This window comes from Toxotes jaculatrix, chromosome 14 (genome assembly GCF_017976425.1).
Source record: "Toxotes jaculatrix isolate fToxJac2 chromosome 14, fToxJac2.pri, whole genome shotgun sequence".
Taxonomy (NCBI): Eukaryota; Metazoa; Chordata; class Actinopteri; family Toxotidae; genus Toxotes; species Toxotes jaculatrix.
Genome location: NC_054407.1, coordinates 19,116,136 through 19,238,031, shown reverse-complemented (window position 1 = coordinate 19,238,031; position 121,896 = coordinate 19,116,136). Strand labels below are relative to the sequence as shown.

The window sequence follows — 121,896 nt, the reverse complement described above, 5'->3', positions numbered from 1 at the left end:
AGCAATCAAAGTCACAGCACAGACTTGTTTCCTATTGTTGTATCTCTGCCACCTTCATAATGTAAAAAAACCCTTTGAATTTAATGTCTTAGTGCCAAAGACTGACAGTTATGTCAGAATTTTGAGTCATGACTCCTGAAAGCCTGCAGAGAGCAATAAAAGAGATGAAAGAAGTCGTAAAACACTGCACACTAGAGTTACTCAGAAATGACTTTCAATTTATTGCCATATTTCATTTTACAATAAGTAGTGAGCTATATTTGCAAGATCTTAAATCATTGTTTGCCTTACTATAACACGCTGATGTGTGACCAAAATATTTTGCAGCACCATGGATGTATCAAGTAGTTGTTTAATAGTCCATTACTTATCAGAAAAAGGCGTTACAGGCTGTTTAAAATCAGTTTGTTTATAGGTGTCAGGATATCTTCAACATCATCAAAAATAAAATGTTAAAAATGACATATTACATTACATATAGAAAACAAAAATTGCAAATGTATTGTTTTCCTTTTCCTAATTAAAATTTCACTCCATTATAATAAAAAGAAGAAGAAGAAGAAGAAGAAGATGGAGAAGAAGAAGAAAAAGAAGAAAAACAACAACAATAACAAAAACCATGCAGTTTTACTTCCAAATTCCTGTTGCTTTTCTGAAAGATGAATCTCTGGGTCATTGCCAGCCCTTGTGAAATTTCTTTCATGCTCAGTCGGTTTAAAAATGAAACACGCTGTAAAATCTGACAGTAGTCTATTCATTCATTTGCCCTGACTTGCACTAGCATGAGAGCATCTATTCACAGCCAGATTCAAATCCGAAACCGTGTCCTGCACTTTTACCTTCACTGAAAAAAAAAAAAACAGAAGAGACTTACCCACGAATTAGTTCAACATTTTGGGAGATATGTTTATGTGCCCTCATTCCTAGAGCTAGATGCAAAGAACAGTATCGATCTCATGTCTCTGTGTTAAGTATGGAACTGGAGCCAGGAGGAATTAGCTTAGCTTAGCATGAAGCCTAGTTCAAAAATACACCTATAAGCATCTTTAGAGTTCACTAATTAACACGTTGGTGTGCTAAAATTTTTTGGACGAACAGCAGTTTATACACATTTCTGTGTAACATCTCCACCTTACGGCGACAACAAGATTCTGGTAAGTCACTGTGCCCAGCTGTTCACCAAGAAGTTGTTACAGCACATAACTTCCCCCTAAAACCATTCATTTTTATGTCAGACTGCAAATCTTAATTTTTGAGCTTTAGATGTGCTGGTAGATGTATGTTTTTTTTTGCCATTTCCCATCTTTATGATAAGCTGAGCCTCCTTGCTTCAGCTCCACACGTAACGCACAGATATGGGAGTGGTATCAATCTTCTCATCAAACTCTTGGGAGGAAGGCAAATAGGTATAGGTTCAAAATGTAGAGCTATTCTAAAGAATTCTAAAGAAACTAACTACAAACTACATGATAATACAGACAACAGAGTGACGTTTGTATAGCAAGCCGTCTGAGCCCGCTCTCCATCTGAGTCTGTTCTGAGACTCTTTGGTGCATGACTGGCTGTAGCCCACAGCTTCCACAGACCTCCTCTTTTGGATGCGATGTAGCAAAATCCGGTAAGTCCCAGTAACGGGGCTTCTCAAGTCTAGGTTGTTGTTGTTGAGGAGATGGACCTCAGTAATGCCAAGATTCTCCAGCGCTGCCTTCACATTTAGCTCATCTGAGCTGAGGATGTAGGTGGGCTCAACCAGATGGGAGGGTGTAGGGCTAAAAGAGGGGTAGGCCTGAGGGTAATCAATGCCTCTCATCCAGTCGCTGGACATGATCTGTGCTACAGTGAGGCGATCTACAGGCACCGGCCTCAAGAGGCCCTTAATGATCTCCTGGCATGATTCAGATACATAGGAGGGGATGACATAAGAACCCTGCAGGATACAACACCTAAGCCTGCCTGTGTTAGTGGCTTTGAATGGCATGGTGGCAGTCATCATGAAGTAAAGTAAGATACCCAGGGCCCAAATATCTGCATATTGACCAATGTAACCTTTCTCTTTAAACAGCTCAGGGGCTGCATAGGGTGGAGATCCACAGAATGTTTGGAGGACATTGCTGGGGTAGCAAATTGTGCTAAAACCAAAGTCACCCACTTTAATGCAGTAAGTGCTGGTGTAGAAAACATTCTCTGCCTTTAGGTCCCTGTGGACAATATTATTATCATGCTGAAAAAAGAGGAGACAAACAAATGTTTGAGACTTTCACACTTACATTCAGTTTTCTTGCAGGGGAATTAGACAGTAGATTAGCTCTCCGGCACAACTTATTTACCATGAATGCAATGTCACAGGAAAGAAAAGCTGTACACTATGAAGTGTTTTCATTATCTGGACTCTTTGTTCAACAATGGAAACATTTAAAATATAATTTATTAAAGCTTTACTGAATTATATGCTGTCCTTAAAAAAGCCCTCTATTGTTAATATTGGCCTCTTGTTTTTCATTCAACAGCAAAATGTACTGCTCACAATATTCACCCGAAAGCTACTGTTGACTTACCATATGTTTGACTGCAGACAGGACCTGTGAAAACACAAGCTTGCTCTCCAAGTCTGACAGTCGCCCCCTGGTGCTGATACGGGAGAACAGCTCTCCTCCGCTGGCATACTCCATCACCAGGTAGAGCCTCTTGAACGTCTCCACCACCTCATACAGGCGCACTATGTTGGGGTGGGCCAGCTTCTCCATACAAGAGATTTCAGAGGCAAAAAGGTTCTGCGAACCCTTGTCCAGACGCACCTTGTCCAGGATCTTTATTGCCACTCTCTCTATCAAATGAAGACAGACATGGGTGAAGGGAGTGAGGCAACAAGGAATAAAAACATTTTCTTTGGTTGTGAATGACTATTTTTTCTTCCTTCTTTTATCTTTTTATACATATTTTGATCCATTCACTCTTCAAACAAAATACATGCTTATCAGTATCATCACTATGTCAAATACAAGCTGTGGGCGGTGAAGGCTGAAGCAGTATGGATTAGTGGGGTGGCTGCTTGATGAGATTATCTATTGTCTTCCGACATTGGGAATGACCCAGACTGGACTTGCACTGTTGAGATGAGCTGACTCCAGTCTCTTCTGAGTCTGTATGTCGGCACATTCATTATGAATTGAGGATAAGCTCAGTGATATAATTTTTGTGGGTCAACAAATCCCTTGAAAAGACCAAAGCGATCTTATTGACAAATGTTGTCTGTGTTGCCAAAACTATTCTGCTGTGCCACAGATAAAAACCATTAAAGGACACAGATGTGCTGCACTGCATGATATGTTCCTTTATTGGGATGATGAATATGGGCACTGTAGTTTATTTTGAGTCACTCTCACATACACTGTCCTGCTGCCAGAAATACTCACTGAGGCCCGAAATCTTCAGCTAAAATAGTCCCAACAAACACACAGTGTATTCTTCATTGTCCAACTTGCTAAACACTACAATGCCCAACTGTTTTAGAAAACTACTTTGCCTTTCTTGAAAATGAAAATATATATTCCCTCCCATTTTTAAAGACATACATCTTCAGTGGGAACAAATGAGCTTGGGTCTGAGAGATACTGAGAAGCTCACATGAGGAGGTGTAGACTTTTGTGTTGATTTATTGTGATAGTTCTGGTACACATGCACTGCCCCAGAAAGAAGTATAAACTGTTTTTAACCATTTTAACTGAAAATTCATAACATATAAAGCTTGAGGGTTGTCCCTGTTACAAAAACATCTTTCAGTTCCTGCAATAGAACATGCTTATGTTCAGCCACATGTCCTACCTGATCAACGAAGCTGTAAAAATATGGAGTAAAAATAACAAAGCATTTAATATCTCACCTCCGGTCAGGTCATGTATTCCCAATCTAACCTGGGAGAAGTTGCCAGAGCCAATCTCCCCTCTCAGCTTGTAAAGCCCCACCCGTCGTCCAAATGTCAGCTCATTCATCACTCTCTCTGAATGGGTCAGATCATAGACGGCCTTCCCAAATGCCGTGCGCTGTCCTGACTCCTGCTCCTCTGTCGTGTTCTCCTTTATGTGGAGCTTTTTCCCCACATTTGGGGACAGCAGGGTGATGATCTCCTCCTGATGTGGAGTTGTCTTCAAATGGGCCCCTGAGATGGAAAAGATAATTAAGGCGGTTTTGTATTTTGGGATGCAACAACAATGATCTGAAATTGTCTCATACTAGGGGTGGTTAATCGGTCCAATTTCTTGATTCGATTTGATTAGTATTATTGAGGACTCTATTCGATTACCAATCGATTATTGAGTTTCCACTTGACAACAGTAACCCAAAATACACCATAAATGCACTGCACCATTTTAAAAAAAAACAGTCAGCTGCTGAATTACTCAACTTCTCTTTTATTGAGAAACATCTCAAAGCACATTCAGTATTGTGTAGTATAGCTGTAACTTCCAAATTAGTTTTTAACTCGTTTTAGATGTCTTTCTGTAGTCGGCATTTTAAGCAGACTGATTTTCATGTGACCGTTAGTGAAGGCATGACCAACTCAGCAATGAATTAAAGATCTAGATTGCGTCTTAAAAAAAAAACATTCTCTGTATCACTGTCCTCATTACATTAGCTTTGGGTTTTTACTGACTTGAAATGAAAACGTACCAGATCAAACACCTGATGCACGGACAAGGGTGGTAAATAATCTTGATCGCGGCCACTGCGCTACTTGTCTCTAGTTTTCTGAACCAATACATTACAACACAAACCAAAAGAAATACTCAAACAACTATTCGGTAGGCCCGTCTCTGACAATCTCATACTACTAACTTGACAGCGGTCTAAACGTAGTGTCCGATAGCGATAGGTTATGCTTTCTCAGCGCCAGACTGAATCGTTTCTTCTGATCGAGGAAAGGTAGCGCTTTTTTCAGGGTGCCGTGTTTTTTTGTTTTGTTCGTATGCACCTCAACTAAAAAGCGTCAAACGTTTAAAAAACAACTGATAATTCTAAATCTACAGGACAACTGATCTAAATGTTAGCTACATAGCTACTGCTATATAAATAAAATAATCTCTCAATGTAACTCGATCGCTGTTGTCTCTCGCTCTCGCTGTCTTCCCCTGTCGCTGTTAGCTGACCGGAAGTTTTGACCGGAAGTACTGGCCAACACTCAAGTTCTAATGTCAGCGGTCGCCATATTGTGCAAGGAGCGACACGCCTCTCGCTAGCATAGTAAGCTCGCTCGCTGCCTCCGTTACAGGGTGTTTCGTTGTGACTGTTAGTCACCAGCTCCGCCTTGCGGTTAAATCTTGTATGGCAGCCAGTAGCTGGAGGAGTATTCCAAAAAAAAATAAAAAAATCGATCTTTGGAAATTTAATAATCGACTCATAATCATCCATAATATAATCGCGATTAATCAATAATCGATTTTTTTCCACCACCCCTATCACATACTATATTATTTTGGGTTAAAGTGGACCAAAAACATTAGATCCTATAAATTTAGAGATGTGTCCATACTCACATGTTTTGCCTTTTGTGTTCCTCTTACTCCTTTCTGTGTTGATGCCGTTATTTCTGCTGTTCAAATACATGATTCCTGTCCCAGGCACCAGAGTGTACTCTGCTTTTCGTTGTAATCTGAGTTTTTGAAGATTTTAGAAAATGAGAATTCGGTAAATTACCAAGAAAACAAATGTCCAAAAACCAAAAACTGAAGAGAAAACGATCCAAGATGCCTGATCTGAATTCAAAATCATCTGCATGCATCAGGAAAAATGTACTGAGACGACGCTGCTCAGAACTTGTTGTCCAGATGCTGTTATAGTACCACCGCTCTTTTTCACCAGCTCGCTCCCTATGCTGCAGTATCAGAATCAGAAAAACTTGTTCCCTGATGTATAATCCAGAACTACTGCCCTGTAATCCCAGAGTGTTGGACTCCACCCACTCAGACAGACAACAGACAGGCTTTACAGAGGCTTCTTTAACCCCCAGACATTAACATGTAGCCCAATACAGGTGCGTGAACCTGACATTAATAGGATTACCTCTATAATGCATGTGACCATATGACCATCACTATTGTTAGAGGTCAGTCAACTGAGGGAAGGTTTTAAATGAATGGTTCAGCTTCATGAGGTTTCCCGTGGTCTAAAGCTTCAATAAACACGAACTTGGTCTACAAATTTACATTATTATTTAAACTTTATTATTCAATGAATTATTCTACTTTGTCACAAGTGCTGTGTTAATAAAGGTTGCACTGACAACAAAGAGCAATTCAAATTCTTGCCATTTTCAGCAAAATCAAGGCAAAAAAGTTATTCTACCCAAATAACCTCAGCCAAAACCTTGAAGAGGTGAACTCAAAGAGCCTGTATTGTGGTCTGGTGACTGGGCTACACATTAACACAGTGACCTGGACATTGACCATGACACCAGACAGGCACATGGCCAGACAGTCCGCACAGACACACTGATCAACTGTCTGACCATGACACCAGACAGAGTCATGGCCAGACAGTCCGCACAGACACACTGATCAACTGTCTGTTACCTGTCACTCCCGTCAACCCCTGCTACCCAGACTGGACACAGGGATTGTCTAGTCAGTCATCAAGCATAAGCTGCATGCTCATGCTGCAAATGACTCATTGTAATCCAATCACCACCTCGGTGACTATCTCAGCACATGCAACGTTGAATTAATGAGGAAAGGTTCAATGGAAAGGGAGGAGTGGCTGCATTCAAACAGGTGTGTTGAAGATGGGGCACTTTCATAAGTTTTCAGGAGGCTAAAGTCACTGAATAACAAAATTGGTTACAGAAATGTTTAATTAAATCCATTATCTGTGGCTTTTACAAAAGGGACTAATAGATGAAAAGAGATTAAAAATGCATTGAAAGTGTCTAAAGCTATATATTTTCTAAGACTGACATTTACAAGCAAAATCCCTTAATGGACAGTATGTGACACAAATATCAGAGAAATTCACAGATTGATGTTTTACATCAACCTTAAAATCGATAAACTGATGCTCATTAATGCATATAAAAATGAAGTATTTTAATGGACAAGAAGTTGCCTTGGTAGAATTACCTTGGTAATTTAAAAAAAGTGGGGAAAAAAGTGGACACTAAAAGTTTGTCCTTGACCTTGGAAAAAGCAGTTGGGAAAAATAATGCCACTACACAGTCCATTACCAGCTGTTTGGGTGTTTTCTGTTGTATCACACACATCGTATCAGAGATTTATATATGTGCCGATTTTCTGAGCACTTTAAGGACCAGTGGTGAGATTGTTTGTCCAACTCCTGTTTATCCAAATTTAAGGATGAACTTTCACTTTCAACTTTTGACCCAATGTGGACACAAAATCCTTTAAGTGGAAATTTGCAAAAATCTACAACTGTATGACAACAGGGCAAACTTTATGTGCTGAGGAAGATCATGTGCTCTAGGAAAGCTATTAATGGACTTTGTGATCTGACCATTGTAGTGGTCAAGGTTGTATTTTTTAAAATCTAGTTTTGTTTTGTCAACAACACAACATTTCATTTCAAGTGCCTTGTGAGTCTTATTATCAATCTCACAAAGTATATTTGGTTGTGCATCTCAAACTTGATAACCTACGACCTTTGATGACCTCTGATATACAGCTGTTCTACCCTGTTTTACCCTTTACGACTGAAAACCTGGTTTGAAAACCATCTGGGATCAACTTTATTGAGTTTTTACAGTCTTTTGACAACATATTGTATAATCTACATAATTAAATCAAGCAATTACTCTGACTGAATCTGGGTTTTTACCAGGATTATGATAGCATTTCAATAAGATTTGTTGTAACTTAATGAAAGGAATCAACAATTGAAACTGCTGTAGGCATCACCTTAATCAAGGTGTCTGAGTGCTGACGGCCCTCTGAACGATGATCCGTTGATCCCGGTGAAAATGAGGGGATCACATCAACACTTCAAAGAAGGACTAACACCTTATTAATTTATGAATGGAAAATCAGTAAAATGCCAACATTATAAACGTCTTTCCTGTGATTAAAAGAAAGCGTGATGGAAAAGGAACAAAATAGAGTATTTAGGTTGCTGCTTTTGGATGTATAATTTGCGAAACATTAGGTGTATTCTTGGCCTTTTTGCCAGCGTACTGTGTTCTTAGTGAAGTTTCCATTTTACCTGAGTAGATTATCAAAAACTTGCATGTCTGAAAACCTATTTAATATATAGTATCTTATTCTCGTTCTCAATCTCCCCACTTTCTCTGGAGAGAAAAAGAAGCTGAGATTTGAAGGGCAGTTCTGAGAGGTCTGACCATTTGGTGTCATGTTGAATAAACACAAAGGTGCTGGAGCTTTCTTAAGGGGAGGCTCAGGCCCCCATGCTGATCCTGTTTATGTGTTTCGGCCAGGTTTCGTTTTAAGTCAGAGGTGCTAAACACCTTCCCCCTGAGATAAAAGATGATTAATGCCTTTGAATGAGCGACGCTTTAATGGCTCAAGGCTACTTAAGCACTTCATTAGTGAGTGAGCTCAGGCCCGGTCGACACACTCGAACCACTGGGCCCTCTCGCAGCAGAAACAGAAAAGCTGTAGAGATTTCCTTTGAAGTGGCCCCTGCTTGTAAGAACACCATCCTACAAGGCATTCAGCATGGAAATTTGATTAGCTCTCACTGTTTTTGACTCCACACCACTCTGAGACCTTGCTTTCGGGTGACATTTGGGGCTGAAGCTTGATCCCTTATAAATATCAGAGGCATCACTGAGCAGAGGGACACTCAGGATCTGGCAGTTGAGGAGCAGATTTGGATTAAAGACATGGATGTACCCCGGCTGTTCCTTCTCCTCCTCTGTGCCCTTCACCTGACCTGTAAGTACTGTGTGCTTTGTTCTATTCTACTACTGCTGTGACACTTTCGAAGTAGTTATTAACTCACTGGACTGACACCAGTCTGCTCAAATATACTTGCTAATCCCTTGTTCTATGATTGGTAAACATGAGCAGGAGGAGAGGCTGTGATGCTGGAAGACATGTATTCATGCAACTGCAACAGCGAGGTCAAATCAGTTCAACTAAATACTGAAGTTTTTCTTCCAGATGAACATAGCCATGCATTATATATAGAAAATTTAATAATTTTAGAAATTTTTAGGAAAGGATTTTTTTCCTTACTGATGATGATGATGACTACTGATGATCTCATGGTTAATGATTTTATTTATTATTATTATTATTTTTTTTCAAAATTCGGTAATAGAATACAATTTTTAATCCTCTCGTGGCACTAACCTTTATGTTGTGTTTCCTAGTGACTGGAGTGTTGAGCAAACACATTGATCACAGAAACCTGTTCACACAGAGAGTGTGCTGCAAGAGACAGAGCCACTTTGTGTACATTGGACAAGGTAAAGCTCTACATTCCTCCACATGTTCAAGAATTCCCCCTTTAATGAGGGTGTGTGGTTTTATTTGCACCAACATGTTTGTCCCAGTTCTTTGTATAGAAATCAAAGCGTGATTTCATTGCTGAATGGTTCAATAGACTGAGAAAAACGAAAGCTAAGGAGATGTGTTTAGACTGAAGAGTTTACTTTTTTTTTTTGAATGAGTTATCAGTGCCTGCCTTGCTATTTGAAATCAAAATCTATTTTGTCTCTCTCTGTCCTCAGACATCTCTGGGAGTCCTGTCAGTGTGGATGTGGGACTGTGCAGGTCACACTGTGGAGGAGCATCCAGGCCATCACATGAAGCAGGACAGCAGGAATACTCTAAACATGCCTCAATGTTGGACTTTCTCAGGAGCAAAAAAGTAAGTGAAGTTTCCCACCACAGCCACAAGGGCGTGCTGTAACTTTGTGATGATCCGTCAAGGATGATCAGCTGGCACAAACGAAGTCAGTGTGAAAACATAAAACACATTATTTTACAACAGTACTAGTGTAATTGAAAAAAAAAAAGCATGCATAACAAATATTAGTTTGTGCAATCAACAAATAATATTACATTACGTTTTGGAACTAAGCTTCAGTCATAAACTGCAAGTTTAAAAAACTTAAAAGCACCAAAGTAATTTAAAAATAATCTGCGCCACTTAAGCGCACAGAAACGTGTTAAGACATGTCTGACTCAAACATTTCAATAATTTCCTTCGCTTTACAAAAGATGAGGACTCGGGGACCTGTTGCTTCAGAGAGCTCAGAGCCGCTCAACCAGCTGCCCTCCTGCGGGATGAACCAGGTGTGTGAACCCACCGGGATGCGAGTGGACCGGGTGCTTCTGCTGGAGGGACCCCGGGAGGTGGAGGTGATCGAGGAGTGCCACTGTGAGATCAAGCTGACCCAATGCATTCGTGTCCCCGCACTGAGGACTTATTACTCCGAGACGCCATATGAGACTGTCATTGACGTGGGAGGATGCTCCCGTTCCAAGGGCTCTCCAGGTGTGTGTGTGTCACATTTACCTGCCTAAAACAATAATAAACAAAACAGAGGTGCTGAACTGAACAAACAATAGGTCATCTTATGCAAAGTGATGAGTTTAGAGACAGAAAGTTTTTTCTGTCCTCTCTGTCTCTCCTCCTGTACATAAATGTACAGGAGGAGAGGCTGTATGTAAAAACAGTTTTAATAATAACAATGTTGGTACAGTCTCACAATTACAAAAATGATGTTAAAAAGGGACATAATACAGGAAAATTATTTAACAAATTTCTTTGGAAAAGAGGAAGTTATTAAGGCTAGGTTAACTTGATTATTTTTTCTCTGCCTTTACCTAAATTAAAGTCTAAACAAATTTAGTTTAAATGAGTTTAGCATTTGATTTTAATACATATCATCAAATCTAGCATGCTAAGAGAGCACAATGTGAATCTTTGGTTTCTGCAGAGACTGACATGGGATTTATTACTATTCACTTTACTGATAAAGAGGCTCAAGCCTTTATGTCTTGGCCAAAAAAAAAAAAAAAAGAAAGAAAAAGCTGGGCTAAATTTACATACAGAATTGAAGAAAACAGCATAGTTGAAAGGACCCTTTTTACCTATGTGCTCATAAAAATACGATTTATAACATTGTTATCTAGTGTATTGAAAGACCTGTCAATCAATTTGGGGAAGGCTGAAGAGCTAATCCTGTGTTTTAAATATTCGTATTGGGACTATTTGTTTAGTATTAGGATCACAGATTAGAACTGATCTTTTCTTCCTGTACATTTAAATGACCATTTTCTTTATAAATCATTCACAGAGGGATTCTCCTGTGTCCCCACTAAGTTTGACTCAGCTTTGGTGGAGACCCCCAACAAAGTGGATCTCATCCAGACCGTGGCTGCCTGTGAGCTGAAGGAAAGCTGCTACAGGGTCCCATATGTGGAGTATTACTATGAAATAGTCCACCATGCGGATGGAGTGAAAGAAGAGAGGCTCAAAGTAAGTTTAAACTGAGTGAACTAGCACTGAAACACAGACTCTTATCTATTTTCATCCACAACTTACCTCAAACCTCATTTCTTCTTTGATTTGCATGGCATACTTAACACTAGAAGAGGGATTCATTTGTGATGCCACTTTCACACTGTCTTTTGTATCCAAGCTGAGAGGAAACGGGGGTCTATTTTGGTGCCAGACAGTAATGAAGTATCTTTATTCATCAGACACGTGTGGAAGACGGCACTTAATCAGGCTAATCCACTGGCCGGTGGCTGGCACCGCACACCATGGTGTGAAGGGCTTCAGGATGTGTTGCATGCTTATTCATGCACAACCTGCAAGAATACACATGATAGACTGGCAGGTTTTAATTGAATAGAAACAGAGCAGGAATTTCTGCCACTTCACCAATTTCCAAAATGGATGGAAAAGGGCAAATAGGCTGCAGAGTTAAAACTCCAAAACATGTAGTATAAAGAACAAATTAAATGTGAAACTAAATAAATTTGCAGACCCGGTCTGCAAAAAAACCCATAACAAAGAAGGGTTTTGACCTGATCACACTGCAGAGCCCAAGCTGTGCAATTGTTGCAGGAAAACAACAACAAAACCTGAATTAAATGACCTGTTCATGAAGCAAATAAGGATTTAGACACATTTATCTCCCCTCAACAATTTATGCCATTCAGCAAACTCTTACTTACAAGGAACTTCCTACAAACTGCACTTACATTCTCAATACCACAGAAACAAGGCTTTTTCTATCTCAGAGTTTTTCTAATAAATAAATGTGTTGATGGAGAGAATTTAAATTGCATTTCTAGTGCCAGTTTTGGTCATCTGAAAAGTTTCAGCTCCAAAGGTGCGGGCAGAGCGCAAACACAAATGGCCCCTGCAGGTGTCGAATCAAAGCAGTTAACATGCTAAACAGCAGCTGGCCCCCAAGCTCAACTGGGTCAATATGTGTGACCAGCTGTGAGCTCATTGCCTTCTCCCTGTGTTGCTAATTTTCCACAGGAAATAGATGTGGGCAGATGTTTGGGAGGCTGCACTACAGGAAACCGATGCCTTCTCAGGTAAGTATGAACACAGCTGTTACACACACACACACACACACACCTCCTCTGCCACTCTCATAACAATTGCCTGTGAGCTCCGACACCCTCTGAACACAGCATGTTGGTCTTTTTAGGTTAATTCCTACACCCAATGTCTCTTGTTGTTGAAGCTGACAAAAAAAGCCATTTCAGTAGAGAGACTGATATAACATGACACGAGAATAGGACCTCACAAACTGTACTGTTGCTGTTCATTACACAGTAACGGTGACACTGGCAATAGATGATAGACATGAAATGTTTTGGGAGACACAGTACATAAAGAGATTATTTGATGCAGTGAACTAAGTAATTTTGATCTTGTGTTTTAAATGTTTTTGCTGCAGGAGTCCATCTGATCCTAAAATTTGCCACTTGTGGGCTGAACGACAGTCCAGCTCCTGTGTTCCTCAAGGCTATGAGAGCCACAGCTTCCTCAACCAGCATGGCCTGTTACGCACTGTCCTCTCCATCACTTCCTGCCTTTGCCAAAACTGAACACAGCGCCCCCTACTGGACAACAACTTACAAGACCTGCAGGGGCTCCCAAAGCTTGATCCACAGTGGCTGCAGTCGACTGAACAAATACAATGTCATTCACTGAAGACTTTTCTACCCTAAAGTATTATTGTATTATATGTAATATATGTAAAAATGATAATTTTGTAAATAAATCTAATGCCACAACAATATGTTATAAATTGTCTTTGGATTATTATGCAACACATTTTACCCAAACTGTATATGAAACTTGTCAACTGTTGGGAAGGTATCACAGGTAACTTACATTACTGAGAAAACAGATGATGCACAAATAGTTTCTGTGGCCCACCTTTCATTTTATGTATAAGTGTAATTAGTAGAAGTTGAATAAAAAGTACATAAACTTCTTGTTTAAATGTCGAAAACAAGTTAATTTTCAACAGAAACAAGAACAACTATTGGCAGGCCTAAAAGACAGCCTTTTAGATTTTAGTATAATCTATGAAATAATCAAGTATAATCAATGAAACTCGAAATAACTTTGAAGTATCCGGGTCAAACGGACAGAATACAACTTTGAGGAACCACTGGAAAGGCCAACAAACATTTCTCAAACAGTGACTCTTTGAAAAAACATACGTGCAAGTAGTTAGTGGATCAAAGATTGATCTCAAAGTGTGAAACAACACTTTTCTGGGACAGTTTTCTGTGTCGTCTAAAGAGAAGACGTTTTATGGGGCTTGCTTGTAAGGTGTCATGTAGGGAAAAACTTTGATCTCTTAAACGTTTTTTACAGTGAGGTGGGACTTTTTTCAGTCTCAATTTGTTTTTTGCTCGTGCGTAATTGTGCGTAAAGATCAAAAGCACCAAATGGCACAATGTGAAATTTCTGAGTTTCCTTGGAAAGAACTGAGTTGGCTTTGAGAAATAATTGAAAAGTTACCACGTTTGGAGAGCAACATATCTAATGTTTTGTTTTTTATGCTCAGGGTTAATATAATGAATTATCTAACATAGATATATAATATAAATATTTCAGTATCTAAAGTGGTGAAGGGAAAGCGCTGTACATACGATTATTAGTATATATATATACACCGTACGTAAATATCTAGGGAATTCACTCTGTAAGCCGCATTCAGAACGTCTTATGTCAAACTGTTATACATTATATAAAGAAATTTGTCTTTCAAATGGCGAGCAAGAGCGATGACTGGATGAAGTCACAGAAACTTTTTTACGCACCACGCCAGTTTGTGCCATGGAGGGGGTCGGTCCAGTTGGAGTTCTTTTAAAAAATAAAACTGCAAATTTGGTGATTATCCAGCTGTAACTGGAGGAGCAGTTATGTAAATCTCAGGACGTGTAGCCAGCGACACCAGTCTCTTTATCGAAATAATTGGTTTCCACCTAAGACACTGTGCCCATTGTTCTAAATTAATGGATTGATTTAGGCGCAGTTAACCTCCCATGGTGAGTGCACTTCCTCAAGAGATCAGCTCCAAGAGTATCCTGTTCATATTCTTTACAGTCATCACAGATAAAGTTATGTATCAGAGAAAAATCATATTCCACAACAACATACTCACTGGTCGGTAGGTATCGAGTTGTTTCAAAGGCAGGATTTAGTTTATTTGAGCCTTTATTGCCAGACGTGGAGACAATGGGCTTGAATAAAATCTTCACACCTTGTTAACACCGCCATTAGTCTCCCTTTACATTCGCTGATTGGTGATTTACATTTGCGACCAAATAGCATCTTTACTGCTGTTTACAAAGGCTTTGGGGGCACTGAAGAGTGAAAGGGGGCATTTGATATAAAAAGTGGAGCTTCCAGGATCCTGCAGTTACTCCAACTCCAAGTTGCTGGCTGGTTGTGTGGTTTGAGGACGACGATGCACCGGGAATCTACTCACGCTTCAGAGATGCTGTTGTTTGTGGTCAGCTTTGTCGCACTAGTGTGCACGGTCGCTGCACGGCCTTCACTCAACTACCTGGAGAATCATTTCGACGCCGAGAACGAGTCAGAGGAGGTCCGTTCAGCTGCCATCAAGAGACTTCTGGAGGTTTTTGGAATGGAGGACCCCCCTGCAATCCACGGACGCAAGCAGCCACCTCAGTACATGCTTGATCTGTACAACACGGTTGCTGATGTGGATGGTGTGACCAAGGACCCGTATCTCCTGGAGGGGAATACTGTGCGCAGTTTCTTTGACAAATGTAAGACCTGATTTGTGCGTGCATGCGTTTGAAACTGGCAGCAGCAGCAGATAAAATATAGAAGTATTTTTGGTCTCTAATGTTTTAATTTTTCCTTGCAGTGCGAAGTGAACAGGTGGAGTTCAGGTTCAATTTGTCTACGGTTGCAAGAACTGAGAAGGTTTTAACCGCAGAGCTCCATCTTTTCAAGCTGCGTCCTCAGGCAACACTGACATTCAACAGACACCACTTCTGCCAGGTATGTGAACCTGATAGCTGATAAAATGATCAAATCTGGAAACTGTTCAAGTGTTAAAATGAACTCATCTCTCCCATGGATCTTTCTAATATTGGCTACATTCATTCTCCTTCATTCAGGTTAGTGTCTATCAGCTGCTTGACACCACTAAAACTAACAACACACAGGAGAAGAAGTTGCTGTCTTCTCGACTCATCCCAGTTCACTCTGCTGGTTGGGAGGTGTTCACCATCACACAAGCAGTAAGTATCAGCCCTGCCTTAACTGCCTGGAGAAAATATTGAACAGTATGGAGTGAATTTTGTGTCTTAACTGACTAATGGGAACTCCTTCCTGAAGGTTCGATCCTGGATGGTGGATGAAGGCAGCAATCTGGGACTCCATGTGGTGGTTCAGACCCTGGGAGGAAGCCAGATGGATATGAAACTGATCCGCTTTGCTTCAGGACGCAACCACCACCAGAGCAAGCAGCCCATGTTGGTTCTCTTCACTGATGATGGCCGCCGCTCTACCACTCTTGAGAGCACAGGTAAGAGTTGTGTCAACTTTGATGTCATTTGATTGATTAGGTTTTGTCCAGCTCAGGTATTTTTGCGGTCTTACAGCTGATAAGCAGGGATACAGAGCAGAATTATGATGCTTAGGGGGAACTCTGGGCGGATTTCACTTTATATAAGAAGATATAAGAAAATAAAATATTTAGAAATATCAATGATACCTTACTCTTACAGATGACCTGCTATAAACACTTAATAGCTTAACTTTGCATTTAGGGAACCTAACATGCAACAAAATACAGGAATGTCTAACAAAAAGTTCTCCTTTTCTTCACCAGATCCAAACGATACCACAGCCACTTCCAGCCTGCCCCATGTGCCCATGTCAGGTCCATCCTCCCGCAGCGCTCGCTCCCTGGACTACATTGAGGAGGAGGGTGCGTCTATGTCCTGCCAACGCCTGCCTCTCTATGTTGACTTCGAGGAGATTGGCTGGTCAGGCTGGATTGTCTCTCCCAGGGGTTACAACGCTTACCACTGCAAAGGCACCTGCCCTTTCCCTCTGGGTCAGAACATGAGGCCGACTAACCATGCCACTGTCCAGTCCATCATCAACGCCCTGAAGCTGATCAAAGGCATTGAGACGCCGTGCTGTGTGCCAGACAAGCTCTTCTCCATCAACTTGCTCTACTTTGATGATGATGAGAATGTGGTGCTGAAACAGTATAATGACATGGTGGCTGGAAGCTGTGGCTGTCATTGACATCAAATAGTCACTGGTGGTGGTGGGATGCACAGATATTCATTAAAAATACAACGTAAATTGGTTTTGGGGATTTGGACAGCCAGCTGCCCTTTATAACTCAATTGCACCTAATGGGTAATGAGCTGAGCCCCACATGTGACATTGTAATATATGTAAATATCCATAAATTATAATATATGGCAGTGATGGAAGTGATATCCTGTGAAAGATGTAAATGTGTATATTTTATGTTTTCTGTTGTGAATGATTATATAGTCAGAATAAACGTTAAAAAAAGATTATGTTGTGAATTTATTTGCAATATAGTTTTCACTCAAAATATCACATTGTTTCTAGAAGATATATTTTTGATGTCTAAGCTAAAGTTTTGTTGGTTGTGACAGAACAACAAAACATTGGTATAAATTGTGCCTCCATCAACATCAACTTAAAATCCTATAATTGCAGGAATTAACCAAGGTTCATAATTCATGCTAGAACAATACAACACAATCCTTGCAGTATTTCTACAAAAACAGGTCAGACTGGAAGAATGGTGGCAATTTTCTCCAGTTACCACAGTTTTCTACCTAATGGAATTTGATTCAGAAAAAATGTTGCCTGTCACAGAGGGGGGCAAGGACTTGGACCCAAACGCAAAAAACCCCAAAGACAGGCAGAATCAGAGAACTAAAAGTCTAAACCAAAATCACTGGAAGAGTCCAGGGCAAGGGAACAAAACGCAAACAACCAAAAATCATCCACTTGGGAGAAAAACACTAAGGAACAAAACTAAACAAAAACACAGAAGTCCTTACTTGAAACAAAAGAAACCGAGGTAAGTCCATGGGGGGGGAAAACGCAAGACAGGAACATGAACAAACACAGGGGCTTGACATGGCGCAGACTCAAGCGTGGACACAGACATGGAAACAGACGAACCAACAAGAACACCAGCAAACAACAAGACTTAAATACACAAAGCAATGGGCAACAGGTGAAACCAATTAGGGCGGGGCATACAATCACAAATGGAGGGAAACAAGACAAAGACAGGAAGTAGAACAAGACAAGATACACAAGGGCAATGACTTCAAAATAAAACAGGAACCTTAAACAATACTTAACAAACTAAACAAGAGTTCAAAAGTCCACAAAAGAGTTCAAAACATAACAAAAGGGCTCGGAAAACAGCCCCCTTAGGGGCAAGTCATGACATTGCCAGCCCATTTCAAACAAAATCAATCACAAATCTCAAAATCAAAATCTACTCTTGGAAATGCTCATTAAAACGACTGGGTATACAGTCAGGTATTTTCTAGCCTTTACTGCAACATCTTTGATGGGGAAGGCAGCTAAATCATTTAGGGTACAGTCAGAAGAACTTCGATATTACACATTACATTTAAGTTAAACTGTATATGATTGGTGCTATAACATATTTTCCTAAATAACAATGTGACTTGTTGCAGGAACAACATAAAGTGAGGTTGTATCTTGGTATTGCCTCTCAGTCAGAAGGTTTCTCTGTCTTTTCTTCTACCAAACATTCTTCTGCAGCGCTCTGCAGCTCATGTCTGGAGAGATGCTCCACTATACCCACACCGATGCCGTCACTCAGCACGTTCGTGATCGTCCTAAAACGATCCCTGTCCACAATCACACAGGAAGTTTTGAGGTCAGGAACTCGTGAGCATGACTTCACCACAATGACACACACGTTTAGGAAGCCTAACGTGTTTCAGAATATCAAACCTAGATCACACACTTACAAAATCCAGTCAACTGTGATGATAAGTGAAATGCCTTCAAGGGGCAGTCCAACTGATGTCAACACTGTCACCATGGACACCATGCTGCCCTGTGGGATACCTGTAGCCCCAACAGCTGCAACTGAGGCAGTTATACTGCAATTACATAATTAAGAACAAGCAATAGTGATCAACTGAAAATGACAGAAACATGGTCAAGAAAACATGCAAATGAAAAATCTGTTTACTGTACCTATCTATCACTGACCTTCCATTAGCTGATTGTGTATAAATGACTTTTAAATTGCCAGTTGGTAACATCATTTATTTTAAGTAGCTAAATTCCTCAAACTTTGATTTCGTACACTTTACAAAGGTGAAGTGATAGAACCTGTTAAAAGTCTGCATGTGATCCTACCTGATGATGATGATGTGACCCAGATCAAGTTCCATATTATGAACTTGGGCTATGAAAATGGAAGCCACAGCCTGATACAGTGCTGTACCATCCATCGACACGGTGGCCCCCAAAGGTGCCATAAATTGTGTCACCCGTTTGTCCATTTTGAGATTCTCCTCCAGACAGCGGATGGTGACGGGTAGGGTCACAGAACTGTGAAAAAAAAAAAAACATTTATGAAGTATACAACGCAATTTCAATGGTGATCAAATGACTTTGCAAGATTCAGCAGCCTGTAAGATTTTGCGTTGTTTTAGTCCAGACACATATTCTTACCAGCTTGTAACAGCAGTGAAGACTAGAAATCCAACTCACCTGGATGAAGTCCCAAAGGCAGCGGTGAGAGCCTGGAGGAGACCGACCATAACCCTGAAGGGATTCTTGCGTGTGAAAATGAAATAGATGAGGGGCAGAGTGAAACAGCTGTGGATTACCAGGCCAGTGATCACAGTCAAAGTATACATGAAAATCTGGTATCCTATAACTCGAGAGTCTTTCATCGTCAAAATCTGTCCTCCAACCAAGAAGAGGGTTCCTACTGGGGAATACCTGTGAGAGAGAGCAGAGATACTGCAAAGATGCTCTAGTATCAGAGAGTCAGTGCATATTTTTGAATGATGCGTTTTGATACTGTGTTGTGGCATTTTACAAAAATCTGTAATTAACTGGATGGCTTAATCCAAAATAAGGCTCAAAATTTCAAACTTTAAAATGCCATGACTGTTATAATCCACATATCCTCCTCATATTGTGCTCACCAGATGACGACACTGATCAGATGCATGGTGGCTTGATTAAGGCAGTCAAAAAGGTCCCTCAAAGGTTTCCCCTCGTCCTCCATCCTTCCCAGGATGAGGCCAAAGGTCATGCAGAAGACAAATATACCCAAAATATTGACCCCATCTGTGGTGCCTGGCACTGGGACTGTGTCATCTAAAAGTAATGTTGTTACAAGTCATGATAATGACCATGAAATAAAATTAAAAGAAATAAGCAGTCACAATCAGAAAGAAGGTAAAAAGAAAACAATCATATTGAACTCACTTGTTTGAGTCAGATTGACAACACCAAGGCTCTTAGAGTAAACTGTTTTATACTGAATAAAAGATGGGAGAAAAATAATTTTTTTTTTTTACAAATAACAAAGAAAAATACAAAAACAAATAAACAAACAAAAAAACACGATTACTGCAGGGCTCACATTTCTGAAACAAGCTTCCACCAGATTTGAGGGAACCATGTTTCTGCAAAGCAAAAAGATAAAAAAAAAGATTCATAGATTAGCTTGGACTGGATTGTGATATCTATCATTTTTAATGCTCACCTGATCAGATCCAGAAAAGCATCCACAGTCTGCACAGCCTCCGCTTTACCACCAGGGGGCACTGAGGTATGTTTGGTTGATTTCCCCGGTCGGATAAGTACAACCACAAGCACGCCACTGAGCACAGCCAAGACGGTGGTCATTGTATAATAGCAAAGAGCCTGGAGCCCCATTTTCCCAAAAGTCTTCCTGTCCAGAGATGACATGCCTGAAATGAAAAGAAGCCGTAATATATCTGTGCAACTCCAAGCTGAATTAGGACAGTGTTCTCTCTGTGCTAATTTTCATGCTAAACTGTATGTGTTTGATGTGTTTTGAAGACAAGAAAAACCTGCGATCAGACTGAAGATGATGAGAGGAAGCACCAACATCTGCAGCATTCTCATCATCAGCTCTCCAGGAAAGGAGAAGTATTTAATATCCCTGTCTGACATGTTAGTGGATTGCAGAGCAAAGCCCAGGCAGAGCCCTCAAAGAAATATAAATACAGTTCATCATGTTAGTGTGTCTATGAAATGGCAACCTCAACTCAATGTATCTCAAGACACTTCCTGGTTAGACACAGATTAGATCAAAAAGTTAATAAAATGGACTCGACAAAATTTAATAAATTGACCTACCTATGACAATAGCAGCTGTAGTGAGAAGAACAAAAGCATTTCTGCAGAGAAACCCTTTCACATTACATTTTTTCCGGGAGGAAGAATCCAAACTCGAAGGCTCAGAAGTTTCTGGGCATGTTTGGGTCTTGTGGATGTCTGTATTGTCCACGGTGGAGCTCGGCTTAGAGCGGGGAGGCATGGCTTTCATGGACTGTAGAAGAAAAGACGAGGGGGAAGACAAGGTCTCAAAGTGGCTTTACAAAACATTCAAATATTTATGACAGTTATCGAGTGAGAAAAAGAATAGGATTTTAACAGGTTTTGCTGAAGAAGATACAATAGTGCATACAATTCAAAGCCAGTCAAGTTTTCAGAGGGAATTAAAAAGATGACACATAAATTTCAAACAATGATAATAAAAGTGCAATTCCCTTTTCATTTTCTATTAACTCCTGTAAATTGAATCAAACCTTTTAAAGAGCTGGGAAGTTCCAGATATTTCTCTCTTGGCACCTGAACTACTTTTGGTAGTTCAGAACTAAGAAGGTTTGTTTAATTAGGTTCCTGTTCCTCCCCATCCCACAGGCAATTAAAAATTATCTCACAGTTTGTATTGCCATGAAAATTTGACACAGCAGCCACGACATGAATCAGTGGATACTGGGTGTCAAAATACACAGCATATATAAATACTCCCATCATGTGCTTAAACTTGGAAATAGATAAAAGCACTGGGGTTGTATCATTATGTTTTGCCAAAGCAGTATTATTTCAGGGCATGTTGTCATATCCTTGAAAGAAAATTAATTCAGGAATATAAACCCTTCAGGCAGGGAGCAAACACACTGAGAATGTTCAAAACAGATGGAGATGGATGGAAGAGGAACCTTTTTCCAGAAGAGGAGAATTCATCCAGTGTTTCCAACCCTATCGCCAGACAAAAACATCATAGTTGTACAATTCTGCAAAAACCTGGATTATATTTAATAACAATGTTTTACAGCTTAGTGCATGGCAATTAGTGTGGTTAATGTTAGGGAAAGATTGTGGCATTTATGGTAAATAAAATATGGTTAATGTTTTGTTAGGGTTTGGCAATTAAAACATTTGGTCAAGGCTCAGAAAAGATTGTCGTTAATGTAATGCGATGCAAACTTCAGTCATGAAAGTCAAATGTGCTGCAAGCCTATCCTCCACCCTGACCTCTACACCCTTATTTTCCAACTCGTTATATATAGAGCACACTGGCACTGAACACTGGCATTTGACATAAATCGTGAGGTAAGGATTTGTCCAATGTGAAGATAATCTGTAGGGTTATTTTAGCAGAAAACAAAAAGCACAGTCAGAAGAAAACTTCCTCTGTCACTTTGTCAGCCATTGATGGTAATGCTTAATATCTTCCCTGGGATTCCTGCTATGTAAGACAGAGTCAGGTAAAGGTGGGATACATGCATGTGTCCTGGAGTGCTACTGTATATCAGCTATTATTAATTATAATAGAAGGATAAAGGGCAATTAGGTAATTTGCTGCCTCAAGTCATGGTTACCACTAGTTCTTCAAGTGAGACCTGATACCTTGCTTCAAACGGAATATGAAAATGCACTTGATTATTATAAATATATGTCCAATAATTAAGTTCTCTGCTTTAAAACAAAACTTTTCTCCCATCAAAAACTCTATTTGTCCGCTACAAAACCCTGTCTCTAAAGAGTGTAACCTGAGCAGTGACCGAGGCGTTGGCCATAGAGTGCCACTAAAGGGGGTTGATACCACTTGGCATGATGCTGGACGACAGCCCTCGCTCATTGTCAAAGGGGCTGCTATTCACAATGGAGAAAACGATGAAATGCTGCCATTATAATGGGGACCAAAGGGCCCTGTGGCAGCCCGACACCTGATCTCCTCTTTGGCTCTGGCTTCCTTTTGTCCCGGTATTTCATATCTGACATATCCACACACCCTGAAGCAGTTGATGTTGGAGCAGCAATGGACCTGGGGCTTGGTGTTTGCGCGCTCAGACATGGGGAATAAACAGACCATCTTTACAGCACAGCAACTTGATGCCTATCAGGTTGGTGTCAATCCTTTTTCTTGTCCATGTCGACTCACTTTAAATCGGGCGTCTCTTATCAATACTACAACTACCAGCATCTGTGAACAAGGTTTAATAGACAAAAGAGGTTCCATGGCTCGTTTATTTATGAACAGAGAGAAGGTCCAGGGTTATGTGGTACACCCTTCTGGGTGATGTTGAATAAGGCCAAAGCCCCCCTCTTGGTGTTTGTTGATTTAATATTTTCTTTGTTACATTCCCCAACCTTGTCTGTCAGAGTTAGTGACAGGATGCACAGAGTGAATGTCATATTTTAATCAGTTAGAATAATTCATAATTTGAATAATATATTCTGTTTGCACATCAAACCAGTGGTGGAAAGTCACTGAGAACACTCACTCTACTTACTGTAGTACTGTACTTAAGTACAATTTGAGGCACTTGTACTTCATTAATTATCTATATCTCCTGCACAGCATTTCAGCAGGAAATATTGTTCTTTTTACTCCATTACATTTATTTCACAGTGTGAAGCATGTGTAGAAAATATGATGCATTGTTATGGATTAAACCAGACAAAAAAACACCCAAAAACTTCACTGTCTTGACTTGCTTACTTGTTAACTCGATGACAATGATGACCCAATAACCCATAATGTGTACTATTACTTTTGATACTTGACATACATTTTGTTGTCAAAACATCTGTGAATTTTACTGCACTAACCTAGTTTTACTTTCAGTTTACTATTAAAATGGCTTGTATTAGAATATTTTTGGAGCCTGGGTTTCATAAACGATCTGAATACTTCCTCCACTGCACCAAACAGACAGTTAAGTACCATACGAAACAAGAACATCTACATCCCAATGTTCTTTGCAATGTTCTTTCTTTGTGTTTCCAGGACTGTACATACTTTACAAGAAAAGAAATTCTCAGGTGAGCATGCAATTACTTTGTTTACACTGATATCCAAACAGTGCTAAATCATACAATGTCTGAGTCACTGCTGGTGTAACAAGCCTGACACAGCTGAATTTTCTTCTGTTCTACACAATACTACACTGTAACTCTAAACTACAGTATCAGGAGACCTGTCCTACTGTGGGGCAGGCTACCATTCAGACCACATGGGATTTAAAATCTTGTTATTAGAGAACACATTTTTGTATCTCATTTTTCAGTTTCTTCAGTTCTTAGAGAAAAAAACGAGAGAGATTGCAGTTGAATACCACGTGTTTTCTAACCTAACTTTTCGTAACTGCTAATTTCCCCTCTAAAATACTCAACTACATAATATAGAAGATGTCTTGTAATACAATATTGAAAGTAAATTTTTTAAACCTTTCCCAGACTGTTCTACCGCTATCGGGATTTGGCACCGCAGCTTGTTCCCCTTGACTACACCAACCACCCAGATGTGAAGTTACCATATGAGCTGATTGGCAGCATGCCAGAGCTGAAGGTAGACCCACTGGTCCAAGCACACCCTGCAGACCCACGCTGTCCCTGTGTTGCCAATCTATAATTAATGGCCAACTAATCGACAGAATTCTTTGAAAGGTTATGTGTTATCCGACTCCTTTAAACTTGAAGAATGCAGGTGAGTCCCTCAGGACACACTTTTTGGAAATGGGTCAATTATATGCCTCTTTACACAATGACAGCAAGGTAAGCAGGTGTGTTAACACGCTGGTCACTGACATGTCCTGAGAAAGGGAGAGTGAGACTGTCAAGATTATGCTTTCCCTCTTAGTCATTCCCTCATAGTCATTCTGCCAAACTCTGAAAACTTTTTTCAAACTGTCATTAGAAAAATAAAAATCAGACAAAACATGAGATAAAATCCCAAAATGAAACACACAATCTTGCAACAGATCTTAACTTGGTTTGCCCTCTGTCCAGGACAACCCATTTCGCCAGAGGATCGCTGAGGTTTTCTCTGAGGATGGGGAGGGAAACATGACACTGGATGACTTCTTGGACATGTTTTCAGTCCTGAGTGAGATGGCTCCGCGTGACCTCAAGGCCTACTACGCCTTCAAAATTTATGGTAAAATATCCAAAGAAGTGTTATTTATTTTATTTAGTCATATTAAGGAGTCCTCATTTTTGTTTTGTTTAATTTGACTTGACAATGCTGGGGTACTGTATGTAAATACATATATTATAATAGTAATTTAAATCATATCACATTTTTTTCCTTTAAATGTCTGTTTGCTCTTTTCCATGATATAAAATATGCCTCACTTTTGTGGAACAAAATCATGCAATGCCTGGAATAAATTTTAACCTCTATTTTCCTCAGTGGGTTTAACAACAATATATGAAACATGGGAATCATGCATTTTAATAAAATGCAACTATATGACAACTGAACATGCATGGTAAAGGGTTATGGAGCTGTAAGCATGACGGATGGTGCGGGGAATGTTATAAATGATTAACCGGCCCATTACAGAGACAAAGAGCTCGTCAAAGCACAGTTTGTGCTCAGCACCAGTGTCCCCCCCTAATTAACAAACGATGACAGATGAAGACGTTACACACAACTCTGTGGTCATGGTTCAAGGACATTTTTCATTTATCATTCAGACCCATAGAGCAGCAAAATCAAGGAAGGTGACATACTGTAAAAACACAGCTGAATCATGATGAAGACGCATGAGCTCAGATACCTGGAATGACCTCTGTCTTAAAAAAAAAGTGTGGTTACATCAAAATATAGTTTAATAAGGTTCTAAATTTGTCTTTTCCACTTTGACAATAAAATCATGGGAAAACATCATCAGCAGAAGTAAGACTGAATGATGGATGTCTAACGATGTTTTGTTATATAAAAGATAAAGAAATCCAACAAATGCTCAGTTATGAGAACCAGTGAATTTTAGGTATTTTTTTAAATCAAATATTTGACTAATTGATTAATCAACCTATCATTTCACATCTTGACATCTCCTCCTCTTCCTATTTCCTCAAGACTTCAACAATGATGACTTTATCTGCAAGTCAGACCTGGAGAAGACGCTGAATAAACTGACCCGGAACGAGTTGACGGAGGACGAGGTGAGGATGGTGTGTGAAAAGGTGATAGACGAGGCTGACCTGGACAATGACGGACGTCTTTCACTGGAGGACTTTCAGCACATGATCGTCCGAGCCCCAGACTTCCTCAGGTAAGCCAGTGATAACCACGTACTATAGGATATAATGAAGAGTAAACCCACCAACATAAATACATGAGAATACATTTATTCCATATTTTGTCATGCAGAAATTATTTTAATCCAATGTGCATTATTTAGTTTAATCAGTGTTTTTAATCCTAACTGCTGATGAGGAATTTAAACTAGAACTTTCTAATTTCTGTTCACAGCACCTTCCACATAAGGATATAAGGGAATAATGCAATCACATACATTTCTTACTTTGAATAGCCTCAAACGGATGGACTGATAATGCTGCAGAATGTCTGGAAAGCAGAGAAATCCTGAGATCACTTCCAAAAACTACTATTGCATATTGTGAATACCAACATTATTGCTCATTTGTGTTAATTTTGTAAAGACACCCACCTACACAGACTTTCACATTTAGCATCCAGAGCAAACACAAACTATGACAAACTATGAATTGCCTTATATTTAATCGAAACATTACTGTAAACTGCTTAGAGTTTCTTGATTGAACATTCTAAATCCACATCCAGTTTTTCTTTGATTACGGAAGCAGAAGAAATAACACCAGTCACGCTGTGACTGCAGGTCTATCATCAAGTGGAAGTATCGGCTAATCAATCAAGACAAGGCTCATTAGTTATGACCATCAACAGTAGATTTGTGTTTTGTATCTAAAGGGGTTCAGTTACACCAGACTATGAAAGAAACAAATGCCAGAATATTCCAGTGGGTCATAGCGGGCCAATAAAGGGAGAGCCATTAGTCATGAAGGCAGTCAAGCTCCACTTTGGGAACATGGGCCCAATGACGGTGTAGTTTCCCTTGACAACCAATAAAGACCCCAAATTAAAGAAGCTGCGTTTTATAATCTTATTTTAATAAATCAAAAGTACACATATCTACAAATTGTAGATACATTTTCATATGTGTTTAGAAAGTACAGTACAATTTAAGTAGATCTCTTTTCAATGTGATATTTACAATGTTTTTTTTCCACCTTTTTTTCCAAAATGCATTGTATTATTCTCCCTGTGTACTTCACAATCAATGGAATGAAAATATGGCTGTAAAAAGGGATGTAAAGCATATTATGACATGTTACAGGAGTCTTAAGAAAAAGGATATGATTTAAAAACATAAACAAATATCATTTAGGCTGAAAATGATACAGCTCAAGTCCCACAAAAGTTTGCTCCCTATGTTTCTGTTTATTACTTAAAGCTACAGATTCACTCAAATGAGACAACAGCACTATCTCCACATCTCAACGTCCTGACTCTTCCTTCATGACCGTCCATCATGGTAAATTTCACTCGCACTGATGCAGCAACGCAGTTTTCTACAAACAGAGCGTGTCCTCTTTTTGGCTCAGTGAACGAAACAAAACACACACACACACACACAAAAATCCCATACACTCAACTGTACAGGTCTACAAGTATGTCTGAAAATTACATTACACAAATATGCACAGGTCCAAGATTCACAATGCATAGCTCACCTATGACAGAACTGAGTATTAGCGGTTAAGACAAATGGTCATGGTCGTCATGAGGTCCCAAATTATTTGTTATTAAAAAGGTGCAGGCAAGCAAACACAGATTCCCACTCAATATTGTGCATATAGGAGCTGGATTTTCAGACTAGCAACAAATGTAGGAAGGAAACACAAGGAACAATGGAAACAGACTGAGACTCAACATCAATGTCAAATACGAGTCGATGGTACATGTTTGCATCACACGATCCTAGTTCTCTGTGGCTCGTGGTCTTAGTAAAATACTGGTTCAAATCTGAGTTTAGGTGGTCACCTATGATGCACACTGTGCCTATGGTGCCATCTAGTGGTCAAACTAAGGGGCCACAATGAAACACAAATGCACAAGAAAATGTACAATAATACTAACGGGACCACATTTAAGCTTAGGTCGAGCCAGCTTCCATGTAAGCCAAGAAAATACCACTTTTAAACCATAGTTTGGCAGGGCGTTAGCACAGAAACAGAGGCTCGCAAATTCTTCTATAAATATGTGTAACTGTTGAAGCACGTCAGGGCGATGTTAATACCAGGACAGTGGATCACTAACAGAGAAACAGCAAAGGAGATCAAGTCTTTTATAAGTAGGTGCAGTAAAATTTAGGAATTGTGCCCATCATATTACCAAGACTCTTTAGATCAAAACATTTTTTTAACTAAGTAATTGTATTGCTGTACTGCAAAACTATCACTTGGCACAGACTACACACAAAACACGAGTTACTGGTAAAGTGCAAGGAGAGCTGCTTGGATAGTGGTGGAGGGAGATTACAGTGTGAAACCTCAAGAGTGATTTTAACTGCTGATCAAATAACCAGAGACGTCATTTAGCTTGAGAGTGAGTGAGAGTTGCTACAAAACCTTCATGCGATTCAAATTAAAAGGAATTTGAACTTTGAAATTATCTTATTTAGAACTCAAATGATTGGTCGACTGAAGGAAAATAGATCAAAAAACTATCCTGATTGTGGGGATCTTTTGTTTGTTTGTTTGGCATTTTTCACTATTTTGCAGACCAAACAATCAACCATAATCTTATTACACTTACTTCACTGTGAAGGATTAGTTTAATTATGCAGCAAGTACTTTTGCACGTTCCTAAATGGTTCGCTTAGAAATGGACAGCAATGCAGTGTGAGCACACAAAAATGTATTCAAATTTGTATTTCCAATGTTTTGTCTCAAGGTTGTCTAGAGTGTACGCAGAAACATGTCACCTCAGCAGTGTTTTGCTGATAATTTGAAATCATAATTTAAACTAGAGACAGAAACCTGGATTTTATTTTTAAGTTCTGTGTTGCCAAACTGCTCTCAAGCACTTGAAAGCTTTCGCAGAGGCTGAAAAGAGGCAGTGGGTAATGATTAGAGCACGATGACACACACTTTTTAGTCACACTAACTGACTGTCGAGGACTGCATGCAAACAAAGGCGCAAAACTCAAACAGAAAGCCTTCCAAGCCAATTCTTCTCTGATCCTTTACCGCATTATGTTTGATATGCTTCTTAACAGCTGAAAAGAAAAGAAAGCATGTGCAGCACTGTTTCACTGGGGTCCAAGCCTATCAGTCTCTGGATGAGATTTATCACATAAAAAGGGAGAGAGTACTAATAAAAATATATCTAAATATCACATTTGTATTTATAATCCCAAAACGTTGATAATAATTAAATGATTTCTCATTCTCGGTTGTGCTACCGGCTGTATGGAATATAAGTGCGCAGGACAAAGAGACTAACATGAGAAGTAAGAGCCTGTCTTTTGTGTGATATGGAACATCTGGACAATGCTCCAGGTCAAGTCCTCCACCAGTCAAGCGGCCTGACGCATGAAGACAACAGATCTCCTTAAAAATGGAAGAGATGCACCACTGGAAGCTTTCAGAAGAGGAAGAGAGGAGAGGAAGTCCTCCACTTACTGGGACTAAAATGGTTTGTGTGGACCGGGAGGACAGGTCATGGCTGGGTAGAAAGAGGGAAGGGAGAGGAAGTGCTAAGGGCAAGCACAGTCCATTTATGTCCAGCCAGCTGGCAGCCAGTGTCGAAGGCCTCGGCCCTCAGAGTAGGCTACAGCGGAAGAAGCTGGTCTTTTTCTGAGGCTCTGAGATCTTGACTCCGTGACTGCTCCCCTGCGGCGTGTTGCCCTCCTGCAGCAAAACAACAAGTAGACAGGACACTCATCTGTCAAGTAGAACTATGTAGCTCTGTGGCAGTTTTCTTCCAGTTCATTAACTTTCTATTCATATATCTTCCTTCCTTTTTCCACATTTGTAATAGCCAGAGGCACCTATCTATTAATTTTCAGAAGTTTGGGATTTAAGAAAATCTGCTGCTGAAACTTCCTCACTACAGGTATCATTTTCTCACGATGTGAAATACTGAGCTGAATGATCAAAAGTTCATCTTACCAATTTTGTGTCCATTTTCGATTTGATGTCTCTGGCAAGTGTCAAAAATGCCTGTGGACCAGATCAAATATACATGTTGTCACATTTGTGATGCATCTATGAAGCATACTGTAACCCAAAGAAAGGCCACTTACGTTTTCCACATTGATGTTGGCCTTTGCACTGGTCTCCATGAACTTGATTCCATACTCTAATGCAAGCTGAAAGAAAATGGGAAGCAATTATAAAAGTCTGTTGACAATCTTATTTATGTTATAACGGTACCTGCTATCAAATACAACCCTCAGACAATGTATTAATAACTTAAACCTCTGACCTTCTCCCCCCTGTCTTTGGACACCTGCCGCTTGTCGTTGATGTCACACTTGTTGCCAAGGACCATCTTCTCAACATCAGATGATGCATGCTTGATTAAAAAAAAAAAAAAAAAAAAAAAGAAAATTTAATATAACATGCTACATGCTGCCAATCAGATATCTGAAGAGGTAGTAAGCACACAAAAGAGGTTATATTTGGGCCAGTAAATACCTCCTCTATGTTCCTTATCCAGTTCTTGATATTATCAAAAGACTTCTCGTTGGTGATGTCGTACACAAGCATGATGCCCTGTAAAGAACAGTAAATCAAATCAGTTGAGATCAGCAGAGCTCAAGAGCCATGGTTTCCCCAGAAAGTAGATTTATGCTGCATCCACCTGTCAGTCCATAAAGATACCCACCATTGCGCCTCTGTAGTAGGCTGTTGTGATTGTTCGGAAGCGCTCCTGGCCTGCCGTATCCCTGAAAAACACATTGTCAGATATCAGAAAGTTTAAGAACAAATATGGAGCACCTCAAAGATCAGCATTCCCATCAACTTTGCACTGCAGTTAAGAATGACAAGAACGCTTCTCAAGATTTGTTTATCTAATATAGGCTTTTTTTTTGCAGCAGAATGATATAGCAAGGAGGAATTATGTTTTGATATATGAGAAGCCAGTGTAGGGACTGGGATTAAATTGATTAATTTTATGGGCTATAAATCTGCTGCTGAGGACAGAAACTACACATAATGAGTGAAATAACATCTGTTAAAATTGTAATTAAAAACTTTTAAGTTCATCTTCAAACTAGTTACTTCTGAGGTAGAGAAATCCTGTTTCTCTAAGGACATCTGGGAGCCTAAAGGAACCTGAGTGCAAACATTAACAAAAACGCTGCCATCTTGTCACATGTCCTGTATTTAAGCAATTGAACTCACCATATCTGTAACTTTATCTTCTTGCCGTCAAGCTCTATTGTCCTAATCTTGAAATCAATGCCTGGAGGGATAAAGAAGGATCATGCATGTCAATCATAACGTTAGCTTGCTAGCATAGTATAGCTGTCAAACACTGGTTCACACTGCCGTGAAACACACATAAAAAAGACAGTTGTGTACGCGGAATAAACTGAACTGGGAGTTCGACCTCTTGTCACTATAATAATATGTGCATAAAAAAAATAACGGTGCTTTTATAACGCTATAACGTGCTATACAACACGCTTTCCGGTGTGTACCAGAATGTAGACGGGGCCTAATGGCTAACGTCAGAGGTATTTGTTAGCTTGCAGGATAGCCACCCGGCATGAGAATATACTGTAACACAATCATCTGTGCTCCTATTTTAACCTCATACAAAACACGCAGACAACAGTGCTGACCCTTGTCGTCTCTTGTAGTAACCGGTTCGTTGTGTTAGTAACATCTCATTTTAACGATTAAGAGATTCCTTAATAATCTAATGACAAAGAGAAACTACTTCCAACCTTCACGGGAGCAGAGCAAGGATTCCAGCAAGTAGACAGAGCCTCTGAGACAGCCCACTGGCGTATTGTAAACAGACAGAAAGACACAGTTTGCATCAGTAAAACCTTACCTATGGTTGAGATAAACGTCGAGTTGAAGGCGTCTTCCGAAAACCTGAACAGCACACAGGTCTTCCCGACACCGGAGTCACCGATTAACAGTAATTTAAACAAATAATCGTACGTCTTCGCCATACTTGATATTATTGCGGAAATCCCGCCCGGCGAAACGGAGTCGTGAATGTATAGAAATGACGCCCCCTGCTGGAGCGGAATTCACCTCCGGTACGTCTCTGGGACCAGTGGGCGTTTACTCACTAACTACTGTACACCACTAACTACATTAATGGTGCAAAGTTATAAGGTCGTTAAGTAAAGTAATCCTGGCCACGATAATTCTGGGAGACTTGAATATATTAACTTTACACTAGTAATTTTCAGATATATATATTCTACTTTTTACTCCACTACATATTGTACAATTATAATTAGGAGTTACTATACAGATTAAGATTTTACCTGAAAAACACGTGTTCAATTTATATAGTATGATGCATTATTTTAGAATTACTTGACAGTACTAGTGCAACATTACAATGCTGCTTACATATATACATACAAACACTCAATTGGCAGTTTATTAGATACACCAACTGCAATAAATCTTCCCTTCATGAGAGGAAGAGTTTTCCGTTTGTGCTGAAAGAGAAGCATTGATTCAGCTGTGCAGTCATTCAGGAGGCCGCAGTTCATGGTGCTGTTGAACAGTATTGTGTTATACAGACAGGTGTTTCTACTATTTTGTCCACCCCATACATATCAGTGAGGGAAGGCTAATTGATAGAAACACATCACCGTATAGTGCAACACAGTTCAACATCACCACAAACTGTATCCACCAAAATGATCATAAAGTTGAATCGACACCACACTTTATCACAATTACTATAAAAACGGAACATTCATGGAGGAGGATGTGGTCATATGTAATTTGACTGCTGTCATTAATGTTAAGATTTAACAGTCACTTAAATATGCCTCACTGGAAAAAGAAACAAGCACTCTGTGACATTATTGTTGTGGGACCAAAGGGCCAGCAGCTCAACAATATCTCCAGTTTTGTGTTTGAGGAATTCACTGTCTTGGCAGAGCACACACAAAAAAAAACACTGTGCATGTTAGCACATGTAAATTGAAGGGTGAGCTCTTTCTCCTGTTACAGTTTATGGATGTGTGTTGAAACTGCCTGAAGGACACACAAAAACATGTATGTAGAACCTTGAGTGCTCACACAGAAGACACAGACACTAAACACATAAAACTTGCTTTATCACCGTCATCATCATCATTCACGTCATCAGTTTTATTTGTGCTCAGTACGGTCTAACACAATTTCCAGCACCGAAACAGAAATCATTTGGACCCAAAACCATTTTTTAAAAAAGGAAAAGAAACAAAGGAAACATAAATATATAAAAGGGGTACATGTGTTTAACAACCAAGAGTAAGAGTGAAATTACAGAGACTGGATGGCATGTTGAAAATATCTTTTATAAAACAAGTTTTTTTTTTTTTTTTTTTTTAATTGATGTTCTTCTTGGCACTTTTACAAGCTACTTAGCTCCTGCAGTGTTTGGTCCAGGACTTGGTGCATTCCTATGTTTTCCTCTTTTGCGTGTGATAGACTCTCTGCAATAAAAAAAAATAGCAGCAGATATAAAGTATAATGGCTTTGTTAGAGTACAGATCAGTTGATAACATTAACAGGTAAGCTAATAAAATGTGGTTCATTGTAGCGAAGGCAAAGCAAAAGAAATATACTTGTGTACAATAATATAAACCTACAAATTTGGCTTTTCTGTTGTGGCAAATAATCATAGAAACTATATACTGAAAACTGTATAACTGACTGTAAAGCTAAGGAACAAAGTGTAATACAACTTTGAACCTTAAATGAAGAAAATTACCGATGCAGAGTGGTAAAAATCAATCTTAATTAAAAAGACAGAAGACAGGACAAAATAGAAATATCTTTATTAAGCTTTACTTGAATGGAAAAGCAGCAAAGAGCAGTGAGAGCGAAGGGGAAAAAGAAAAGACAAAGTGTTTCTAATCAGGCAAAAAAAGACAAAGGGAAAGTGAAAACACCATGACCTAATTGCAAGGTTTACAAGGTGTTCATATCATTGAGGGCATGATCCAGCTCCTCACTGATAGCCTTGTATTTCAGCTTCTGAGTGTACAGTTCGTCTGCAGGTCAAGGGGCAGAGAGAAAGCAGGTGGAGTAGGTTCAGAGGAAAATGCAGAATTGTGCAGACCACAGGGGAGAAATGAGGAGGAGAAAGAGAGAAATCAAGGAAAAAGATTAAGAAAATTAAGAATAGTAAAGATCTGAACAAAGTTTGAGTTAAAGAAACATTTTAGTTTGTTGCAGGATTGAAAAGAGGCATTTAAATGAAGTGTACCTTCTAAGTCATCTATGGTCTTTTCCAGCTTAGCCACTGTCCTTTCTGCAAACTCTGCACGGGTTTCCGCCTTTGAGAAAAAACAAAAAACAACAAGATATTAATCATCCAGATACAGCTTAGTTTGCCTTTGCGAATATAGCTTGAATAGACATGAACTTACCTCCTTAAGTCTGTCATTCAGGACTTTAATCTCCTCCTCATATCTGTCTTCTTTCTCAGAGTACTGTGGAGAAGGAAATCATTTCATGGTCAAAACAATAAACATCACAATGTTTTCATTTGTGAAAACTAGTTATTCCACATTTTCATGCCCAATATGTAGGTTGAAAATTATATGAATATGTATGTCATATAACATTTGTCTCTTTTTACATGAGTTAAATGAGAGTTTTAAAGTTTTGAAGCTCATTTTGGACAAGATGGGGAAGGATAGGAAGGAAAATTGAGAGCTGAGCTGTTATACTGGGCCACAGCTATGGGCGTTAATGTGTGAAGTTGTTTGAGGGTCAGCAACAAGCTGATAGAACAGAAAACTTACCTTATCAGACTGAGCCTCTAGTGACTTGAGATTGTTGGTGACGTTCTTGAGCTCCTCTTCCAGGTCACCACATTTTCTGCATGAACAGAGCAAAACATTAGAGATTGTTTTTAGTAACTGTTTCTGGCATTGAATATGTCTGAAGCTGACTTCTTTTTTAGGTTTTTTTTTGAGCTTGTGCTTACAGTTCAGCAATTTCTGCCCTCTCCTCTGCTCTCTCCAGCTCACCCTCAAGGATTACCAGTTTACGGGCAACCTGACATCAAAAAGACATGAAATCACAGTCGAGCAAAGACAAAAATTTAGATCAGGTTCATCACTCAACTGAAAACTGAAAGTGAGCTGAAATCTGATCTCTGTGCCCGCACCTCCTCATATTTGCGGTCGGCCTCCTCAGCGATGTGTTTGGCTTCTTTGAGTTGCATTTCCTGAATCTCCATCTTCTCCTCATCTTTCATGGCTCTGTTCTCAATCACCTTCATGCCTCTAAAGATAAGAGAGACAGAGAGAGAGAGAAACCCAGCCTTCAGTTCAACAAGACGAAAATGCTCTTGTCATTATTGAAGCATCCCAGACATTTCACATCAGCTAGAGGTGACAATTTCAGTTCAACGGACTGCTTAAAATCAAAGTTTCTGTGGAAAGTTACCCTGCTTCACTCCAAATATTGTGAAGATGCTTGAGGAACTGCCAAAGAGCTTGTGGGTATTTGTGCAATTTGCATCGTTTTGTTTAATTACCCATGTGGTTCTGAGTTGTTTGTGGTTGCTGATCAGCATAAGCTTTGAATCTGTAATTTCTCATAGAAAAATAAATATTTTCAGAACCAACAACTTCTCCAGTCTTTACAAGAAAAATACATATGGCCCCTTCATCAGTGGCCCAGCGCGAGGACAGACATTTCCCTTCTGGTCTATAGACATTTCAATAATGCCTGTATATACAGGATCTTTAGCACAAAAAGTAATATGCAGAAAAGCTAAAAGCTGATTTATGGCTGATTATCTTATGGCATATGACATAGCAGATGGCATGTCAACAATTTGTGGTTAACACATTAAAGCTAATATTGATTTTCATTATGGAGACAATGATTTTAAAAAAATATATATTTGAACTTGCTCTGCTACTGCAGGCACTATCATGAATTCTTGTGAAGCCTCTGTTGATTGTCACCTTTCACTCTCATCTGCAGCCTTCTCAGCCTCCTCCAGTTTCTGCAGGGCTGTGGCCAGTCTCTCCTGAGCACGGTCCAGCTCCTCCTCCACCAGCTGGATTCTGCGGTTCAAAGATGCCACATCGCTCTCGGCCTACAGCAGAGACAGAAAGAGAGGCAGACAGAGAGAGAGAGGGAGAGGGAGAGAGAGAGAGAGAGAGAGAGAGAGAGAGAGAGAGAGAGGTCACAGGTCAAAGGTTAACCAGGAAACATGCTGCTGCCTCAAGAGGAAAGGCGCTGCTCAGGATGGCCAGAGCTGCACACTCAAAACTGGAAGTATAATACCAAATTATTTATTTTAAAGTAAAAGTTAGTTTGTTGGCTCTTGGTTTTGAGTGCAAGGCTCCAATAACACTACAGTTATGGTTAGGTGTAATCAGTTTATATACACTGATTTCACGCTGTCTAAAGGTCTGGACATTATGAGCTTTTTATTGATAATCAATTAATTATGCCTATTTATTCTCTGGAACCCAGTGAAATACTCTCCAAGACATGCATCTTTTCCTATTTTCTTTTTCCTTCCTGTCCAGTGGGTCAGACATCTTAAGGGCAATCAATTTTTATCTTAAGAGCCATGACGAGTTCTGGACTTTGCAGCTTGACCAGATGATCTGAAAACATGCTGATGTAGGGACAACAGAGTGAAATTTTTAACCCTGACATATCTGAAGTGGTGCAGCTGGACAGACCTTTGTAATGTAAACCCATGCATGTTTGGGGGACAACAGATTATTTCTTTTCAGCTGGTTTTCTGTGAGACTGATATCACAGATATAGAAATATATATACGTCTGCTCTCTTCTTCCTGCACAGAGGAGGAGCAGGAGGAGTGATTGCTGCTCCCAGTTTCATTTATGTCATTCAGTCAAAAAGCTCAAAGGGCGAGAAGAGCAAAGACTTTTCCCTGTTTCGCAAAACAGGAACATACCACGTTTCCCAAGTGTCTTAAACTGTAACTGGGAATAATGAAGACTATAAAACGTTATAATCCAACCGTCCCTTTTTAAACAAAGACGATGACAGTTAATGTGACACCGAGGGCCGCTCGCAGCATTTCTACGTGTTTTAGTAGATACGGGGGGGCTGAAGTTAGGTAATTAAGCCGAACAAAAGTCTGCGAAAAAAACTCTCTACAACGATGCCTCAACTTCCCATAACCCTCTAAAATGACTATACCGAAACATTGGAAGTCAAAAATGACAGTTTTACCACTGAGATACGCAGGAAAAGTTTCAGATGTTTTAGATTCTTACGGGGCGTTGTGTGAGCATTATCCTCGCTACCTGCAGCCCAACGCTGACAGATTCTGTGTAAATTCTTTACAATCCTCCGTAGAGATGCTCAACAGGTATGCGAGAATTAACGACAAAGCAAACAAATGTAGCTCAGATCGGATAAATGATGAATAATCTCACTTTTTCGCGCAGTTCCCGTTCAGTGTCCAACTCCCTTTGTACTGCCAGTGCACGATCTTCTGCCTCATCAACTTGTTGCTGGAGGGTTTGGATTTTCTTCTTCACTACTTCCATAATCTCGATTACTTTGTTTTCTCAAAAAAGCAAAGAAGGAGCCCGAGATGTGGTGGCCTGGACCGACTCGGTGGATTCTTCAAAAGTTATTGATTTGCGTCAAAGTTGCAAGCTCCGACGAAAAGGTTTTTTTTTTTTTTTTTTGTCGGGCAGGAAATCAGGGACGTGCAGTGCTGGGATGGGGGGGAGAAAGGGCTGGGAGTTTTCAGGAAATTTATGGCGAGATCCTCCAATCCTGTGAAGAAGCCTGTCTCTAATGACATCACAGGATTTAGGAGGGGAAGGGACTGCTCTTTTCCTCCACAAAAGAGGTGTGTAACATTAGTGTGTGTGTGTGTGTCTGGATTTTCTTTTGTGGACTTATATGGCAAATGTAAGGTGTTGCTTAGGCTGCATTTTTGTGCTCTGATTAGAAGGAGGAGGGTAGAGATCAAGAGGAAGAGTGTGGGTCTGAATCATCTATCTGATTCAGATGAATGAAGCATGTCCAAGAATGTTAATCATCACACGGGATGTGTTCGTGTGGACGAGAAAGGAGAAGAAAAGTAAAAGTGTGTTTGTGAAGGAGAGAGAGAGGCAAGTTATGAAACTATATAGAAATCAAAGGTCCAAAGATTTACTTCTATAATCGGAGGAGGGTCAAGAGTGGGGTGGGGCGGTAATAATCCTCTCTAACAGGGGTTGTTGACCTGCAGTGGCTTGGAATGTAAATTGATTTGGTTGCAGACATGACCCGCAGCCATCGGGTGGCGACACATTCCTTCAGCGCCCCCTTCTGCTGCCTCCTCCTCCTCCTTCTTACTTTTCAGAGCAAAGTCTGGGTTTATTTTCTCTTTCTGTCCTTGTATCACATTTATATGTATCAGCATCCCACAGAAGCAGTCGTGAAACACATTAGAAGAAGGAGCAGTGGTGGACGGGCCTACAAAAAGCAGATCTGTGTGCATCTGATAGGTCATCTGAGACTGACATCATTTGTTATCTGACCTTTAATCTTTGGGGTCTTATCTCACCTGCTTTCACTGGTGGTTTTAGAGATGCACTGTGTGGTAGCCTTCATTTAATGCTATATATTCAGTTAGATTTTAGTGTAAATATTAGTCCTGAAACCATTAGTTGATTAATCTGTGTCTATTTTGATAACCAGTTGCTCTTCTTAATAATTTTCTTGAAGCAAAAAAAAAAAAATCTGCTGCTTCTTTTTGTCCTTTGTGAAAGGAAACTGAATAGAGTTTTGGGGTTTGGACAGTTGGTCAGACAGAACAAAAGAAGTCACATTTGGCTTTAGGAAATTTTGAAAATGGTTTTTCACTGTTTTCTGAAATTTGTGGACCAAACTATTAATCAAGAAAACAATTCATTCAAAAAATAATTAGCAGATTGGCCAATAATCAAAATTATAATTGGTTGCTGGCCCAATAATTATGTGTATGCAAAAAAACATGGTTTTGTTACTTTGAGATAATGCATCTTGCCAAAGAATAGAAAAACTGGTGTCACGTCTAAGATACTGCTCATAAATGAGGTCAACCCTCTTTAAAGATGAATGGTCATTGACCATTGTTCATCAATAAGGTATGTACTGTAAGTCCAGACAGAGGAGGGTATAATATCTCCGCCCCAAAAAAGGCCAGAGCATTGATTTCATTAGGCACTGCAGTATGCAGTTCTCTGTTTGCTTAAGCTGCATTCCTGGGATTCCTGGTCGGCTACAGGCTGGCCAAGTTTTGTCTGTGCTTGAGAAAAAGTTCAGTTACACACCAAAGTGAGACACCAATAACTCTGTGATTCTCAGCACTCTCTGGGTTAGAAGATATAAACTGATCATTTCAAGATTTATTTCAGGGTTGTAAGTTGCCATCAGCTGGTCATTCTACATTGTGTTTGATCAATAAGTGATTCACAGAGTCAAAGTGGGAGTTTAGTTTTTGACACACACTGTATGTTACCTGACTGTTTAATACACAAAATGGGATTTTCAAATTCTGCCTCCTGGCAAACCTTTGGTACAGAGGTCCTATTCACTGAATTCTTTTAGTCCTTTGTGTTGTTGAAATAATTGAAACTTAAAAATTTCATTACTCTCAAACAACTTAACTATTAAGGCGAGTCCAGGCAAGACCTTTTTTGGGAGATTAAGCAGTAAGAGCAGCTCTCAGACTGAGTGTATTAAGTGCTGAATTCAGTGATTCTCTTCACTAATTTTCATGGAAAAGCACTGAATCCTGAATGTGCCACTACCACTGATCTTTTTCAGTCAAGGAGCAATATTCAGTTCAGGCCACCTTAAACAGTGGCTATTGATACGTTATAGGACTGAAAATTAGAAGTTGTGGTGTTCCACTGTAATGTGGATAATGTGTTTCAGATGGCGTCTTTGTGGTAAACTCACATCTGTGGCCTTCTTCTCCGACAGTTCCAGTTTCTCCTGAGCATCCTTCAGGGCCTCCGAGTACTTGTCCAGCTCATCCTCTGTTCCCTTCAGTTTCTTCTGCAGAGCCAGCAGCTCGTCCTCCAACTGAAAGACAGAAATAATGACAGAGAGTTAGAAAGGACACAGCTAAATAAACCAAGATTTTGCTATATAAAAGTAAGTATGAATGAAACTGTGGAACAATGCAGCATTATTTTAAAATGAAGATATTTATTGTTTTATAAAATGATGGACATTTTCTCATTAGTTAAGGTGGATTTTCTGACTTATTTCTACTGATGCGTTGCCATATAGATAATAAACAATTACCTTTAAGGGAGAGTTTACAGCTGTGCTAGGGGATCTCTGAGGCTGTGGTGGCTTGAGCTGAATGCTAATGTCACCATGCAAACATGCTCACAGTGCCAGTGCTAACATGTTCATGTTCAGGAATAATGTTTACCATGTTCACCATCTTCTAACGTAAGTAGGTTTGCAGGTACTGGGTCAAAACCCAAAATAGACAACTTGAAATTCTCAACTTATGAAGGCACTAGATGAAAAGTCACAGGACACAATTTTCATGGCAATTTCATCCAGTATTTGTTGAGATATTTCAGCCTGGACAAAAGTAGTGAGCCGATTTATATTGCCATTCCTAGGGCAACATGCCAAGGGAAGTTCAAAGAAGTGTTGCTGTTACCTCTATTTTTCCTCTAGAAAGTCATTCAAAACTAAACCATTCATCATGAGGTCTGCAGCTTATCGAAAGTAACTGGTACATTGTTTCTGAAAAGACACATTGCTGCTGAATATTTTGTAATTTGGGAAAACTAATCTTTTGATTGCTGCTTGTGTGTGCCTAATGTTCTGTGTATTGTATGTTGATATTCAGCATAAGTTTTGTGTATTTTCAGTGCCTTCCGTCAGCCTAACTGCACACTGATGTTCATCTCATCATGCCAAGAATAGCAAAGAAAGCATCTCTTAGCACTTCTTGTATCCCTTGCCATCCAAACAAACCAAAGAGCTGTGCATAATCTTCTAGGATTTCATGCTGACTGTTCCTTGATGTGGAAGACATGCTGTGGGTCCATATGTGCGGTGCCAGTGACAACTGTCACTCCTTGTGGTCTCTGCGGGTGTGATTAGGGCATTAGCCACCACAGAGGGGATTCTTTCCACTTGCTTTAATGTAGATCCTGGCTTTGTCCAAGCCTCTTCAACTCCCTCTCCAGCATTCCTTTCACAACTCCATGATGACGACACCACCTCCCACTGTGCAATAATTGCCTCTATTTAGAAACCTCAAATATCCTATTACATCTCCAGATTCTACTTTGCTTGTGTCAAGGGGTACAAGTATGCTATTATTAAGTTAGCCCTCAAAATATCAAGCTGTCTGAGGCCTTAGCACTGCAGTGCCAAATATGGGTGTGCAGATATTTGGAATTTGTGAGGTTTCTTTGATATTGTACAGACTTCAATTGAGACAAGGATACTGGGAAATGCAGTTGACTAGAGTCAGAGCAGTCGTCACTTTGCCAATCTGCTTGTGCTTCTCTATGGACACCCTCAATTATCTCCTGCCCACCACAAGACACGGCCCTGGGGCTCAGTATCAGCTGCTCTCTGTAATTCGGCATTTGGTGCTTTAGGAAATACTTGAGATTTTAGTGAGTTGAGCCACTCTGCAGTCCGCACAAGTGTTTGGTGACTTTATTTTTAAATTTAGACCAGAACGTTGTTGAAATTTATGGAATACCTCTATGTTAATATTATATGTTGATAGCAAATTAACAGTATTGAGCTGTTTTTGCAAAATAATCTAATAAAATTAATTTTGGAGCAACTAGGTGTCATAATAACTTTGATATTCTTTTTACTACTCCAGATAGAGCTGTGCAATATGACTGAAATCAATATCACAACAATATTATATATATTTTTATACTGATATTTAGCATAATATGGACAATGTCCACAAAATCACATAAAATAATCCAGTTGATGTTCCATTATTTGCAGTATGCCACACAGAAACTTCAGTAACAAATTTTGTTAGTTTTTGAGTTTTCCTTAGACTAAATAACTCAAACAAGTTTTGTTAAACTATAACCATACTACATGCAGTAGCTATCCTTGTGTATATTAACATATTTTTGCGATGTATATGGCATTTTATCCAATTCTTTGTATTTCAGTTGTTAATTTTGCACATGCTGCGCATAATGTGTACAGTATTCATGTTCTTTTTAAGCGTTCTTATCTATACTATGCACCTGTTCTTGTTCCTGTGGCTTCCCATAAAACCCATCATCCGTGTCTCACCTGCTTGCATTTATCCTCTGCTGCCTTTTTGTCAGACTCAGCCTGTTCTGCCCTGTCGATGGCATTCTCCTTGTCCAACTTCAGCATCTGCATCTTCTTCTTGATGGCCTCCATGGTGACAGTAGAGTCTCAGTATTTTGCAGCCTTCACAGAAAAAGAAAATTTTTGTTTCTTAGAGTCAGAAGCTGTTGCAGATGTACAGAGAAAAAGCCCTCACAAGAGCCCTCACAAGGTTGACTGGGAGAGCAACTGGCAGATGCAGAGAGGAGGAGAGAGACAGAGGGGAGCTCAGAGTGAGTGAGCACAAGAGAGGAGAGGAGGATGCAAACTGAGAGTCGGTAGAGCTCTATGTGATTTAAACTTGACTGGAGGTTTGGAGACAGCCCCACTCCCTAGTGACAGCCCTTTCCCACCGTTTACCCCTTTCTGCCACTCCCCACCGTGGCTACTCTACAACTTGCTGTGCCCCCCTCCCTGAAGTTCACCACTCAAAAGCGTGTAGATGTTTTGGCAATATACAGCCTGTCTCCTTATTTGGATCATGGCCTTTTTTGTTTGGATAGGACAGGAGAAGGATAGCAGATAAGAAGCAGGAGAATGATCCAGAACTCAGACATCAAAAGCACATTGTTCACATTAGTAATATGAGTTACTGAAGGTTAACTCTTTTCCCCTTTGGGCTGCATATCTATAGGCCTGTGTTCTTACTTAGGAATGTTCAAATTGATGTTAATACCAGAGTTGGTTAGAGAGGACATAGTTTTCATTCTACTGTGGAATAAAAAAGGGCTGTATGGAAAATGATCCAGCCAAAGAAAATTTGGGGGAAAGAGCTGTCTGCATGTGATCTACACCAGGCAGCCAGAGCATTACAGTCAAGCTACAAAGACATAAACCATAGGTCTACTGCAATTAGGATCCTCTTAATTACTATTGGTTTGACAGACCTTTATTTAGATCTGTTTTCTGTAATTTGTGAGGCGCACAATATAAAAAGCATTGTTGGTCAGGGTTGTACAACTTGTTTTACTCTGATGGATTCTAGGAATTATGATTATATGCACCTATGAGATGTTAAGAAAGAAGGCCATGCATGATGCTGACTCCGGGCTCTTCATGCGATACACAGGCTATGTATACAAGCTCTTTTTAGAATACTATGTTTGCATATGAACGTTTATGTCAGACACCAAATGACAAGAAAAGCAAATGGGGAAAAAATGAAATCAATCACAAAAAATAGAGGGGATACTGACATGTAATATTTTTATTTTTGTAATTTATGATCACTATTGCTGGAAAAAGTAATGAAATTTAAATTGTTGTGAATGGAAGGGGTGTTTGTGTGTGTGGGTGTGTATGTGTCTGTGTGCTAATGACATCAACACTGATGGATCTGTCTGCTTTCTTTCAACTCTTCTGTGCCAGCTGCCCCAGCTAAAAATAAAGATTACAAGGAAAGTCAAAGAACAGTGAGGCGTACAGTGGCCATTTATCTGAAGAAAGATTCACTTGAACAGATGTATCTCTTGTTTTTCATGTTACGTTGCCACTATTGCAGTGTGTATCTCCTTGGTTGATATTTCTAATACAGACACTGGCGCACAAGACAATGTCCAGGAAGAGTGAAGTGTGAAACCAAACCTGAGAATCTGTGTTGCATTGTGTTGAAATTCTGCAAGAACTTTGACTTTGTGGAAAATGTTGTTGCTGTTTCAGTGAAAACGGTGCATCTCCAAATTTGGAGATTTATATTTTTCCAGGTCCTTTGTGTCATGAGACAATATTTTAAAACAAAACAAACCATTTAAAATCTCACTGGATTACATAAAAAATGTACTGTCACAAACCTAAAAATGCTTTTTCACAGAACAGTCACAGTATGTCAAATGTGGCTGAGATTTGTGTGAAGTTAATTGAGTGAGTTATGTATGAAGCAATTCTGCCTCATTTTATGTTCATGGGCGTGGGCATACCTGAAAAGCACTGTTTTGAGTTTAGTGTTTTGGCTTTTCAGAGGTCAGAGCACCCCAAGGATGTCTGACAAATTAAATGCCAACAGAAAAATAGAACCAAAAATCTTCTACTCTTTGAGACTAAGTGACAAACGATACTTTTAGTGGATTGTAAGTGTTCTGTTCAACAGGAGCTTCAAACTCACACAAGTTTGTGAAACTGCTGATAGTTTAATAGTTTTAAAATCCTGGGGTTAACACAAGCTTACATCATGACCTGCCATGATAAGACCAGTGGCTGCGTGCCTTTTTTGGTCTGTCAGGATGCTGGCTGCACACACTGTTATTGCTAAGATACAATTCTGGTAATTCAGTGTGACAAATATTGATTTTGGAAGTATATGATAAAAATGTTTGACTCGCTCAGTGAGCAAAGGAGGAGCAGAGCCAGAAGAGGAGAGAAAGAGAAAGAGAAAGAGAGAGAGAGAGTGAGAGAGAGAGAGAGAGAGAGAGGAGGTAAGGGAGAGAGGAATAGAGACTGAGTGAACTAAGAGAAATCAGAACCCTCCCACAGGAAACCGAGCTAAACTCTTCTTCTCCTTGTATGGTAAAAACTCCCCCAAAAGCCACAGGATCGCCTTGGGAGTAGAGTCAGAGTCAGAGTCCTGCTAAGTATAAATCACAAAGCCATGGGAATGGTGGAACAGATTAGAGTGTATATGAATGCTACCATGAAGAATACAAACTAGGACACTTTTAGTAGTCTTAAGTGCTTGATGTCATGCAAGGGATATATGGACACTGATAGCACAGTTGGTTCTTAAGTGTTGACACTGGATGATAGGCTGTAAGCATTTGTTTTACACACACAAAATGTCGTATTTAGAGCAGAAACCAGTCTAGGGGGACAATAACAAACGTCTTAGGTTCCAAAAGTTTGCTCTGGCAACACCTGAGCATCTGATTTATCAAGTATGTAACACCTGTGTGATGCAGTGAGTCATAGTGTACTCAGACAAGCCCATTTGTCAGCCAAAGTAAACACGTCAGCCCTGTTCAGCCCTGAGACTTCTGTACAAACATGTCCCTAACTACTTAAACTACATCCTGTGATCAACAGTCCTACACAGATGCAGTGTATAGTATATGGAAGTGGCTGAGGGAAGTGGCAATCTGTTATATTTGGCTCTGTAGCTCAGTCCAGTTGCATCTATGACTTCTGACAATGTCTAGACTCCATCTTACCAGCCAAGGGATCAGAGATCTGTCACTTTGACGGGCCACAGTTGTCTTGCACAAGTCCTGGCACTGAAAGGCTTTTCACGCCAAAAAGGGGGGTGTTGTTCTCTGAGAAGAAGCCTGGTATGGTCATCGGTTTTCACTCATAAAACATATTTTCACTTCCCCTGCTTCTGTTATCTCTGTTATCTTGTACCTTTTTTCCATTTTTCATCATTTCACATCCCTGTCGCTGTGTCACAACACAGAGCAGTGAAAAGCAGCAGCTGTTTGGGTTAACATACTCAAGCAGGCTTTTAAATCTCAGTTATTTTAATGCTAAGCCAGTATCAAGTCAATAATTACTCCAGTAGCTTTGTGTATTATAATACACTGACATATTAATAAGTGGTATATTTTTAGATATATGAAGCAGCAATACTTCTACTTATGTTTCAGGAGTCTTTTCACCTCTGATGAAGTCAGTATTTGTTGCTTGGCTGCCATTTAAGTTTTGCACATCAGCAGTTATAGTCAGTGGGATGATCAGCAACATTAGGTTTAAGTATAGAGTGACTGGAGTAGGGCCAAATCAGCATTTGTGAAAGTGAACAGAGAGAGCAACTTCAACAAAGATTGACACATAAATTTGCTCTGTTGAACAATATAGTAAACATTTGGGATAAGTGCCTGATTATAGGCAGATAACTGAGGATATGAATGCCTGTTATTAGCTTCACCAGATAGCCAAAAGTATGCCGACACCACATCCACATACTTTTTGGCACATTGCTTGTCTCTGCTTTTGGTCTATGGGGTGATTTTTCATGGTTTGAGCGAGGGCCCTTAACTCCAGTTAAGGGCCATTTTAATACTACACAATGCATACATATTTTAAAAAGCATTTTAAACTTTGTTGAAAGGCTCTTTCAATATGATAGCCATATCACCTAACATCAGTCCCTGACCTCACAAAATCTTGAGGAAAGTCCATGGTTGTAACATGAGATTTTTAAAAATGAAATACAGATGTAATGACACACTCATGTTGTTTAGTGTTGTCTGACTCAGTGTCATCCAAGTCTGCTTTGGGGATGTGCTTAACTGAAGGATGGGAGGGCTGGTACTAGTGACAGTACAGCACTGAAAAGTCACATGAAGTAATATAAATTGTCACAGGCAGAAAATAAGTTTTCAAATGGGATGCAAATTAATGGTAATGATCAAATTACATTTCTTAATTCAACTTTTTTGGATTATTAAATCATTTGCAAATTAATTGTTTTCTGTATTAATCATTAAATTACATTATTTTTTTTAATCACCTAATGTTAAATTGCTTTTTGTGCTACTATTGTTCTCTATTGAAGAATGGTGCTATCTTGTGGTGATCATCATGTGGCAGTTTAATAAATTTAAGTTACCCACTCCTCCAGTAGAGGACGCTACAGGACAAAAACAAAGCTGGTGAAAGAAGAAAAAAGACTGACACAAATCAGAAACCATGAGAATAACGTTTAAGATTGTTTGAAATTAATGGAGAAATGCACACGGTTGTTTCCTTGGTCTGCTTGTACACTTACAAATTCTTAACACAAGCTTTAATGCACATGATTAATTGAGGATTAATTGAAACGAGTAACTAACTAACTATAACTGCATCACACACTAGTTTTTTATCCATAGCATACAGGTAAAAAAAAACCGATATATGCAGTGTTATCCTCATTTTAGATGTTAAAAAGGGTTTTGTGGCTCCGGGTGTTTTCTTTTCTGTGGGAGACGGTCCAAGTGGCTCTTTGAGTATTTAAGGTTGGCGACCCCTGAACTATCCCTTCAATGTTTCCCATAGACTGTATAAAACATGGACGTAGCACCCGTGACGTCACCCATTGGTTTCGGGGAGTCGGTTTTGTGACCAAACCATGGGCATTTGAGCTGCGCCATCTTGGATTTTAGCGGGAGCGTACTTTTCATATTTGGCGAAGAGGCGGTTACTCTACGGGACAGCCGGACTCAGCCGGCCAATAACCCGGCCACTTAGCTCGGAGCAACCGAGCTAGCCTAAGGCTAATCAGCTAATCAGTTAGGCTAACAAGCTAAGCGGCTGCTACACGCAGCTACATCCACCACACGACAGTCCCCGAATCCGACCGGACTAGCTCCACCCCATACGACCAACACACAGCATACAACAGAGTTCATAATGTTGCTGCTGTGTTTTAAACATGACTATTTCACATAGATAGGTTTTAGGTGGAGCTGCAGGGTTTGGTGGAGTTGTGGGGGTAAATTTATTTCTAACCTATTATTAAACTGTGAAACAACCATTATTTCATATTAATAAAATATATTAAGACGTTAAAGACAGTATTATTAGTCATTATTATTAATGATAATAATAATAATATATTCAGGTGTTTAATATTTACCGGCTTTCACCGCTGCCTCCACCCACTATCCACTTACAGTTACAGCTACAGCAGCACACCAACAACAGCAGCCGCTTACTGACGGAGCTGCTCTGTCCATGCAATGTCGGACTTTTTAAACAGAAAAATAAGACGAAATAAAATTGTAGCCTCGTATTCCCGCAATAAACGGACTCTGAAAGCACGGAACACACCGCAGCAGCGTTCCTAACATTAGCTGCTCCGGTCCTCTATCGGTATCAGCAGCGACCATAAATCGGCAATTAAGTCATAAGCCAGTGGCAAAATATGCTAATGCATGCTAATTAGTAAAAACGTCCAGGTAAAATAGTGAGAAATTTACTTACCGAAGAAACTGCAACACAGACTCCTTCGACGGTCGGTTAGTACAGTCTTCGCTACAACAAGCCATACTGTCACAAAAACCTATCCAAACATTGGCAAACAAACACCTGCTGTCAACTGCTGGAGGTAGCCGGAGGCCTCTGGATGTAGCCGCCTAGCCCAGCCGATGCTTTAGCAAAGAGCTAACTGCCAGTGCCTGTCTATGGAGGCGTCACTCAGCGTAACCACGCACTAATTTATATAAGAATTTTGAGCCTAAATAACACTAAAACGGTTGTGGTACAAAAAAGATGTACCAGGCTGTAAATGTTTTTTAGGCTGTAAAGTTGGCTATTTTAACATGGGGGTCAATGGAGAAATGAACGCGGAAGTGATCCTCACTGCTGAAACCTACAACTCCCCCCTTGCTCCCCCCTTGATGTTTCCATGTCTCCTGCACTGGCTCCTCCTATTCCCTAGGGGGCGCGCGTCAGGAAACCGGTCGGTGTAAAAAATAGGGAAGGGTTGCTTTCCACTTTCCAGTGTTATGAATGAAAGTCTGTTCTTTGAATTCAGCCCAGAAGCACTTATCATCAATCATTATCAATAAGGTGCTGACAACGAGCTGAACTAAGCTCGTGTAAATTAGTTCAAGATGTCCGCGAGTGCTGTGTATGTCTTGGATTTAAAAGGAAAGGTAAGATAACGGGGCATCCTGCTACGTTGCTAAGCTAACATTAGCCTAGCGTACACATTCTTCAGTGACAGATTATGATGTGGCTTAATCCGAAACAGGGCATATAACGTATCGGCATGAGTTGATGTGTTGTGTTAAGGTTTTGCTTGTAACTTAAGACAGCAAATTTGACCTAAGCATTGAGATCGATTTTATATGATGCATTAAACAGAAAAAAAAAAATCAGGCCGCTGACTAACAACCAGCTGTTAGCAGCAGGGGATATAAAGAGTTGGCTTTCAAAATTCCTCGGTTTCATGTATTTTTCCTTGTATACGACACTTTACATACACTGTATTATATAACCATAACCTATTTTCAATCGTGAGCGATTTCTGTTAAATTCGGCGGAATGCATTAGCTTCAAGAAGCATCCAGTTTACCATTTGTCTGTGGCAACTGCTCATAGATCTGAGGACTGTGGAAGTCTGATTTGGTAAAAGGTGCATCACACGTTCCATATCCTTATCTCATAATGCATGATTAAAGAAAATGAAAATTCAGTTGATTTTGGTTGTATTGGTAACTGTACCACGTATGGTGTAATTAGCTTACATTTTATTTTTATAATATGTCCATGATAGTCCTGAGGCTTTCAGCCCTAACAGCAGTACTACATCTGCACCAATACCATTTGTTCCTCTCAGGTCCTGGTGTGCCGAAATTACCGGGGAGATGTGGACATGTCAGAGATTGAGCACTTCATGACCCTTCTGATGGACAAAGAGGAGGAGGGGACGCTCTCTCCAATCTTGGCTCACGGGGGAGTCCGTTTCATGTGGATCAAACACAATAACCTCTACTGTATCCTTTTTGTTAAATGAATAGTGTTTGTACCCAAGCACCTGTTATTACATATTTTTTTATGCTTGTTTTGACTTTGAACTTTTGGAGCACAAATTCTTAACAGAAATCACATCAGTGGTTGCAACATCCAAGAAAAATGCCAGCGTCTCGCTTGTCTTCTCATTCTTGTACAAAATTGTTCAGGTAGGATTGGATTCTTCACCTGTTTTGGTCTGTAGCTGTTTTAGTTAATTAACATTAACAAAGCCATATTGACATTGATGAACAAACAGGGTAATGAAACAACATTCATGTTCCGCAGGTTTTTTCAGAGTATTTCAAAGAACTGGAAGAAGAGAGCATTAGAGATAACTTCGTCATCATTTATGAGCTGATGGATGAGCTGATGGACTTTGGCTATCCTCAGACCACTGACAGCAAGATTCTGCAAGAGTGAGTATCCTCTCAGCCACAGTCTCATTGCAGTTGACTACATTTACATTCATTAGAGATGCGACCAATAAATACTACCATGATTGATTAACCTTTGGGTTTTGTTTTAAATGTTCTTAACTCTATAAAATGGTCCAAAAACATGGCACATGCTCATCAGCCTTTCTCAGAGTCCAAACTGATGTCTGTCAAGCAATCAAAAAAAAGCCCCTAAATTTATTATTTTAAGAATATATGAAAGTTTAAAAAAAAAGCTGCAAATTGTAACAGTTGAGAAATTTTAATTAACAAGTTTGGTCTTTTTATCTCATGATCAAAATAATCAGTTGTCAAAACTGTCCTTGTTACTTATCTGTAAAGCTTTAATATTCATGGTGACATTTCATTGTGTTTAGTCACTGTGTCAGTTGGGCTTTCAGGACTGGTGGAAAGTTTTTGAACCTTGATTTTTGTGAAGCAGTTAAAGTGGGTTTGCGGATGTCTTTGTGGCATTGCCCTGTCATTTCTGGATACCTCCAAGCCAAAAGGAACTTACTGCTTCACCAAAAAGAACAGTACATGACCATTTGAACTTGCAAGACCGTGATTGTATCAAACAAATTCTGGATTTCCCCGTGTTCTATGACTACACTAATAAGTCAGACAATCCTGTCTCATAACCATGACAATCTCTGTTCTTCTTTGATGCTTTCTGGGAACTCACCACCACATAAGGTTGATTTCCCCTTTTTTCAGTTTAGCCTCAGTGTTTACATTTTTGTCGCTCAGATACATAACCCAGGAGGGCCACAAGCTAGACACTGGCGCCCCACGGCCCCCAGCCACAGTAACCAACGCTGTCTCCTGGAGGTCAGAGGGCATTAAGTACAGGAAGAATGAGGTCTTCCTGGACGTCATTGAGTCAGTCAACCTGCTGGTAGGAACTCTTTGATTTCAAAGCACTGCGCTGCTCAAAGAATGTCAGTCACAGTGTTTGTAAACTTCCTCACTCTGTGTGTCAGAACATACTCTGTTTTTCACGCAAGCTGATCTTGTTGTGTTTTCTCCAATTGACTAAAACTTCTCTTTGCTTGGTTTCTGTGTCCTCCTGACGCCCTCTGACACTTTTAATGCTCCTGTTTTTCCAGGTCAGTGCCAATGGTAATGTTCTGCGCAGTGAGATCGTCGGCTCCATTAAGATGCGTGTCTTCCTGTCTGGAATGCCTGAGTTGCGGCTTGGCCTTAACGACAAGGTTCTGTTTGAAAACACTGGACGTGAGTTGCCTCCCGTAATGGACTTGCATGATGGAATGAATTGGGATGATAATAAATTGCTCTTTCAAATTATGCAAGAGTGACAGACAGTTCTTCCTGGTACTCATTGCTCTGATCTGTGTTACGCCCCACATCCATCTTTTACCTCATGCTGATCAGAAAAACAAGCTATTTTCAAATGCAGTTTAACCTAGTCCTGATTTATACTAATTCATGTGATACAAGTAAGTTCTTCTTGTATTTTTCTCCTTTTATAATGATCTCTCTTGTTTATTCATGTAGGAGGGAAGAGTAAATCAGTAGAGCTGGAAGATGTGAAGTTTCACCAGTGTGTTCGTCTTTCTCGCTTTGAGAATGACCGCACCATCTCTTTCATTCCTCCCGATGGAGAGTTTGAGCTCATGTCCTACCGCTTGAACACTCATGTGAGTACTGTGGGTTAAAACAACCACACTCCCATCATTGACTACAGCAGTGGTCTGGTAGTTAAAGAGTCTGACCCTAAACCAGCAGAATGGTCTGAAATACCTGCTAGAAACTAAGTTATTAAAGCCTTTTTGATTTTGCCTGTTCACAGACATTGTCTGCAAAAACGTACAAATTCAAAACCAGACCACAAGCATTTTGAATACCAAAAGCACAGTCATGAAAGGAAATGAAAAATTATATGCAACGTGTAATGTTACAGGCTATAGGCAAACTCTGTGGGTTAAGAAAGTTTAAACAAAGCTCAAATTCTCAATAAGTATTTCACAATAGGGTTTGCCAGTAACCCAGTGGGAAGGGAAGTAGTACAGTGGAGCAGAAGTCTTCCCAGTTGTAGTTGCTAGCAAGTGCCACAAATAAATCTGAAATTTGCAACCCAAGAAACAGCTTCCGAAACAACTGACCACATTTAAAGATGCAGTGCCTGGTTGTATCCTGAAGATAAAACTGTTGTTTACGTTATAAAAAACATTTAGTGCTTAGTTAGAGGCTAAACTTCATAATGTCAATGTCAGTATCATTCTCAAAAATCTAGTATTGGTTGGCTCATATAATCTCTATGTATATTTTAGGTGGATACACCGAGGAACATGTTGCATAATTACACAGTATGTCTAGTGGTCACAGTGAGCCAAGTGGCGCAATCCGTGGTTTTCCCTGTGTTTCCTCTGCAACACAGAGAGCACACAGTGCACCTATGAGTGTAGGTCTATTTGTTGTTTTTGTAGGTGTTAATGGAAAGTAAGCAAACCTGTGCCCAACTCTTCAACATAGGTTGGTTCTTGTTGTAGTAATACTGGCTGTCCTCTAGATGGTGACTGTGTCAAATGATACGTAATGTCGAACCTGTTTAAAATGAATGTATTGGTAAAATGTTGTGCATTGTCTTAGGTGAAGCCCTTGATCTGGATTGAATCGGTTATTGAGAAGCACTCCCACAGTCGGATTGAGTACATGATCAAGGTTGGTCACTTTTTAGCTGGTACACTGGTGTTTGTGTCATTTGTCTTAGTCATAAGGTTACTGTTAAAAAAAAAAAAAGTGGAGTAACAAATGGTTTTGTATGTTCACTGTCACAGCTTAGTATACTGCAATGGTTTTCTGGACCAGTTTATGTTGTGTATCATGTTTTCAAGCGTGACTGGCCATTAATTAAAACAGTCATTAAGTTCTTTTTTAATACTTTCTTTAGGCAAGACATGGTGTTAAACTTGATCTGCTTGTTTCAGGCGAAGAGTCAGTTCAAAAGGCGTTCCACAGCCAACAATGTGGAGATCCACATTCCTGTGCCAACGGACGCCGACTCACCCAAATTCAAGACCACAGTGGGCAGTGTGAAGTGGGTTCCAGAGAACAGCGAGATCGTTTGGTCCATCAAGTCCTTTCCTGTGAGCAGAAAGCATGACTCATGAGTATCATACATATGGTTACAAATGACTATGCAATCTTATGTTTGTTTTTTATGTTGAGGTTGGCTTATTTTTATCACCCGAGTCAGAAATTCTGCAGTTGTTATTTAGTTAGTGGTAATAGAAACCCGATGGCGTTGTCAGTGTTCCTGTCTGAAACCATGCAAAACTGCTGGGGACCCTCCAGTGATTCCTTGCAATGCTATCACATTGTCCCTTCAAACATTAAAACACAATAGGTTCCCAAGTTTTGGTTTTGTGTTAAAGAGTTTGTGTTGTGACCTGTCACAGGGTGGAAAAGAGTATTTGATGCGAGCCCACTTTGGTCTGCCAAGTGTAGAAGCTGAAGACAAGGAGGGGAAGCCACCAATCAGTGTCAAGTTTGAGATTCCATACTTCACCACCTCAGGCATCCAGGTACGTCCTGCACACACACTTTCATGACCTCTGTTAAATAGTATTTGCAAGTAATGTCATGAATAATTTGTTAAACCTATTTGTAACGGCCTATGGGTAGAGTAAAAAAAAAATAAAAGCTGAAACATAATTCCCCATGGAGAGATGAGAGGTGGTTATTGCTGGAGAATTTGCTAAAAAATGTTTACAGTTGGTCGGACTGTGTTTATCATTCCTGTTCGGTAAACCATCTGGGAGAATATTCAAACAAATGCTGCAGTTTTTCTTTGCACCTGCCTGTTTGATTATCATCCAGTGCACATGGTTGCATAGTCCAAATAACTTGTGGTTCTCGGTTGTTTTCCTGTCATCGCAGATTTAGAATTTATGGCACATAGCAGGGTCTCTCATGTCCTCCCTCTCCAGAGCAGGAATTCAAACAATTCATATTTGTTCCCTTTGCTGGCCACAGGGGGCAGTAAGGCAGCACTTTTAGGCTCAGTTTGCGGTAGAGAAAATTTCTACTGTTGAACAAACCAGAAAGCAACTGCTCATCAGTTTGAACTTGGCCCTTAGCCTTTGTGTTAATCACAGTGATAGAAAATGTCAGTCTTAGTTACAGGTAAGTAGATTCATTGGAGTTTGATTGCGATTCCCATGAACCTAAGAGAGAAACTAATGTTTTTCCTTCACGTTTGAATGAAAACTCTTGCTGACCACAGACTTACACAGATGTGCAGCACATACTGTATAATCACAGTTGTCCTGTGATTATATGTGTAGCACCACAGTAACACAAAATTAAGTTTTCCCATGTCTTGATGTGAGGAAACAATGGCAACTTGACAAACTCCATTTGAAAATATCATATGATTGCTCTAAAGAAAAGAAAGTGTTTCTCACAGGTGCATTTGCATAATTACACATCAGTTCTGCATTAATCTGCACCTCATTTGACATTTCGCTTTATTATTATAGTTTTTTCTTGGCATATTTTTTAGAGATCAAGTGTTGTTTAAACTAGAAGAAAATATATGTACATTCATTTAAAAACTGGTTTTCCAGGAATATGGCACCAGATATAAAAACCACTGCCCTAAATATACAAGAGTGCTGTTTCTTTAAATGAATAGACTTTAAAATCACATAGCTTAATGTGATTTTATGGATTAATCACATTAAGCTATGTGATTAATCCATAAAATTAACCACATAGCTTAATTCAGTAGTCCAACAGTTATAATACAATTCAGAGGAAACGAGAGAGTAGAAAACAGTATTTTTTTGGGTTCATTCTCTGTAAATTTTATGCATAAACCTCACACATTTCTCACTTTGAAAACATTTTCGATTATCAACTTTCATATCTGTATACAGTATATGGCCAAGCTCTTCACCAACAATTCTCTAAAGAGTTTCAGTTTTGTTATTTTAAGTTCCAGGTATGTGGTCAACGATACACACAGTCACGACAAATGTGCTAAACAAGCAGCTGCATCTTTGCCCTACAGTTTTGTAAATAATCATTAATTCTCAAACCCAAACATTAAATGATGGATGATGAAATATTATTACCCATGTTCTGGTGCACAGCTAGTCCTGTTGGTAAGTATGCTTCTTAAAGCAAATTAAAGGAAGTGCTTGTCTCATCTAAAAAAGCAGCCAAGCTCAGTCACTGAGCATTAGTGAATTCCTCTAATGCTATAAGCAGGTATAAGCATTCAAACTTCATAACTTATCTTAACAATGACAATAAGCTCTGTGATCAACTTATAGTTGATTCTTTGCTACGGATAGAGGCCTGAGTTTCTTGCTAACACACTCTTTTATTGACTTCTCATCTTGTAATTCTAGTTTTTGTATGATGCTCATTAAAAGAGCTAAAAGGTCATATTTTCCAGCTTCTCCACATTTCCTGTGGTAGTCAATAAAACATGATTAAGTTGTATGAACATTATGCAGCCCACTCGGAAACAAGTCACTCAAGTCCAATTTAATTGAAATATATGATACTTGTAATTAGGGTGTTTATGGCAGTATAAGAATGCTTGCCATTTTCCAAGGTAATTTGGCAGCTGAAAGAAATAATCTCATTTTCGTCCCTTCCTTTCAAATCTTTGCCAATCCATAAACGAACAGATGCTCAACTAAAAGCAAGTGCATTAATTCATAATGCAGCAACAAAGGGAGGTGTGGCATCGCTTTGCATATTCGCAGATACGTTCTTGTCCTATGTTAGAACCAAACAACAATTATAAAAATGTGAATTTGATAAAAAAGACTTTTGTAATAAATGTAATGTTATTGATAAAAATTAGGCTCTTATGCATTTTTAATCCTATAACAGTGCTGCCCAAAACACATATCGTAGTTACGCTACAAACATTTTTTAAAACTGTAAGCCAGAACCAAACTGTTAAGATGTCCATTAATAATAAAGGAAAAGTACATTTTCAACAATTTACATATATTTTCCACAATAATAAAGTGAAATAAAATATCAATTTTTTTATTGACTAGAACCATGTTTGTAATTCATCAAAACATTGTGCATATTTACAGTATTTTTAGTCACATGCTATCCAGTGGAATCTTTGTAGATCTAGATCAGACTTGCTCATCTGTGTTTTGGCGCAGTATCATCTTTTTGTGGTTTTACAAACCATAGCTGATTTGTATTCAAACACGAGGAAACACTTCAGTCTGGACACACCCTTTGGGCAAAAAAGTCACTGCCTCCAGTGATTACAGTGAGAAGGTCAATGTCTACAACCGTCATTTGGCTTTTTTAAATTATTACCAGTATTAGCTGTATCACCACTTATTATTTATGGCATTTCCATTGAAAAAACATACTGATCTAATAACTTCAATTGATATATAATAGAATTGTATTGAATTTGCACAGTACAAAGTCATCAGACCTATTGAGATATTCATTGGCATTTGAAGTTAAACTATATCAAAAATAAAATGTGAAGAAACCTGTGAAACTCCACCACAAACAGGCCAAATGTCAAGAACGATTTTTCTTTTATTAAACTTTGTAACTTCCTGGAAGAAAGCCACCAGAAAAGGTCTGGTTTGGAAAACCACAGAGCACCTTGTGGATTGTTTGGGCCAAACACGCTTCAACTGAGTGCTACAGATGACTCAGTCAGGTTGAATAAAGTACAACTAACCTTTCAGTAAGATATGACATCTCACAATGTGTTTGAATTTGAGGATTAAGCCCTAAACTTAATTTGTAGTTCTGATTCTTAATATTTTAAGGAAAATCAAGTTACCGCCCAGTTTGAGTAGTCAAGATGTATATTATAATACATTATAATAATGTTTTTCACTGGTGTGTCTTGCAGGACACATGGAGATTTAATTGCAGCAGTTCACCAGTATCCAAGTTGTTGTGAAGGCCTTCACAGCACAAGTGTCTATCAAGTAACAAAAAAGCGCTCCTCTCCAGTGACCAAAACCTCAAAAAACTTTTCTCAGCACTCACACTGTGGTGCACCCACCACTGCAAACTCAACCTATTAAGAGCCATATTCCCATCGAACTCTTGTGTCAAGCCTGTAACCTTTCCCATATTACAGACTAACAGCAGGCTTGGTTTCTAATGCAGCCAGTAACACCACTCTATACGTGTGAGAAGAGGCTGTGAAGTTTAATTAGATGCATGTAAATATCAAAGCATGAGAAAGTTCCTCTTAACTCTACCACTAAGTGTAGGGCAGCACACATGCGAAGTGTGTATGATGCACGTAACTGCACCTTATAAATTTAACTAGAAACAGCGTAACCCCCCACTTTAGCCAAGTGGCAGTAAGAGCAGAGCTGTAGTTACATCTTCAAATCTCTCTTCTTTAGGTGATGTCGAGAGAACCCAAACAAGTTTGCAGATGCTTTTTGGGCCATAGCTTCTACCAAAAGCCTGATAAATCCAGACCACACATGTAGTCTGTACTTACCGAACGAGATACAACAAACATCCTCCTTTCCCCTTCTCATCTTACAAGCCATAATGATATTTTGCGGAGGGTGGCTTTTGATGCCGTTTTGCTGACTGTGTACCCACGGTCAGGCCGACTGCATGTTTGGCTCCCGGGTTCAGGGAGAATTGCTGCGCCGGCAGACTCGGTGATCCCGCGTCTATGTGTTTGTCGTCATGTGTCTGGTGGCCACTGCGCTCTCTCTCTCTGACCTCACTGTGTAGTGGAAGGTAATAACAAGGCGGCCAGTCCCGAGGCCTTACCAAAGGCCCACCGCTACTCGACCCACAAATTCCTGCTCTGTCTGTCCCTCGCTCAGCTGGGAACCAGCATGATGGAGACATGGCACAGCGACATCTCCCAGAGAGGGGTCGTGTCAGCCTTAAAATGGCTGCATTCTCATCTCTGCTAATACTGAGAGCACATTGCAATTTCAGAAATTCTTTTTTTCTAACAAAAGGGTTTGTGGGAGAGTTATTTCTGCAGAAGCACAATGAAGCATGAACGATATGTCAGTAATTATTTGTGACAGATCCTTATTGCTACCACAAGATGAAATGACATACCACAGAGAAGTACATTCTCTGGTTGAATTACGATAGAAATTGTTCAAACAAATGAGCTAAACTCACATCGTTTTTCAATACTGTAAATCTAATACTTAAATGGGCACATTGTTACAGCCACAGAAGTTTCTTTCCGCCCACCTGACTGGGAAAAACAGTGTGAAATCGTGTTTAGTGATGGTCAGGACGGCAGGGTATTTTTAGTGCCGCTTCTCGAAATTCAGGTCTGTGGTAACACAGATATGGTGAAATGTCGGTTAATGGCTTGTGAAAGTTGTCTTGATTATGCTGATGTGCATTTTTTTTCCTCCCAGGCCTTGAAAAATACAGTTATTTAAATTAACTCTGTGTGTCCCTTGAAAGCTGTTCTGTAGCTGCTTCCCTCTTCTCAGTGTGACTCATACTACTGCTTCCTCATCAACACCACTACCTACTACAACTATCAGCTCGCCGCAAGCTTAAAGGCGTATTCTACGGAAAATGTGTCTTTTGATTATGAAATACTTGACACCTGTAGGCATGCAGGGCTCTGAAGAGACAGTAGCTTGCTCTGTTGTAGACAACAGTAATTTAATTCAGCTTTGATTACAATAGGTTCCAGCAGTGACCCAGAGACAAAGCTAGATACCCTATCAAAACATTCCTAGAAATGATTGTAGTGCATAATGCACTCGCTTTGCCAATACATCACTGAATAGGCTGCAGAGCTATGGAGTTATGAGCAGGTGATCATGGAACAATGATCACCTGATCAAGTGATCAGAAACAATTGCTATGCCCCAAATACATGTGTGTATGCCTGTACTCAGTGTGAAGTCACTACACATTAGAACCCTGCTCAGAAATAGTTTGTAGAATGAAATTTGGGCACAGCTGGCTGATGCATGGTGTCTGCATGGTCTCCTCTGTTTGGGTTTCAACAGTCCAAAGAAAACTTAGAGCTCTAACCTGCATGATGTTAGATGATTCGTTTCCCTTAACTGTGAAGGTGCCTGTATTTTTGTTTTTTATGTGTTAACAGCACCATCATTGTCTTCCTTCGTGCAAACCTGAAAATTTGTGCAGATTCAAGTATTGGACATTATTGTTCATTAATTCCAAGCAAACTGCACGTGTTTCCCTTCTATCAGTCAGGTTCATATCATTTTTTTTGGCTTTGTTTTTCCTTGACAGGTGCGATACCTGAAGATCATTGAGAAGAGTGGATATCAGGCCTTGCCGTGGGTGCGCTACATCACCCAAAATGGAGGTAGGTTAAGAGTTCACTGATACTTGTTCAGAATGCCCATATGTGCAGGTATTAGGCAACAGTTGGGCAATGCTGTGCAATGTGGTGGGAACTAACCTTGTACTGATGCTGTTCTATGAAAAGGGGATACAGTGTAGAACATGAGGCAATGTGGCAATGTCCTGCGAAATGTGAGAAAGTGAGAAAGTGAACTTTTTTTTTGGTCAAGCTTCCCTGATCTTCATACGGAGATTACCAAGGTTGCACATGTTGGTCTTTTTGCTAATGTTGCCAGTAATTGCCAAACATCCTCATCTCATTTCCTTTGTATTCCATTCATTCTGGGTGGAAAGCATCAGCTGCCTCCACTCGATTTCTCTCTGATTCCCCCTTTTCTTTGTCCATTTGATTAAGTCTTGTCCATTTCCTCCTCAGATTACCAGCTCCGGACCCAGTAGGCAGTGCTTCAGCTGGCAGTAGGCAGGTGGAAATCAGAGGGGGCGGAGTCGAGTCGCTAATGTGCTATCAATGGCAGGTGTCCGTCATGAGACCAGAGGACTGTCAGTATCTACTATTGTTTTGTATTCGTTGAAGTTATATTCATTTCTGATCAATGCAAATCTTAGATGGAGCCTTCGGTTAGGCGAGGCTAAAAAAAAAAAATAGTAATTATGTTTTACTACTGTGTGGCTCCCAATGTGAGCAAGGCCAAGGAAAGCAGGAGTAATGTTTACATCCAACCAATACAGTTCAGAGTTGTACACAATCAGTCACAGTGGGTCAAATGGCTTGAAAGCAGATGTTACAAATCTCATTTAAAGTTACTGTAATCACCTCCACACAGGTCAATAACACACTCACCGGTCAGTCTGAGTATGATATTTTTTACATGAAGCTGCTTTGTTCTGCCACAATTTCTATCTGTTTGATTATCTGTATATATTTGTTACATGTTAATGAACTTCAATTCAGTGTTATTAGTTTGATAACTGTAAATTAAAAAGTAAAGATCTTTTCATTTTGTACTATCACCTTCATGTGATGCCATTGAAACATGTCAGAGCAACGCCTTCCTGCTTGGCTGTTATGCTTTTTTATTATTCTGCAGTTTGACTCCTTTGACATGCAGCGGTGCAAAAAACATTAAATGCGATGAGTTTAGGTTGCACGGTAAACAGAATCCCAGCTGAAAAAGCCCCCTTTTCCAGCCCGACACCTGTTTCCCTTTTCCCTGTCTGTAACCACACTATTTTAAATCATTAAAAGTCTATTTAGAGAAAACTGTTCCATGGTCTGCTCACGTCATTTCTTATGTGATGTCAGTGCAGTCATGAAGGCGAGCTGTTATGGTGTCATCTGCAGGCACCTGTCCGACAGACTACTGAGGAATGCTGAATGGAGTGGAAAGCTCCACAGAGACACACAGAGGTGGAGGGTTTCCTGCATCGGGCCTGTGGTTGTAGCTAACCCTGGATGGTTCTTTCCATCTCATCCTGGAGGTATTTTCAAACAGTGCGACTCTTAATACCCGGGGCCTGTGATATCATAGGCAACTGAAAGCCAGCACTCCGTAAACATGCAGGAGAGCAGGGAAGGATGTGACTCAAGCTGTGGTCAGCGGTCACAGACATGCTAGAGAGAAATGTAGGATGGACTAACACAGACTAGCTATTGTTCATGCCAAGCCAGACTGCAGTGGTCCTGCATGAGGTCATTCCTTAAGTTTGTCTTGTAAGGGGACTGTAATACTCTTAATTCATGTGAGTCAGTGGGAGCAGGTGCTGAGGGTTGTGATGCCATGTCACTGTGACCTGAAATGCCAGATTTGTACATCTTATTTGTCACACGTTGGACTTGATTTCAATCATATCCTTCTTGGAACCACCTGTTTTTGTTCTAACACCTACACAGCAGGTGTGCCTAGCCTGGGAACATAATATGATTCACAATCAGAAGAAAAGAATGCCACGTTCTTCAGCTTTCAGTGCTCACAATAGTCATCAAGATCGAGTTTAGTGTTAAACTGTATCTCAAACATGCGAGCTGCAAAATGATCAATAGATAATGTCATACTTTACAATTTGTTTCTGTTCAGGACATTATTGAGTTTTCACTTTACCTCTGGGACCCGTATTAGGCATGTCCTATCCAGCAGTGATCTGAATGACAGGCATGAGACTAGATTACTTTTATCTCATCCACATCGGCCTCTGTAACTGTCTGGCTCTGTAAGGCTCTGATTCTGGATCGAGTTCTACAAGACATACATTTTTACAGGCTTGTCTATTCATACCTATCACAACTGTCGCAAACATAGTAATTTAAGCATCTCTGAGTCCAAGTCATAAAATTCCAGCAGCACAGCCGTTGGTAGAACACACTCACTGGGCAACATGTGCTCTCCCTCACTGGGGAGCGGTCTCTGTGATACTTGGCAGGACATGTGAATATAGTATTTGGCACATGATGAGAAGGTTGCATTCATGAAGCAAATTCAACCTCTGAGCAGTCAGAGGGGATACCTGACATATACCTCATGTTGCAAGACAGCTTACAGGAGCTTTGGTTGCAGCAAAACACGAGTTATCCTCTCCTATGTTCACAAATATTTAACACAAACATACACTGTCTTATCTACAAGTAACCACGGGGTTATTATAACATTTCTCAAGAACATAAGCTTCTCATTTATGTTAAAAATGTTTGAATTCAAAGAATAAAAGTATTTAACAACATGTGATAGACTGCAAGGCCTTGTGTGGAAAACAATTTGGAGCCATAGCCACAAGTCTGAACCAGTCCTGTGTCCTAAAACGCTGTGAACAAATAGAATCAGGAGACTTAGAGCTTTCAAACATGGTATAATTTGTCAAGGTTGTGTGAAGACTGTGTCCAGAGCAGACTACAACACACCTAAAGTAGTGCTACCTTTCACATGCTTATCTCAATGCACTTTCTAATAACTAATAATATCTCATTTTGAGGCATTTAAAATGCTATGCTTTGAATTTAAAGTTTATACTTAGAATAATGGTATAAATGATGATTACAGTTTTAATATAGTTATAATTGCTTGTATCTGTAAAAGCATCACAGCAACTTAAAGGACATGAATGTAACCTGATGATGTTTGCGTTAACCGCAGCTTTACATAACTGCATAATTTTAGTACTGAACAAAATGAATGAACCTTCTCACGCCTATAGCGTAACTAGATTACTAGGTGAATAGAACAGAGGCTTCACCTTTCCCCTCAGGTGATTTTTTTTCGTTGCTATGCTGACGTGACATTGTTGTCACTGATTTTATAGCAGATACTTTACACTAGTTATTGGCAATGGAAAATAGCCATGGTTACGTTACAGTGTGATGAAGCAACAGGTAGACGTCTGACAGCGTGGCAATGTCGACTTCAAACTCAGGTGTGCCACGAGGAACCCCGTGTTTATCCACACACGAAACCCTGGTGCCTAGCAACCAAGGGAAATCCTCTACTGTCGCATCAGGACTCTGATCCCCTCGTGACGTCAACACAGGTCGTTCCCCTCTCAGGCATGCACAGTGCCCCTGTAATCATCTCTGTGAAGTCTGTCACCCTCAGTTGTGAAACACAAATAGTTGATGAGTCACTTTGAGATGGTAACTGGAGAAAAGGTATTTCACTGAAGGTGAAGCCGCAGAATGACACGGACTTCCTCCCACAGAAACAACTGAAATAGTTGTTACGCCGGTTGAAAAACACCAGGAGCTCAGTGTGTGTGGTCCGGGCTGGCTTTACAGCAGGGTATTCCTTAAGTGAAGGGAAATTTCCATCCTCCTGTGTAGACTTTAGAACAATATTAGTTTAAAGAGCATATAGCTGAGTGTTCAACCGTACTGGCCTTGAGATACTGTTGTAATCTCTCTGTGTCTCCAGCCCACACATCGTTGACAGATAGTGGACTGCGACAGCCGAGTGCCTTACGTGACAATAAGTCATACTGCCTCATTAGAGTATTCACATCAGGTCAGTTACTTGCGGTATCAATTGGTCAAAGTGCATATCAGGGTAAATATTTGGCAAAGTTGCTATATTTACTTCCCATTAACAGATCTCATCTGAAGTGTTTTGCTTTGTCTTCGCCTTGGAAACTGACTCATCAGCAGCAGTGTTCAAAGTCTGAAAGATCAGCAAGTACAGTTGAGTATGTACAACCCTACTCGTTTCATAATGCACAGAACATATTATTACGGGCTACTAGGGCAGTGGATTCCCACCTGTGGGTCTGACCCCCCCAAGAGAGTGGGTGGTCCCCAGATATATGCCCTGATATATGTGGGACCACCCTCGAGAGGAAGGTCCTAAGATAATCTGTTACAGAAAATAGTTTATTTTTCCCCACTTTTCTCTCTCTCTCTCTCTTTTTTTTGTAAAGCACTGGTTGCTTTTCCCTCTTCAGGCCTCTGAGAGGACTAAGAGTCTACAGCCACACAAGTGGCTCTGCGAGGCTGTATTTCTGCCCAGCAGTGCTCTAAGCTAAATGCTAATGTCAGCATGCTAACATGCTCACAGTGACAATGACATGCTGATGTTCAGAAGGTATAATGCTTCTGCCACATCCACTTGATATTGTTATTGTGGGCCGAAGGGGTGACGGACCACCATTGGTTAGCATGGCTAAAAGGGCTTCAAATAAGATAAATCCAGGAAAATTAAAATTTAAATGATTTTCAACTGCTCACAACTCATGTCCACACTGTCACATGAATATTTCATCTGTTGTTTGGTGGGAGTCTTTCATCAGACATAACTCCAACTATTTCATGAATCACTCATAGATATGTTTCAAAACAGACTAACCTCAGACAGTACTCATATACAGCGTATTATACAGAACTGGTTCACTGACAGTAACAGGAAGTGTGACTTCATGTTTTTTCTCTCCCGAACTCTCAGAGTTCTGCTGCTCATATTCTTGGAAAACTATCCCGAAGGCTGTCATGGCATCTGAAATGAAAAAGGCACTTACCACTTACTGTCAGTGGAGCTCTGTTTGTTTTGTCAGTTAGTAAACACATCCTCCTTTTACTCTTATCCAAACTGAAAAGACAGACAAAAGGTATGGCTTTCTAAATATGCTCCCGGTAGTTCTTCAGCTCTCTATATTTACGCATTTGTTTTTGCTCTGTGCTGAGGAGTTACTCTGCAGCGACATGCTCTGAACTGCTGAGGGATTATGTGAAAATGAGATATACATATATAATGACAGTTCTGTATAGCCTGAGGCAAAATCTATAGGGCAGTTTGAATCATGTTTTTTCTTTCACAACAGTCAGTGATGGCACTGGTCTTGAAAGGTAAACAACCCCCCTAAAACAAACATAGATGTGTCCAGCTTGTATGAGAGGGAAGTCGTCTTGTAGAATAAAGATTTCCTCCTTTATCAAGTACATAAAAAGAGAACACTTAGTGTGTTCACGTAGAATTGGGCATAATTTAGGTTTTATTACAAAGACAGAAGTCTTTCACCCTTTTTTGTCACTGAACAAAACCGTCAAAATAAATGTGGCTTGAGGCAGCTTGGTAATTGAGAAGTCTTTTCTTTTAGCACAAAAGAGGATAAAATACTTGTCTGTCCTCTTTGAGAAAGCACAGGACACCTGGCTGTTAGATGTAAGTTCAAAGGCTCGCAGGAGCTTTCAGAAACCTTCTGTTCTTCTTTTATATTCAGATAAAGAAGGACAAGTGCACAAAGACACCTTGCACTCTGGGTAATGACAATTGCAGATCTTCTGCACTGCCTCAGTGGACAAACCTCTGCTCGCCATCCGTCAATTTACTATTTCAACCAGCTAAAAGTCTACATCTGGATGTTATCTGGACAGTAACAGATGTAACAAACACTGACGCGTTCATCAGAAACCCCTTAATTCACTTTGATAGTCCACCAGAGCGCCTTTTGGTTTCGCTCCCTGCTACTGAAAACATTTGTGTTTTCCCTTCTCTCGCTCCTCTGGACATTTGATAGGCTTTGGACGCCGTCCGACATACTTTCTGCTGTCTTAATGCCGGCCTGTTGCAGCAAATGATATTTTAGCACAAGTGCATGGCAACAGCAAAACAAAGAGGCACAAGATGAATTCTTTGGCCGACCACTTTTTGAATTACTGATCATGTAAAAACCCGCTGTGGCTCCCAGATTGCAAACATCAGTCCTTGGAGCCTGCATGCAAACCAGTCCTCTAAATAGGCTTGTCTATTTCTGTTGGGCTGTGGGGGGAAACATGTGTTTGACATCAGTGTCACTCGCTAGACGTTTTGCAGCGGGTCTTCATTGTCCCCTTACGGCAGCTCCACTGAGATTAACTGCTGACAATGGCTGAATTCAAAGAATACCGGTAATTACAGTCAAATCAATGAGCTCACGTTTGAGGACAGCCCTGCCTACTGAGGTTAAATGGTTTTTGGATTAAACATTGTGTCTCATTTTGAATCTGCCTCGGCTGCTGTTTATACTAGCTCTTTGAAACGGGCTCTGGATAGACAGCAGCAAAGTAAACATATTCATAAAGTACAGCCTGTCCCATGCCACAACAAACTCTACAAGACTATCAAGCCGTGTACAACATGCTCAACATCAAAGGCCACAGTCATAAGCAACTTTAAATCACCAAATTACTCAGAAACCTGATGCGCAGTGACAGTCTGGGCGGACGAAAGTGAATGAGCAGCTCCGTCCTGCCATAACAACTACTGCTGAGGAGCTCATAATCAAAACACTCGACAGGCAAATTGCTCCAGCTGTGCTGGGGATTATCCAGTGGAAAAAAATGCTTAGTGGCTCACAGGTGTGGAAATGTAAGAGCTAATATGTGTGTTTTAGCTAATAAATAATGTTAGGTCACACAAAACTTTGTCTTACGAAATGTTTTGAAATGAGACATTAAAATTCAGCCCATGGAGGAAAAGTCAGAGGTACTTTTTTTTTTCCAACACAAAAGGATTACATGAAGGAGACATGAAAAGAGACATCAAAACAGTGGAGTTCAGGAGGATTTGACTTCAAATCTCTCAGACTTTTTACTGCAAGTGAGTTTTCATTTTCAGTTTTTTTTAAATATAATACTGCTCCTAAACTGCATTCTAACCAAACCCTGTTCATATTTTTCATAGTTTTAGTTACCTATATATAAAAGTGTAATGCCTGCTGTTGTTTGACTTTAAAAAGAAACCTTTTACACGCGACATGCACATGGACTTTTGTGGTGCTGCCTGTCACACAATCCTTTTGTGGTAAAGGAACAAAGTATTCACATTATTCATGTCCACGACACAAAATGTGCTTTGTTGGAGTTTCATAAAATTCTGTGACCCTGAACTGAATGTTAATGTGAAGTAGGAAGCTGCTGGATAAGAGCAGGCCTGCCTCACGACTCTCTGGATTAAAAGTTCAAGTAAAAACTCTCCTGTTGTAAAGGCAGGTGATCCTCACAAACCCGACCAGTTACTGTTTCCCAGTCCCAGAGAGACCTTGTGTATTTACCCAATCAGCTCGTGGAGAAGAGGAGGAATGAAAGGCCTGTGTGACACCAGCTCTCTCCCTCTATAATTTCCATCCACCATTTTCCACCAAGACCACTCAGTCTTACAGCCATATGGCGGTTTGCTGCCATAACCATTCACAACTGTGTAAAAATAAACCTTTGGGATGCATCCTTGGGACAGGGGTTTGAAGGCACATTCAGCACGACTTGTGCTTGACTTTGTGCTGGTTACGATAACCTACTGTGATTCATCCTATCTGCAGATGATTCCCCTCATATAATTTGCGACGGGAGTATGGTCAGGGTATACAATATCATTCAGTTAAAATTCAAGGGTGAGGCTAAAATAGAAACTCAACCACATCTAGAAGCTCAGACCAGAAATAGCTTGTTTGATGGGTATATATTTCAGTGGCACAATGATGGGGTCTCTCCAGAGAGCTTTAAAAGCTCCCCCTATTCATGATTTGGGGTAGGGTGGTTGCACACGTGGTTAGCTTACTGTGTGCTTCTGCATAAGACACAGACGGTTTAAGAATTCAAACATCCCACAGCCTTTACATTGAAAAACTAACATCTCATGATGTAAATTGCACACATCTGCTCTCCCACAATAGATGTACATGTTGACGACAACACTTATAGTTAATCTTAGAAATAATTAATGAGATTAACTCATGCTCTTTCTTCAGTCTTTCAGCAAACACAGGATGTCTTCATATCGCAGTCTGATGTAGTAACTACTGTATATTAGGAGGTGTGGCTGCTGCCTACTGCCTTCGGCGCTGATTAACCTGTAAATGTGGTGCGAGGTGTGCAGACAGGGAGACTAGCTTCGCCCACGTCAGAGCAATTGCAGAGATTACTGTCTCTATAATCACTGTTATTGATTTATGGCTTTCTAGAAGCTGTAACAGTTGGTATTTCACAATGGAAAAAAGAATTGTTGGTACAAACGTTCCTTAACAGCTTGAATACTTTTGTGCAGACAAGCTGAGATGTACAGGCAGAAAATGTGTATGTCTAAGCTCTTTAAACTCAAATATGAGGACTAAACAGGAATGAATCTTATTTTTTAATTCACAAAAATCTCTTTTTGAAATGAGGCAGTGGCTTGTGAGTTAGGCTGACAAATCCCACTGTAGGTTTATAGTTAGTGGTGTGGATCTAAGTATGGCAGTGTTGGTGTGGCAGTTGGTTGGTTCCTCAGTCCAGCACTTTGGTCCAGACTGATATATTTCAGCTATTGGATGGATTGACATGTAACTTTATACAATCATACATGGTGCCAAGATGATGAGTACTATTTACTCTGCTGACATTTCCTCTTGCGTCACCAGGAGAGTCACATTTGTGGTTTTGTGCGAAATGTTTTGACAACTGTTTGGTACATGTCCCCTTCACGATGAATTGTGATAACTTTGGTGATCCCTTCATTTTCCATCCATATCAAAATTTTACTTCTTCCAATATTTGGTTTATGAACAAATATTTGCAAAACTAATAAAACTAATGACATTCCCATCAACTTTCTATTTACTGCTTGTTAGCAAATGTTAGCATGCCAACACTCTTAATGAAGACGGTGAACATGGGAATCATTATACCATGTTAGCCTGGTGACTTTAGCTTTTAGGTCAAAACACCACTGTTCCCACTGACAGCCTCACAAAGCTGCAAGCATGACTGTAAACTCTGTCCTGTTTCATCATCATGAGGACATCTGTAATCCTTGATTTCAATAACAAGAAAGTCGCCGCAACTGAAAGCATACTGTTTTCACCTGAAAAGGAATATGCTCCCAATAAAACAAAAAAAAGGTGACACCTGAATATAAAGTCCTTTTAATTTGACCTTATTTGACCCAGGTTAATTGACTCTCAGCAAACAACTGCTTGAAAAGCCTCAGCTGCCATCTGTCCACAGACCAAAGCTGAGGCTGCGCTGTGATCACTATCTCAACATCTACACACAGGGGCAATTTACTCTCATGCCCACAGGAGATCATAAGGCACTCAAGTGATAAATTACAAGTCTCAATTTAAGACTGTGGCTCCAAGTGTGTGAACAGGAAATAATTGCTAAATAATGTTTCCCAGCTACTATTGCAGCAGTGTGGAAATTTTTCAGAGCCATTCTTGATTTATGTGTCACTGTCACAATAGGATGTGCTTCCTTGTAGCTTCATGCTCAACGTATTGTTTTAGCATTTACACACCAGGGATCTTTCACCCGTAGCAGTTTCGCTGTTGTCCTGAATAAACAGAAAGGCAATAGTTATTTTTAAAAATTATGCAAATCATCTGCCCAGTGTTGTTCTACCTAACAGGACATGTTTGCGGAGTCATAGCCTGGGATAGCATCCTGACGCCTTTTGTCAACTACACAGGAAATCCTTCTTCAGTTTCATGAGACAGCATGATCTCTGATTTTAGATATGACTGTAACTGTTCAATATGAAGTTAAGGGGAGTTAAGGGGAGAATTTGTTCTTGCTCGTGTAATCAGGAAAGTACCAAGAACAATGGGCAAACATGCATGTTGTGAAAAAGATAATGTAAATGTAGTCTTCTCTTGCACAAAACGGTTGCTGAATGCACCAACAAGAGTTTCCCTATTAGTCCTTGTTCACGGCTGCGTTACCATGTGATGGTACTATGACATTTTAAAATTAATTTTGTTAAGAATTTTCAAGCACTTTTTTTCCTTTATTGGATACACAGTGAGAGATTTTAAAGGAAATACTGTAAGGGAGATAAAATGTGGATGGTGAAGTTGCATTGTTATTGCATAGTAATATACTACTGTTGCAAACAGAGACCATTTTGGCAACTTCTCTTGCACTCAAGAGAGCCTTTTAGCTCCAAAATCTAAAATATCAGATATTGGGGTAGCTCTGAATGCACCAACAAGAGTTTCCAAATAGTTAGTTTTGCTTTCCAAATTGCATTTTGCAATAATAATGTAACTTTAGTTGTTCATTTGTAAGTATTTTTGAACAGTTTTTCCACTTGTATTAGATAGTAGACAAGGATAGATGTGACAGGAAAAGAGGGGAGAGAGAAAGCGCAAGTTAAAGTTTCATTATTTTTGCATGGTAATAGTCTTAAAAGCAGCATGTTGAAAACTGTCCTTGCTGGTGTATTAAAAATAGAGAGAAATAAGCAAACATGGATATGTTGTAAACGCTAAGTTGTACTTAGTCCTTTTATATATTAAAGGACTATTGTTTGATTGTCAAAATTCTCTTAAGCATTGGAGCATCCTTGAAATGGGCAATGAGAGTTTGCAGATGAGTCTTTGCTTACAACTGCTCGATCATGTAACTTTGACAAACAAAAAAGGTGTCACAGAAGTAAGAAACCACCTTAAAATGTATGTTATCCTTTGGAAAATAGCTGTCACTAAAGTCTAATCTAAGATTTGTGTCTGGTGGTTGTAACCTAAACCACAGGTATGTCTTTTAAGGTGCATATTTGAAGGTGGAAGTGGGGACTCTGAATCTATAAATGGCATGTAAAATTCATGGCATTCCCAGAAATACCACACAGGGAATGTAGTTGTTTGAACAACAGCTCACTTCATTTAGGTGATGGATCTGGAACTGCCTGCAGGACACCTTTTATTACCCTAACACTGTGTAAAATGATTGAAGGGAATTCTTTGCCTGCCTCCCTCTCTTCTCTCTTCATCTGACACATATCAGCTTGAATATCTCCACCTCTTTCTTTCTTTCTGTTTCTTTTCCTCTCCCCTCTTCCACATAAACACCTGACAGGACAGGTGAAGCGAGGTGAGGAGCAACATGAGGCAGCAGCATCCCTTAGGGCTGAACCTCTTCTCCTTTGATCCTCCACAGCAGATATGATCATTGACGGTGCTTCACTAACACCCCCCCCCCCCCCCCCCGAAAAGACTTCCAGAGTCTTCTCCATGAATTCAAGCTGCGTTAATCTCAGTGATCTTTATCTCTACACTTCAAAAAAAGGACCAAAGGACCAAAAAATCCTGTTTGTGTCTCAAAGTTCAACAGAATCTCTTGACCTAAATCCTAATGAGGAGTTTCACTATACAGGGATGAAACAGTTCAGCTCTGCCACCTGTTTGCATGCGCTTTCCATAGGAGTCGGAGGGTGAGCCAGAGTTCTCCATTTGTGTCAAGCTTATAGCTTTTAAACAGATGCTAGGCCCGCTGTAGCCAAACCAGCATCACTTTTAGTGTTGACCCATGTGGTAATTCTATTTAGCTTCTTACAGACCCCATTAAATTTACCCGAATGACTCGGGCCAAATATATCAAGCAATTTCAGTTTATATGGAGTCGACTTTAGTGAGTCACTTTTAGTTTTACCAGTGCGCACAGGTTGGTTTGAAGGAATCCTTCGGGAGATATATTTTGAGGATGATTTAAAACTCAGGGGAGTTTAGCTTGCACTGCTCCCACAGGAGATGTGTTAAAGTGTTTGAGTTATATTGTTAGAAGATCGTGTGGGAAAGTCTTCGAACGTGTTTCCCTTAAGAATGAAAACTTTATGCATTCTTGACTCACAATGTGCAGCGTCCACTCCCTCTGCATCTGAAAGAAAGTGAGTGACAGATACATTTCAAGGATGATAGAGAATTAGTGGAATAGTAGGCGGGTTACAGAGGAAGAAATTAGTCAAATGTGTTGATTGTCCATGTCTAATTTAGCAGAACATCCCCATAAACTCATCTGCAGTCCCTCTTAATCATCTATTACCCTCCTACATGGACAACAACAACAAAAAAGCCCATTTCCCTCTGCGGATGGTTTGCTGCAATGGTTTTATAATGGCTTACACGTTGAAAGGTCCTCTTCTATTTTATAGGAAGAAGGAAAAATAATAACAGCAACATTCCTGAGGGGCTGTAATTTTCTTCCGGCGGGTAAAAGTTGTCCATTATGGTCAGGGTCAAGGAACACATGCAACCCCGTCATCAGGGCCGCGTGGTCGGCCACATCAGAACCGCTCGTCACGACCAGTGGAAAGGCCCTGTCTGTTAGCACAACACACAGCCAATCACCAGCCAGAGGCCCCAGCGCCTCGGTACATTTGCCCCCCCTAACCACGCCGCGCTCTAATTTAAGCACACATATTCCATTGAAATTACAGCATACATACCCACCCTTCCCTGCAATTCACATGAATTGCACACTGATGGGGTGAACTTAGACAATGTTAATACAGTGGATGCTGAGAAAAGTTTCCTTTTCTTTGTTTTGTGCAGGTGATTGTAGAAATCGAAAGCTCAGAGACAAGCTTATCAAGTTCATTAGAAAACAAGGAGACAAACAATATGTACATATAAACAAAACATTTTGTGACCTTTGAGTGATAAGATGCATTAACAGATCACTGAACAGCAAAAGTCAAGTCACTTGACCTTATCAGATGACACATGAAATCATCTGCCAAACAAGTTTTAAGCTGCTGAGTTTATTCCATCCAGATGTGGAACAACAACAAATGTAACTAGTCTGACACCTTTTAAGACATACAAAAGAACGACATGTTTTCATTTTTAAGGATGTTTTAGTTTTGGAGCATGGTGTTCCTAGTACATATACAGTACTTGTGCTTGTGTGGGTGTGTGTGTGTGTGTGTGTGTGTGTGTGTGTGTGTGTGTGTGTGTGTGTGTGTGAGGGAAGTGAAACTTTGCACAATAAAATACTTTATTAGAAATGCCAAAACAGGCACATTAATCATGATTATATTAACAACAGCAATATGATTTTGAGGCTGGCATGATAATAAATAATAAACACATAAAACATGAACCTTTTCAGAACAAGGTTAGAAACTTCTTTACAGACAAATGTGAGCAGGAAGTTGTCCCTGCCAAATATACAAAAAATTTGAAGTTTGTCACCATTTTATAAAGATTTTCTTACTAATCAATATGTTTCTGTTCATGGATTGAATAATAATGGATGGATGGATTAAGTGCAATGTGAAAGGTTTTGCTCACAGTATTAAACATACAGAGAATTAACACCCAACTCTATCTGAATGACTTTTAGCTTATCGTTTGCTGCTTAAGAGCCAAGTGTTTTTCATGCAGGAGTTGGAGGAAACCAAAACAAAGCTAAAAAGGAAAGTGACCATTGGACTTAGATTCCTCAGGTGGGCACAAGCACAACTCTAAATGAATGCTAATGTTGCTCCATGTTTGCTAGATATTTAAATAGGCAACTGTTTGCAAATACATTCACTATAAACAGAATAAAAACATTTATCAAATGTTTTTGAGATGGATAGGGAAAGTAGTCAATCAAAGACTACTCTGGGAATGTTTCAAGTATGTAACAGCATGAGTAAAGTAAATACACAACACATCCAGGCCTGAATATCTACTGGTGGAACAAACTGTCAGTCAGAAGGTAAAAATGTTATTGTCGTGGGTTTTGGTCACGCAAGAGTACACTTCTTGTATCTGAAGTACGATTGTGTTTTCTTGTGTGGGATGTCGCTTGGCTGCATCAACACTTCAATCCAGAGTGGAATTTTACAGGTGTTGTGGGAATGTGAAGCTCCTCCCATACAAAACAACTCATCTTCACACCTACACAGTCTCAAACCTTCATAGTTGTTGTTGGACCTGAAGCTGCTCTGTGTATCTACCTCAGAGGCGTTGACAGTGAACACCATCAGGATCTCACAAGGGCTGTCTGTGTGTAATAGGTGGAATGAAAGACATGACAGACAATCAAACACACACACCTCACCTGGGAATGCCTCAGAAAACACACAAGACTGTGCCACATGGCGCATCCTGAGATAGACGGTGGCAGTGATGAGTCATTGCGGCAATCTGGGAACCTGCAGAGTGAAATGTGTTGTTGTATCTTGGTATTTTGACTATCAGACTATCAGATCCAGACATGGTCGATGGCATCTGGCTTTATTTTTAGGAGGCTTGTCTGTTGTGCGTTTCATTTGTTGTTTTTACCTGATTCTGAGAAGCAGATTCCACAAGTGTACATGTACAAGTGACATAATGTTTTTACTTTGCCTTTAACGTCAATCAACAGTTGTGCGCAAGCAGCTGGCAGGTGTATGTGTACTTCTGCAGTTCCCAGGGCTGTATGTGGAAAGATCAACTAATTAGCTGAGCTAAACTGAACTCAACTAAAACTCACCCCTTGTAAGCAATGGATAATCAGTTGAAACTGATAAATAAAAGTAATAAACCAACATTTGCAAGAGAACACTGTATTTTTTTCAAACATTTGCAATAGTTAGCAAAAAGCAATGGCTAATGTTTGAAACTCCTAGCTAACCGCCAATTCAGCTGTAGCAGTTAGTACAAATGCAAAATTGACCAAAGAAACCTCAACATTAACAATTCAGCTACATGAAAAAATATTAGAACAATGTCTTGTTTGTTTTTCTTACAAAACTTACCATCCTATTACATCCAGTTTGTGCATACATAGGAATGCATTTGGAACATGATGAATGTGGTGTTGATGAAGGGGTACAAGTTCTTATAGCTCATCTGTCCCAAAACCAAAAAGGATGGGAACACACAACCCAGATAATACTTCATGACAGAATCATTGTCTTTGTGTTGACCTGATTTGAATGTGTCAAACAGGTTCTAGTAATGAAATGTGGCATTTGTCCAGCGTAAGTGTATCATACATGAATGTCACGTTTACAGTTCAAGGCCAGCTTTGTTCATCAGTGATGTGGTTCGTTCATTTACTCAGGTGTGTTGAAGGCACCACAATGCTACGCTATCGCACAGTAAGTGCTTTTGAATAGGAATTTGTTCATTGTCACATAAGATGGAGAGCCAAGGGGGCCATGGCATTTGAAAAGGCCATATTTGAGGGCCTCCTCTGTGAGTGTTTACCTTCAAGGACAAATGAAGCTATTGAGTCCCTGCGAGCTGTGAATGAGCTCCTTCTGCACACACGGGCTTTTTGAATGCACATCAAAACAACCTCAGCAAACCCAGGGACACATTCCTCAGGTGTTTAATGTGAGGGCAAATAGGCAACCACTTCAATAAAATACCTCTTGGATGGAATTGCATAAGTCAGAAAAGCAAGCAATGAGCAGACCGAGGTGAAACTCAGGGAACACCAACGGTTGAAGGTTTACCTGAAGTTTTTAAGGACTGTTTAAAGAGTGGGGATTTATTGTGTTGACACGTTTACAGGGGACATACATGCAACTTAGTACAAAAACTTGATTGAGGGAATGCTGAGGCTGTCATATCACTAGATATCAGGATATGGATCAGCATCAAAGCAGAATTCATTCATCGAATTTTTGTAAAATATATAGTGGAAGAAGAAGAAAAACCTCTGCCACATGTCTATTTTTACATGCCGTCTTTTTGAGGTTGAAAAGACAATAACAAGTTGAGCCCTGCGAAGGCCATCCTATTTTAATTATATTGTACCAAAGCTCCCCCGCCCCATCTCCCTCCCCTTTCCGCAACCCCTTCCCTTCACAAACACACAAAAAGGCATCACATTACACACTAACATCCCCGCGCCATGTAATTATACAATCGGCAGAAAACATTTATTTTTAGGGTCAGTAAATGTTTGACTTCTGCTTGTGTGTATGAGGCTGCGAGAACAGGCAGGGGTATTTCACTATAAAATTTTTAACAACTCGAATTTCATTGTCCAGTTTGGGGATTTTATGATCTGTAGGCGTTTTTCATCGAGTTGAAAGCATTTCCAGTTACAGCCTCATCCAAGAAAAGACTTGAATGAAGCACACAGTGTTCTCAGTATAACAGGTGTAACTAGTTAAAGCTAATTTGGTTACTGTCCCAGGAATTTCAACAATATACAGTATAATAGGCCTCGGATTACGGTGGCCTGTAACAGACATAAATATACAGTCAGATTTTCACAAAAGGAGCAAAAGCTGAAGCAATAATTTAACATGATGCCAGACCAGATTTCTTCAACTTTTACTTTTTTGAGTAAGAAATGTGTTGCAACATTGGTAGTGGATGATTGTGTCATGAAATAACAACTAATGACCCAGAACAGAACTACCATTATTTTAATTTAATGTCATTTTTTAAATTGCAGTTTCTTGAAATGCTTATTGCAGGAGTCAATTTTTCTTCCATTTTAATGGAGAACTGGCCAGAAAGTGAATTTTGAAAGCCAGAACTCTGAGGCTGGTGAATTAATCTGTGAGTCACTGGGATTTGGTTGACAACTCTATCAAAGCTTTGAAGATATGGCCATTTTGTGCTGTGGGGAAAGTAAAATCTTAGTCATAGGATCTTTAACCTCCATATGATTTACTCTCAAATTTTTCCGACATGAGTGTGGTGAGTATAATAAGAATATTTTAGGTTGTCCCTCCTGTTACAGACACCGTAGCTTTTCCAGTCTGAGTCAAAGCTGACAAAAGAACACAGCATTAAAAACACAACTCCACCAAAGTCCATTGGTGTAAACAGTACTTTGATACCTTACGGTTGTTTTTTGTGCATACAAACTGTATTATTGTGAATATTTTGAATGTGCCTTTATAAATTTGGTTCTCCATCACTCATTTTGACTTTTTGAGAGTAAACTGTGAAGTGTTACAAAACAGAAGAGACCTGACTCTTATCAAAAAGGGGTCAAGAGCAGGAACCGTTTTATTTTGTCATTTTCAGGCTTTATGCAGAACAAAAATTGTATCTGTTAATATGTTAAATATTTTACAGTTTCCATTTTTGCGAGGTGAACACGATCATGATGTATTTGCAAAGTGTACGAACTGCGTCTTAACTGTGAAAGTTACATTTAGCTCATAAGTATCGCTAGTGGCAAAAAGAACAAGACTGCACATGGTTTCATCCTATTATTTATTACTCATCACAAGTTCATCAAAGAGGTATTTTAATATGAAACACTACAAAGAATAGGAAGAGATAATTGCTGCTGCTGCTGCTATATACTGTGACTTGTCTCTGTAACATTTCTGCTGTCCATCAGAACTTCTGAGGGCAGACATGTTGCTGCTCCACTCACTACACAACTCATTGTTTGAGGTAGGATCAGACGTGATGACCACAGGTGATTGTTAGGTGATTAGCACGTTTCATCAGTGAAGTTCATGTGACTTGCATGGCTGCAGTGAGTTTGCACCTTGCTTTTGTTTTCCGAGCTGCACGATGACCCAGAGCGAACTGTTTGCAAAAGTCGAGGCCTTATCTTGGGTTTAGAATAAATAAAACATTTGCTATAGAAGTTATTGAATCTGGTGACATGCCAGTGTTTAATCTAATCTACAGCAGAAGGAGACTGAAAGCATGCCAAGGCGTTTTACAGCACAGAAATGATCTGTAGGCCTCCTTATGAGGTTTGTCTTATCTAATCGTGCCTATAGGTAGATTGTTAGAGAAATTGGCTGGAGTGAATTCAAGTTAAGTTTTCATCCAAATTTTATCTCCAGCAAGTTCAATTTTAGATCTCTGTTCTTAAATGATTCGCTGTATATTCATTTTGGAGGAAAAAAAATACAGAGCTTTGTTGCATAGTGTTTCGACAGTGAAAAATACAGTGTTCTCTTGGCTGGAGACATAATTGACATATTAAACAAACACAAAATGAAAGGGAGAAAGAAACAAGCTTAATGTGTTGGATAGATTCCCTTTTAATATTAGCCGAAAATCCTGTCTTTGCCAAATTCTGTTATCTGTGGTGAAAGCAGTTTAATGAGAGACAATAGGTGGCACACCCTTGCTTGAGGTAATGGTGAAATTAAGCTGCCCGCAACACAGTATGGCATTTTCACACTAATTTCTTCTCACACGGTTCGTTACGCACAAGCATCCTGAATATAAATTCTGGTGCATAAAACCAAAACTAATACCAAAATATTTGTACGTTACATCTCATCAGTGGTATGTACCCATTTTAAATGTAGTTAGAAGGTTTTATTGATTTCTGTTGGGTCCTCGCTGCTTCATCTGAGTTTTCATTTCAGTTTTCTGGGCTGTTGATTCCTTTATGCAACCTCAGATCGTCAGGCACAAATATCCTGACTTTTCCCCTTTCACGGTTAAAGACCAAAGGTGACCGCCTGTTGGACAGACCTGCCTGAGGAGCTCCACCTGGACAAGTTAACTCTTCAATCATACTCATACAGTATTAACTTTTTTTTCTAATTCACTCTGGCTCCAGCTCTCTTTCTCTTTTCCTGCTTTGTTGTAGGTAGTAGGGTTTTGTTTTTCACATCCTGTTGAGCACTGCAGTTTGAGCACGGTAAAGCAGTTTGAATGTTAATTGCAGCTAATCAAAGGAAGCCGCTGCTGGATGAGTCAAGTTAAAGCAAACTCTTCTTCATCTTGGGTTCAGCAGGATGTTAATCAGCTTCAGACAAGAAATCGCTCCTATGTGCCAAGAAATTCTTCTTTGAAATCTTCATCCTGAAAACACACTGTTTCAGCAGAAGTGTTTATGTAGAGTAAACATGAGTGTATTCAGTGATCCCAGGGTCTTTTGACCAGATCTATTCCACCTATCCAGCGTTGACATTTGGCAAATCTAAAGTCCCACATGAAAAACAGCTCTGTTTCATATGTTGTTGGGTTTTTTTCCCCAACACAACAAATGAGATCTGCTTCTTTTGTCATTCTTGATTAGTTGGAGACAGAGGGACCTCAGGGCTACAGCTTTGTTACCTGCTCTTAGTGTTTGGTGTTGCGAGAATTGGGGGGGGGGGGGGGGGTTACTTTACCCGAGATGCTATCAGATGACGGAGTATTTACATACATTGGTGTTTTCTGTAATTAAAGAGTTTGCTTTACTAAAAGCTATGACCACTAATCACTTCAACAGCTGCTGTCCTTCAGTGCCCTTTCATGGTCTCATGGACCCACGTGTTCTTTAAGACTAAAGGAATGAAACTGTCATTCGAATATGAAACTTTCATTTCAGATCATTTCTCTCCTCCTAATTACAAGATGAATCAGTCATCTCACTCCAATCTGTTTTGAATAACATCACATCTTTGAAATATGACACCGCCACACAAAATCTGCAGCCCACGGGAACACCATGCCTAAAGGAAACCGCTGAGGAGCTTTGACTGTGTTAAGCTGGACAGCTTATCTGCAGCACATCTCCAGGGCTGCTTAAAAAGTCAGTACAATTATGGGTTGTCACAAAGAAAGAGACGATGAGTTAAGCTGGGCTGCTGGAACAGCACAGGCTCATTTTAAAGGTTACAATTTACATCAAATATTGTTCATCCCTTTCAATTCATCGCTTAAGAATCGTGCTTTGGTTTGCAGGACAATTTTAGACAAAAGGAATGAAGGGATGAGTCCTCCAGCTTCTAAAGTTGTGAACACAAAACAGTAATCGTGACTGAAAACAAATAAGGGTTACAAGTGTTTTGTTTTTGGTCAGATCTGAATCAGAAAAATAAAGACCTTCGCCATTGCAGTTTTGCAGTAGTTATACAAATGTCTGAATAGAGGATGTTGACGTCTTTATCCATAATAATGTTGACAGATTTCACACTCCACCACCAGTCACAAAATAATCGAATAACTGTGTTTTGGTAAATTCAATTTACGTTTAAAGCTTCCAAACAAAAACTTCTTTATCTACTAAGCAAAAACAACTGAACTCTGTTATGAATCCGTTCGACAACATTTTATCGAAATATAATTCAATATCATTATTGGACTACTTTCCCCATTGTCACCTTGGATTAGCAACATAATATGTCAAAGAATCTGTTCCTTGAGAAGCTTAGAATATCAAGAGACATGACCTCCATCGTGCTGGGCATAATAATATCTGGGTAAGCCATGAATTTTGTATTAGTGGCATTTCATAGCTTTAAAAATACAGGAGTAAGTCATGTGATGTCATTTCCTCTGGGCGTTCAATTTAGCAGGGTTGTGGAAGATTAAAGGTGCTTCCGATGAGCCTCCTCTCCCTCTGAAGAAGCACCCCTGTTCCCCTTCTAATTTTCCTCCTGTCATTTGCTTTGTACAGAGATTTAAGCCTTTGAAGTAAAGAGTGAAGCTCACTTGCGTATGATGAAAATGTGTGTGTGTGTGTGTGTGTGTGTGTGTGTGTGTGTGTGTGTGTGTGTGTGTGTGTGTGTGTGTGTGTGTGTGCGCGCGCACGCTCTGGTTTTGTGCATGCGGATGTACCAGAACTGGTGTGATAATACAAAATATAAGAGTTCAACAAAAGGTAGGTTTCCTGTCGTCCTCATTCCCATGTAACACAATGCAGGCAGACAATAGAAGCAGGCTCAGCCACTACCATTATCCACCGAGATTCACTGTGAGCTTCAGTTACATGAACCCAGCAAACATCCCTCCAGTGACTCTGCTGAACAGGTAACCTCGGGTTTATCTGCATGACCGTCGGTGTAAGGTTGCATACGATGGGTTGTGTTTCCAAATGCTACTGTATATATGTTTTTCTACTTTTGGGAATAAAAAATTCTCCCACAAAAACACAAGATGCAAGAGCCAACATCTGAAAAGTCACAGATAACTCTGGAGATTTATATTATTCCAGGCTGATTATGTACCAAAATAGTATGGCAAGTCATCTTTAAACCACTTTCTCACACACTTGGTGTCTTAATTTTTACAAAACTTTTATTTCTTGAGTGGCCTTAGAGATTTTGGACATGCTTTAACAAAATAAATTGCGATCTCTGTTTCTTTGTTGATGTGAATTGTAAATATCACTCTTGGACTTTTTCATAGAAAGAAAACCCACATATTTCCAAAAATAGCATCACAGTTTCTTCACCTCTCTGTCAGAGTTGCTGTTTTAGCATCATCTCGCGTGCCGAGAGGGAGGCTGTTAGCAGGAGTTCACTCTGCTGACAGAAGATAAAGCGTTCCCTGATCTGATAGCAGCCGTGTCTTTGATTAGTTAAGTGAAACAATGGCGCTGAAATGAGTGCAAGAGAGAATTCAAAACATAGACCCACAGAGAGAAAGAGGAGGGAAAGGCAGATATTGATATGAAGGTTTAATTACAGCATCCTGCAGGAACAACGTAGAGTCTGAAAACAAATACTGAGAATTCCTTTATCCTGAAAGTGCAGCAGAGAGAAGTACATCTGAATCGGAAGACTTCCAACACTGTCATGTTGCCATACAGCTCTGTGCTACACTGTTTGATGTTATGTGACAGAAATGCAGCCCATGATGTTTTTGAGACAGTTTTCATTCCACTGGCATATTCCTATTGCATTCGGTTGTTTGAGAGCAGCAGCTCGGCCACATTCTTCTGTCCTGTTGGGGTATTTTGGTGCCCTGATGGACTCTCTAGTGGCTCCAGTCAGCCAGTCCAAGAGACCTCACAGGAGCTGCTGGCAGCCCGTTGCCCACACAGCCAATTCTCCAGCACTCAGCAAGACAACAATACAAGAGGCCCCTCACTATGCAAGGCTCCCATTAACAATGAGGGAGGACTAAAGCGGCAATCAGTGCAGGACTCCCAATGAGGCAGACCAGGGCTGTGCAGACGTCTGGGCTGGGGATTTAACCGGAGGCCTCGGGCCATCACACCTGACTGCAGGCAACCTGAGACCCAGGAGGAAAGGAGGGGGAGGGGTGGAGACACTTGGAGAGTTGAATGAATTGTAGGTTAAGAAAAAGTTTGTCAATGAAGTATTAGTATAATTCTGAACATATTTTGTTGTTTGAAATGTCTGACCTAAGATACTGAACATCACACCATATCCAAATATTTATACATTTACTATGACGGAGACTGACATCAGAATATAAATAAAGTTTGGAGTCTGTTCCTCTGTTCCTGACACTCTATCCCACAAACATACATACTAATAACATGTAACACAACTGATGGCATGGATGGATTACCGAGCAGGCCTACCAGGCATGGCTCAGGGGCCCAAAGAGTTAGGGGGCCCCCACCTAAGCCAGAGCCTCTGTTTGAAATGACTGTTATTAACATTTCATGTTAGAAAGTCAAAGGGTTCAGTCAAAACGAGGGATGCCACAGTCATAGTTTTTGTTCCTGATCGAAAGCTGGGTCCTTTAATATATATTACATGCCGATATTGAGTCTGTTCCGATCATTTCATATGTTTTTATATAGTATAGCTTCACAGTACATCCTTGTATTTCAATATAAGCTGCAATAAGTCTACAAAAAATATTGTGGGCCCCTGTGTGTCTGTTCCCAGGGGGCCCATTGTGTTAGAATCTATTCATGACTGAAGGACAACATTCACCTCATTAATCCTTCTGTTAATGCTAGTGTGATAAGAAAAAAAAAAAACAAAGAACTGACTTTATGAGGGAAAACAACTTTTTCCCAGCATGAGCTGAGAGTGATGGAGAGAAAACCCAGACTGTGGCCGCTCCCCTTTGCTCATTTTTTGCACTTATGTTCAGAAATCAAACACTTGAGACATAATTGACTCAAGAACTTGATTTCATGACATGCAGAAAAAACAACATATACAATACAGTAATGCCAAAACAATGAGATCTGGTGGGTATAAAATTCAATGTGAAGTACTTAAACAGGTAAAACATTCTTTAAGAGGGCACCTCATTTATACAACCTTTCACTTAACCGACTGTGGTATCAAGGTTAATACAAGGGGATGGTTTAGACAACACAATGCAATAGTCATCATTTATTTTGCATTTACTTTATTTTCCTGCATAAAATTTGGAAAGAGTAGATACGTGGAAAAGTATTGTAAAAGTTTTGGCTGTATTGTATTGACAGTATTGTGACATTCTCAGCTACGACAGCCAAAGCACACTTACTCAACCCAGAGGAGCACTATTTATTCATTCATTAGTCAATTCGCAATTGCTCCGCATATGAAAACAAAGAACTGAGCAACAAAAACAAACAATCAGGCAAAGCAGCACATTCCTTTTATGCCCGTAAATAATCCAATGAGATCTCATGAATCCAGCCAAAATCACCAGTGAAACTGTTCCAGCTCGCATTGAAAATAAAAAGAGGAAATCTGAACAAATGGGAGGGTAAAAGTGTGCTTGCATGTGTGTGTGTCTGTTTGCCAGTTGTGGGTATGTGCGCGTGTGCGTGTGTCTTTGCGACACGCTGCATAAATATTTACAATCTCTCACCAAATGAGTGTGCTGATGTGGATTTAAAAGCTAACATTACGGAGGATGAAATAATGAGCTTGTGGTTTCAGGGAGCTGGAGGGAAACGCGCTTGGACAAATAAGGACAGCGAGTAAATGGAGCTTTTGTTGAGCTCTGTGATAGTTCTCGCTCTGCACAAGCAGAAAGGTGTCGGAGGTGATTAGGAAAACAAATGTCAAGTTCTTTCACTCTGCTATCAGTTCTTTTCAGTGCAGCCCTGCGCAGGTGCATGTTGTGTGTGTTTATGTGAGTGTGTGTGGAAGCACGCCCAATCAAGGCAGAGTTTTGCTGCTGATATTCAGGGTTTGACTTGATGTAACCCCTCTTCTATCAAATCTTACTCCTTTCCTGCATCTAAAGATAAAGTCTGGCTGAATCACAATAACACTGTTCTTTTTGGCAATGCACTTTAGCCCCTGGTCTCACAGCAGGAATGTATTGCCACACTGAAAAAATGTTTCATTGAATTTACTCAATTTTAATGTTGAAAGTGGTGGCATGCAATACATTCATCTAAATCTAGACATATTTTTTAAGTTGGCTGTACTTAATATTTTTGAGTAATTTCAAAGTAAGTAGTTTCAGCACAAAAATTCTGAGTATTTGTTACTCTGATTTCCTTAGTAATTCTAACTAAGCCCATGTTTAATTTACTTAAATTCATTATGTAATTCATATATTGTGGTTAGCTAATTTGTTATTGTGCTTTCAATTAAATTGTTTTATTCTACATATGTAAAATATTTTGATTCAATTCACAATTTTATTTAAAACAATCAAAATGCATATGTAGATGTGGGGGTGGCCGAGAAACCCTGTATACAACAATGAGTTGTGGCAGTGTGGAGCAATTCCCAATTCCATTTTATTTTCAAATAAAATGGAGTCTTGTTCAAAAACTCCACAGTAAAAAATGCACATTGGGCCAACCAGAAAGATAAAAATAAGCAAGAAGGGGGGAAAAATTCTCAAGAGCACTTCTCAAGAAGAATCAAAATAATACAGAACAAAAGAATTCGCTCTAAACTGCTTTTCTGGCTATGCCCTTAAAGTTTGGGCCCATGGCAGGAGCTACAATCTGGAGCTGTGTTCAGGAGCTGTGCTTCTCTCCTTTAGGCTCCGGCCACCACAGCCTCCTCACTTTTATACTGGTGGACTGCACCAAGAAATCAATATCAATTATCTCTTCCAACACACTTACAATAATCCTAATACTAAATAACATATTATCAAATAGAAGTTCAGTTAAACTTACTTTAAAAACACATATTTCTTTTTAAACAAGATACTTATACAGGTCATTTCACCACAAAAGACAAAACACCCCTCCCACTCTACCACACTTGGTTTCTTCCCCTGTGAACCCCCCTATTTAACCAAATGGACTGCTCCAGCTCAGGTTTGGCTGTTCCTGGTCTCACAGAGGAAGAAGTGCAACAAAGGAGACAGGTCAACAAAATTTGAATTCAACAAATCAAACACACGATCACAGTGTGACTTCTCTCCTTCACTCCCTCCTCCAAATGTTCATACCACACACATCACCACCAGCACTTCACACCAGGATCAACATTCTGATAAAATCTACCTGAGAAAGAGCACATGTAAGGCACATGTGTAGCACATGTGCCTTACTTTAGTGCACGGGGTCTCCCTGTGACAGTAGCATAAAACAATTTAATTATTTTGATTCTTCTTGAGAAGTGCTCTTGAGAATTTTTTTTTCCTCTTTTTTGCTTACTTTTATCTTTCTGGTTGGCCCAATGTGCATTTTTTACTGTGGAGTTTTTGAACAAGACTCCATTTTATTTTGTCAAATAAAATGGAATTGGGAATTGCGCCAGACTGCCACAACTCATTGTTGTATACCGGGTTTCTCGACCACCCCCACATCTACATGTGCATTTTGATTGTTTTAAATAAAATTGTGAATTGAATTAACATATTTTACATAATGTAGAATAAAAGCACAATAACAAATTATGTAACCACAATATATGAATTACATAATGAATTTAAGTAAATTAAACATGGGTTTAGTTAGAATTACTAAGGAAATACAAAAAAGTAACAAATACTCAGAATTTTCATGCCGAAAGTGCTTATATAATTTATTTGAAATTACTAGTACAGCCAACTTAAAAATTATGTCTAGATTTAGAAGATTTAGATGAATGTATTGCGTGCAACCACTTTCAACATTAAAATTGAGTAAATTCAATGAAACATTTTTTTCAGTGCAGATTTAAGACCCTGTGAGCTCACTTTGAGAGTCCTTGTTTTTGTGAGAAAAAACATGGGAGATGAAGGAGTTTTTGAAGATAAGCTCAACGCACTTTGTGTATTTTTTTGCAAAGCCAACAAACGGTTGAAGGTTCCTAAGTTTCCTCCAGAAACAGGTCAGGAGTTGCATAAAACCAAACATAAAAATCACATGCATCCTCAAGAGTTAGAGGACTGTAAGGAATTTTATGCGGTTGCCTGTGAGGAAATCAAACCCTTAACAGGCCTTACCTGCATGACTTGACACTTCTCATAAATAGTAAATAATTACACAGTGATAGACAGATGCAGCACAAAAAGCACTTTGTGACAAGACAGACCAAATGCAGCCAGCGCTATTTTATTTTTCTCTCTCTCTGTCAACAGAAGAGCAGAATTCGTTTATGATGTGCTCATTAAAATACCTACAGAGTTTCAGGTAACGTTTTACTGGGAGGTTGCACTCAAGGAGCTCCTCTGTAGATCGTTTTATTACGGTTTTATTGCTTGTGGATGTAAACAAAGCAGGAAAAAAACACTCTCTCAAATCGTTTGCAGGAGTTTTCTCACTTTGCATGACATTTTTTGGTGCTGTGTATCTCCAGGAGGCAAAGTAGTAATTCTGCTGCTGATTTTACGTGACACTTCAAAAGTTACAACATCAGGCTTTATTTTTCAGTTTGCCTTTACTGCAGGTTCATATTTTCTTAATGGATTCGGGTTTGCAAACGTGTATCATGAAAAAAAGATAAACAGAAAAATTTAAATAAATAACATATGCCAAACAAACTACTGTAAAAACGTCCAGGCATACAGTCGGACATTCCTTTTATGAAACTGCTTCAAAGGAGTACTGCAGTTACATGAATCTATATCTGCTACTATTAACACACATGGAGGGTGTGGTCGAAGATGAGACCTGAGCAGACAGGAAAACACACACGTGGAATGTAGTAATAGTTTTATTAGCCTGTTCAACACAAAACACACCTATGCTCTGTTACACGGCTACAAAAACATGCCCAGAGTTGATTTATAGGTGTTACTCAAATGCTGAGATAGAAACCTCACTATCACCTAACAAATATATACACAACATATAGTCCTAACATTAGTCACTTTGAAAAATTAAAAATTGAGTGATCCAGTTGCTGACAAAAAAAACCCACCCTTGACATTGATGAATCAGCTTCTCGTTATCAATAGAAATAAAGATAAGTCCAAACTGAAAAACAAATTGTTGCAAAGCTAAAGTCAACGCCCAGTGCTTTGCAAACAGCTTTCCTGACATCCTTTGAACTATGCATTTACCTTGAACGATAGCAGGGATATTATCAGTTGCAAGACTAGAGCGAAGAAAGCACGCAGATTTCCCTGAAAGCACGCAGATTTCCCTGAAATGCACAAGGAGAGAAGAAAACAATGGGCTGATAAATAATACTTTAAATTTCTGTCTTACTTTCTTTTTTACTCCCTTTGCTGCTTTTCTCTTTCTAAATGCCTCTCCTTTTCTTTTCTCTTCACTCTTCAGTGAAATTTGTTGCCAGTCCAGTTTGCACCAGTTGAATTTGTAACAACAAATCAAATCCAAACTTGTACTAAATGTGTCACCCGGAAAGTGTCATGATTTTTATGGCAAACGCAAATCTTAGCCTTTCTTCCCAGAATCTGGCATGATTTTCCTACTCTGAGCCAGCGGTAGCATGAAGCAACACGAGACACAAGAATGGAAGGCAAGAAAAACTGTCAAGTTCACCAGTATTTGGAGAGATGCCATGTTTCCATCAAAAATCAAAGGGACAAAGTTTAGATGAAATGTGCTTGAAATTACTTTAAGTGCGATAAATATCTAACAATAAACTCCCTTTCATGTGTCATACAAAGCAAACTACTTGGGGAAAATGGTCGTAGCATCTTTTGGTTGCTCAGCGTACGACTTTTTGAAAAAGAAAAATTCACTCCACATAACTTAGGTGAATAAATGCATTTAAATTCAAATATCTTTTTGTGTGTGACATACAAACCAGTTACAAGACACTAAGAAGTGAGGCTTTAAATGTTGTATATTGATCATAGAGTTACTTCGAAGCACCTCGTTTGACTCTAAACACAGACTGTTGCAAGGTCCCGGAGCTACGACTCTGAATTTAAGCAACCAGTCACTTTCTACATTATACGTTACTTCATGTGTTGTCTTGTGTTATGTGCTCGATGACACGTATCTCACAGCGTGGAACTTTTTCCATGGCTTTTTGTTTTGGAAAAAAAGTCCATTGCTTCACTAGATAGACAAATCCCAGCAGTTTTCCTTGTCTGAAAGGAGCTTATCTTTATGGCTTCTAGTGTTTCTCTCTTACCCATTCCCCATCTCTCTCTGTCTCCCACAGTACAGTTGTCATGTCAAGTCTGTTGTCACCTCTGGGGTCAGGCCCGGGGCGCTGTGTTGTCTCCAGGTGAGAGGAGAATCTTCCTTGTACTCATGTTTATCACTGCAATGCTGAGGAGCTGCTGAGTGAGGTCAGTGTAAACCGGGATTAACCCTTCCCACTTTCTGGTTGACCAGAGGGTCAGGGGGAGCTCTCCTGCCTCTCACTCAACTCCCTTGTTTTTACTTCTTTTGTCTGGAGGAGCATCTGAAATATTTCAATCATTTAAAGAGCTTTTCTTTGCTAAGAGGTCGGCCTGTGTTGCTGGGGATGAGAGCTCATTGGTTCACTCATGCAGGAGCAGGTGAAACAAGATATCTCGGGGGTCTCCAGGGATTCATTCCCAAGACGTTAGAAGACTGGGTGTTTTTTTTAATTGCTAGGTTTTGGGAAAAAAAATCATTCCACAAATTCTTTGAAAAATAAAAAATAATTTTGCTACAAAATGAGCAAAAGTGTCTCTAAAAATGGCACCATCTCATCATTCAAGACTTTAAGTTAGATATTACCAATGATTTGCTTTCATTTTATGTCACCCAGCAGGTATCTCCTTCTCAAATGGTGGATTGTGCTCTGTATCTATAGAACATATCAGCCGCTAAGCATTACTGATAACAGAGGAATGCATGACAACTTATAATTTCTTTGCTGTTACACATTAAAATGTCCCATTACTCACATTGTAATTAAGCATACAATTAGCAAACAAGACATGGGCGCCAAAGGTCTACCATGAGACTTCCTATGAATTGCCCTGAACTTGGTCTTAGGGCAATCCAGAGCTCTTTGCGGCCACTGTGACCTCCCAGGCAGTGTTTGCTCTCCGGCACAGCACGAACATGTTTTCACTGTGGATCCTGGGCTCATAAAACACACTAATTAGAGGGCATCCTTCAGCCAAGTGCAGCTATCAGTCAGTCATTTTATGTTTATGGCCATTTTTTTTTCTGTTGCTATAAAACTCTATTGCTGAAGTTGCGTATAACTGACTTAAGGAACCCAGGACATAGATAAGACACCTGTAATGTCTCTGTATCAGCACTGAAGTTAACACTGTTCATCAGGCTGCAACCCTTGGTCGGGACCAATACATGGCTATGACAGTTGCCCACGCACTTTTCCAAAGCCATGACCTGTGTGTGCACTGTGTTATATTGAAAATATCCCACTCTTGCATTCTTTGCAGGTAAAACAAGGGCATCTTCCCGTAGCATGTGCTTTGAGTATACAGAAGATTCCTGTGTAAAGGCCCAAAGCGATCTTGAGTGACATGCAAAATGCATATTTGAATAAACGAAAAAGACAGAGAGAGGTCCTCTGTCTTTGAGCTGGATGTGGCCACGTTAGCATGCAAAAAACGTAACTAGGAATACCTCACAAAATCTCAAGTCAAACAGATACTGAACTTAAAGCATGAGAAAAGATCGACAGTCCAGGTCCCATCCAGTGAGCATGCGATGAGTCACGGCAGCCTAGGCAAACAACATTGTCTGGCGTGACTCACAACCACTGACACATGGGTACCCAGAACACGTGGATGGGCACACAACAGGCAAGTCCCAGCAAAGGGCTGCATCCAGCCTGACAGCCATTTACACCTGGTTAATTCCTCTGATCTGTCTTGCACCAAACCATCCTCTGCACGTGAATATGCATGTGAAAGCATAAATTCTGGTTTCATTTGTACGTTTTGTCCTCCTGTCTTACATCAGCGTGTTGTGGATCAGTCCATCTCAGAATACCTGCAGCAGGATCCTGCTCGTCCACCTGCTCACATGGCCATATTCTCTTGTGATTAATAGCCCAGTGCAAACAGCAACAACCGTGCTGTGAGTCACTGAGTCAACATTCAAGTTGTCTTCTTGTCTTTGGCACTTAACAGTTCCCATCACATTGTCCAAGTCTGTCTTTGCTGTCCGAGCAGGGGTGGGAAAATTATTCATGCATACATTTTTACAAAGATCTAAAAATACATGCACAGCTTGCTAAAGTAAATACATATAAATTATTCTTTCTTTTATTTTTGACTCACAGTTTCAAGTCGAATTTGCAAAAGCAAACACTCACACACACACCTGTCACCCTGGCAGTTATGCAGGCTTTGCATATCCTGTCCTCCTTTTTGAACAGGATTTAGAGATTCATATTTTGCAGTAATCAAAGCAGCAAACATCTTCCCTGAGCTGAAATAAACTGATCTGATGTAACACACTACACTGTATGTTTAGTCACCGTTTTCCACGAACAAGAGTATATGGAGCTCTGGCATGGGGTTCATTCCAGTTCAGGTATTTCTTCTGTAAGGCTGGGTTGGTTGCTTGGTTTGTTCAGGGTGCTCCCACAGTGTGAAACAGGGCAAGCTTTCTTCAACCTGACATTAGATGAGACTTCGTGCCAAACGATGAATGACTCCAGAACATTCAGTACTCCTGGTTGAAGCTCTTTATTGTATTATGTGTGCATACAGCTGGTTATTCATTTGGTGGAATGTGGCAAGTCCTGCTGATGCCTTCAGGGAAATAAAAAGAAAACAACTGTCCAAGTCTGCACACACATATTTGGTCAATGAAGTTGATTCTGATTCTGAAGCACTGATTAACACATAGTAAAAATGAGTAACAGAGGTGCTGTGACTATTTCTTGACGGTCTGGCGCAGAAACCACTCACAGTATTGTTGTGACCGTGAAGTTAAGCACTAGTGGCTCGAGGAACGCCCTTCACCTGGCCAAGAAATAATAACTTTTTGTTTGTACACTTATAATTTTGTGAAGATTAAGAAAACATGATCATATATATTGATTAGTCAGCTTTAAAAGAGCTGGCAGGTGGACCTTTTTCTTTTTTAGATGTTTCCGCCTGTTTACCATGTGCTAGCTAAGCTAAAACAACCGTCTGCTGGCCGAAGGTACGACAGCATACAGACATGAGAGTGGTATATAATGCTCAGAAAGAAATTTGCTGTATGATGTTTATATTAAGTAAAACATTTAAACCCAAGACTGCATGTTTTTATGGCTCTACCCTTAAATCAAATGTAAATATTTTAGCTGCCTTGTACATAATTTTATTTCCTCAAATTTCAGCCTGAGATCTGAGATATCTGGGATAGTTGAAAACTTCATCATCTCCATTGGAAATTTAAAGTTCAGTTCTGTGGGACTGAACAATGTTTGGCTGCACGGCATGAGCTTGTAATGACTGACCAACTGAAAGCTCAATGAAATGGAAGCTGTCTAAAATCAAAGCTGTCTGTCAAATCTTTCATGTCTTTATCAAATCAAGCTAAATTAATATTAAGTGTCATTTGAGAGCAAATGTTTCAATTCAATTATGCATTTATGAACTCTATATTGATCCCTTTAATGAGTTCCACCCGTCATACCCTCCATACAGATTTTTCCACTTTGAGAAAATAATCATTTAAGACTGAAGTACTGGATAAATGACACATTGAGCTGGGGATATTGTGTAGTATAAAGTTTCAAGGAGGAAAAGGACTTGTCGAGTTGTGTGTTTTATGCAGGTCACAGTAAAAGCATGCATGGAGCAACTTATAGTAAAAAGCATTTGAGCCTCAACACTCACTACACAGCTGCTCCATGTCAAAGCTATGCTGGAAATAAAATATCAGGAGTGTTGTTCCAAGAAGTTGTTGTAGTTTAGTTGTGAAATTTCTGAGGCTGATAAAGGGAAATCCTAATCAAGAACATGTTATATTACAAAGAAACCAAAAAAAAAAAAAAAAAAACAGCTGACATCTGCAAAAAGGATTAATAAGCCAAAGGAACCTGACTGGTTGACTGGAAATATGCTACAATATTAATGTAGATTTGTCATCTGCTGTTGTACTTTCCACAGAAAATACACCCTGCAGTGACTTGAAAGTGAACTCGGCCATGACCTCTCTGTGGCCACTCAGGGTCTTAGGATGAAGACAAGGTCCCCGGGGTCTCGATGTGGTTGCTACACTGGACACCAAAGCTCAGAGGTCTCTAACAGAGAATGGGATATGTTTTTTTTCTTTTCTTCTCTTTTTCTTCTTCTTCTTCTTCTTTTTTTTTTTTTGTTTTTTCTCCAGGGTCGCATAAACACCAGCGCCAGACCTGAGTGGGATCAAAGTGCTCATTAAAGAAGCCCACAACCCTGAGAAATGGCAGACCAAATAGCAGCCCATGGTGGCGGGCAAAAACTAAAATTGGAACAAGGGCACGCATTCATTTCCCAGGAATGGGGTGTCTTAGGCAATTGCCATTGAGCAACGACAGTGTTTTAAACAGTAGTTTTTTTAAAAAGCTAAAGCGACAAACAGCTGAGTTTTGATGCAGAAAACAGAGGGAGACTTGTTCTTGATAGATAGATAGATAGATAGATAGATAGATAGATAGATAGATAGATAGATAGATAGATAGATAGCACTAAAAGTGAAATCAGTGGATGATTAACGTCACACAAACTTTGACTGACAGCTAACAGAAATATGTCTGTTTACAAAACTTCCAGTCCAAAGAGTCAAGTGCAGTATGTTGAATGTTGATTTCACACAGTGGTTGAACCAGGCCTAAAGCAGTTATATTACAAAAGGAAATGAAGTTTTATTTCAGAATGTGTCATTAAAAAGCAAAATGGTCCAAATGAAGAGAATAACTTGCCAGCCATTCATTACACAGGTCAGTGCAGCTCATGCATGATCACCAAGCCCATAAACAGGTGACTAAACCTCCAGTTGAAATAACATACTCTTATATGGAAAGAAAATGTGCATTACATCTAATTTTCATACCACTGAGGTGTCACAGTTTTTGCTCATTTAACGGTTTCTGCCAGCTGGGCTGAAAGAGTACAAATATATTGTTTTTTTTTGTGTGTGTGTGTGTGTGTGTGTGTGTGTGTGTGTGTGTGTGTGTGTGTGTGTGTGTGTGTGTGTCACAGAAACACACTGGCATTTGTTGTAAGCCATTATATGCAGGGGTGCAATTCACAGCTTACCACTGATTAAAATCAATACGTTTTTTTTCCTTTAGAGGTTATGATCAGAATCAATTCGATTGGTTGGCAAGAGACAGAAAAACACCTTTGATGTGGCTTCTGAGTGAAAGCAAAAACACAAAAGCTCAATTACATATCACCACTTAGAGGCTTCTTAAAGGCTCAATCAGAGAAATGTTAACATTTGCACGAGGGACAATAGGTTTTTCCAGTTCCACATGTAAATCAAAACGTCCTTGTGTAAACAGAGGGAATGAAACAATCTGGAATCATCTGTTGATTCAGATTTCTATTTGGGTCTTTGTGATTATGGCTTTCCCACCATTGCTCTGTAATTACAGGCCTGCTCTCCTCAGCAGTAAGGTTCACATTACAAGTGTGGTTATCAACATGTGTGTGAGAGTGAGTGAGAAAGTGTGAGAGTGAGTGTACGTGACGGGCAGCAGAGGACTTAAAGCGCAGGGTGAGCGTGCTTGTGGTTGACCTGTTACCCTTAACATCCACTGAGGACGCTTAATTATCAGAAATAGAGCCTCTGGTGAGGGCTGATATATACAGTGCGACACATGAGCGTACTGACAGGCGTGGATGTTTGTCAGTGTTGGAAAATAACTAAATATATTTACTCAAGGTCTGCTGAAGTCCAGTTTTGAGGTACTTGTTGTTTGCTTGAGGATTTTTATTTCATGCTATATCAGCTATAGTTACTAGTTATTTTGCAGATTGAGATTTTATTTGCAAAACATATGATCAGTTTATAATGCATGATGCATTATTGTGGATTAAAGTACCAAACAGTGTATAAAATAAGTGAAATTAGCTTTAAAACACTAAAATGCTGAATACATATTAATGTATCACTAACACACTTGGTACTTAGCACCATTTTGCATAAATAATATGTAACTTTTGATTATTGATTACACTTTGCTGACAATACTTACACTGTTGTCAGTATCTGCAGGAATATTTTCTGCTCATAAGTGAGTATTTGTACACTGTGTTATTTCTACTTTTACTTAAAATTATAATTCTGAAGACTTCAGTCCTGGTGGATTTGGCAACACCCGTGGTTAATGATGGGAAGGCTGTGTCCAAAATCCCTCCTTATTTCGCTTAATCACTACTTCCCATGCAACACTCAGCAGTTTACTCTATAGTGAGCAGTAAATTGAAATTTCAGACAGAAATGAATCACTGTCATTTTGCCTCATCACTTGTTGAGACAGCAGTTGTTGTGTCGCACTACAGCTTTTGTACCCATAAAATGTGATGAACTGCATTGTGTAGTAGCATGTGCCATGGACATTGTGGATTTTTTTTTTTTGAGAGCACTACAGTGTATACATTTCATACTCAGAAAGGTGAATGCTTTAATAAAATAGCAGACAGTGAATACATGCCCTCAAAATGACACAGTATAATGACACACCACCCATCTCATGAGGCAGCAAAGACGCCTTTGACACCTACTCTGTCAGAAAGGAGACTGAAGAAGACATTCAACCATGTCACAGGACTAATGATCTTGCCTTTCTTACCTGTGCCTTTAATGAAACACAGGTGTGCTTCATCTGAGTAAATGAGGGACTTTCCTCAGTGAAATCAGTTTATGGTCTGCCCAAAACACAAGACACTCCAGAAACACAAATCATAATACTTTGGCCTAAGTTTGCTATTTGGTATACTTGTATTTACTGTCTTAGTTCATTATATATGTGCCTATATGTATATATGTATGAAAAACAGCACAACCACACTGACACCCCACCCTAACATTCAGCCAGCACATTGTGGTAAAGCTGATAAAGAAAAAGATATGTTTATCAGTTTAAATTCAGGATTGAAACTTTGAAGGAGTTGTTTTTTTTTTTTTACACAGTAGTATTTCTCCCTGAGTTTAAATTAATGATCTGACTATTTCTTCCACCACTGATGTTTGTTTTTTGTGAATGCAGCCAAAAAAAAAACAAAACAAAAAAAACTAAAGAATTAGGCAAAATGCTTGTTCCTCTGTTGAATGGGAGGAGAAACTCCGGCCTACAGCTTTTAGGTAAAACCACATTTTTACTCTGGAATTTTGATTCTCCAGAGAAGTCATCAGTCAAATGGAGGACAAGACTGAGTTGTAGTTCCTTTAAGCTCAAGAGACAGCGCCAACAGTCCCACTTTTTTAAGTGTAGATAGAGATATTCCCAGATGAGGTTTAGACAGGCCTAACCCCGAATGATGAATTAGGCTATTCACCTCTCTCAAATCCACACAGACCTCTGTGTGTTTTGTCACATGAAAACACAAGGTTGCCTCTTGTACCCCAGGCCCAAGTATGTAAAAACAGAGGAAATAGCTGAAAGAAAAGGTGTCATTTTTCTTCATCTGAAAGACTGTGTGTGTGTGTGCATGTATGTCTTTGAGAGTGAGAAAAAGAGAGAGCGCCTGCATGCGTGAGAAGCATGTGGAGAGAAAGTGAGAGCAAGAAGGGAGAAAGAGAAACCGGCCTCTAATTCGCTGATCTCAGCTGATTACATTTTCCCGTCCAGACGGTAGACATTCCTCCAACCTGTGGCCGCAACCATTGGGCCCCTCGGTTTTTACTCCGCAGCACAGTCCCATTAGAGGTAAACAAGCATGAGTCTATGCAGGCCACAGAAACAGGTGGGCGTGAGGGGTGAGACTGGTCACTACAACCCTGTAAGAGGTCAGCGGACAGAAAACTTTTCACTGGAAGTTTTGTGAGATAACACGGGGAGACAGGCTTCAAGGATTTTGAACCTTTTGTACACCAGATTTTCTCACAGACATAAAAAGGAAAAAAAAAAAAATAACAAGATCCCTTGTGGTTTCTGTTTGTTTAGATCACTGTGAAAACATAACATCTCTGCCTCAAAGAGTTAAACATCAGATCTGTTGGCTGCTCTAAATACAACCTTGGAATGTGATCTGCCTGAGTTGATCAGAGTGAAGCTGTCATTCCCACAGGGAGCAAACCACTTCACATCTCCACTTTGGCAACGGCATGCGAAACAGCAGGATCTGTTGTCAGCCCTGGCCTGTGACACGGGGAAGACGTGACATGGCAGAAGTGAGTCAGATTCACAGCACATCGATGTTGTGTTTGTGTGCGTGCGTGCGTGTGTGTGCGTGTCCATGTGTCCGTGTGTCACTATGTATACTCTGACTCAAGTAACTCCTCGGGCCAGGGTTCTGTGTCGATGTACACCAGTGGTGAAAGAAGAACAAGTACCAAATATTGTAAAGTTTTAAGAGTTTTATAGTAAAAGTACTGCTTTTGTAATCCTACTTAAGTCCAGATGTATTGGCAGTAAGATGTACTTAAAGTATCAAAAGTAATAGTACTTGTTCTGCAGAAAAATGGCCAAAAATGTTTGAAATGATTGGTTAAAACTTAAATAATGCGTTGTAAACTTATCATGCGATTTTTATGTACAATCTTAACCTGAAAGTAAGAAGTAATTACAGCTGTCAGACAAATGCAGTGAAACAAAAAGTATATCTCCCTCTGAAATGTAGTAGAGCAGAAGTATAAAGTAAAGTATAAGTGCCTTGTAGATGTACTTTGTCTCCACCGCTGCTGTGCACTACACAAGCACATAACCACAGTCAAAACACACACCTCACCCCAACGACAGCATCAGTTTTTCCGCCAACGAAGGCCATAAAGGTCAGAGAAACACTGGCTATGTTTCAATAAGCGTCACCCCCGCTCCCCCCCTCCCTGCTCCTTTGCAGGTCACACGTTTACTATCAACAGGAAACATCTTTCACAGTAAAGGAAGTGTTACTCTCTAATTGGCCTGATGTGATTCAGTGACCAGAATGCTCTCAGCCAATTGGAGGGGGCTTATTTTAAGAGGAGGTATAAAAGGGAACAAATGCCCTTACAGAAGGCTTAGACGGCTCAGAGTTCTCACACTGACTACATGGTGTGCTCTCGGCTCAACTTCTGCAAAGTTGTTAAGACTGTACATAGACACATTACTAAGCACATCTGGTTTCATTGTTGTTTCATGGATCCCATAACACATCATGAAACCACAGTCTAAGCAAAAGAAGATGGGGGAAACCCAGAATGCAAAAAAACTGACCTCATTATAATTCTACAGTCTAGGCATATGTGTTCCTACTCGCACATTTTTTGAACAAGGAAAAATGATCCATGTGTCCAGTAGCCTGTAATATATCAAATCATAAATCATATAGGAATTAACAGGCATATGAAGGTGAGAGGAAGGTCCCGTCGAGAGGGATTTACTGCTAAATTTTCACCTTTTGGAGCTCTGCCTCATGACGAAGGAGTCACCTCTGTGCCACTGATGGCACAATCTCTTTTTTTACTCTGCACATTCCTAAAGGTGACTGTTCTTGCCAACTTTGACTTTTTTTCCCCCCCTTTGCTTCAATGGACTGCAAGAGGCATGAGAGCAGAGCCAAAAATATCATTACACAGAGGGTGACATTAGGAGAGAGCAGCCTAGCGACAGGGAGCTATGACGGAGTTCCCTGATTAGTGAGTTACCACACAGAGACAAAGGGCCTCTGAAATCACAGGAAACAGAACAATAAAAGAGCCGGTGCACATTCCAAGAAAAGCAGCGCGCCACAGAAACACAACATGATCCAGGACGTTTCTGCGTCTGAACATCTGATGAAAGCTTTAGCTGAGCAAGTACAGTGAATTATTAGTAAGGGCTGAGCAAATAGCTAAAATCAGATGCTATGTTTGATCGATGTTCCTCACATTTTTATGCTGAGAGAGGGAAAATCATAAGAAAGAAATTATTCTAAGCAATGTTTGGATAAGAACTGACCCAAATAATAACCTCCATGCTGTTTGAATCTGTTTTATAATCTCACTGACAGGTATTTTCATACACTTGCAGATGCAAAACCTCCAAACCCTCAAAATTGTGGGGTCCCCTATACCCCCAAAAACACCAGCATGGCCCACACAGCTTCCCCACGATCCATCAGATCTCAGCCTGGACTCAGGAAATAACTGGCTCTTTCCCTTTCTCCAAAATGGCAGCTCTGTTTCCGCAGCATTGGTTTGCTGGATTAGAACAATTCCCCACCAGCCCATAATTTGTGGGATTCTCATAACACGACACACCCTGCCATACATTTCCATTATAACTCCATTTTGTCCTCTGATGAGGATATTTCAGGATAAAGAAGGACAACTTATCCAGTTTTTGGTGAAGGACCCTTCGGTTTTTGGGGGCTGCTTTGGGTTACAGGTTTCACAGATGAGCTCCTAGCCTCTAAATGTCTCAGATTTCTCCTCAGTTGTTCAGTTAGCAGGTAACAGCAGGGCTGGGAGAAAAACCTTCAATGTGGTCGCACAAATTCTAGGTCAAGTAGAGATGAAGGGGATCTATTTTCAGCAAAATGTGCTGTTTATCTCTGTGTGTTAAACCAGTGGGGAACCTCTTCCCCCACAAGTCAAGCCCACTTCTCTTGGCTTGACTTGTGCTGCATGTGCCTACCTATGTGATGCAGCTGCTACATTATCTGGTTTCTCTTTTTGTCTTTGTTGTGTCTTTTTGTTTGACCAATTTAATTAGCAGTAACTACTTGTTACTGAGTTAAATCCAAACAAAGACCCTGTTGGAGAGTTTCTTTATGTCCTGACTTTTTCTACAAGATTAGAAACATGATGTATTGCAAATCCTTCATCATAGTATCAAATGCAAAGAACAGAACAAGTTGTGAGTCCTTTCACTGTATTTCCTGTCCAACAGCGTATCAGTCAGGCTTGTGCAACGCAATGGGGCGAGGGCGAAAAATGCCAGATGAGTATAAATCTTAGTACAGTCGACCTCAGAGTCTGCGAAAACAAATTAGGGCCCGGCAGTTCCCTTGGCTCACTTAGACCCACACATTATATACACAACTGGTGTACACGTGTTCCTGTTAATCCCTGATTTGAAAGACAACATTCGACATTCGGCCTCAGCACAGGCAAGAATGTGGTATCTCTGTCTAAGCCTGTGTGAGGTCCATGCTGCTGAGCTGATCATAGACAAAGCACAATGGAGAGATGCAGAGATCAAGAGACAATGTGAATACAGATCTCACTTGTGATCTACTGTTTAAGCTGAGCAGGGAGATTACGTTCTGATGCCAGAATGGCGACTGATGCATCAGTTTCCTGATAGTGTTAAAAACAAAGAAGCTTCTGCACATGTCACTCAGAAATTAAACATTGCTTAATTTATTCCATTACACCACTGCTCCATAAACATAACCACAACATTCACACATGAAGCTGCACTGGCACACAGATTTGCATAGCTGCACATGCACACACACAGAAAAAAAACCACACAGATACAAATGTTATTGGTGCATTCTTGCTTTAGTATCTGCAGCTCCAACAGGTGCACCACATTGAGTAGAGAGGAACTGTGATTGTTCATTGCAAACATGCAAGCCACCTCAGTTTGCGTTAACCCACAACACACAAATGCTCATGCTCGCACACACGAAACACACACTTCAGGAAATTATGGCCAAACTGTGAGAAGATTCACTGTTGAAAAACAGGAAGTGGTTACCAGCTGCATTAAACCAGAGTACACCTCTGTAATACTAACTCTCAAAATACAATGACAATCTACAATATCTGACTTCTTTAAAAGTCTAAAGCAGAAGTGAGAAAACTGTTTTACCACCTCCTCAAATTGAAATGTTATTTGTTTTATTTGCATAAAAGAAAGATGAATGTTCAAACAAGCACATTATTTAAGGAGTCTCATTTGTGTTGGAATGCAGTTCCTCAGAGAAGCAGTCAGTTTTCATTAGAAAGTTGTACTCACATGCATGCAGGCCTTTATCAAAGAGCATCTCTATCCCTTTAACAAAAGAATGTCTGAATTGCATAATATGCCAGGTAGGTAGATTAGCAAAGGCTTACTCTCCTGCACCGTGTCTGTGCCTCAGGTTAAACAAAGCAGCTGCATTTGAGAATGTCACCCAGAGCTGCAGGGTTTTCCTTCCAAATGAGAGCACATGCATTTATGGATCAAGTGTGTTTATCCCTTCAGCCTGCCGCAGGTTGAAGTACATGACCTGTCCTGCCGCAGAGAAGGGCTCAGATTGGAACAAAACCAAGAAGGGCATTAATTGAGCCAAGAGTCGTTACCTGAGCTGTTGTTGTCAAAGGACAACACAGGCAACAGGTCTTGTGACGAACCGGTGTGAGAACAGGTTCTGACAGTTGAGCTGAGCTGCAAACAAGATGGGCCTGATAAGTGCTTAAGGAGAGCTCAGGTGAGTTTTAAGTGGTCAGTCAAGGTTGAGGGGGCTGGGACCTCAAGTCCTCCAGAGGACATGGACTTAGAGAAGCAGCCGCTTTGACTTTTCACCTTTAAAGAAGCCTCAGAGATGTGGTCACAGGCTCAGATGTTGAGGAGTGAGAGTTGCTCTGTGTTGGCTTTCCCAGCTCCGTCACAGCACATGCTGTTGCCAGTCACTGGGTGTGCGTGTGTGTGTGTGTTTGTGTGCATGCACAGCGTGTTGCACTTACTATTCATTGTGACAACACAAGATGATCACATATTTTGGGAACAGTTGGTTGATGAATAAGAGACTCAGTCATAAAACACCATGGTGCAGTTACGTCAACAGCCCCTCATTGTAGTAATAACCTCGGCCATTCACAAATAGACCTGACCCTGCCTTGACACATTACAAAAATATGCACTGGAGTCTGAATTGGACATGCCAGTTAATTATGTCCTTCTGTAATCATCATCATTCTTATGTCAGACAGTGTCATCTTCTTAGATTTCAACTATGCTGTTGGTTTAGTCTTCACTCCCCAGCATTTCAGCTATGATAAGAACCAGCCCCCTTCTATTTTCACCTCACAAAAAGCCCATAAATTACAGCCTGACCAATGGTGGGCCCCATTCAGGAAGCGAGTGAAGAGGCACAGATGATACAAGAGATACAGGTTATTAAAGAGCAGCAGGAGAAGGGGGGGGGGGTTTGAAGTTAACCAGTCGAGTGAGGCCCCTGAGCCATTACAGTGGGTTAATTATACCTTAGTTGAAGTGTTAAATAGACCAGTAACCTGCGCTTTGGTGCCATTTATTGAAGCCAGGTGTAGTAAATAAATCAATTAGGTATGCGCCTTCAGAAGTCATTTGACTCAGTTCACTCCTTGGGGGAGTTTTCGATGCTGTCGTTGAGTTTATGTTGGGCACTGTGTGGGTATTTTCAGTTCTGCTACAGTAGTAAAGCACAACCATATTTAAAATAGATGGAAATCCTCCAACTGTAAACGACTTTGTACAGATTTTAAATCAGGTTACATCAGTGGATTGCACATACCCACAAAAGAAACTGCTGAAAGTTGGAGAGGAAACCGACATGTGGCTCAGCAAACCACTCTCTCCGTTGAGGTAGCACACTTCACTCATGATGAACTGAATATTTTGCATTGGTGTGGATTTGCTCTGTGCATCGTGGACCCACCTGGTTAGCTGACAAAACCACACTACTAACACCAATTCCTGTCAGCAGCCTCAGAATGAAAGAGGGACACATCAAAATCTGAATGCTGCGCGTGCCAAATGGTCGGTACACACCGGATCTCGTTTGTTTGTCAACCACAGGTTGTTATCTTCTCTCCCTTTTTGCAACCAAACCCTAAAATCTAAATTACTCAGTTGCAGATACACCCTCAGCACCTGAACACTCCCTTTAACTGTTCTAACTGTCCAAAGCAGAAAAGACACTGATTTAGCAGCAGTTGCACCCAGAAATTTTATTTTCTCAAGCCCACATTAGTCATTTTTGAAAAAAAAAATTGCCCGTCAATCAAACAGTAATATAGTTTAGATTTTACACAGTGCAAGCAAAAAATAAGTGGTGCTGAGATTATTACACTAGTTACCATCTCTCAGCAGCTTTCTCACCCCTCACCCGCTTGAAAAACATGGGTGTTTTATGACAGTTTGACTCGGGGTTAATGTCCCTGTGCTCCTTTGAGATAGCATCTGTAATGTGCAGAGGAATATGTCTGACCCCCTAAATGCCACAGCTTGATGAGTTATTGACTGACTGAATGCTGGACGGCTTGCAGGCAAACTCACGATACCTCCTGGCCTTGAAACATGCAGGGGAACAAATATCACCTGTGTGGATTTTGGTTTCTGTAAGTACTCTGACCAAGGCAGCTGCCACAGTAGAGATTTATAAATCTGGGGAAATAATCAAACTCTAAATACTGTGGAAAGAGGCTATAGGAATATATTTTTTATATTTAAACTATAAATATCTTCTGTCAGGGTTTTCTTCATCTTGATCAAACTCTCAGACCAGTGTACAGCAACTGAAGAGTTTTTGACAACTTCAATTTGCGAATTTTACATTAAAAAGTTTCTTCTGCAATTTAGTATTACACTTGCAAAAATCTGGGATATTCACACGAAACAGATTTCGTGGCTGATGGTAACTTTTATCCGATCCTCTCTGCCTTCTGAATGCCCTCTTCTCTCAAAACCCACTATTTCAGTTTGTCCCTCTCAATCACAGTAATCTTGGCTTGCAGTTAGGAGTTATCCTCACATATTGAAGCTGAGACTCTTAAGATCAGTAACACACGAGCTAAAGTTCTTGTAGGCACCTTTGAGGGAGGAGATGCCCAGAAATATGAATGATAATGCTGCTCTATAACTGCTGGGCATGTAAATAAGTCATTGTTTGCAAGGTTTGCCATATTGACTTATGATGAATTGATGATGTTACAGTGTTGTGTTCAAAACTTGTTTCTGATGTCCCCAAACTGGCTGTTATAGCAGGCTTAGTATTAAAAAAAAGTGAAGCTAGAGGGGTTAAGTTGGAGTAATTGAAAAGGAAGCAGGAGTGAGAGATTCTTGCTTCTGCTCCAAGTCAGAGTTAACTGGAAGTCCTCCCACACTCCCAGTTTGTAACGCAGGCTTTCTGATGCAAGCTGAGATGATTAAAAAACTTCTAAAAGCTTACTCTGGAGCCACTGTAGACATTGTACAGCCGTTTTTACAGGCTGAGTAGTATGACAAGTAAACTGAACCTTATGTGTCAAATCAGAGTGCTTCTTTAGAAAAAAGTAAAAGATCAACACGAGTCTTTGAGGTATCTTACGACCCATCTGAGGCCCTGACCCTGACATTGAGAAACTCTTCTCATACACTTTCAGTCACAAAGTCCTGTAGTGACCTTGTCACATGCAACGCTAAGTTTTGATTCACTGATAGGGCCTCATCCCGACCTTTTGACCTTTGTAAATGACACTTCGGCTGATGACCTGTCTCTGCCTCCCACTGGATTTCACACGATAGCGACCACTCACTACGTAGTTCCATTAATTTCACCATCACATTGCAACTCATACTCACTTATTTCCCAAGTAACTCACCAGTAAGCTCCAGTTAGTTTGGGCTGAAATTGCATCAGGCTTTGGCCTTTTAAGTGACCTTTGCTTTCAGTGTCATCCATTTAGCAAAACACAACCCCGTTCACAAGTACAGGATCAATATCCACTCTCTGAAAGACCGCGGTTCTGTGAAAACAGACGAGTGCACTCAAGGAATCGTAACCAGGTGTAGGGGAGGAAATACCTGGAGCATTCCTTGGTGCAGGAATGTTTTTATTAGCCTTTTTACAAATGTCGCCATTTCGAGGTGTGTACACTATAAAGTGCACTGCAGGCTGGATCACTCAATCAAGCCGAGCGTGGCTTCAATGGGGAACCTGTGTCGAGGCTCGGGTTATGCTATTTGAACAGCTGGCACAGTTTAGTTCGGCATGCTCAAATGTGCACTGGTCTGAAGCTGTCGTACCACACTGACGGAAAAAAACACAGGCCTCCCCCTGCTTCCAGCAGGATAGACTCTACTTTATACAGTGTCATCATACTCAAAGTGTTCATCAAACAGTTGAGTTAACGTGCTGACACTAGATGGGTCAGAAAACACAAAGAGAACAGAAGAGGCTAAACAATGTTTAAATGGACATATCACATTTTTTATAGAATAATTTTCACATGCACGCAGTCAATAAATTTTAAAAGGGACAGTTTCTTGCTCACTTTCTTGCCAAGATCGAGAAGTCATAAGGATTAAAAAGACTATAAATAATATGTTAATTAGTGAGCTTTAGAGGTGCTGTTCTGTGGATTCTGTTAGCTATGGACAGAGCCAGCCTAGCTGTTTTCAGTCTTTGTGCTAGACTAAGCTAATTGGTTCCTGGCTATACCTTCAAATTCAGTGTACAAACATAAGAGAGGTCTCAATCTTCTTATTTAACTCTTGTTGAGAAAGTGGATAAGAGTATATCCCAAAATGCAACTTATATGACTTGTATTTCATGATGTGCGTTGAGCCTGACCAGCTCTTTGAATTGTCATGTGTCCAAAGGCCGGTCTGAAAATGTTCCAGTGCTTACAGAGTGGCCCACTTCAAGCCCCTGAGAGCCTGCCCATTCTCATTTATCAAATAAAAAGCACCTTTCTTTGCACTTCCAGAGAGAGAGAAAAAAACATTTTCACAGCCAGTGAAGCCATGTGTGTGTGGTGTGACGAGTGGGACCGCTATGATTCCTGGTGTTAACAGCTAATAAATTGGGGCCCATCCCCCCGGTGCTCTTCTGGCTCAATTATATCCACATGTAGCCATTATTCCTGCCATGTTAGCCAGAGTGAGCTGCATATTTTTAAAAGGTGGGTTTCCATAACACTTGCTGAAAGCTACGTTGGTTGTCGAGACACATGTTTGGGTTCTGTGGAAGCCAGATGCTTGCTGTTTTAATGCAGCGGTGCTGTGGAACACAGCATGGAACCAGTATGCACCCTCTGTTTTCAAAACTCTCACCTCAGTAATGTGTGTACAGACGATAAACAGGTTTATTACCTGGATAGAGTCACAAACCTAAAAACTTTTCTCTGTAGATACAAAATAGAGGTTTTTTTCTTGAGTGTTTCAACACTTTTGTCTACATGTTTTCAACAATACAGCTGACATGGCAGTTATATAATAAATACACCTGCCTAAAACTAATGCAGTCTAAAACAACAAAGTTCTCAATGTTCTGTTTTTGTTCTGTTTAAGATAGATGTTGATTCAGCTCTGCCATCATTTTGTGGTGCTGTTGAATTGTATTGCATTATACTGAGAGGTATTTCTAACATTTAGTCTACCCTTAACTATATAAATTGGTTGTACAAAATACTAGATACACCTCTCAGTGTTTGAGTCAACCACATTAAAAAACCCTACATTCATCGTCACGTTTATCATATAAGTTGATTTAATTAATTTTAATAATATTTTTGTAATGAAATTACTCTAATAAAATAAATCAATAAAGATATCTATTACAAATTTAAAATATCTGAAATATTGAAGTTATGTTTGTCTGAGTGATGAAAGCTGGCAGAATTTGAGTTGGTCTCTTTACCTTTGCATCTTAACAATGTAAACAACCAGGCAGTGTCATGCAACACATTATTCAAATTAGTGCTATTGTATATTCTGTAGGCTACTAGTAGCTCTGTTTGGTGACAGTTATCTCTAACAGTGAAATTCAACTGTTCTTTAGTCATGTTAATTCACTAACGATGCCGCATTGAGTGCTTCCCAGCAGGTATGAATGTGTGTTCCCTGTGCTGTTTTTTTTAACAAATGTTTGAAGGTTTCTGAAATTGGAGTAGGACTGGAGCCAGCTCTTTGAATGTCACGCCGTTGGCGCGTGCCAACCTTTTCTGCTAAAGATTTCTCTTCCCCCACGTCCTCCTCCCCCCTTCTTTTTCCAACAGGGGGGTGGAGAGCCTCAATGCTATCATTCTTTGATTCTGTTTGAATCTGGCCGCGTGTGAGCAGGAAAAGGAGCCAAACGTGCTTCCTGAGTGGTCCGGGGGGGAAACGCTGTAATAAGCAAGGGGCGGGTGGTTAAAAATAACTGGGCTATATAAGCCCAGAGCAGGATCCCACTCACTCTCAAACTCTCACTGACTCTCGCTCAGGCAGGACGTCCCATGCAGGCCCAGCGCTACCTCTCACACTTACACACTGTTTTTCCATGGAAATTAGTGCCACATGAGGCAAAGCTTATGTGTCCAAATCCTCACCGCAGTGACGGAATACTTACAGACCTGACACAGACATGATGCATGCTTGTGTTCAAGTCACTGACAGCTCAATAATAACTTGTAAGTGACAACACAGAGTCAAATCACGGAGAATATGAGCCGTCTATACAGTGAACTATGCAATCCACTCTTTGTGTCATGATTCACTGTTGCACTGTTAACAACAGTGTGTGGTTTGTATTCTGTCAAAAACCTAATATGTTAGACTCCAATCACTGAAGGACTGGGTTCAAGTGGGGCATGTGTAGTATACTGTAGTATAGTATGTTTCTTGAGCTAAAGGATGAGGTGAAAGCACAGTGATGAGGTTGTTTCACATGTACGAGTCATGCTTTTATGCCTTTCCTCACAACTGTTTTGAGTACTTTTTCTTTCTTCTTTTCCAAGAAAGCCACCACTTTGTATTCTGGTTGACCCCTTGACCTCTCTTGTTTCTATGTTTGGTTGTGGTGGGAGTGGGAGGTTCTGTTTGTAAATAGGCTGTATGTTTCTGATTTACAGAACTGACGCTTTATTTCAAAACAAAAAATGCAAGTGATAAAAAAAAGTCCGAACATCATCTTGAATTGAAAAGAGAGGTGAATGCATGAAATTCTAAAGATTGCTGCTGAAGTTATTCATGAGAAGGTTTTTGTAAAAACGGGTGCATTAAGAAAACAGGATGTTTTTAAAAAATTGGTCTCACTGTCTCTAGTGCAAGAACATGTCAGCTTCATCACTTATTAACAATTTGAAAACTTGTTGATAACTTGGTAACTTAAGACAGCAGAACCAATGGTATTAACTTTACAATTGTGAAATGACACAAATGTTACCCAATGGTAAAGCTATTGTGTAAATCGCAGTTCAGGGAAAGAGATTTTCAGAGGCTTCTGTGGAAAGCTTGCTCATCTGAATTCAAAACTTGATTGATACGATGGTTTCAGTGGTTCCTCTTGTGCAGTTGAATGTGAAGCTCACAAGGAGCTGCAGGTTGGGAGACCATAATTTGACTTGTAAGGACACAGGGTCAAGAATCTAAGGAGGACACTGAATCCCTTCCAGGTCCGAGGTGTTTGTCCTATTTTTGACCTTTGATCGCTAAGTGGAGGGGGACAAAAGGAGAATTTCCCTGCAGGGATCAACTAAGTGCCACTTCTTTATGGTACTTTTTGTAGATCTCTTTAACTAACACCTCCACTGAGAAATGTTTTCATGTGGGCTGCTATAGTCAAAAGAGTGTTACACCCATCGTATGTGAGGCCCTGCACATTCCCCCAATTTGCCCAAATGAAATTCTCTCGCCGGGTACGTACACTTCTCCACAGGAAGTGACAGATCAGAATGAAATACAAACCTGTCTCTTAAACGTCATGCGAATTAGTAAGTGTTCCCTCCAAGGAAAAAGCGAACCTGCCAGCTACAGCTTTCTTTTTTGCCTTTCTCATCCTTTTGCAGCACTTCACAGAACAGTGCACTCTGTGAGAAGTTTCACATGATTTCAGGCTGCACAAGTGCAAATGTTTCAGTCCTTTCTGGCCGACATTTGAATCTGCCAGGTGCAAAATTATCTTGTAAAGTCTTTCTATAGTTCTGCTGCAAATCTCCTGTTAATCAGGTCTGGTTGCATCATGTAGTTTAATTGAGCATGTCCAAAAAAAGGATAAAGTAGCTGTGAGATGCTTTTTCAGGTACAGTAGATACTGTCATGAACAGTCCTGCCACTGCCACAAACTGTCATTTTTATATTTCAATTCATGGTCAGATTAAGCAAATGAGAAATAACTAGTTAGTTATTCATGAGGGAGTGAGTCTTATGTTGTTACCTTTGAACAGAGCCAGGCTACCTGTTTCTGTTTCCAGGCTTTACGCTAAGCTTAGCTAACTGTCTTCTGGCTGTGGCTTCATGCTGAACATGAGATATGAGAGTGAGAGTGGCATCGAGCTCCTCAGTTTAACTCACGAAACCGAACAACTACAGTTCCTAAAAAGTCCCTTGAAGCAAGACACCGAACCCCAAAGAAAGATTTGGACAAAAGTTTAAAGTGAAGCTTAAATCAGTGAGGTTATATAAAGGTCGATATTCTGTAGAGACAGCTAGATTTTACATATTGAAGCATAACCAGATGTTTATAGCAACTAATATTTAAGAGGCAAGAACATGCAACATGGTCTCCAAGGAGAAATGTTCCCAAAGGCTGCTGAAATAAAGGAGAACTGTTTTTGCACGTACATTATGAGATATGACTGTAGCCACTAAGAGGTCAGCTGGTGGATTAAGTTCCTTAAATTTAAAACTCTGGAGCATTACAAAGCGTTAAAGGTAGCTGAGTAACAGGGGAAGTGAGAGAGCACTCACTCTCACTGGTAGCACAGCAGAGGAGGACCGCTGCAACGGGCAGGGGTCAGAGTCAGCGGTCAGGGGTTCAGACATCAGGCCTGCTGCTCCGCTGCCATTAAAAACACACTTCCTCTCTGGCCTTACTGGACTCCTGCCGCGTGACGCACTTTCCACTGAACACACAGTACAGATCAGGGATCAGGATGTGGAAACCTCACAGCTTTACTGACAGGGTTTACTGGTGATGGTGGACATGACAGCTTGATAAGAGGTGATGCATCTGTCATTCTGTCATGAGGAGCTGAGCTCAGTTGTCCTGTGTTTGCTCAGATGATCACATTCAGTATTTTTATTTTTTATGGGTTTTTTTTTTACTGTACCTAATGCAGAAGGGGTGTGGTATTAAATAATGATCATATGAATGTACAGCAGGTACTTTTTTTGATCAGTGGTGGAAAGAAATTAAGAACATTTACTCACAGCTGTGCTTAAGTGCAATTCTGAGGTACTTACACTTTAACACTTTCATAGTACTTCATACTACTGCTATATTTCAAAGTGAATTAAGTGATAAGTTATTATATTAATTACTTATGGTTGCAGACATAAAATCCAAGAGGTGACATTAAAGTGAGAACACTTATTTCCAACATGGTCCCAAAACAAGGAAACACTGATCCTTAACTATTGTGCTTTTTACACACTACATTTGTGTGACAGATAAAGTTACTTACAACTTTACCTGTATCACCAATTATAAATTCAAGTACCCAGCAGTATAACACGTAGTAGAAATAAAATGTTTGGAGGTGAAAGCATCAGCAACAACAGTCCAGTGTTATAAAATATGATGATGCAATACTGACAGGGCCTTTGTGTCTGTATAGTGAGTACTTCAAGCATGGTTTGCTGATATTGCTTACTAACTTAAGTAAACTTTCCCGGACCTTTACTTGTAACTGAATAGTTTTACTTTGCGGTATTGCTACGGTTCTTCTTACTTCTTCCACCACTGCTGATGAATGTGAGATTCACGTCACCTATCACAAATCTAGATGTCAAAAATCAATTAAGAAACAATATGAAACACTTATTTAAGGTCTAATGACCTCTGGAGCCATAGGATTCCCGCTGAGAAAACAATCTGACCTGTCCTCATGTCAGAAACCAGATCCCTCAGCAGAAACAGCAACGAATGGGCAGGAGTTGTGATGCAAATTTGACCCCAGTCGACACCGCAGCCCCCTCGTCCGTCATTTACACCTGAATGGGACGTTACCTTAAATCATGTTTACATCAAGAGTGGACAGAACGTTAAAAAGCCGTGGTAACCGTTTCAGACGACCCTGGCGCCTGTTTGGACAAGCCTGCTGTGAAAGAACAAAACCATCTTCCATTAATGATAATGAGTCGAGAGCGAGACGCGCCAAGCAGGTGGAGGCAGCCACACACACAGCACGGAATATCTTCATATACAGCAGAGCTACGTTGCATTTTTATGACCAGTCATATTGTTTTAATGTACAAATGTATTTATAGACACCAGTTTGAAAGTTTGAGGGGAGCACAGAATTTATTTTGGAGTTTTTTGTCATTCAAATGGAGAGAAAACAAAGAACACATAAATAATTTGTTAGGTGGCCTGAAACTAACCTATGTAATCACATGGAAGAATTGAGGAAAAAAAGAAAAAAGAAAAAACATCTCGTCAGATCCAAAACATAAATCTGATGTTTTGGGACATTTTTGTGGCAGATGCTATAGATGTGTGTGCCATAAGTAGCATAACCTCTTTACAGAATTGCCTGTGTTTTATTAAAGAATATTTCTCATTTCTGTGTCCTTTCCTTCCAGAGTTTTAACCCACTACTCTGAATCTAATTATATTTTTATTACTGCTCATCAAAAAAGCCATATCTCCTTTGTGCTGTGATGATTAACTGAAGTACTGACAGCCTTTATATTAAGTTGTTGGTGCGGCTTGGGCCCCAGCACTTTCTGTCATTAGGCTTGTTCTTTTCAGCACATTACGTAAGTATCTATGGTTGCTATATTGCCCCGTGTGTTTGCAATTTGCCTGAAACTTTTTTTTTGTTCCAACTCCAGGCTCAGGTGGGTTGGTCTGTGGGTTTGCGTCAGCCTGTGGGGAAGGGCCTGTACTTTATAGGCTCCTCTGCGCTGCTCTGCCTGTCACACAGCGCACTGAGCCCCGCTGCCTGCAGGAGCCGCTTTATAAAGGGCTAAATTTACCAAACTTTACGTTGTTTCCTGAGCTCTCACAATTGGCCAAGCGTACCCGAGCTAAACGGTTATAAGGTTGGGGGACCTCCTACCATTTTTAAACTTGTTCATGTCTTTGGAGCGCAGCTGTGGAGAGGCGACAGTGAAATAGGCGCTTAACTCGACTTTGACAAGCGATAGTTATTATTTCACCAAACCATGGCCTTATCCGGAGTGATGCTACCGTCATTTTCGACATTCTCAAACCAAAGAGAAAAAACCTGGGAAAACGTGAGTTGATAATCTTTGTATTAAGTCTGTGGAAATGTGTGTGTGAGTTGAATTAGATGTGTCACTTTGTTTCACCTGTTTTGATTAGGATGACAATATCAGTGTCCTGGAAAGCTGTTCGAACCAATTTGTCTGCTTTAGGAAAACTGAAAAAAAAAACGGAATAATTTCCAGGATTTTAGTTTTAAGAAATCGGTTTTTAGAAAGACTTGTTCTGCTGGAAATCACCTGCAGTGTCACAAACAGTACTTTATTTTTACATCAATGTTATTTTAATTATCCTATCTAACTGACCTATATATATATATTTATTCTTTCAGAGATGGAAAGGAGACATGGACAAACTAGCCTCCACCAGCTGCTCGATGTTTGAAACGGTACACAGCCTGGACAATCACAGCAAAAAGGACGACGAGGATCTGGGTAATTATTTGGATCTGGATTTTATTCTCGCCAACACAACTGGCTCAGACAACGTGGCGGAATATGTGGGCACAGTTGACCCCACCATGTACACAACTGGAAACTCTGTGCCATCCTACACAGCAGACGACCACCGCTCCCCGCCACCCCCGTACGGCGCCAGCCTCATGACAGAGCTTCTCCGCTCCGAAGGAACCAACAGCTATGGCATTACGCGCAATCCCAGCGTTCAGGGGAGATTTTATGTCAACACTGCTCCTTTCCCCCGCCCGGACAACATCAAAGTGGAGCCATCCATGGACAGTTACGGTCCCGTTTTGGGCATGGTGCCTCAGAGCTGCAGCAAAATCAAGCAAGAAGGGAACGTTTCGTGCATGATGTCCTTCGAGCAGCCCCGGGTGGCCATCTCCCCGCGGGCAGCCAGCAACATGACACCACCTCTCAGCCCCGATGACCAGGGAGCTTCGGACTGCCAGGCACAGCTGTGCCAGCCCATGAACTTCCCACAGAAGTATCACACGCCGGCGGCTTTCCCGCACCACCCTCAGGCTCCCCAGCTGCAGATGCCCTACCACGCTCCGCATACTGCCTTTGGCATGTACGATGAAGGTCTCAGCCTGCAGCCAGGCGCGCAGAGGGTGATGCTCACACCGCCTTCATCTCCCCTCGAGTTGTTGGAGTCCAAACCCAAGAGAGGGCGGCGCACATGGCCGCGAAAGCGCACGGCGACGCACACTTGCACCTTCGCCGGCTGCGGCAAAACTTACACCAAAAGCTCACACCTGAAGGCACATCTCCGAACTCACACTGGTAAGTCTGGGCTCATAACCGTCACCACAAATAAGACTATTTCTGTGCGGCCAGCACAATGCTCCGAACCGCGTTTCCCCTTTCAGCGCAGGCTAACTGTTTCCCATTTGTTTCTGTCCTCGCAGGTGAGAAGCCATACCACTGCAGCTGGGAAGGCTGTGGATGGAAATTCGCCCGCTCCGATGAGCTGACCCGTCATTTCCGCAAACACACCGGACACAGGCCCTTCCAGTGCCATCTGTGTGAACGTGCCTTTTCCAGGTCTGATCACCTCGCACTTCACATGAAGAGACACATGTGAAGGAGCCCACATAAAGGACTTGGGGTTCACGGGGTGGGGGTTGTGTTATTTTTATTGTGATTCAACTGATGTATTTTTATTTAAACTGTTCTTCACATGACCAAAGTCTTTTTTATATATAATATTGAATTTAAAAAAGTTTTAGTGTTATTATTTTTTAATAACGTAGCTGGTACTACTTTGGTTCAATAAAAGCTTTAGAAAAGCTTTGTTTGCTTTAGAGCAGGCAGACCAAGAAGGGGCTGGCCCTGTATATACTACTCTTCTTTGACAGAACTGGAATGCCGTGTTTGAAACAAGTGCCTTTCTGTGACTGTGCTACTGTAAAAGTCTTAGTGGCAATCAGACAAAATAGTACATGTTCTTGATGACAGGAGTGAAAGGCACATACAGTTGCCTAACATGCTCGAAGACAATGTTTTTTTAAACTGCCTCAGTGTCTGAATGGCCTGTTTTATTTTATTGCTTTTTCCCTGTTTGGAGTTATTGTTGTCTCCTCTGGTGTGAAACTCTTGGATCCAGCCCCTCTGTACACTATCAGGGCTTGATGTCCTGTGCATTATTTTTTACCTAAATTTATATGAATATGTAAATGGATTTTATACTGTAAAATATGTATTTATTGTAAATATTAAAATCAATGAAATTGAACGTTTGACTCGGGAACTCTTTAACTTTTCATGCATGGCGTAGTCCTTGATACATCTTGTCAACACAGTTGGTTTAATGAACCACATCCTCCCACTCCACAACAGTTCATACTGTGCTTACAACCACACAAAGTAGGTGCAGCAGACCTGCACACCGTCAGATTTGTTACACTAAATAGGTTATACATGTAGCCACTATATACCCACTTTAATTTTAAAACATGGGCACTTGATTTTCACTGTGATGTTATGCAGCTGCGAGACAGAGAAGGGCAGCCACTTGTGGGCTTAGCCTATAAATACAAACACTCCATTTCCATAATTACAGAGTGAACCAGGAGCCGTCTGGACAGAGGGGCACAGAAAACCCTCATCAGGGAGCCCTTAGACTCCCTTTCTGATGGGTAGAAATTATAGTAGGACATCAAAGGGCCTTAATACTACAATTACACGGAGTCACTGTGCACTACAGTTTCAAAGTATCTGAGTCTGCGCGTATTATGTCTGCGTGGTGTCAGTATTTGTTTCATCTGCATCAAAGGGAGAATTGAGCAGATGTATCAAAACCAGATGCCATTTTTAAAAAGCAGATAAATATGAAACATTTCTCTTAAAACACGTGGTTGGTGACTGACAAAAAAAAAACTCCCCTTTTCTATTCGGATAATTTTAAAACTTCGGACATAACTCAATAAAACCACACCGTTTATCAAAGGTGGTGTCACTCTAGTCCACAGTTATTTTGCAGTTCGTCCGTAACAAAGGAGTGTGACTTGAACAGAACTCTGCTAGAATTTATGTTAACCTTTTTTTTTTTTTTTTTTTTTTTAAAAGAGGAAGCACACACTAGGTCAAAAATATCTACAGTGGTGGATGCAAATGTATCACTCTCATTTCACTTTTTTTTGTTCCAATATCAATGCAGAACTCAGATATAAACAATCCATCTTAAATTACAAGAAAATATTTTACAAAGAAGCAGACTAAAAACAGAGTTAACCGAAGCTGTGCCTTCATTACACTTGCTGTTCCTTGAGGTCACTCGCCGTCAACTTAATTCTATATTTATCGCTGATACATTTATTTTGCAATCAAACAAATTATTCATGACTTTGTGTGATGCATGCTTGACTCCCTTATTTCCGTTGTTGTTGTTGTTACAATTTTAAATATGATTTGAAATACAGGACTTACCATGTTCCAGGAACGTTAAAAATCACTTTTATTCAATAAAAAGCTGGTAAAGTTTTGAGCAACTTGATTTTTTTTTTTTTTTTATCACATACATACTGTGCAATATTACGTTACAATGTTGATATGTTGATAAATAAGGCATTGTCACTCTGCACATGTCCAGTAAGTTCTGGAATATACAGTGCATATATTATGTGCCGAATAAACCTGATTAGTGTTATATAATTACAAGGAAGCAATATTTTAAGGCATTTAAACAAATGTCCTCCAACTGGATCATGAGACATTAATGAACTGAAAAACACAAATATAGAAAAAAAAAATCCAATGGTTGATTTGAGAAAAAAGCTGGAAGCAGACCTCACTGTGCATCAGTGGTAATGTGAAAAAGTAGCAGTAGAAGTGTAACAGCACCAGTATAAACAATGTAGGTTTACAGTTTCTTCCATTTTATAGAGGCTTTTAGTTGTATGGGAGTGCAATCTGTTTGGGCGTTACAACAAGGCAACCAATGATAAACCATCTGACACACACAAGCTGCTGACATCAGAGGGATGATGCAACAGCGCTCCAGGTAGACTGAACTTTGTTCATAAGAAAAGAAGACATCAATGATTATCGCTAGCATCTTAATCACTGTAAATACAAGAGGCGGCCGACGAGTTCATTCATAGTTAACCAAAGCTTTGTTAGAACTAAAAAGCTCATCAGGGATTCCCAGTCCTGTTGAGGGCTTGATTATATTCAAACATTTCTTCTCTACGCTAAGGCCATAAATAGCAGATCAATCATAAATGGCAAGAAACACTTGTAACATTTGAAATAAAAATCTAATTCAAGCCATTTTCATGCCGATAACTAAGACAGGTTTGTTTTTTTTAAGATAGATTCTGCTGTTCCAAGGCTTGTACATAAAAACAGTCATCTAATAATATTTCTGTACATGAAAAAGTTTCTTAAAAAAAAAACAAAACACAGGCTATTAGGGTAATTAGTGTGTATGGTTTGACTTTCAATATGAATTTTTCTGAGTAATTAAAGGTTATATAAAACCGTTTATACAGCGCATTTTAGAAGTACTTCATACACCACAGATTAATTGCTTTTGTATACAAATAAAACAGTAAAATGTTCTTACCATTGTTTTTTTGTTGCAACAAACAGGCTTTTGGTTAAGGCAGGGTGATTAACCATAACAAGATATGGAGCTAGATATAGGTTGTAGTCGAATACCCTGCTGGTTTGGGTTGCGTTAAATCGCTATGTTCTTTCAGGATGAAGCCAGGCTTAAATCAAGTGGCTCCGTATTGTCCCTGATTATAGTTGCCATGTAGTTTGGGAGCAATGAACCTTAACTGGTTGCTAAATGTGGAGTCATTTGACATAAGTCCAGTCATGGCGGGAGAAACTCTGGTCTCTTACACAAATTGGTAACAGGGGCTGCTAGTCATGTCGGGCCAGTGTCTGTGCTGTTGTCATGAGCCTGTGGACAGAGGACTATAAGGCAAAAGGAAGAGGACTGAAAAGCTGTGGTGGGGCATGCCTGGTCAGGCGCTGGGCATGTCAGCCCTGCTGAGAGCGATGGCGAGCTCCAGGTCCTGCTGCTCCTGGAGCCGCAGCCTCCTCAGCCTCTCCTGCTCCTCACGCTCGCTCTCTCGCTTGGCCCACTCCAGCTGCTGGCTCTCACTTCCAAACTAGAACAGCGAAACAAACATGAGATGTGGACAAAAACGCAGGAATGCAGGCTGAAATGTCAACACAAAAGGAGACAAATCACTGGGCAAAAGCGGACGTAAAATGAATGGTGGATGCAAATTTAAAATCAAGTGTTTCTAATTAAAGACAATGTCAAAAACTACGTCCACACGTAACTGAAATGATTTGATATACAGTATAACAGTAAGCTGAGAAAAATAAATGCAAAAATACAGACATTTAGATTTCACTTGGATGTCACAAAAAAGCCAAGAAAGCAGCTCTAAAAACTTAAAAAAAAAGACTCCTACACAAAGCAGGGTGCTACATTGGTGCCATAAATTACTGATCACATATTTCCCGTAAATATTCAGCACTTGGATCAATGTGACTAAGGATATATAATTGAAAATAATCGTGCACATGAATCACCCTTCTCAGATTATGCCGTGCGGACAGGTTTTTCACATGCAAAGGATTGACCACCACACCCTTGTACAGTCTTACCTTGACACGTTCAGATCCTGGCAGAAAAACAAAGATTACAATACAGAGCTCGATATAAAAAAAACAAAAAACAGATCCCTTTCACAAACTGTCATGCTGGCATGAGGGCTAAAATAAATTCATGTCATGTCAAATGATACAAACCAGACACAAAAAGCTGCCATGCATCATCTCTCCACTTGAGAGCACACTCAGCTGTTAGCCTATACACGATGGCAAAGAAGCGGAAGGTGGAGGACAAAGAGGCAGATTTACTCTGTTGTGCTCTGCTTTGAGGCATATCATGCTTTGACAGAAAATAAGCCTTTAGCTTGTAGTTCAGCACTTGAAAAATGCTCCGTGAGTGCTACCTGACCAGGCAAGTTCAGTAACTCGTTGACTAAAAGTGTATAAATCCTGACTTCCTTTCAAAGGCTGAAGACAGAGATGACAACAAGCATGCAAGCCCCTTTACCAGGCGGACGAAGGTTAACAGTCGACAAGATAGGACACAAACAGTCGAACTGTCCAAGTCAGTCATGCAGATGTGTATTTTCCTTTCTTACAAAGCCCTTAAAAAGCTCTCAGATGTTCTGTCAGTTGTTAGTCAACAGCCAGTAAAAACTGTATTCCTGTGATTGCTGTCTAAAGTCACCATGTGAGGGAAAGTTAACAGAATGAGGCCCAGTGAGGCCCGCTGACACCTGTGAGCCTTTAGCTCTACAATCTGAAGAGTGAGCTCAAGAGATCAGCAGCTCATGCAGACAAAGATACTTGGTCCAACAGAAAACTGTAAGTAGACTACACTTACAGAGACACAATCTGCAAAACCCACAGGATAGTCTTTGGATCTTTTACTCGAGTCTGTCGAAACAAGAGAGTCTTTACTGTCTGCTGTGGAGCAAGCACTCAGGAACGGCTCTGCAGTAACCAAACTGAGCATACCTACTGGAGAAGGAGGACATTTAAATAAAGACCAAAGCCATGTAACAAAAACAGTTTTGGTGGCCTGACTATAGAGGCTAACAACTGTTAGCCCCTTGGGAAAATAACCTCACACATTACAGGCTTGTGTAATTGTGTTGCTAAATTTTTACAGGAAGCCAAGAGCTTTAAGCTCAGAGTAGTCACCCAGGGGTGATATTGGTTTGAAAAAGGTGTTAACCACATTTTTTGAGTAAAGCTCACTGATGCATTGAAGCTTAACAAGCACAGTGTTGCTTTTTTGGAAAACAGAGTTGCAAAAGGCTGACCCACCCATGTCTACAGTAAGCTTTGAAGACATTTCCTATGCTGATAGTATTATTATCCTGCCTCTACTGTTCATCTCTCAAACTGGCACAAATACCACAAACAAAGGGCTTCATTATCTTTTCAAGACAGCCAGTAGCAATTTGATTCCGATCAACTTTTTCTAATTATTGCTCTATTAAAATACCAATTTACTAGTTAAACAAGTTCACGAATGCCGGAAAAGTTGCTGCGACACATTTGTAGGCAAACAGTTAAATTACACCCTCTTACTCCAACAAAACTAGTTGTGCAATTGTCCCTGTCATGCAGACATTCAGAAGAGCCCATGACTTTGAGAGTGGGCTTCTCACTTCCCCATCACGTATGAGGCACATTTCTGGAGCTAGCTTGTTGTCTAACAGTGGATACTCATCTCTGCCCCTCTGAGTGGTAAAGCAAAGGGGAACACGGACTTTCTCACACTGTGGCGTCTACTAAAAAAATAAGTGCAAGGTAACAGCGGAAGTGCATGCGTTGTGCATGGCCTGTGAGTAGTGTGTGACTGTGACTTCACATACACACAGATAAACAAGGGGCTAAATACATCCAAATAGCTGAAAAGAGTTTTTTCTTAATCTTATCACACTGATGGCCAGTTTAACTTAAAACAGCACTGAGCTATTTCACCTGTGGTAGAAACAAAAATAAAATAATGTCTTTATAACACCAACAGCATCACATCACTCTGGAAACCCCTACCACTACCATATCTCTGCCACCAGCTTTCCTGTTCCAATTTCAAAAGAAGAAATTACTTTCTCTGCACCCTCACTGCTCAATAGGGAAGTAGTTTTTTTTCCGCATACCATCAGGACACAAAAATCCCTGTTAAGTAGGACAACAGTCAGTCACAATGAGTGCCCAAAAATGTCGCTGCCATTACATTTTTGTGACACGCTGCAACCATTAGAAGCATAAAAGGGAAATAAAACTGACAACCCTGACATCAGAAATGATAAATGATATTCATTTAAACTGGATTAAACCAACATTACATGTTGATTATGATCATCACTAAACTATTAATGTCAATTTAAGCAGCATGCACAGTCATGTTCAAGCACACACATACACACACACACACACACACACAAAGTCGGGGCTTACCATAGGGAGGTGCAGGCCGGTTAGGAACATTTTTCTTTGATGGGAGCACAGGGTTGTCTGACTTCTGTTCACACACCAGGGAAAAGACAAAAAAAAATCCCTCAACTATCACACAAAATGATGACTTCAACAGAAATGTCAGCCAAAATCTAAAGCCTCTGGCTTCATACCAGAGAGACTGTTTTCATAAATGTGATAAACTGGCAGAGAAATAAGAAATCAGTCATGATGAGAGTAAAATTAACAACACAGCTTTCTACAGCTTAAGTGGAAAATGATGCTTTATGGTGCAACTGGTTCATAACTCCAAGACTCCCAGGAGCTTACCTTAGACATCTGACTAAAGTCAGCAAATCCACCCCCTTTGCTTCCAAAAGAGTTGCTTCCAAAGGGGTCCACTGTCCCAAACACATCTGTGACAAGAGTACATTGAAGCGCATTTGGAACATTTGAATACATTTATGGAAAAAGCCAGAAACTATAATGAAGTTCAGCCCCAAACCGCACATTCAAAATCATCTCTACATCTTGCTTATTCTGAAAAGGCCTGCGTGTGTTTTCCAGAAGAGGGAATGTGGCATGACCGTTTAATTTTCCATGACATTTCGCAAAAACCTGGAAAGCAGAGGTTTTGTTTAACCTGACGTATGCATGTGATCAGCTAATTAAAGGCGTCAGTTGGCGTACTGTTAACCAGAACTGTGCCCTGGTTGTTTTGAAGCTCAGTGGTATGCCGCTTAATGAAAAAAAAACGCCAAACTGCAGATGGTTACAGTGAAAAAACAAAACATTGTAATAGAATATGTTTGTTGTGAATGTGCGACCACAAGAGACCCCATTCATGTGAAGTACGCAGTGTTTTCTTTTACGCACAGTAACTCAGCTCAGGCCTACAGTTGACTCTGTGTTCTTCTGAAGGTGTGTAGCATGGCAGAGCACTGGCCAGGACTGGCCACTAACTTAAAACAACTTCTGTACCGAATGAGGCAGAACAGTTCAATAGCAGCAGATATAAAGACAGGACAGAGGCAGGAGTGAACTGGTTAAAGGAGTGGCAGTGTATTCTAGTAGAGCAAGACCAGCAGTCACAGAGTTTCTGTTATGCTTGGCTCCTGCAAGCCTCCTGTTTTTCCAGGGTAGGGGGAGTATTTTTAGTTGGCCAGTGGTTAAATGCGTAGGTACTCGACTAAAAATAGCCCCAAACCACAGGAAAAATTGAAGCCACTGTGAGTAAAAATTGTTTGCCCCTCATGCCCCCAAAAATATAATCTAAATCTAACACGTCACCCAGAACGGCAAAGAATAACTCTTTGAGATGAGTTCCACGACTAGGACGTTCTCTCATGTTCAGATGTCAGTTAATAGAATCATATTCTGGGAAATGTGCATGGAAAATCTGCACATATTTAGTACAGGGATGACAATGCATCTCCACTTTTATTTGACAAAGTCACATGGCAAAAAGTCCAAAGCACAGTAGGTTCTACTGTAGCACCATCATACAGAATACCTTCCTGACTACGGTAATAGTAATGAGAAAGTCTACAAATAGACTTACAGACTACTAAATAGCCTAACTTAGGTTAAACAGGAAAATGTAGTATTTTTGACTTTTCCCAAAAGGGCTTAATAGAAACAATTTCAGAAACAAATGTTTTCACACACATAAATATAACCTTAGATCAAGCTTTACATTTATGACTGAGAAACTGACATCCAATGCTTTCTGTGAGCAGAAACTTACCTGAATCCTTTGGTTTTGTGCTGTTTGATGTGAAAGGGTCACCACTGATGAAGACACTTGGCTGGGAAAAACAAAAGAAGCACAGCACAACAACAGTAACTGAGCTGAAAAACCGCAAGAAATCTCTTTGTAGTACTGGTTTACTTTTCAAGGTATCTACAATAGCAAAGACATGTCAGAGCTTGTTTTCTACAGTATCAGCGCTGACAACTACAGCACGTCATTAAACACAGACTTAAACTTTTGACTTTTCCTGCAAAAAGAGGTGTTTGATACCTTGGCTGGTGGTGTGGGTTTTCTACCAAAGGGATCTGAGGATGCAAACAGGTCTGTCTTGTCTGTTCTCTTAAAAAAATCTTCAGATGAGGTGCCTTTGAAAGGGTCGCTTTCTTTGAAAGGGTCTCCTCCAAATGGATCTAGAAAAAAGGACAAGACAGTCATCTTCAGATTCTGACAAGAAATCATTCCCATTATTGTCATTTCTTTTCTTTTTTCACAGTATGAACTTTAACAGACTGGAAAAAACAACAGTCTTCCATTTCATTTAAAACTCTTAGGTCATTGTAGGTCCTGCAAAAGTATTACATGGAAATACTCATAGAAATTAGTGCAAGTGATTACCAAATGACATCAACTGGTGGAGCAGGGAGTAATCTTGATCATTATAGACAATAGGAGCAAATAATAAAAAGATAAAAGAAAGTGTTCAAACCTTTGAAGCTGTCAGACTTAAAAGGGTCTTCTGTCTGGAAGGGGTCTGCTGGGGGCTCCTTAGCACCACTGTTATTGAACATGGCTATCTTTGACTTGAAAGAATCATCCTAGTAAAAATACATTGAAAAAACACAATTAATAAATATATCAAATATCAGTGAAGTCTTGACAATGAAACAGCAAAAAAAAAATTGTTTTAGTGACAATTTTAAGTAACAGTGTTAGCACAGCGAGACAACAATAAGAGAGCATGCACGCTTTCTAAACAGACTCAAAACAAAGAGAACAAACATAGCATGTCTAATCTGTAATTGTAAGGTATGACTTAAAGCCCTTTTCCACAAAAATACCCTTGAACTGCAGGAACTAAAACTTTGGAGACTACAAAACTAAGGAACAAAAAAGGTTTCAGGAAAATTTTTGTTTTTGCACTCTGTGGTATCTGAAAAGCAATGAACAGGTAAATTAGGAGGAAGTGTCATAAAACCGGCCACTGTTAAGACTGAAATGCTAGCCAGTTTCTTCATTCTCCTTTTGTCTTTTAAGGGGA

The 121,896-nt window shown here is 40.1% G+C and overlaps 10 protein-coding genes across 20 annotated transcripts in view; 5 read left to right on the top strand and 5 right to left on the bottom strand.

The window, feature by feature from the left end:
* Nucleotides 1–1,245: 1,245 nt before the first annotated feature.
* LOC121193775 (serine/threonine-protein kinase NIM1-like) lies at nucleotides 1,246–8,351 on the bottom strand. The gene is made up of 7 exons (XM_041056240.1): nucleotides 8,283–8,351; nucleotides 6,361–6,497; nucleotides 5,532–5,647; nucleotides 4,834–4,974; nucleotides 3,881–4,156; nucleotides 2,556–2,824; nucleotides 1,246–2,221 (listed from the first exon to the last, which is right to left on the bottom strand). The coding sequence occupies exons 1-7, from the start codon at nucleotides 8,349–8,351 to the stop codon at nucleotides 1,463–1,465; spliced, it is 1,767 nt and encodes a 588-aa protein (XP_040912174.1). The 3' UTR covers nucleotides 1,246–1,462.
* Nucleotides 8,352–8,515: 164 nt separating this feature from the next.
* On the top strand, nucleotides 8,516–13,219 carry pnhd (pinhead). The gene is made up of 7 exons (XM_041056238.1): nucleotides 8,516–8,645; nucleotides 9,335–9,430; nucleotides 9,695–9,834; nucleotides 10,188–10,464; nucleotides 11,270–11,451; nucleotides 12,469–12,527; nucleotides 12,896–13,219. The coding sequence occupies exons 1-7, from the start codon at nucleotides 8,516–8,518 to the stop codon at nucleotides 13,044–13,046; spliced, it is 1,035 nt and encodes a 344-aa protein (XP_040912172.1). The 3' UTR covers nucleotides 13,047–13,219.
* Nucleotides 13,220–14,956: 1,737 nt separating this feature from the next.
* Nucleotides 14,957–16,749, top strand: LOC121193555 (anti-dorsalizing morphogenic protein). The gene is made up of 5 exons (XM_041055914.1): nucleotides 14,957–15,251; nucleotides 15,353–15,489; nucleotides 15,609–15,731; nucleotides 15,829–16,018; nucleotides 16,325–16,749. The coding sequence occupies exons 1-5, from the start codon at nucleotides 14,957–14,959 to the stop codon at nucleotides 16,747–16,749; spliced, it is 1,170 nt and encodes a 389-aa protein (XP_040911848.1).
* Nucleotides 16,750–17,816: 1,067 nt separating this feature from the next.
* On the bottom strand, nucleotides 17,817–26,822 carry LOC121192865 (excitatory amino acid transporter 1-like). Of its 2 annotated transcripts, none has more exons than XM_041054801.1 (12): nucleotides 26,346–26,822; nucleotides 26,032–26,124; nucleotides 20,887–21,079; nucleotides 20,598–20,735; nucleotides 20,267–20,474; nucleotides 20,144–20,186; nucleotides 19,987–20,038; nucleotides 19,701–19,875; nucleotides 19,258–19,491; nucleotides 18,901–19,095; nucleotides 18,504–18,638; nucleotides 17,817–18,380 (listed from the first exon to the last, which is right to left on the bottom strand). In XM_041054801.1, exons 3-12 carry the CDS (start codon nucleotides 21,074–21,076, stop codon nucleotides 18,242–18,244), a joined length of 1,509 nt encoding a protein of 502 aa, XP_040910735.1. In that variant the 5' UTR covers nucleotides 21,077–21,079; nucleotides 26,032–26,124; nucleotides 26,346–26,822; the 3' UTR covers nucleotides 17,817–18,241. The 2 variants fall into 2 exon arrangements, with proteins under 2 accessions (XP_040910735.1, XP_040910736.1); XM_041054802.1 differs by having other exon boundaries at nucleotides 20,598–20,693.
* cib3 (calcium and integrin binding family member 3) lies at nucleotides 22,893–26,324 on the top strand. Of its 2 annotated transcripts, XM_041054809.1 has the most exons (6): nucleotides 22,893–22,943; nucleotides 23,831–23,865; nucleotides 24,280–24,391; nucleotides 24,832–24,979; nucleotides 25,907–26,102; nucleotides 26,303–26,324. In XM_041054809.1, exons 1-6 carry the CDS (start codon nucleotides 22,893–22,895, stop codon nucleotides 26,322–26,324), a joined length of 564 nt encoding a protein of 187 aa, XP_040910743.1. The 2 variants fall into 2 exon arrangements, with proteins under 2 accessions (XP_040910743.1, XP_040910744.1); XM_041054810.1 differs by lacking the exons at nucleotides 23,831–23,865; nucleotides 24,280–24,391.
* A 139-nt stretch (nucleotides 26,823–26,961) lies between the features above and the next one.
* Nucleotides 26,962–32,126, bottom strand: LOC121192867 (ras-related protein Rab-8A-like). The gene is made up of 8 exons (XM_041054808.1): nucleotides 31,946–32,126; nucleotides 31,288–31,348; nucleotides 30,767–30,827; nucleotides 30,577–30,654; nucleotides 30,365–30,454; nucleotides 30,183–30,248; nucleotides 30,049–30,099; nucleotides 26,962–29,787 (listed from the first exon to the last, which is right to left on the bottom strand). The coding sequence occupies exons 1-8, from the start codon at nucleotides 32,067–32,069 to the stop codon at nucleotides 29,698–29,700; spliced, it is 621 nt and encodes a 206-aa protein (XP_040910742.1). The 5' UTR covers nucleotides 32,070–32,126; the 3' UTR covers nucleotides 26,962–29,697.
* Nucleotides 32,127–33,436: 1,310 nt separating this feature from the next.
* tpm4b (tropomyosin 4b) lies at nucleotides 33,437–42,771 on the bottom strand. Of its 4 annotated transcripts, none has more exons than XM_041054803.1 (9): nucleotides 42,373–42,767; nucleotides 40,021–40,146; nucleotides 36,057–36,190; nucleotides 35,249–35,366; nucleotides 35,066–35,136; nucleotides 34,881–34,956; nucleotides 34,503–34,565; nucleotides 34,340–34,409; nucleotides 33,437–33,563 (listed from the first exon to the last, which is right to left on the bottom strand). In XM_041054803.1, the coding sequence occupies exons 1-9, from the start codon at nucleotides 42,484–42,486 to the stop codon at nucleotides 33,481–33,483; spliced, it is 855 nt and encodes a 284-aa protein (XP_040910737.1). In that variant the 5' UTR covers nucleotides 42,487–42,767; the 3' UTR covers nucleotides 33,437–33,480. The 4 variants fall into 4 exon arrangements, with proteins under 4 accessions (XP_040910737.1, XP_040910740.1, XP_040910739.1 ...); XM_041054805.1 differs by lacking the exon at nucleotides 33,437–33,563 and adding an exon at nucleotides 33,892–34,124 and having other exon boundaries at nucleotides 42,373–42,771; XM_041054806.1 differs by lacking the exons at nucleotides 40,021–40,146; nucleotides 42,373–42,767 and adding an exon at nucleotides 37,515–37,815.
* A 6,043-nt stretch (nucleotides 42,772–48,814) lies between these two features.
* On the top strand, nucleotides 48,815–60,617 carry ap1m1 (adaptor related protein complex 1 subunit mu 1). 2 transcript variants are annotated; one of them, XM_041055997.1, is made up of 12 exons: nucleotides 48,815–48,998; nucleotides 49,685–49,841; nucleotides 49,960–50,027; nucleotides 50,146–50,276; nucleotides 51,045–51,192; nucleotides 51,404–51,530; nucleotides 51,813–51,955; nucleotides 52,908–52,979; nucleotides 53,246–53,404; nucleotides 53,717–53,842; nucleotides 59,550–59,625; nucleotides 60,040–60,617. In XM_041055997.1, the coding sequence occupies exons 1-12, from the start codon at nucleotides 48,957–48,959 to the stop codon at nucleotides 60,060–60,062; spliced, it is 1,272 nt and encodes a 423-aa protein (XP_040911931.1). In that variant the 5' UTR covers nucleotides 48,815–48,956; the 3' UTR covers nucleotides 60,063–60,617. The 2 variants fall into 2 exon arrangements, with proteins under 2 accessions (XP_040911931.1, XP_040911933.1); XM_041055999.1 differs by lacking the exon at nucleotides 48,815–48,998 and having other exon boundaries at nucleotides 49,700–49,841; nucleotides 49,960–50,029; nucleotides 50,147–50,276.
* Nucleotides 60,618–110,620: 50,003 nt separating this feature from the next.
* Nucleotides 110,621–113,114, top strand: klf2b (Kruppel-like factor 2b). The gene is made up of 3 exons (XM_041054290.1): nucleotides 110,621–110,929; nucleotides 111,250–112,162; nucleotides 112,288–113,114. The coding sequence occupies exons 1-3, from the start codon at nucleotides 110,858–110,860 to the stop codon at nucleotides 112,461–112,463; spliced, it is 1,161 nt and encodes a 386-aa protein (XP_040910224.1). The 5' UTR covers nucleotides 110,621–110,857; the 3' UTR covers nucleotides 112,464–113,114.
* A 1,204-nt stretch (nucleotides 113,115–114,318) lies between these two features.
* The window catches only part of LOC121192557 (epidermal growth factor receptor substrate 15-like 1), a 15,736-nt gene continuing 8,158 nt past the window's right edge, over nucleotides 114,319–121,896 (bottom strand). Inside the window, exons 18-25 of one of the 5 annotated variants that reach the window (XM_041054288.1) lie at nucleotides 121,345–121,453; nucleotides 120,909–121,048; nucleotides 120,633–120,693; nucleotides 119,216–119,301; nucleotides 118,889–118,952; nucleotides 117,300–117,352; nucleotides 116,510–116,526; nucleotides 114,319–116,001 (exon numbers count right to left, since the gene is read on the bottom strand). In XM_041054288.1, coding sequence (XP_040910222.1) covers nucleotides 115,932–116,001; nucleotides 116,510–116,526; nucleotides 117,300–117,352; nucleotides 118,889–118,952; nucleotides 119,216–119,301; nucleotides 120,633–120,693; nucleotides 120,909–121,048; nucleotides 121,345–121,453 — 600 coding nt within the window. In that variant the 3' untranslated portion in view covers nucleotides 114,319–115,931. Of the gene's footprint in view, nucleotides 116,527–117,299; nucleotides 117,353–118,888; nucleotides 118,953–119,215; nucleotides 119,302–120,632; nucleotides 120,694–120,908; nucleotides 121,049–121,344; nucleotides 121,454–121,896 lie in introns of all 5 variants that reach the window. The other 4 variants (XM_041054285.1, XM_041054287.1, XM_041054286.1 and 1 more) reach the window with 4 other exon arrangements.

Bases quoted from the DNA above. Each gene is read 5' to 3' on its own strand.
- LOC121193775 (XM_041056240.1), bottom strand. From the start codon at position 8,351: ATGACACCAAATGGTCAGACCTCTCAGAACTGCCCTTCAAATCTCAGC. The intron at 5,648-6,360 runs GTTTTGGCTGAG...TCAAAAACTCAG, and splicing joins TTTGAGTTCACCTCTTCAAG to ATTACAACGAAAAGCAGAGT. The intron at 4,157-4,833 runs GTTAGTAGTATG...TTTCCATCTCAG, and splicing joins TACGTTTAGACCGCTGTCAA to GGGCCCATTTGAAGACAACT.
- LOC121192867 (XM_041054808.1), bottom strand. From the start codon at position 32,069: ATGGCGAAGACGTACGATTATTTGTTTAAATTACTGTTAATCGGTGAC. The intron at 30,828-31,287 runs GTGAGTTCAATT...TGTGTTTTTCAG, and splicing joins AAGATAAAGTTACAGATATG to GGATACGGCAGGCCAGGAGC. The intron at 30,455-30,576 runs GTATTTACTGGC...TTTTTAATCAAG, and splicing joins GGATAAGGAACATAGAGGAG to CATGCATCATCTGATGTTGA.
- pnhd (XM_041056238.1), top strand. From the start codon at position 8,516: ATGGCTCAAGGCTACTTAAGCACTTCATTAGTGAGTGAGCTCAGGCCC. The intron at 11,452-12,468 runs GTAAGTTTAAAC...AATTTTCCACAG, and splicing joins TGAAAGAAGAGAGGCTCAAA to GAAATAGATGTGGGCAGATG. The intron at 12,528-12,895 runs GTAAGTATGAAC...TTTTTGCTGCAG, and splicing joins GGAAACCGATGCCTTCTCAG to GAGTCCATCTGATCCTAAAA.
- LOC121192865 (XM_041054801.1), bottom strand. From the start codon at position 21,076: ATGAAAGCCATGCCTCCCCGCTCTAAGCCGAGCTCCACCGTGGACAAT. The intron at 20,736-20,886 runs GTAGGTCAATTT...TATTTCTTTGAG, and splicing joins TACAGCTGCTATTGTCATAG to GGCTCTGCCTGGGCTTTGCT. The intron at 18,381-18,503 runs GTAAGTGTGTGA...GATTGTGGACAG, and splicing joins ATCACAGTTGACTGGATTTT to GGATCGTTTTAGGACGATCA.
- ap1m1 (XM_041055997.1), top strand. From the start codon at position 48,957: ATGTCCGCGAGTGCTGTGTATGTCTTGGATTTAAAAGGAAAG. The intron at 52,980-53,245 runs GTTGGTCACTTT...TGCTTGTTTCAG, and splicing joins GGATTGAGTACATGATCAAG to GCGAAGAGTCAGTTCAAAAG. The intron at 53,843-59,549 runs GTACGTCCTGCA...TTTCCTTGACAG, and splicing joins TCACCACCTCAGGCATCCAG to GTGCGATACCTGAAGATCAT.
- cib3 (XM_041054809.1), top strand. From the start codon at position 22,893: ATGGGGAATAAACAGACCATCTTTACAGCACAGCAACTTGATGCCTAT. The intron at 24,392-24,831 runs GTAGACCCACTG...CCCTCTGTCCAG, and splicing joins GCAGCATGCCAGAGCTGAAG to GACAACCCATTTCGCCAGAG. The intron at 26,103-26,302 runs GTAAGCCAGTGA...TTCTGTTCACAG, and splicing joins CGAGCCCCAGACTTCCTCAG to CACCTTCCACATAAGGATAT.
- LOC121193555 (XM_041055914.1), top strand. From the start codon at position 14,957: ATGCTGTTGTTTGTGGTCAGCTTTGTCGCACTAGTGTGCACGGTCGCT. The intron at 15,252-15,352 runs GTAAGACCTGAT...TTTTCCTTGCAG, and splicing joins GCGCAGTTTCTTTGACAAAT to TGCGAAGTGAACAGGTGGAG. The intron at 15,732-15,828 runs GTAAGTATCAGC...TCCTTCCTGAAG, and splicing joins TGTTCACCATCACACAAGCA to GTTCGATCCTGGATGGTGGA.
- tpm4b (XM_041054805.1), bottom strand. From the start codon at position 42,486: ATGGAGGCCATCAAGAAGAAGATGCAGATGCTGAAGTTGGACAAGGAG. The intron at 35,367-36,056 runs GTGACAATCAAC...TCTTATCTTTAG, and splicing joins GCTGCAGATGAGAGTGAAAG to AGGCATGAAGGTGATTGAGA. The intron at 34,410-34,502 runs GTAAGTTCATGT...TTTTTCTCAAAG, and splicing joins TGAATGACAGACTTAAGGAG to GCGGAAACCCGTGCAGAGTT.
- klf2b (XM_041054290.1), top strand. From the start codon at position 110,858: ATGGCCTTATCCGGAGTGATGCTACCGTCATTTTCGACATTCTCAAAC. The intron at 110,930-111,249 runs GTGAGTTGATAA...TTATTCTTTCAG, and splicing joins GAGAAAAAACCTGGGAAAAC to AGATGGAAAGGAGACATGGA. The intron at 112,163-112,287 runs GTAAGTCTGGGC...CTGTCCTCGCAG, and splicing joins ACATCTCCGAACTCACACTG to GTGAGAAGCCATACCACTGC.